At 38.9% G+C, this 130,777-nt stretch overlaps 8 protein-coding genes across 10 annotated transcripts; 2 read left to right on the top strand and 6 right to left on the bottom strand.

The window, feature by feature from the left end:
* Window positions 1-2,196: 2,196 nt before the first annotated feature.
* On the bottom strand, window positions 2,197-3,702 carry ripply3 (ripply transcriptional repressor 3). Its single transcript, XM_058412410.1, has 4 exons — window positions 3,509-3,702; window positions 3,365-3,422; window positions 3,207-3,262; window positions 2,197-3,026 (listed from the first exon to the last, which is right to left on the bottom strand). The coding sequence occupies exons 1-4, from the start codon at window positions 3,601-3,603 to the stop codon at window positions 2,810-2,812; spliced, it is 426 nt and encodes a 141-aa protein (XP_058268393.1). The 5' UTR covers window positions 3,604-3,702; the 3' UTR covers window positions 2,197-2,809.
* A 798-nt stretch (window positions 3,703-4,500) lies between these two features.
* On the top strand, window positions 4,501-27,623 carry hlcs (holocarboxylase synthetase (biotin-(proprionyl-CoA-carboxylase (ATP-hydrolysing)) ligase)). The gene is made up of 11 exons (XM_058412626.1): window positions 4,501-4,815; window positions 4,964-5,101; window positions 6,272-6,434; window positions 6,615-7,558; window positions 7,694-7,876; window positions 14,254-14,525; window positions 24,285-24,352; window positions 25,103-25,263; window positions 25,800-25,914; window positions 26,275-26,488; window positions 26,578-27,623. The coding sequence occupies exons 1-11, from the start codon at window positions 4,603-4,605 to the stop codon at window positions 26,747-26,749; spliced, it is 2,643 nt and encodes an 880-aa protein (XP_058268609.1). The 5' UTR covers window positions 4,501-4,602; the 3' UTR covers window positions 26,750-27,623.
* Window positions 27,624-29,234: 1,611 nt separating this feature from the next.
* On the bottom strand, window positions 29,235-43,942 carry sim2 (SIM bHLH transcription factor 2). Its single transcript, XM_058412767.1, has 11 exons — window positions 42,864-43,942; window positions 40,601-40,683; window positions 39,915-40,004; window positions 36,524-36,632; window positions 36,321-36,406; window positions 34,182-34,381; window positions 33,593-33,699; window positions 33,010-33,157; window positions 32,372-32,534; window positions 31,294-31,678; window positions 29,235-30,627 (listed from the first exon to the last, which is right to left on the bottom strand). The coding sequence occupies exons 1-11, from the start codon at window positions 43,036-43,038 to the stop codon at window positions 29,972-29,974; spliced, it is 2,202 nt and encodes a 733-aa protein (XP_058268750.1). The 5' UTR covers window positions 43,039-43,942; the 3' UTR covers window positions 29,235-29,971.
* A 16,524-nt stretch (window positions 43,943-60,466) lies between these two features.
* Window positions 60,467-95,188, top strand: LOC131366750 (uncharacterized). The gene is made up of 22 exons (XM_058411470.1): window positions 60,467-60,791; window positions 63,817-63,913; window positions 68,525-68,883; window positions 76,274-79,403; window positions 79,499-79,543; window positions 80,370-80,488; window positions 82,812-82,956; window positions 83,850-83,986; window positions 85,341-85,467; window positions 85,811-85,846; window positions 86,799-86,920; window positions 88,540-88,669; window positions 89,809-89,939; window positions 90,735-90,861; window positions 91,018-91,050; window positions 91,160-91,269; window positions 91,391-91,517; window positions 92,011-92,138; window positions 92,224-92,347; window positions 93,087-93,248; window positions 93,955-94,114; window positions 94,228-95,188. The coding sequence occupies exons 1-22, from the start codon at window positions 60,673-60,675 to the stop codon at window positions 94,314-94,316; spliced, it is 5,757 nt and encodes a 1,918-aa protein (XP_058267453.1). The 5' UTR covers window positions 60,467-60,672; the 3' UTR covers window positions 94,317-95,188.
* Window positions 95,189-95,329: 141 nt separating this feature from the next.
* On the bottom strand, window positions 95,330-101,643 carry riox2 (ribosomal oxygenase 2). 2 transcript variants are annotated; one of them, XM_058411471.1, is made up of 11 exons: window positions 101,561-101,643; window positions 101,237-101,370; window positions 100,693-101,143; window positions 100,490-100,609; window positions 99,641-99,769; window positions 98,681-98,784; window positions 98,468-98,570; window positions 96,954-97,122; window positions 96,634-96,722; window positions 96,402-96,548; window positions 95,330-95,960 (listed from the first exon to the last, which is right to left on the bottom strand). In XM_058411471.1, the coding sequence occupies exons 3-11, from the start codon at window positions 101,140-101,142 to the stop codon at window positions 95,808-95,810; spliced, it is 1,464 nt and encodes a 487-aa protein (XP_058267454.1). In that variant the 5' UTR covers window position 101,143; window positions 101,237-101,370; window positions 101,561-101,643; the 3' UTR covers window positions 95,330-95,807. The 2 variants fall into 2 exon arrangements, with proteins under 2 accessions (XP_058267454.1, XP_058267455.1); XM_058411472.1 differs by lacking the exon at window positions 101,237-101,370 and having other exon boundaries at window positions 101,561-101,619.
* Window positions 101,644-102,451: 808 nt separating this feature from the next.
* tiprl (TIP41, TOR signaling pathway regulator-like (S. cerevisiae)) lies at window positions 102,452-108,233 on the bottom strand. The gene is made up of 8 exons (XM_058412801.1): window positions 108,170-108,233; window positions 107,378-107,503; window positions 107,096-107,275; window positions 106,911-107,007; window positions 106,688-106,819; window positions 106,411-106,506; window positions 104,296-104,358; window positions 102,452-103,004 (listed from the first exon to the last, which is right to left on the bottom strand). Exons 2-8 carry the CDS (start codon window positions 107,485-107,487, stop codon window positions 102,882-102,884), a joined length of 801 nt encoding a protein of 266 aa, XP_058268784.1. The 5' UTR covers window positions 107,488-107,503; window positions 108,170-108,233; the 3' UTR covers window positions 102,452-102,881.
* Window positions 108,234-111,156: 2,923 nt separating this feature from the next.
* On the bottom strand, window positions 111,157-119,133 carry LOC131366634 (uncharacterized). The gene is made up of 6 exons (XM_058411254.1): window positions 119,067-119,133; window positions 118,863-118,920; window positions 118,332-118,679; window positions 113,426-113,776; window positions 113,268-113,348; window positions 111,157-112,562 (listed from the first exon to the last, which is right to left on the bottom strand). The coding sequence occupies exons 1-6, from the start codon at window positions 119,067-119,069 to the stop codon at window positions 112,303-112,305; spliced, it is 1,101 nt and encodes a 366-aa protein (XP_058267237.1). The 5' UTR covers window positions 119,070-119,133; the 3' UTR covers window positions 111,157-112,302.
* A 2,767-nt stretch (window positions 119,134-121,900) lies between these two features.
* On the bottom strand, window positions 121,901-125,702 carry LOC131366673 (uncharacterized). 2 transcript variants are annotated; one of them, XM_058411319.1, is made up of 6 exons: window positions 125,616-125,702; window positions 125,371-125,431; window positions 124,883-125,230; window positions 123,889-124,248; window positions 123,703-123,786; window positions 121,901-122,190 (listed from the first exon to the last, which is right to left on the bottom strand). In XM_058411319.1, exons 1-6 carry the CDS (start codon window positions 125,667-125,669, stop codon window positions 122,033-122,035), a joined length of 1,065 nt encoding a protein of 354 aa, XP_058267302.1. In that variant the 5' UTR covers window positions 125,670-125,702; the 3' UTR covers window positions 121,901-122,032. The 2 variants fall into 2 exon arrangements, with proteins under 2 accessions (XP_058267302.1, XP_058267301.1); XM_058411318.1 differs by having other exon boundaries at window positions 125,601-125,698.
* Between the last annotated feature and the right edge of the window lie 5,075 nt (window positions 125,703-130,777).

The raw sequence follows: 130,777 nt of genomic DNA, 5'->3' as shown, positions 1-130,777 counted from the left end.
TGATGATCTCCTCATCATGGCACCTGTTAGTGGGTGGGATATATTAGGCAGCAAGCGAACATTTTGTCCTCAAAGTTGATGTTAGAAGCAGGAAAAATGGACAAGCATAAGGATTTGAGCGAGTTTGACCAAAAGGGCCAAATTGTGATGGCTAGATGACTGGATCAGAGCATCTCCAAAACTGCAGCTCTTGTGGGGTGTTCCCGGTCTGCAGTGGTCAGTATCTATCAAAAGTGGTCCAAGGAAGGAACAGTGGTGAATCGGTGACAGCGGCCAAGTTTTGGCAGCAAAAAGGGAGCCAACACTATATTAGGCAGGTGGTCATAATGGCTGATCGGTGTATATATAAACACAACACATATATTTTATATTAATCCATGCTTTTGTCTGTTTTAATCCATAGTTTATCAAATCTTGCTAAAAATAATAATAATTTTAAAAAACATGCTACTGTTTAGACTGTTCCTATGTGTATACATGCTCAAATCAGAAGTACAGAGTCACTGTAGAGCTCAGGGGGTTTCACCTCTTGAACTCAGACTAGAAGTGAAATGGTCACCTGGCTATCTGTCCATCTCCAGGACTTCACAGAAGCTCTTCAATCAGTCTGCTCACCTCTCCTGCCCTCACCTGTCCACCCTTGTCCCGTCCTGCCCCTCTGTCCTCGTCCCTCCTGCAGACAGGTAAAGGGTCGGCGGCCGCCACCTCTGCAGATAACCCGCCATAAACAAACAGAGTTGGTGTCGAGTGGCTGGCCACTGTTTAACCCTACTATTACCTTCAGCTCCACTGCCCTTCACAGAGCTGGACTCTGGAGATGGGAAAACAAATTGATTCTGTATATCGACCTTGCATTGTGTCTTAAATAAACCGTGTGTAAGAGTGGTGCAGGGCCTCCGTTATCCTCTGCCCTTTAATTAGGTTAATGAGCTCAATAGGATTATAAAAGGCTAATCACAGGTCTTGATCTCTGTGACAGCTGATATACATTCACTGGTCAGTTTATTAGGAACATTCATACAGGTCTCTGATCAGCCAGCCATGTGGCAGCAGCACAATTCATAAAATCTTTCAGATACAGGTCAAGACTATCGGGTAATTTTTGCTTGATGGTGCCAGACAGGCTGGTTTGAGTACAACTGTTGATCTGTAAATTTCACACATAACAGTCTCTAGAGTTTATACAGAATGGCACTAAAAAAATCCAGGGAGGGATAGTTCCACAGGCAGAAACACCATGCTGAAATGAATAAAAGTGTGATTTTGATGGATATTAATACCAGATGGGCTGGATTGAGTATTATAAAAACTGCTAAGGGGAATTTCACACACAAAATTCTCCGGAGTTTCCACAGAATGGGTTTGTTCAGTGCTTAGGCTTACACTCCTCCATGGGTTCTGGTGGGGTGGAGGGGGGCTAACATAATATGTTCATGTTTAGTAAGAAAAAAAAAACATATTACAACATAGCCCAAATATTACAATGACTGTGTTATAACTTCACTAGCAAGCTCAAAACACTGCTGGTATACTCCAATTTATTTATTTCAATGTGCCTCATTTAGGCATCTAGACACCGAACAAACCCAAAACATCAAATGGTCTGATAGTCAGCTTTTAAATCACATTTTAGACTGTTTTATTATAATATCTCACCATCCCTTTTTAATGTGTTACTTAGTTAGTGAGGAAACATGGAGACTTCCAACGTATAAGGGGTGTGTAAACTTTTGCACCCGACTATATCAGCTGTCACAGAGTATGAGTTGTAAACAGCTCACAGTGTCTTTTATAATCAAACATTGGCACTCAACTGTATCTCAGTTTTTGTTTTTCTCTATTAGGCTCAAGCTTGTGGCCTTGAGCTTGCTTGAAAAGCCATTTTCAGCTGATTATCTAAATCCTTTGTTTATTTTAAATGTTAGATCATAGTTTCAGATGTTTTGGTGAACAAAAACAATAACTATTCGTCCCCGTTTGGTTTCATATCCAATATCGCAATTTCATAACCAAGTTTCCCTTCATATTTTGTTGACAGGTTTATTAAAATGGATTGTAATGTTCGTGTCATGTGTATGGTGATACAACATAAATAACAACAAAAATACAAAAGGTTTTATAATAAATCTTTATTCATTACATATATAAGAAAAAAAAACATACATATAAATTCCATAAATGTTTAACAGAATAGTATAACAACTCTATTAAGACATTTATAATCAAATTTGATTTAAGAAAATGCAGTATGTGATATTAAATATAATCATCTGCACTCCGGAGGAAGGAGAATGTGATGGAGTAGGTCTGAGACTAGCTCAGGTTAAAGGTGTGTTTATGCTTTATTTAAGTAAACAGTACCAGTGCTGCATATCTCCGTGACTCAGTTCCGCTGTGTATCCGTGCACCATTCCTGCTTCCTGAGACCGGCTACCATGATCTCCTGTTCTTTCATAAGTTTGTTTCCAAAACAGCAGCAACAGGAGTGAAGTTTGCTGGATCTCCACCGCCCAATCCAGCAAACAGTACAGCTATACAACTCAGTACAACCCAGCTGTGTTCACTCCAGATTACATTTGCTAGAGATTCTGTAATAAATAATAAATAATAAATAAACAAATAAATAATCCTCTTTTCACTGAAAATGCACTTTAGTGTAGAAATATACTTATGTGAATAAACAGCCTGCTGCTCTCCAAAGCACATTCTTCAGGCCAAACATAACAGAAATTCTGGCTGGTAATTAGGATCACAAAAAACTACTGATCACTAACCACTGGCTGTTCGGAGCTTTGTCAAATATCATCATCTATAGTCCATGCATCAAGCATCCTTCCTTTATGTGGTTCGTTTTACAGGAACCTGAAAACTGAAAAGTCTCGGTTTCGTCTTCATCCTCATCCTCCTCTTCAGAGCTGGAGTCATCATTATAGAAGTGTAGAGTGGCTTGAACAGGAAAGCTGGCAAGAACTTTCTTCCCCAGGTGAGACAGATAGTCCTGGATTTTAGATCTGGGCATGAACAGCCTGTTGGGCAAAGTTTAAAACATTGACCTTTGTTGCATGAACTTTTTGAGGTATATTAAAATTGTTACGTTTTGTAGGTGCTGCAAATACAACACCTGTAGTAGTAATAATAACTGTTACAATTATTGCAAAATAGTGCTAATGTTTAGATAGTTTCCACACATACAAGTGGAAACGAACCTCACTGGATGATGAAAGCCTTGCATGTCAGACACCTGCTTGGATCCAGCAGCTTTCTATATATATAAAAAACAACAACAAAAAGCATTGTAAAGCTGACAAATCTATAACTGCTATATACATAATGATTTCTAAACACTGAAAGACTTTACTTTTACTTTTTTAGGCTGAGTGTCTGACATAGTAAGAGTCCATGGTCTCCATATTACAGGACATCTGTAAACAGAAAAGCAAATCAGTAAGTACATTAAATAAATACAAACAAAAAGCAAGAAATGACAGAGATAACTAATGAGTTATACCCAGTGAGTTGTGCACCGGGTCCTATCGGATGGCATCTGCTGGCTTGTGTATGATGTACAGGTGAGATTTTTGCAACTACACCAGGAGGAAGCATCTTGCCTATAGAGAACAGACTGCTGTGACAGGGTGGAGAGCGCCGGAGTTTATAAAGGCTCTTGTAGGGGGCGGGGCGTTTAGTTACGTCATGCTCATGGACTCATAGACTGGGACAACACAAGCCAGACACATACATTTAAAATAGATAGACAGACAGACAGATAGATAGATAGATAGATAGATAGATAGATAGATAGATAGATAGATAGATAGATAGAACAGAATTCTCAGGTCAAAGCCAATAAAATCTAGCCACCCAAATCTTGCTTTAAACCCAGTATTAAATTATGACAATTTTTTTTTATTGTAAATTATACCATTCTATCAACACAGACCATTATTTACATATACATTTTTAAGGTTCTGTTTGCTTACATACATACTGAAATAAAAGGGTACATGTTTGTGTGTTAGAAAGGATTAAACTGCCAATACACTAATAATTGACAATTAAAAGAGAAAAGTAATCTAAACTTATTATATAAAATGATTCCAGTTCCTGATGTCTCCACAGTTTGTTGGGAAAATGTCAAAGATCCATAAACTGTATTTAATAAGTCGAAATAATGAGTTTTAAAAAAAAGGAGAAATAAATAAACATATTTTTTTTCTGTCAAGGACTTTGTAATTATGATATTTGTAATATTATCACTTTATTGTAATATACCCCTTGTGGCTATCTGTGCCTGGGTTATTGGGCACGCGCGTGTGGGAGAGAGCTTTCTATTTATTTGTCGTGTGCTTATTTTATTAATGACGCTTTCTAATCACGGATTAAGGAGAAAAACGTTAAAAGCATTTTCTTGGGGGCTTCGTCGGGAACCAAATTTCATTCACGGTTAGGTTAAACAGCTTCATTTGCACGCGCATGAAATGAAAACCGGAAGAGGTGGGACATCGCCCTGACACAATACGGAAGCGAATATGGTGATGGCAAGTTTCTGACCGCTGGAAAAAGCCTCACGGGCTCCATAACGGCAATGTCTATGCAGCAAACATGTTAATAACCCTATGTTACCTCTATCTCTGGGTGCGTTTTCAGAAATGCTACACCGGGGTCATTCGGAGTGTTTTGTTTAGGCTGCGGGCAAACCGGAGCAGCTTCGCCTTCTGCGCGCAGAGTTTCAGCAGCCTGCAGAGTCCCACCTCACCCCAGGACACGGTCTTCCTCCAGCTGGGCAACAAGGTTATTTACATCACCGAGCCTCAGGTCAGTCTCAGGCACCTTTACTAATGTGAATAACCTCATGGTAGTGTTTCCAGTATTGTTAATTAAGGGCGAGAAGAGACAAGCTGAACACAACTCATACTTGTGATTGGTGTGTTGTGTTTCTGTGTAATTTGCATGTTCTCCATAGGCATGTGATGATCTGAGCAAGTGGACTTTGTTGCTGGGCTCTTCTCTGGACACTGCTCCAAAACTAGAGAACATCGCTTTTATTATAGAAGCTACAACCAAACAGACTGTACACTCTCGCCCAACACCCAACAAGAAAGTATGTCATCTATGGTATTTAAACGCTCACACACCCTCAATCTTTGCACAGATCTGGAAATGATCATTCTAGGGACATCCAATCACAGTTGGAGGAGTTTAGGTACAGGTGCGAATGGGCTCAGATGGTGTGATCTAATCCCTTAAACCACTTTTGGAATACGTATTATTATATAGGGTGACAGCCTTATTCCATATGCCTTTCCAATACGAAAGCGCCCGTCTATCCAGCTATGTCATGTGCCTACTCTTATCAGAGGTGATCACTGGACACATGTTTGAGATGGAAAAATGCCAGGAATTCATGTCAGTCCAGTTTTACTCAGATAATGTGTTATTCAGAATCAGAATGTGCTTTATTGCCATGTACGCTCACACATACAAGGAATGTTTTTTTGGAGCTGGAGAATACACAGACAGAAAAATATAAGAAGTACAGATATAATGGTAGGATGAAAATATAAATAGGGTACTTATGTACAGTATTGCACTTGTGCCTATATACATACATGTGTATATATAGATTATTATTGCACTGGCAGACAGATTAATTATTCAGGAAATGAATGGCTTGAGGGAAGAAGCTGTTCTTGTGTCTGGATGTCCTGGCACCTTTACTGCTCTGTAGCGCCGTCCAAAGGGTAAAAGTTCAAAGAGGGGGTGGGCCGGGTATGTGAGGTCCAGAGTGAAGACATGAATGGGCCTGAGCTGCCAGTTTGTTAGACATAAATACACGTAAGATTTTTTGCTATTTGTGGACATAAACAGTGTGGATCTTAGAAGTCAAGGTAAGGATCTTGAATGCAAACAGACAGGCCACATTCAGATAAATCGCATCCAGATTCGACACTGGTGTGCAGAAATTACTTTAAGAGTTCACCACATATTAAAGGTCATTTTGGAATCCCTCAAAGAACAAGAAAGCTTTTAGATGAATCCAACTTTGTTACTTTATTGTGAATACTAATGGCAGTCGGTCTCACTGAGCATAATGTTACGTTAGGCACGTTGCATTGTGATGCCTAAAGATATGATATAGGCCCTCATTTTTTTGAGAGAAGGTAAAATGTTTTGAAGACTATAGATGTGTTTCTAAATTGAATAAAGTACCTGTACTTGTAATGCACACATACAGTCTAGATTTACACCTGACTAATTGTGTTGTTTGCAGGCACTCAATTGGTCCGACTATTGCCTTCCTCTGGCCTGCAGCCCAGGACAGCCCTATAGGGCCGTGGCTGAGGCGAGCCTGGACAACTTCAGCACTCTTGGAGTGGCTTTCCTGGAAGACCGACTGCAAATGGAAAATGGCCTCATTCCTGAAAAAATAGTTTGTTAGTAGAAAAATGCTTCTCTTTGAAAAAAATGTGTAATTTTACATAAATAGCTGTTTAAATAAAACATAAAAAGAGCTCTGAATAGTGCTTGCTTCATTTAGTTCTTGAGTCTCAATGCACTTTGAGATTACTAGCTTTTTTTCTTATTTGTAATTCTTCTTTTTGTGTCCTGTGTAGCGGTGTTGCTCAGGGAAACTGCACTTAAAGAACTACTTGAGAGGCAGCAGTTAGGACTGGAGAAAAAGCCTGACCCAATTCTAAGCAGCACTGCAAAAGACACTGTTTCATCCTCAGCTTTTTCGTGTGAGCAGGGGGGTGAAGATATTCCACAGGATCTCCAGAAGAGCACATGTGGGGCATTGTGTGACCAGCAGGTGGAACCAGAGCACAAGACTGATCACCATCACATGGATGGCCACCACTTGCACCTCTCCAGCTGCCACGAGTGCCTGGAGCTGGAGAACAGCACCATCCAATCAGTGAAATATGCCTCGGTCGAGAATATCCCGGACCTGCCTGATGATTACACGGACACTGATGTAGAGGAGGAAGAAAATGAGGGTGTCTCGGCCTGGAGAAGGTTTGACAATACAAACAGCAAACCTCCCAATGTGCTTGTGTACACAGGTGGCTGTGAGGACCGTTATAGACGCGTGCGCTCACTTCTGGCTGAGTGTGTCGACATTGACCGCTATGCTATCTACCCCCTGCGGCCGCAGCAGGCACTTGAAGAGCCATGGCTAGAAAACACACTGCTCTTGGTGCTGGGCACAGAAGAGGTGCTCACGCCCGAGCTGCAGCTGCGCTTTCTGACATACCTAGGCCAAGGTGGTAAAGTCTTGGGCCTGTCTTGTTCACTGTGCCCAGCCGGGCTCAGGCTACATTCCCGGGAAGAGCACCGAGGCCAAATCTGCAGACTGAACTTCACTAAATCTGATTGCACGAATGTACAGCTAAGTGTGTTAGCCAGCGGGAAAGTTTATATACGTGAACCACATGATGCTAGCAGCGGAGAGGTGGAGTTGTGGGGAGAGCTGAGTGCCAAGAACGAAGACAAGAAGGACATGGCTATTGTCAGAGTCACTCATGGCGAGGATGGTGGAGAAGCTGTACTGTGTCAGGTAAAGAAAACCACCTTCAGCAGAAGTGGATGGGGTTGTTTGATCTATCAGCTAGTAACTATCCTTTTTTCTTGCTCTCTCTATCTCTCTCTCTCTCTCTTTCTTTCTTTTTTTTTTTTTTTTTTTTTTTGCTAGGTGCATTTGGAGTCAGCTCCAGATTCTGAACAGGTACAGGACAGTAGAGGCTTCTCAGAGCTGAAGATGAGTAATGCAAAGCGCTATGAGGTCCTAACAGAAATCCTCACTTCTCTATGCCTTAGTTGTGAACTGAACCAGGTGCCTCAACCAAGCCCCGTTTACCTTCTTTCCACCGAGTCGGTAAGTTTCACCCTAAACACATACACACACTCGCACACTCATGCACAAAGAGTGGTTTATAAACACATAACACATTGCTTTTGTTACACGACCCAGACATCGCTAAGATTTCCACTGCATGGTGACCCTCTTTACCATCATCACTAATACTTTATATCAAGGTTTACACCAGTTCGTAGAAAAGTTTGTTGTTGTGCAATAAGCTGTCCTAAGTGTAGTGTTATGCACCCACAAACACACAAAATTAAAGACTTGTTTAACTTTGCCCCCTAGTGTTTCTCACATGCTTTATTTTTTGTGTTCTTCAGTTTCCTCTGACCTCCCCAAAACCTAGATTGATATTCACAATACTGTCATATTGCCATTTAGGAGTGTGTGTGTGTGTGTGTGTGTGCAGGTGCCAGTGTGTGAGGATGTGTGTGTAAGGGTGTGTGTGTGGGGGTGCATGTGTGTGAGGGTGTATGTGTGAGTGTGTATGCGTGTGTGTGTGTGCATGTGTGCACATCTGTGTGTGTGTGTGCGTGCATGTGTGCACATCTGTGTGTGTGTGTGCGCGCATGTGTGCATGTCTGTGTGTGTGTGTGTGTGGCATGCACTGTGATGGACTGGTTCCAGCCCGGCCCCCTGCTTAATGAAGATGGATGGATGAATGAATGAATGAGTGAAGTACATTATAATTATCTGGTGATTAATCAAGTTTGGAGGATCAGAGAGAAGTTAAAAGAATACACAGTCGATGCTGGAGCCAGAAGCAAGGCGGAAAAGCCCTACTTTAAAGTGATTATTCAGAGAAGTGGCCTGTAGGTACATCCCAGATCATATACTTATGCACTATTCTTTGCCACTGTGTAATATAAATAGTGTGAGTGGTGTGAAAATTCTAACAAGAAGAAGTGCACATCAAGTACCCCCATGATCCACTTATTCGCTGCTAGATTGACAGATTTCCACAAACCAGAATATCCAGCTAATAGCATAATATAATAACTGGTATTACATATCATGAATCTGCACAAATGAAACTGGTCCATTTAACTGAATGAAGGGAAAATGAATATGGTTTACAAAATGATTTACAAACGAAAAGCATAGAGATTGTGAGTGCATTAGTATTCAGCCTTGTTGCTGTGAAACCCTTAAGTTAGTTGTGTTTCAACTATTTGATACTAATACTATATAAACAGTATTATTTGAAGGTTTGATCATGGCATGTTGTGAGCCATACTGTTCGCAATCACAGCACAAATAATAAGAAGCTGAAGCTAAGAGAAAATGCTATAATTGAAATGTTCTTATGAAAATCTTATGAAAGAAAAACTATACGCATAATTAGTTTCCCTGAAACTACTACTTAATTTCTGGAAACCTCTCGCCCCCATAAAAACAGAGATTATTTGATTTGATCAGAGGGGTGCCAATAATTCTGGAAAATGAAGAGTCTGTTTTGATTCTGTGAATGCCACAAGGCCATGCAGGATATGAACCTAAGCAGAGGTCTATTGCTTCATCATGAATGTCCTTAGGCTTCTTTTTTTTTTTGCTTTTCTTATCCACTCCTGTCAGAATTATTTAAATTTAGGAACAGAAAGATGGTTTGCTGGTCATTTACATGAATAAAGAGCAGAAATGTTTCCCACATGTGGAACCTGTCTCTTCTTTCTCACTGAGACTCAGAGTCTAGATACTAAAAATTATATTACGGTGTTGTCCTTAGCCGTTTTATAGTACACATGATAGTTTTATACCTTGGTCAGTACAACAATATAGCTAAATTATAGCTAATTTATTGTTAAATTAATTCTGCCAGAATAGACTGCTAAATACATTTGTTTTAAATTGTAATCATTTGAACAAACTTGCAGCGTGGCACTTTGTTAGCTCGGGGACTTGGGTTCGAGACCCGCTCGGAGTTGTATTTATATATTATTTGACAATGTCTTGCAATACACACTCTTGTTATCGTCACTATTTATTATTATTATTATTATTATTATTATTATTATTATTATTATTATTATTATTATTATTATTATTACGGTTCCTGGGCGCTCTACTAGTCCTAAATGATAATAGCTAGAAACATGGTTCCAATGCTAAAATGTTGCCCTTATTGTGCTTAAGTGTGCTATTAGTACTATTTTTTATTTTATTTGACAGCGTCTTGCAATAGTTTAAGCGCTTTGCTTTTCGCAATCACATGCATTTTCTTCTGGAAATGCAACATTCTAGTCTGCCATTTGTTACACTCTGTGTCCTGTCTTTCATCTGTACAGAATCTTTATTAGAATTAAATCTTTTGAGTTTAGGAACCATCATAGTTTCCTTCAAATTCCACCTGGTCCTAATGTCTAATTTACTGATATACCAACCATGCAATCAATAGTTCAAGCTGCAGGTAGGGTTTTCGAATTGCAGGAAAATCCATCACCGAGAGTTTGGAAAGTTTAAAAGACCGGAACATACCCTTTGGATAGTGTAATGAGAAATATATAGAAGTGGCCACTATGTGGCAGCATGGGACCATGAAACTTCTCCTTGGACACCAAGGGCTCTTTTACAGCTTTTCTCCACCAACAGTAGAAAATGTTCTCTCAAGGTTATCACATGATAAATATTTTTATAATAATAGAAGGCTTCTGTCATCTGAATTAAGCTGCAGTTTAAAAGTGTGACACTGTCTCTTAAAAACTTTGTCTGAAGATTTTTGTGCCATTAGAAATGTGACTCCAGCCAGAGACATTAAACAGGACACTGCATTTGATGACCTGCTCTATTTTTAGGTCTACTCCTACGTCCTGGCTCAGCTCCTGGGCGAGAATAGTGACCAAATTCCACACAGGTAGCTGAGTATGGCACGGTTTGTAGGGCAGTGAAGACAGTATCAGTGTGGAGAGATTATGGGTAATTTGCAGAGCAGTGCCATATTTTCTGGTGGAAAAGAACTATTAATCATGTGATTTTTATAAAAATAGAGCTAAGCAGTGTCTAGGGCCAAATTCCATCTTCCCATAATTTCTTTAAAATTATGTAATTTTAATAATTAAGGATATTTTCCAGACTTTTAATGCCTTCTCAAGACCAAATCACTCTTTAGTATTTTTTTCACATTTTATTTGGAAACCATAGTCTGCTGAGAGCTGCTACAGCTTACTGAACCTTGGACACTCTGAAGCCTTGACTGAACCTTGGACATGGGATCTACGTTCGGTTTTCCTGCGGTCTGCTTGGAGATCATTTACAATGTGATGTTTGAGTCATTCCTGACAAGTTAGTCATTTATCGGTACTCTTAGCCTCGGCCAGCCTCTCCGAATAGAATTTCTGAGAACGTAACAAATTCTTATTTTAGTATTTCGATGGGGTTTGTTTGGGTTCGAGCGTGACATTTGACCCCTGTCCCAACCACTCCGTTACAACAAGCAGGCTTCTGATGAAAAGGCGATTGCTTCCAGACGGGAGCCGTTGCTCATTGGAGGAGGAATAGAGCACACTCTGTGCACCTTGCTCTGGTGTGAAGACAGCTGGGGGGGGCTTCGCCTCTCACACTAGTGCAGAACTTACTTTACCCACCCTCCTTCTCCTATTACCTGTTTTTCTTCCTCCACACACTTGTATTGCTTTACTTTCTCTTGTCAATATCTTTTGGACATCTCACTTTTCTTACCCTACCTTCATGATCTCCTTTATCTCCATAGTCTTAATGCTTCAGTATTAGCCTGAACAGGACCACCCAAACTACATATCACTACTTGAATAGTGTACATAATTAAAACGCTACCCAGTTCAGTTCTTTATTCTCTGTGTATTAGTGGTCCATTTTGAGAGGTTTGCGCGTGTGTTTCCGTGGGGGAGGGGATTAGCCACATTCAGGGCCCCCTTGTTGTTCTGATGCATCTGTGTCAATGCAGAACCACATTCAGTGCAGTGCTGAAACCCCTTTAGCGTCTGTGTTAACAGGCCCACAGAGGCCCCGTTATCCCTACCTCCTTACAGTCAACATAATCAAGACGTGCCGATAAGCCATTCTAATTGATTAAACATCAATGCGTTCACTCATTTCTAAACCCACTAATTACAGCATTATCTCTTCAGACTCTGGCACCAGATGTCCACTAGCAATGCTTTGTTTTGAGGAAATGCCTTGGATGAAACAAGTCTAGCCCAACCATTCAGTTCGTCTGAATGCATGTTCTTATTCTGGAGACTACCAATATGATTTTTGATGAGATTTTTAGCTCTGTGTCTGAGGTTAGTTTATAAAATGGTTAGATCCTGTGGAGGAGTTAACTGTGGCAGGTACAACCTCATAGGTTTATATATAGATGATCTGATCACTGCATGATTTTGGATTTTGGTTGTTTGGATTATTTCAGGTGAATATAATTCCTTTACCAAAAGCTTCATGGCTGCTTTAACATACAAATGCATGAAAAATGAAAACTATCAGAACAGACAGTGGCCTGATATGATGAATCACGTTTTCTTTTACATTATGTAGAGGTGTGTGTGTGTGCGCCACTTACTTAGGGGAGGGATGGCACCCGGATGCTCTATGGGAAGTAGGCAAGCTGCCGGAAACATGAAATGCTCTGGGTAATGTTCTACTTGGAAGCCTTGCGTCCTGTTTAATCTATGGAAGCCCCACCTCACAAATTACAGGACTTTGCTGCTAATGTCTTGGTGCCAGGTACCATGACACACCTTCAGAGGTCTTGTGGAATACATGATTGGATGGGTCAGAGCTGTTTTGGTGACACATGTGGGAGACAGGTAGTGTTATGGCTGATTGGTGTGTATATATTATATATATATACACGTACAGTCAACTTTAATCAGGGCACCCGAACACCTGCTTATCCTTTCATCCAATAATGAGGCAGCAGTACATTGCCTGAAATTATGCAGATGCAGGTTAGGAGTTCGAGTTAGTATTTACATCATATATTAAAATGGAGAGGGGGGGCGACTTTGACCATGGCATGGTTGTGGGTGCAGGCAGACGGAGTTGAGTATTTCAGAAACTGCTGATATCCTGGAATTTGTACACACAACACACAGAATAACATGAAGACAGTGGTCAGTGGAGAATGGCTTGACTGGTTTGAGCTGACCGGTAGACTACAGTAACTCAAATAAGCACTCTTCATAACTGTGGTGAGCAGAAAGAACATGCAACAGGTCAAGCCCTCAGGCAGATGGGCTACAACACTTCCGTTAGGCAAGAGCAGGAACAGGCTACAGTGATCACAGGCTCACTAAAACTCTAACTACAACTGAAGATATTTATTTCCCTTCTTCAACTGTGCAGGTTTGGTGAGTCTGTCAAATCTATATTAATATGCATCAACATGCTTAACAAAATACATCACCATTTCCATGTCCCCAATTCAGTGAGACCTTTAACCACAGTTAATCATATGCTTACAAAAGGGTTTGAATGAAACCTCTTTCTTGACTAAGAGCACATTCCCACTAGATGAGCCTGTGTTTATCTTATGCATTCTTTAAAAATATGAGAGAATCTGTCTTGGGAAAATTCACTGAAGCAGCTGAAGTGTGTGGTCTGATTACTGATTAATTGAGTTTGATCAGGGAGTAGCAAGCAAACTAGACTGCTCAGGGGAAAGCCTTGTAATGAAGCCAATGTGCTCGCTAACTGGTTATCCATGTGTGTTGATCATTTAATTAAAGAATCCCTGATTATTTGGCTCTGTTTTCAGTGGGTCAGATGGAGTAACGATGATCATTTTGGTTCTGATGCAACAGCCATTAAAATGCACAATTCAATGTAGATTAATGCAATTATCTATCACAACTAAAAGGTTGGGGTTTTTTTTGCTAGTAAGATTAATTGGTAGTAAATGTAATTATTTAGCTTTCCTGCAGTATTTATTTATCAGTGTTGAATGAGCTCCAGTCAGACGTTTTCAGAGAGCACTTCCAGTGGCTTTAGAGCTCAGCAGAATGCAGTAGGAATGTTGATAATGTCCTCAATTTAAAAATTCTGTAATAGTAACAGAGATTTATACTAAGAATTAAATGTTTGATGATTTTGCATGTTTTAATTGGAATTTGTATTTATGTGGTACTTTGGGCATTGTCACAAAGCAGCTTTACGGAATTATATATACATTTAAATTGTATGAATTCTCTAGGAAGGTAACGGTGGCAAGGACAAACACCCTGTGATTATCTGAGAAAGAAACCAGACTCAAAAGGGAACCCATCCTCATCTGTGTGACACAAGAGAGACATTATCAATAATTCCCTTCTATAACTGTGTACTTTATGGACAAACCAGGAAATTCATTCATAAGTCTATTCTGTTGAAGTGCAAAACTGCAGCACTAAAGCTATCTTTGTGTGTTTCCTGTGTAGAAGCTGAAGAATGCATTTGTGCGCTGGTTGAGAGAGCATGTGGATGGCAAGGGCACTGTGCGTGCTCAGAAGACAAGCCTGAGGGTGATATGGGGCCAAGAGGAGCTAAGCGAGTTAGGTGACGGAGAGCTCGCACTGCACACCGAGGCCCCAGAATTCCTCTCTGAGCATTTCAGCATGGAGACATACAGCCAGCACCTGCAGAGCCAACGGCTGGGGCACACACTGCTCTATGCTGATGTTACTCCTACCACCATGGACCTGCTAGAGGGGTATGTACATGTGATTTTAATTGTGTCAATGGGAATAGCTGCATAATTTGCTCGTCCCTGTGCACATGTGGGCTTCCCATGGGTTCTCTTTTGCTATATTTTTTTTAACGGGCATGTTTTCTACTTAGTTACATAAATAGAAACTCAGGTTAATCACCTAATTATTTGCATCACCAGTTTAGTTTTTGAACACTATATTTTGGCATTTTTTTCATTAAATGACATTAAATGTCGAGTGAAGTGAGAAATGTTTGCAGTGGCTTCAATTTATTGAAAGAATATCGCTTTTCTTTAGCACTTGTAGTTCCCTTAAGATCTAAGAGTCAGCAGTTAATAAGTGCCACAAATATGTACACATTTTCTTAGCTATTTATGCCATTTACCGGACGTAGAGTGGGTCAAAACCAATAATTAATTTGTGCAGTGGAAAACTCAGACTGTGGTCCGGCGCTGTGGTTACGCCGCACCCAGAGGCAGTTTTTTATAACACGGAAAACTAAAACGTATTTGAAGCACATAACCTAGCCCATGATAAATTCTTATACCTCGACTGAAAAGTCCACATTGCATTGTCATACCTAAACACCTGGTGCTAGAACCTTGGATGGTGGCAGTGCCAGTGGTGGCTGCTGTGGCACTGATGAGGCTGATGGGGGAGGCATCCATCTTCCCACATTTAGGGGTAGGGGGGGCGTCAATTGAACATTTGAGCTGGAACTGATTTAATGCATGAGTGAGCTCACTGCAGTAGGGCCGGCTGCGCCTAATGGAGCTCTTTGTCTGCGGCTCCCCTTAACACGGCAAACTCGCCAGTCAACAGGCTGGATCACAGGCGCAGGTGGGAGCCATTAGAGCTGTCATAAAGTTTGAAAAATGGATTCTGGAGCGCAGCTGAAGTGATTGGAAGTGACAGTGTTGTCATTAGGGTTGTAGGCTAGTGAAAAAAAGCAAGGTGGAGGAGGAAAAAAAGAAACATGGCTACAGTTTGATTTCCCTCCTGCTTGATTATGAGAGTAATTTCCAGATGTCCTCTGTTACAGCCTGATTAAAATAGTATTATTCTCTCTTAACAGTCTTCTATAGATCACATCCTCTAAGTGCCTTAGCATGCTCTGTATCCTTTTTTGTATTTTACGTAGAAAAAGAACAGGGCTGTGGAAGTTCATAAGCTAAATTACCACTACAGCACTATAAATGTGCTGAGGGTTGACACTTTCTTCTTCCTTCATCAGCTTTGTTCTTTTTGCTTCAGCTTTAAATATATAATTGCAAATTATAGCTTATTTAAAGTCTTTCAGGAATGTGCTTTTGTTCATCACGCAGCCTGTTGTAAAATCAGTTTCCTTTAAAAGCACGTGGAGCTCGCTATATTATACGTAGTGCTTCCAGTCAAGGTCCAAAAAGGATCAATTATCAAAAGTGAGTCTAACCTAAGAAAAAGCTGTTTGCCTACTATTATTTGGCTGAAAGTGTATGGGGCATATGGTAGTGGTATCAACAGATTGTTGTCTTTTCAGTATATATATAGATATATATGAGGTTTGTGATATTTTGTAATAATTGTTTGGAGTGCTTACTTTAATAATCATATCCATTTTATTATAAGGAGTTTATTATTTCCAGTAAGCAAAGGTAAAGGAAAAGGTAGAATAATTTTCTCTTTTTTTTAATGCATCCATGGCAGTTTTCTTAAATAGATAATACCTCAATATTAAACGATTAATTTAATTTAATTTTGGATATTAATAGTTTTTTCGTTCTCTGTCTCTCTCTCTCTCTCTCTCTCTCTCTCTCTCTCTCTCTCTCTCTGAGGATTAAGAAGGCTATACCAGACAGAGTAATAAGGCACTACTGGGTTTTGGTCGGGTGTGTAGTGCTGGCTGAGCTCTGTACTGTGGGAGAAGATGCTTATATTGACTGAAGACTGAACTGAAAAGGGGGGAAGCTGTATGGGGGGGGGGTACGATGGTACTGTGTGTGTGTGTGTGGATACGAGGGCAAGAGAGAAAGAGAGAGTGGGGGGGCGGTATGTTTGGCCAGAGTATTAGTGCTTTGTTTGACCAGAACAGCCTAATAATAGATAGAGGGAGAGACAGGCCAGTGTTCTCACAAGGTCACAACTGGGCCTGAATCCCAATGCCCCCATGGACCATGGGGCAAGGGCATCTCCCAGCAGGCCTAGTGTGCACAACACTGCTTGCTGCCTGCTCTTATTAACACCCATGATAATGGATTCTTCTCTTCAGCCCATCTATTTAGCACTAGCTGAGTTTCTGTTACTAATATAACCTTTCGCACTGCTTGTTTTTAGGAATATGGTTGATCAAAGATGTGATAACTACAGCTGCTCAATCATGATAAAAGATAAATGACATATTGTGCATTATGAAATTGTATTGCAATATATTGTTTGCAATCCTGACCATCCCTGCTGTCAGTGTATCATATATACTTACGTGGCTTTGTGGGATTCAGGTAAAGTCTTGTGTATAACACTGACCAGTACAGCTGCTCATGGCAGTTAAGTGTGTGAAGTGTTTATTGGTAAAGCACAAGGGAGCAATCACACATCATGCTTCTACATGTCAATTGGCAGACAGCTACACACCAACATATGCATTTGCTCAGTGATTATTTTCTTGCTGTTGTAATTCCGATTCTTGTGCCTAAAGCTCTCTGCTAGCCTGATTCTCTCCCCTCACGTAAGGAAAATGTTTTCAGTTCACCTGAAGCTAGAGAGGTCACCCAGAAGGCCATTTTAAAGTATCCTTTTCCTGAACTATTATAATTACATGGAAGGAAATAATTTTTAATTTCCTCTGCAACCGTTTTATATTCCAGTCTTTTAATCTGTAGATTGTGAGCTGCTCATGCAGTATAACTCAACAGGCTGTATCTATTTTAGAAGTGAACGTATAAGTAGGTCAGTCAAACACCTTCTTCTTGATATCCGAGAGTAATTAACACACACATGCCCCCACACACGCACATTGCAGACTGAGGCACTGCTGTTGGCCCCCGTTGCTGCAATCAGCGCTTGTTTTAACAGCGAATCCGAAATCCAAACGGACACTGTGCGGAATTAGACTCCGTTTCCTGTGAAAAACACTAACGCTGGGTAAGAAGTGGGAGGGAGGGAGCTAGGGAGGGAGGGAAGGAAAAGGTTCACAGTTACTAAAGCAGCAGGTTTGTACATAAAGCAAAAGTGGTCCAATTGACCTTGCAGACTCTACGACCAATTATCTAAAATTGTAAGCAGATGCTATGAGTCCTTATTTCATATTCTTATTCCTCCAACAGTGCCAGATGGTCCAGGAGTTTAACATCACCACTGAACAGAGTGAGGACTAGAGCAGAGGGTTGGACTAAGAAATGAGACACACACTGATAGGTCCAGCCATTCAGACTACATCATGCATTGCCGAAAATCGTACAAGAGCTATTACATTAATCCAGCAGCGATTAAATTTTAAGTTGACTCGATTTTAAGTGATTTTATGATTCATAAAGTTATAGGCAAATATACAAATGTATGCATTCTGCATACTAAACTTTCCTGAATCAAAGAGAGAGAGACATGAGTCTCACTTGATCCAGTACCGGTGGAAAATTCTGGTTGATCAGCTCTGAGATAATATGTGCAGCTCTTCAGAAAACAGGATTATTCCAATTAATCACATTTACAGATTAGAGCTCTTCTATCGATCATCACGTTTATGCCTGGCACTGATCAATACTAATATGTTTGTCCTTATTTCCTCCAAGTGAGGGAAAATCCACTTTTAAAGAGCGATCAGCATTTCTTTTCTTTTTTGTTTTGATTTTTAATTTCCGATCAAGACAGAAATATGTGGGTGATGCAAGCTAGTAACCAAGAAGTGTTTCTGATGATACTTAATATACATAATTTAATATAAATTGTTTTAGTTAGAGAGAGCACTGGGAGTTAGGAGTTGTGATAAGTAAATCCTTTACGACTACCACGTTACCTACAGCAAGGACATAACCACTTCTATCCTGTCAGATTGGACAACGTTATCTAAGCTTATTAATAAGGAGTGAAAGACTAAAATCAGTTTTAGCAGAGTAAGAGTAAGGACCTGGCTAGCCAAATCCTGCTTTTGTTTGTGTGTATGTCCTTCTTTCTGATGTCTCTGTGATGGTGGCCGTGTGTTCTCTGACCCTCACCCTCACCCCCTCTCCAGTCACTGTGTAAGTGACCCTTCGGTCTCAGCAGCCTGTGATCTGCATTCTCCCACACATGATGTGCTCTCGGCAGTGAAAGCTATCCCTCCTCTGAGGAGTTCTCTCTCTTTCACTCCTTTTGTGTTTCTTTGTCCTGAGCGTGTTGTAATCAGGAGTTTTACAATGGCTGGACAGAAGAGGCTTCCAGACAATTCTGCCTTTCAGGACGCTTGGTTGCTGCTCATTCGCTGATAACCCTGTACTTCTACACACACACACACACACACACACACACACACACAGACTGCTACCAAACAGCCACTTTTTTTCTTCTCACCTTGTGTATGTTGGTCAGATATGCCTTGTCTGACCTGCAGGTATCCTGACGTCAATGCTTCTACAGTCTGTCATCATCTCTTCTGCCATGCTGACTGGATTTACCAATTCACTAAAATTTATATCTTCACTCAATTCAGTGTTTGTGAGTTAGCTACTACTGGTCTATTCTTCTGATATGGTTGGTTTTCCTGGGCGGAAACCATCTCCTTAAGCATTCACATCCTGACCAGAGGCTTGTGCAAATGTGTCAAAAGTGTGGTTTGGGCATGCCTTATAAGTTGGACTCAACTGACATGAATAATGGCACTGGAATCTGGTTTCCTTTATTTCACCTGTCATTCTCCTCCCTCTGAGGCTAGCAGGCTGGTGGATAAGTACTGGTAGTATGGCTGAGTTGATTCTCTTGCCAGTCATGAATGCCTACATCTATGCTAAGCTCAGGAACAAAACCAGAAAAGCAACCAAAGCCAATTTCTAGGAGTATCCAGACCTAGCAGGAGATTAATTAAAAATTAAAATCAACTATTGTTGAAAAGGATTGACCTCTGTCAAGACACTCGTACAGTTTCTATAACTACGACAAGAAGTGCAGTCTCACGCAGCAGTGGTTGCACACTGCAAGGATTTTATGGAGAATATTAAAAGAAATCACCTCACTGGTGTTCTCACCATATAAAGCTCAATAATCAAATGTGCTATACAGGGCAGGGGATTGGTGATACTCAATGCACTTTCTTGTTCAGAAGAAGGTGTGCATCCAATTCTAAATATGTCTGGGCTAAACTGGTTCTTAAATGCCATCCCCTTCCCTGTACTTCTATAAATTTGCCAAATTAAATTCATGCCAGAGATTATCTGCATAATGCCGATTTACTTTATTTTAGAGACTTGAGACTTTCCACGGCTAGGCACTCCAGTTATCATTCACATTCTCTCCAGCATCAGTCCCAAATGGGTCTCTCTGAAACTGGCTTTTTGCTAGTGATCACTTCAGCAGAAAGAGTGGGAGATGTGCATGCTTTGGCAACAAGCTCTCCTTGTGATGTTGGTGGCCAGATGACCCTTGAGCAACCTTGTGGTTAAACCCAGGATTCCGGACCATGGTCTTGCAGCAGAAACTGTGTGTTCTCTGTTGTGCCTAGTGCACATCCTGCGGTGCTACGTAGACCAAACAGTGGCCATCTGATCCTCAGCATGTCTGCTAGTCTGTCACAGAGTAAAGACACGATTGGCTTCCTTTTCTAAACAGAGACTACTGGTGGGCATCATAGGTGGACACCTTTCCTAAAAGTGTCCTAAAGTGGGTTGGTTTCTCATGTCATTGTCATGCATCATCCAGAAGAAATAATAATGATAGTTGATCCATATTTGGGGGAAAAAAAATACTTTTGTATGATTAGAGCCAGTGAATATCAGGTCAGAAAATGTATATATTCCCAGTAGATACCATTCTATAGGCAGTGATGGCTCTTTAAGAAAAAATGATTGAATGTTTCTTAACACAGTTCATCAGAATAATAAGAAATGAGTGCAATACAAATTGCTATGATTAATATACATGGATTTAATTAATTAATTAGTTCATTTATTTATCAATCACTATGGAGCAAATTGGACATTCTCTTCTGTTGAGGCTGGTCAGTCCTGGACCTTTCTCTTTTGTTTTTGTACTTCTGGATGCCACTTTTTGTCTCATGCGAAGAGCCTATGATGGGCTTGCTGGAACGGCAGCGTTTGATAGGCTGCATTTGCAGTGAAACTCGGCCATTGTCAATCTCTAATTGCTAACTGTGGGCCTTTTTTCCATCCTCCATCTCTCCTTTGTGGTTGTTATTGGGAATTTTTCTAATGTGTTTTCAGGTTCCTCGGTCTCGGACGACCTCTGAGCTGCTTGGTGGACATGCTTTTAAAATGAGATTAACTTTGGAGGAATACATTAGACTCTGTATTGCAAAGCTCACAGACTTGAGCTCTGGCTTATTATAGATTGCCCACTTCAGCCCCTCACACCCCTCACCCTGCCCCATACACACACACCCTTCGGCCTCACAGCTCTCATTGAAGGTGCCTCTTTGAGCCAGTAAGAGTATTCTGTTTAGGAGAGAGTTGTTTGAGCTGATCCAAGCCTGATCTCATATTTGTGTAGCAGAAATTAATTTGATGCCTCTTTGCATGCTAATCTGTCAAGACTGATTTCCACTGGACAAAGACAGAGAAAGGGAGAGTAAAGGGCAAGAGAGAAAGCCCATTCTGAATGTCTTATTTTTATTGCTCAGATCCCATCTTGCATTCCTTTTTCAATTTGTTCTTGTAGTGCTTACAATTTATTCGTATTATTTTGAACATTTTAATTAGCAATTGCAGTTAATGAATGATTATTTTTGGATTTAAAAAAAATATTATTATTATTATTATTATTATTATTATTATTATTATTATTATTATTGTTTAAATTAACATTTGGTGGTGCCTTTATGTTTTATACCAATTCAAAGGGAAATTTTTACTTATTCAAAAGGGAAATGCTGGCCACACACACATGCACACATACAGAGCTGTATCATGCGCTCCCTTAGGTGTGCTTAATTTAGTCTCTGGCACAAGTACGCTGGCGCGGCAGTCTGAGAGGTCGCTCCTGGCTCTCCTCGCACTGTTAGCTGCTGATGTTCTTATTAAAAGTTCATTTTGCTTGGCTGAAGGAGCACAGAGAGCCGTCTGGGCCTCTCGTGCACCCTTGTCGCCTCTTGATTTGTAAAGCAGCGGCGCTCGTCACGATCCAGCGCTCGGGGTTCTCTGGTGGTCCTGCCAAACAGCGCAAGCTCTCAATTATCCATGGCGGTTGGCCCCACCGCCTAACCGGCCTACACCGCCTCAGGGTCAGGATCCTACTGCCTGCACCACACACCCCACACCCAGACATGGGAAAAATCTGTTTGTGTCTGTCTGACTGTCTTTCTTTGTTTCTAATTCCAGATCTTTTAACAAATAAGCAGGATGGGGATTCAGTTAAAAAGCACCATATTGTTTTTCCAGCATTATCCCTTGGCTCTTTTTCAGTACCTGAAGTCACTTGCAAGTCGTCCTAAATCTAGCATGCATTCCTTTTTTGTAGTTCAGTTGATAGTTGAAGGATTGTTCGGAAATCGGGTCATGTGCCAGGAGCAGCTCAAGGTTTTTTTTTTTTTTTTGTCTTTTTTGATGTTACAGCCGCCCACGTCCTGTGTTTTTGTTGCTTTTTCCTTGTGCTAGTGGCACATGATGGAGGCTTTTTGGCTGTTGGGCTCTTACAATATGTCCAGTTTAATTAGCGTGAGTTTGAGCGAAGAAATTCCTAAGTCTACGAATTAGCATTTGGTTTCCTGCACCTTCTGCCTTGGCCACTTTTAAATCTGCATTTCTCATAAATACCTATTTGTCTGCAATGATGGCTAAACGTAATAGTACTATGAGGTAAAATTCCAAGAATGTGGTTAAGTATTCATTTGCTATTCAAATAAGTCTTACCAAACTGTCAATTTACTGTAAGCAGTAACATTATTTTTGCTCCAAAGCAGAGTGTTTCCTTTATACGTCTGGCTCCTTCGCCTGTGAGGAAAGTGGAATTAAAGGAGCCGCACATGCAGTAATTTTGGTCCAACCAAGCCAGAAGTAGTTTCAGTGTCGTTTCTTCTCGCCGTAGCTCTATCAACTGTTGGTGTTCCTTTTTAACCAGTGGAGATAAAGATATCACTCGCTCTAATAGAGTTGCTCTGCAAGCCTCCTGTTCACTGGGACTGTTTGGTCTGGGAATTTATCGGATTATGGGAGTGCTGTTTAAAGTCTCTGTCTCTGTAACACTGTCTCTTTGCATCAGAAAGCCCTGAATTACTGCCCTGTGTCTCAGCCTCCCAGGCTTTGGCCAAGGAAATTGAGGTTCTCCCTGGTTAAGCTCTTGTGTAAATTTATTTTCTGTAAATGACAGATCGCACCAAGATTCCCTCCAGATTCCTGGTGTGTTGCCTCTAGCCACCCTGGAATAAGACACATTTCCATCTGTTAGACAGAGAATGTGTGGCTCTAATAGCAGCTTTGCACATGGTTGATGGCAAATAATGTTGTCATTTAATTTTAGATTTTTCCTCCCCACTTTTTATTTTCACCTAAAAATATAAATAAATACATTAATAATATATTCGACACATACATTATGCATATTCCGCAATGTTTGTTTGTTTGTTGGGTAAAACTGATTCTAGAATTTATTATAATCTTTTAACAGTTATGCTAATGCTTTTGTACAGGAAGACTGTCAGGATGCCTTTATCAGCATTACGGTTTCACTTCACCAGACAGGCAGCTGCACTGGTGAATAGTGGTATTGCGTGCTTCGCATTATTTTCCCAATGTGGTGAGATGCATAATGATGCGTAACAACATGGGCAGTAATTTGAAAAGCGGTTTCAGATGTATTAGAGCGAGTTTACACAGTCTAACTGTGTACATTTATTATTATGATTTTCCCATGAAGACCCTGAATTTAGCAAAAAGCAATAAAGGGTTAAATTCCCACAGTTAATGTTTATCCCTGAGAGGGAAATGGTGTCTGAATCTATCTTAACTAAATATGCACTTCAAGCTACTGTTTAATAGATATTAACCCAGAACGGACCAGCATCTTCTCTTTTAGACGGTATAGATATGGTGTACACCCAAACACCTAAGATATTTATTTATTTATTTATTGCAGAATCCACATTGTTTCATTAGCCACTACTTGAATTTGCAGGTTTCCTGTGTATTGACTTTGTGTCTAATTCATCGTAGCATCTGGCAGAATAATTATCTGTTTGTTCAGCAATTAGAGCGAGATTGACACCTGAGTGTCACCTTGCTGTGTGGCCCGAGGAAGTGTGTGTGTGTGTGAGTGACACAGGGTCAAGTGGACGCTTGTTTACTTTAGTGGGGGTGTTATTTGATGGGAGCACTGGGCTAGAAACCCTGAGATAAGGGTCAAAGTTCAATTAAAGTCCAGTAGGTTGAGAACGCAGCAACGCTGAGCTGTCAGCTCTTCTTTCAACACATGTGTTGTGAGTGAGAGAGTAAGAGCGAGAGCTGAGAGCATATTTGCCCTTTGCATAGAATCTTTTTTGGAGAAATTCAGTTAAAATGGGATGGGGTATAATGTGACTAGTTCTGTTTAAGTACATATTTTGTATTATTAATATAAGTATGGTATTTTTTTTTCTCTCATTATAGATTGATGTTGCAGTTACCAGAGGATATGGGGTTAATTGCTGTGGCTGCCCGTCAGACTAAGGGCAAAGGTCAGCCATTGGTACACTACACTGTTCCTCTTCGGGCTCTATGGATTCAATTTTAATTTATCCAAATTTTGTTTTAATTTTTCCCCCATATTTATGACTTTTAGAGTTATTTTTAGATTTTTTCCAATTATCTTTATTAAATTATTAGTGTTTAAATGTTATTGCTATTGTTATTTAAAATCATGGCACATTTAAAAAGACAAAACCTATTGTCTTTCTTTTCTTTCCTTTTCTTAACTATTTCACATTAATATTAGTTCATTATTGTTAATCGTTCATCGTGTTTGTTTTTACGTTGCCTGTCCTTCCCTTGTTTGCTAAAAGTTTTAATAATAACTGATTATTATTTTGTGCCATAATGCTAAAAGTAGCCTACATACCACTAGCGATAGATAGATAGATAGATAGATAGATAGATAGATAGATAGATAGATAGATAGATAGATAGATAGATAGATAGATAGATCCCATGAGGGATCTATTATAGCTACTATTTAAGATTTTTGTGTTTATGTGACATTTCGTTTGAGATAATGAGAAAAGGAATCCATAGATTTGTAATATCTCTAACACGCTTAAGGAATTTCCCCCTTGGGATTAATAAAGTTCTTTGAATCTTGATGCCGCTTTTAACTTAATGCACATGCAACATGTACACAGACAGCGCTATATTATTACTCCACATTAATACCATTTTAAGTCTGTGTGTCTATTAAAGTGTGTGTAAAAGGTTTGTTGACTGTACTGCAGGGCGAGGAGGGAACGTGTGGTTGAGCCCGCTGGGTTGCGCCATGTTCACGCTGCACTTGCAGGTAGAGGTGAGCTCCCGACTTGGCCAGAGAATCCCCTTCCTGCAGCACCTGGCTGCTCTTGCTGTTGTGGAGTCTGTGCGTACACTGCCTGGATATGAGGTTCGCTATCATACCACACACACACACACACACACACACACACATACTGAAATATACGGCCCCACAGAAAGGTCCCCCAAGCAGGTGCTGCTGTCTAGGTTACTAATCAGAAATGTCATAGTCAACTGCAGCAGAAGGCTTGAGGCCTTACATTGGCCCCCACACACACGGACCTGTGTTTGTGTCAGTACTTGATTGGAAACACGCATGAGTATTGGATGTTTGGAGCCTCTGCGGCATGTGTGCAAGTGTGTGCACTGCTGCAAGCTCTCCTACATTATTCTGCAGAGGATTGTTTGTGTGTGCACCCATAGTGCAGGAAGTATTATGGGATGTGGTAAGAATAACAAGCAGTACCTGAGTTAACATATCCCAATAATAGAAATAAAACCAGAATATGTCTATAATACCTAGGTGGTTATCAGATTAATCTGTGTAAGATGCGTCCAGAACAACGTTTAAAAAAGGATCATAATTTACTTACCTTTTTAGATGACATTATGCTTTCAGATTAAGTATGCCATTATTTTGTTTAGGACATTGACCTGAGGGTGAAGTGGCCCAATGATATTTACTATGGGAACCTGATGAAGCTCGGTGGAGTGCTGGTCACATCAACTATGATGGGATCCACCTTTCACCTCCTCATCGGTAATATCTCCAAATAGGAAAGTCATTTTATTCCAAATGATTTGGGTATGGAATTATTTATTTTAGTATGATATTTCTGCCATATTGTACACTTTATTAGGAATTTATCATTCAGCTATTTGTCTAGTGCTTTTAATAATGGACATTGTCTCAAAGCAGCTTTACAGAAATATAGAAACAGAAAAAAATTATAAAGTTTAAGCGTAAATTTCTATTTATCTGTAACATTTTAACATTTTTTTTGCTTTATGCATCCATCCTGATCCTGCAGGTTTAACATTATCGATTTCGCTCTTCTGTCTTCTCTCTCTCTCTCTCTCTCTCTCTCTCCCCATCTCCCCATCTATCCTTGTCTGCTAGGTTGTGGGTTTAATGTGAGCAACAGTAACCCCACCATCTGCATTAATGACCTAGTGGTTCAGCTTAATCGTGAGCGAGGGAGCAAGCTGAGTCCTCTAAGCCCAGCGCAGCTCATCGGCCGCTCTGTCACTCTGCTAGAGCAGCTCATTTCTGATTTTCAGCTGCATGGCCCTGAGGCAGTTCTACCCATTTACTACAAAAGATGGGTGCATGGGTGAGTTTACCATTCCTGCTGAACATTTCTATCTTATATAAGATTTTTAAACATGATAAATATTTATTAGCGATTGCTGCCTTTTGCAGAGGTACAAAGGTACGGTTGTGGTGTGAGGATGGTCCTGAGGCTGAGGTGGTGGGACTGGATGATCATGGCTTTCTGCAGGTGAGCTCTCGAGACCAGGGTCTGGTGACTGTTCAACCTGATGGAAACTCCTTCGACATGCTGAGGAACTTGGTCGTCACCAAGCACAACTAGACTCTACATACGCACACAGTGGATTCACACTGCACCGAACCATATAAGCTGCAAGAAAGAAATCTCCATAGCACAAGAGTTACTCTTAACTGAATACTGGAAGCCTGTAACCTGTAACCATTCATGTTGTTTTGCTCAGTCATCCCATTAAAAAAAAAACAGATTTTAAATGGATTAGATGTATAAGGGAAGCCTTGAATAGACCTCAGATTAGGATTATGGTGTTGACTTTAATATAAAGCAACAGTTATAATTATTGCTAGGCAAAGCTTAGATTGCTTAAGTTGCTTTGAAGAAAAGACTAGCACTGATTGACTTAAATAAGATCTTAACATGTCTGGTTAAGTTTGATAGGTTTATTGGGACTTCTGTTTGTATTGATTTCAGAGGCTTTAGCTTACTGTAAAAAGTGCAGCTTTCTAAATATACATTTTGCAAGTTGTTTATTCCCAGCATGCTACAACACATGATGATCAGATTGTGCATGTTTGCTTTAAAAAATTCCATAACTAAGCGAGAAACAACAAAAAATTAGAAACTATCACTTATATGGCATGAACTTAAATGTCATATCTGTCCCCTTTTCAAATCTGTATATGTGCTTATGGTATGTAAATGTAAAAAAATCTTTTCCTCTTTAGGGATATTAAAAAAATAAAATTGGGTACAGTGGCTTATTTTTACACACTTAAACTGCAGCACTTAATGAGAATATTTAATTAAATGTGACTTGTTTTTGTGACGATATATAACAGAATATGTGTACTCAATATTTTGTGATCAACCGTTTGTATACAGATGTGAATTTCCATAAGTCTCTGAGAAGTCATTCCAGTGTTTTATAGTATCGCTCCCCAATAAAAAGAATGAATTGACTAAATTTCTATTAAGTGTTAAGTAATCAATAGTATTTGTTTTTTTTTTTACAATTCTGCAGTATAACACAAATATTTGGAGTAAGGCAGTGCAGAGAATAAGTACTCCTCTATTTGGCAGCCTCTATAATTTTCACTCTTTACATCTGAAATGGACTTGGCTTGGGCCAGCAAGCCAAAAAAAAAGTGTGTGTTCAGCCTAGAAGCATGTGTTCGTGAGCAGCTACAGTGTGGCCACTGTGTCCCACTGCTCCCTCTTCCTCCTCCTGCTCTTCTTTCAGCCTGTGTGGAAGTGATGAGGTGTGCTAGAGGCTGGTGGGCATGCAGGTGAACTGAGCGCGTGTGTTTTTGTGTACGCGTGAGGGGTTTCGGTTTCCTGCGCTTGACTGGGTTCATCCAGGTCTGTTAAAGATCACCTCATCTGTCTTTCACACCTCCTGTGCCTGGACCCTCCCTCACTGTGATGAGGTGAAAACGTTCCTGAGTCCTGCTAAACTGTCCGAGATCCTTCACCTCATTACAGGCCCATTCAATTACTCCCACATTCTCAAATACACACAAGCGCACACAGACAGACGGCATGCTGTCCAGGGAGAGCGCTCTAGTATCAACACACCGTATTCCTCCAATTGCTTCAGCGTCGAGAGAAAAATGGAATTTTATAAATCTGTGCAGTAAGTCAAAAAAGATGCCTGTTGGCGAAAGCTGTCTTTACAGAATGTGTAACAGTTGTAAATTATCAGTGATCCTCTGAGAGAGCTTTGTGTGTGCATGTGCAAGATAAAGAAGCAAATCTTTGAGCATAAACAGGGTAGATATCATATTACCCTCACCTAATCCCCGTTTTATCCTTTCTGTTTTTTGAAAGGTCATTAAGCAAATAGCTCCACTCAGATCCATAAATGCCACTTCCTCAATATCCTATTAAACAATTTCAGTGGGGAGGTCCTTACAGGTCAAGCAGGATCTATCCTTTTTAATATTGGCTGCATGATTTCACATCTCAATCTAATTCCCCCAGAGACGGCTGCCAGGGCCTCTGGCTCACCTTCAAACACGCAGATTTTCTAAAGGAAAAATGCAGAAACTTCCATAAACAAATAAAGCAGTCTTTCTATACATAGCACCCTGTGTGCTCACACCTTGGCTATATAATGTGTATTGAGGTTTCATAAAAGCTGAAGTGAAAGGGAAATAGACTGATGAAAGAGCTTCTGGTGAAGCTGACGGAGGGCTTTAATTTTATAGGTCTCTGTGCTTCAATAATAGAGGATCAAACCCGATCATGTGCATGTAGCAGCGGTGGGTGCTGGTGATCTTGCACAGCTTCAGTGCCTTAAACGCTACAGAACAGATGCATGTCAATCACAGTATACGTTTTAAATCAGGGGGTTTTATATTTTTTAGAATGGTGGATTATAATTTCTGCTACAGTAACAAAGAGGGAAGGAATAACAAATCACAGACCCCCTAGTTTCACAGACCCCAGGACGTCCCTGGACCCCACTCTGAGAACAGCTGTGTTATAAAAGACCCGGAACTGTGGTAAGTCGGCTTGAGTGATACAACGGACAAAAATGAACGGACACCATCTGTCACATTTTTTAATTTTTATTCAGATTCAAAGTGTCTTTTCCATATGATTTCCATATCTTTTGGATGTAATTCTTCTTCTTCTTTTTTTTTTACAAATAAGTCAAAGCAGTGTCAGAAATAAACAAGTGTTTCTTTGTGATCAAGCAGAATCGGTTTTCTGCACCTTGCTGGCCACAATCTAAGGCTATTTCCCTTTAACATTGTGGGTTATTGGTTGTTAGGTTACACAGAGCTTGATTTTGTTTCTTCATCAGTACATTTATTTTCACAGTTCACATATCATACCCATTATGCTATGTGTAAACTTTAAAAATCACAATTCTTAAAGGTTGTTGGTGGTGTTAACAGTCTGTGCACCGTGACTTTGATTTAAATATAATATCAGGATTTCAGTCAAATCAAACCTACTTTGAGATTAGTTTTCAGTTCAGGTGGAGCGATTTGCTCTTGCATATTTAGTTACATGTTTGTTAAGCAACTAGGATGCTGATCACAGATAACATACCAGTTCTCAGCATTTTATTCCTCAAATATCACCGGCTCTCTCGTCTCACCCTGACACTCGCTACTGGCTATGCGGTTTGCAAAAATAGAATTATATTTAGTACCTGAAATAATGTGTTGCTCCATGCGGATTAGCATTGGCTTGTATGAGTGCAGCTGTGTCCGAATCTGTGGTCACTTGCAACCTGCTGGCACAAGATTCTTAACGTCCTTGTTACCCGTCCCCAGACATTTGACCCTGAGCATGTCACCTCTCGTTGGTGATAATGACTGAGGTGCCGATGTAGTGCTGAATTTGGCCATGGTTTTCGGGGGAAGAGCGGGAGGGCGGGCTCTGGCCCCTGTACAAATAGGGATTGAGTTCTTCCCCACGATAACTGTAGCTGTCCGTCAGGTGCCCGAGTGAATAGGGCACAACTGGGAAGGAGCTGTGCTTAGCCAGAACGTGGTGAAGGTTCAGAGAGACGTATGGAGCTTGTCCCTTCAGTACTGTTCTCTCCTCAGCCCTGGAGGCATCGCAGTGCCCACGAGCTGATTGCTGCTGCCCCTGGGGGATGTACGGTGTCTCGGTTATGTGCAACCTGCGTTTCTGTTCCATCATCTGCATGGGAAGGTTCTGGCTTAGGTTCTGGAGTCCCTGGCACACACGTGGCTGATCATAGGTGCTCTTACTCAACAGCCGGCAAGACAATGCCATCTCGGCCCTCTCCGCTGGGTCTTTACTGAGCTTCCTGGCCTCAGCGCTTCCTTGTAGAGGATTGTGAAGATGGCTCTGTGGCCTGCTATGGCTGATGGAGAGATGTTCGTATGGTTCCTCTTTGAAGCGGCTGCTGAGTCTGGAGGAAGACGAGCAGCTGCTGAAGTTTTCATGGAGGGAATCGTTGGAAAACCTCCTGCCACAATCTGCAAGGTAAAAGGAACCAAGGCAGTTAGTAAGGCACATGTACAAATCCAGAAACTATGCAATACACTGTAGTTCTAACAGCACTGATATTACTACCATTTCAGTGTCACTGCTGCTTCGAAACAAAATCAGCTGTGCTCCTTTGGTGGTCTATTTCACTTGTTGATAGAAGTAGTGCAGGCTGATACCACATGGTCTCTTTGGCGAATATTGTGTAGGTCAGATGTATCAAACTGACCCAGGGGTTTACAATGATGGTAATAGTATAGAGGGTGTTTGTACTATTACAGAATGATTAAATCCGTCACATCAGTCATAAACTAAATATTAATACATCATAAACATGTAAAAACTCATGCTGGAGTTGAAAACCAACAAATAAAAACATCTCAAAACCAACAGAGTGAGAGGAACAGAGGGCATCTTTCCCAATTCATTTGTAGTTATAATAATACACTTTTGAACTCCTGGCTGTGGCATTATTAGGATTCAAATTTACAATCTATGAAGACTTAACACGGACTAATTTACAGTCAGAGCTTTAAAACAGTCTCATGACACTTGCCATTCTTTCATTCAGAACTGGTTGATTTATATCATTGGCCAGATCATTCCTTTTGAAGCAAGATGGCTGATATGAACATTGTCTTTCTCTTGTTCTTTACCTGCATAACTGTTGCCATACGATGAGGTATTGGGGCTGCCGTTGTGTAGAGAAGGTTTGAGTGTGTGTGGATTTAAAGGGGGTTTGGGGGAGCTTGTGTTGCTCCAGTGTCCGTCTCTGTGGACCGCTGCGGCTGAGAGGAGCCGACACTCATCCTGCTCGGGGGAACCGGTCACTGGCCGCAGCTTCCTGCAGTCCTCACGGAGGTGTGTGTGAGCTTGTGCACACGAGTACGGCAGCGGCAGACTATAGGGCAGCATCTCGCCCGGCTCGGGGTTGGACAGTGAGACTGGACTCTTTTCCTGGCTGGCCGAGAGGCTGCATGGAGGGCTTGACTTCCAGCTACCTCCTGGAGGGGATTCCAACTTATCAGAGGGCATGGAGAGCTAGAGCAGAGAAATGCACATCAACATGTAAGCAGTCAAAGCAGTCAGATGTATAAATATTTAAAGAGGTACCTCTAGAAAATTACTGCAAGTGATGTTTTGATCAAAGGGACATTCTATAATATAGAATATAGGTGTGCTCAGGAAAATCTTCCTTAATGCTTGGTGCAGCTATGTTGCTATGAAAGTGCAATTTAACACGCAATTTTGAAATTTAACCATAGTAAATATCCAACTGCTTCAGACATGTAAAACTTTTTTTATGACCCTAATTGGGCTATAATTTTTAAATTTGACCTCATGATTATTTTTGTGCAGGTCACTATAGGTTTTTCCATGGTAATGGATTACAAAGGGATTTTTGATGTATGTAACCCTATTTTTATACCCCAGGGAAATGGAGCATATTGGGAAAAATAACAACATTTAGATTGACAATATTTTATTACCTATGTTTCTGAGTAGCAGAAGTAGCATTACTTAAAGTAATATAAGTTAATATAATAGTTTCATGGGAATTTTTTTTAAAATATTTTTAGAGAGAAGATAAATTAGATTTGTTTAATTGTTCTTTGTAAAATGTATTTTATACAGTCATTTGTTAATTTGTGCCTATAATTCTGGAGGGCACTGTCTATGTGACTGTGTCGTTGTGTACATGTTTGAATTTGTATTTGTGTATTTGTTTTGTACCTGAGGGTATGGGGACATTTTGAGTTTGGTTTTGACTCTGGCTGTTTTGGCTTTGAATTGTTTGCGCAAGTCCTGTGGGGGTGAGTGGGAGCTCTTATAGGACAAGGCTGGTCTGGCCCTGAGCTGCTCCTGAGACAACTGCAAGTCCTTATACTCAATATCTCTGTAGAATAAACACACACACACACACACACAGAAAGGGGTTAGTAAAGGGATAAAATCCTACATGGCAACAAGAGGAATGCATTATGTGGCTACGATGACAATACTATAAAGTATGCATTCTGACATATTTTACAGCTAGTGATTCCTTTCAGTGTAAAAATTCTTAAAATTGCAGCTTATAATTTTATGACTATATAAACTGTATAATTCCTTTGAGAATTGTCATCAGTGTCACTGGCATAATTCAAAACTGGTTTAATTTAAGTGACAAGTCAAATAATAACAAAAGCCTTTTTAACAATAGTAACTAATAGTACTGAAAATCATAAAAAATAAATAATATACAATCACACACCCTTTAATGAGATCCAGAACCCCAATAACCTTCATACGCCAACAACCTCTTTTCAATGTAGCATAGCAATGGATAAGCAGAAATAAGAAAGAGCTTAAGGGTGACATCAGGGACTCACGTGAGAACGTAGTTGACACTAACGATGCAGTGCGGCCGAGATGAGCGGCTGTTGTGCACGATGGTGGCGTAACTTTGGACCCAGACCCAGCCACCGTGCTTGGACAGCATGCGGTAATACTTTGTGGTGACCTGCCCTTTTACCAGTACTGCAACAAGGAAGGAGAGAGAGAGTTCACGATACACTGCCGTCCTCTTCCCAAGCACAACCTCTGCTACTCTGGTTTCTCCAACCCCAGCGTGCTCATGCCCCTGTTTACTTAATATCCCTGTCTCCAAGGTGACGGCATGAATCCATGGAGAAATGCATACGTCTAATAGAATACATACATTCATACCCATTTTTCACAGAAAGTCAAGGACCGTGTTGATGTCGGTCATTAAAAGTGTTCCATGGTTCATTTCAATCCCTTTAAGTGTTTAATGCTTTACGGTTTATGAATATATGTATAAACCTGCACTAAATGTTCGGAATCATATTATAAGCACACGTTGTATTCGTGCGTTTTCTTTACACATCAGTCAAGTAGGCTTTAAGAAGTTTTTCTAACAGTGTGTTCTGATCAGGTTGTACAGGGACTCACGTAAGTGGTGCGCATATCTCAGGTGGAACACATCACAGCCATGGACATGTTGGTATAGGGTTTTCTCTATCAGGTCCTGTGGCTCATAACCGGTCAACTCAGCCACCCTGGTGTGGAGACAGAGAGAATAATGACAAGTCGAAATAATAAAGCAAACTGTGTGCAGTTTGGGAATTGGCTTACGTTTAAGCTTGAGCTTTTTAAAAAATTTTCCTTACAGCATTTACATTTTTTTGCTCCAGATTTGGAAGTGAAAATAAACTTAGCAGGAATTTGTATGGCATGACACTTCGGATTTGGAAAATGTTTGTGATCGCAGACCATTCGGTTCCAAAAAATCAGCTCCAGAAACGAATATGAAAAACATCTGATTTGGGCAGTACAATTTGCTGGGTAAATGTAGGCTTTGTTTGAATATGCAAACCTGCCTTCGCGTTTAGCAACACCTTGAGAGCCGTGAACTTTTCAGGAGGCTTTGCTACATTGATTGAATGATGTCAAGGGAGGGGTCAGGATTTGATCAGACTCTACACATGATGATGATGATGATGATGATGATGATGAAGATGAAGAGTGTCATAGACCTCACCTGCTGTCCAGGAAGATGAGCTTGAGGTCTAAGCTGGCACGGAACATGAACATGTTGCTATGGAGTTTGATCTCGGTGATACCGCTGGGAGGCAGAGAGTGACCCACAGCCACCAGACCTACAATCTGATAGCAGGAATCATAGAGGCACACCTCCATCACGTACTGCCGGATCTTTAGATAACCACTGCAGTGAATCACCTGCACACACATACAAAAACAGCCCAGCTTAGTACTGTATGCCACAGACTGTTGAAAAAAACATATTCTATTGGCACATAACTTTGCTTCTTTTAATGTTTTATTTCTAGAAGCAAAATTATATGGCAAGAGAATGAGACAATTTGAATAAATAAATAAATATTTGTAATATAATTAGCTCAAAATGAGAAATATTAGCTAAAATTTCCTTTATTCGATTCAGTTCTACATTTACTAAGATATTTTTAGCAGTGAACGTTCACCCTCTCAGATATTCCACAATTTAAGAGGAAGTTGCATCATCCCAATTTCCTGAAGATCATGGCAAGAAGAAAAATCAGTTCTCTCATCCATTATTTCTTTCTTGTAAGGGATACTGTACAATTGACTGTCTAGGTCACTTTTAAAGCACAGAAAAAGAAAAAAAATGTACCCAAATTATGAATTGAAAGCAAATGATTAATAAGTAAGTATTAATAATTTCTTGAGGTATCCACATTTGTGCATTTCTATGTTTTCTACTCTGTTACTTATTTACCAGATAATTCCAGAAAAGGGAAAAATATATAAAATTTATCTATATAAAATTAAATATAAGATTTATATTATAATATTTATAATATTAATTCATATTAAGTATGAATTAATAAAATAAATAAATGACATGAAATTCTGCTCAGCGTTTGTGTCCGTGACGCTAAATCCAGTTCACCACAGTCTCTGATTCTCAGTCCAGTTAAATTTGTAAAGAGTAAATTGTTTTGTTGTTGTTTTTCCTGTAACAGATGTTACTGTGCATGTAGGACAAACTGTTTAGAAATTAACCTTACATAGCCTTGCAGAATATTCCACCGTTATCCAGACGAAATATAATGCTGCCAATTTATTCTTAACATTTATTTTAAGTATAAGAATGTGGCTTTACATCACACACACACACACACACACACTTTTTTCCCCATTGATCCTCTTCTTCCTCCTCTTCAAGCTCACCTCTCATGGTCTGGAGAGCAGATCTTCCACTGCGGGATGTGCTGATGGATGAGGGAAGATGTGTGTGTGTGTGTGTGTGTGTGTGTGGTTTGTGTGTTATGTGAGCATGTTCTGTCTGTGCTTATTTTAGTCAGATGAGCCCTGCCTAGGATCTGGATGCTCTTTAACAGGACACACACATGGCTCTCTCCAGCAGAGACCTGTTAGCCTCATTTATCTGGATCTGCAGCTCTGCCTCTGAATCCAGCACATGTTTCATTCACTCTTTAACATGCCAAGCTTGTTTACTGCCAATGTAAATTTCAAACAAATCTCCAAAAGAAATCGTGGGGATGATTTATGAGTGTGAAAGAGGCCGGGAGGATTTCCCCAGCGCTGCTGGCGTCCGTGCTCACGCGAGCAGAGAGAACAGAAACCAGCTGAGGCGAGAGCTATGCGAGCCATTAGAGATACACGATCTTTACCGATTGAAATGATCCTGCTCCAGATTCTTTGAATAAAAAATAAATCAGTTCATTGTTAACTGCTTATAATTAACTTGTCTGTTTTTCAGTGATGGCCTCATTGCTATCATACTTCAGGATAGGACCAGTCCTAATATTAAACAAAGCATGTAGCTGCATACATTGTAGAAAGAGTGAAAATAAATAAAGAGATTTTTTGGAGTGAATGGAGAAGGAAGTTGAAAAATGAGCCCATATAGACAGATATAGGGTCATTTTTGCAAGCACAACAGTAGAACAAAAGCTACTAGTATAAGTTCAAAAGATCCCTAAAGGAAGATCTCTGCGTATGTTACTAAGGGAAAACTTTTAGTCTTTCAACAAAGTTAATCATGCTGACTATATTCTCAAGCCTATAACATTCAGCAAAGAGAGCTCTGAAATCATTTACAGTGTACACAAGCTGCTACACAAGTTGGGAGTCAGCAAGAGTGAGAGATTACCTTGTAACCACCGCAAGTCAGCCCTGCGTTCCGCTTAGCTAATACACACTTCATCCTGAGGAAGAAGGATCGCTCCATCTCGTACTCTGAGACACACAAATATGACAGATCAGCACTGTGTGTGTTTATATTCAGAGTGTTAAATGTCTGATGCACACAGAGTGCGTTTGTGTGTGTGTGTGTGTGTCAGTAGGCCTACTAACCGGGTAGAAAGTGCGGGTGAATCGGCTGGTGAGCGCTCAGCACTGCAGTCATCTCGTCGTGGTCAGACGGGTGGATGTACTCGAATATGCTGTTACCTGTCAACTCAACCTGCGAGAAAAGAAACCGAGAGGCGCTACAGAATGCAGAGAATACAGCTTACATTTGTCAGTATTGTTGTGTTGATGTGAAACAGATAATTACACATTTTATTAATCATTTAAAAAAAAGAGAGAGAGAGAGAGAGAGAGAGAAAGAGAGAGATAGAGAGAGAGGTAGACATTTTTAGACAAATGTAACCATTTTCCAGATCAGGATTAGTTGTAATCTCTGATGCTTAAGAAGATTACCTCAGCTCATGGAAATGTCTATTTAGTGTGTGTGTGTGTGTGTGTGTCTGTATGGGTGTGGGTATGGTGTGGTGCTGGCAGTGGTGGTGGGGCTAAAGCTAAGCTCCCAGTCCCCTGAAATTGATCTATGTCTCATTCAAAGAGATTCAGGCTGATTCAGTTGCGCTCGAAAAGGACACTGACACCAGCCAAAGCAAAGGGTTAACGTCTGCGAAAAAAAAAGGGGAGATGATTTGCATGTGAAAACAAAAGCCGAGTGCAGGCTGGACTTTGATCTATTTTGCTGCGCAAATTAGCAGGGCAGGTCGGAGACGGCGAGGGCCACCGCTCGCCACTTCAGCTACAAATTGCTTTCTAAGCAGCTGCGGCTCAGGATCTAAGCTGAGCTTTGTGGGAGCTGCAGCTTAGCGATACGTCCATATACACAGCGCCAATGCACCCAAAGGCACGCAAAGTACGCAAGTCTACACACACCAACTTTCTCAGATTGAGACAGCATTGACTGACTGAGGTGCGGTTTTGCAGTTTCGAGTCTTACACATGGCTACGATGTGATCACACGCCACTCAATAACGTCTCATAGAAACGCTTGTAAGGTTAATTTTATTTATTTATGTTTTTTAGCATTCAATTTTACAAGCTTTCTACAAGGTATTTTAATTTTTGTTTAATGCTATTTTTTTCTTATTTCAAATAATATAACAATAACAATTACATTATAGCATAATCCATTTGGAACGATGCACTGACCAATAAAAGTGAAATAAACCAAAATTCTACTATATTTTATATTCGAACCAAGTTTACTCTTTGCGTTATATTTGACCAGTTTCATGAGGGGAGCTTTACTCAGGAGAGTTATGCCTAGTTCCTCACTGCTTCTCCTAAATATAAATGAAAACTACTTGTTTCGAAGTATTTATCAATTTTAAGTGAAACCTACTTATAATATAAATATACATTTAGATTTAGAAATAATTTCGTACACTGTTTACATTTGCAAATGGTAAAGGTTCAGATTTCTACCATGTGCTTTTATCAAAATGAAACAATATTTATTGAATTGAATGTTTCCAGGTTGTTGACTGGTAGTGTACATATGCATATAAGCATGAATATTCACCAAATATTTGAATGTTTATTCACTGGTATATGCAGGTGTTTCAACATAAACAGCAACTTAGTGATTTGCATAGTAGTGTGTGTGTGTGTGTGTGTGTGTAAGAGAGAGAGAGAGAGCAGTCTATATCTATAGGCTCGAGTAAAAACTCCTTTGCATTAGATAAATAAGTGTGAGTGTAAGTATGTGTGAATGTGTGTGAGTGAGTCCAGCACACTCAACATATGCTCTTCATACCCCAGCTTTAATTTTTTCCTCATCATTTGTTAATTTTAAAAAATAATTTAATCAAATTAAAAACATATGAAGGACGTTTTAAAAAGCAAAGCCCCGTGATTAGGAGTTACTTTTGGCTGTACTTGAAAGAACATAAATGCAATCAAATCATATTTTTAGTTTCAAATCTCAGTACAACACATGGTACATTCTCTCTCTCTCTCTCTCTCTCTCTCAAACACACACACTTACTTGCTTAGCATCTCTGAAGATAAAGAACAAATACTTTGCTAATTCTTAAAGGAAAGAAGCATTCAGTGAGCATCAGACAAATCAGTTAACTTCCATAAAGAGATCGATCAAGCTTTTGATAAGAGTGACATTCTGATATTTCATAGAGGGTAAAAACAAATAAAAACACACACTGCAGAGTCATATCTAATTGCTTTGTGCACTCTACTGATTCACTATTTCAGTTCTGAACTCCAGGACACGTGCTTATTCTTATGTCACAATTCCAAAGACCTTCCTTTACAACAATGTGACCGTTTTTGGAAAAGGAAATCTACCAGTCTTCACCTTTCATACTTGTCTTTGCGACACACTCGTTAGTTAGTTGGTCAGTCTATTGCTTTTTAAAGTAAGACCCTATTCAGTTGATATAAACAGAAAATGCTCACAGCAAAGTGGACAGTATTACACGTGTATGCAAATCAAAATGGGTATGCAAAATTCATTGTATCATTGGGTAAAAGGTCTTTTGCCATTTAGAAGAGCTATACATCCAGAATATTCTATGTAGGTAAAAAGACTCCTTTTTTATGTTGGTGGAAGGAAAGAGGGCGAGTCTTATTTCTTAAAGAAATTACCTTCAGGTAAAATGCTTTGCCTACATTTCCTTAAAGTGGTCCATTGCTCCATGAATTAGTTTTAGTTTACAGTGTGAACATTTTAGGTTGAAAACATATTGAGTATTTGTTTTTAAAACATTTTAATTATATTGTGCAACCCAATCCTAATACTAAAAACAACCGTTAATGTCTTGTATTGGCATTTTTATTCTGATGATATGATGCCGAATTGGACGATATCCTTGTGTTTTTTGTGCTTTGTGTTCCTTCATACAGCACAACGCTTCCAAGAACGCAAGCTCCTCTATCTCTATTAACACAGGACCTCTTAAGCAATTCTCAGAAACTCTCCATCTCCTACTTCATCTGTTCTAAAAGCAGAGAAACTTTACAGCCGAACAGACCATCGCATAGGTTAATCCTCTCTACAGATTGCAACTTAAAGCTGAAAGCGTTAAGGTGTCCACAGTTGCTTCATCTGTGTTTCCTTTTTATCAGTTAGCAGACTGAAGCTTACTCAAGCAGATATGCAACAGCTGAGAAATAGTGACATTTGCATGACCCAAAAGCTCAGTGTTTTCAGAGTGCTGAGCAAACACACACCATGCTTTCATATCCCGCAACCTGGTGTATTGAACAAAACCAGCCTAAAGAATCCCATTAGGACACACAGCTCACCACGCACACCATCAGATAATATTCTCCAGGTTAGACATTGACATTCCATTTTTTCATTTATCACCACAAAGCGACAAATAAAAAGGTTTATCAGCATGGCCCAGTTCTGAACGTGATCTCAGTTAAGTTATGAAGTTTATTTTAATAGCCCTTATACAGGGGTTAAACACGGACTCACCTGTGATAAGCCCAGGTGAACTGAGGCCGTCTCGGAGATATACATGATTTTACCATCAGAGGCGACAACAAACACAAAGCCATCCAGAGTCTAAAAAATACAATCAAAAGTATAATCAAGTCAACTGTGGTCATTCAAAATAACATCAGAACATCTCAATTAACTACATTTGAAGGCAAACAGCATAATACAGAAATTACAATTATTTATTTATTTATTTATTTCAGAAGTGGTATTTCATTTAAATTGTTAAACTAGTAAGTCTTTAACAAATTATTTTATAGTTATAGATTTTGACTATTATGTAGCCCTGTGCACATGGACCACGGTTTCATGTTCATGTAATCTCCTTGGCATTATAAGTGTATCAATATGAGATAATTCACAAAAAAAAAGAAGTATACAAATTTGTTTTGTTATAAATCTTAGCTTGATTTTTCTGTATTGCACTGAGCAGTACATCTTATATTAATCTCCCCCTCTCTCTCTCTCTCTCTCTCTCTCTCTCTCAACAACACAACGACAACATCAGTAATAATAATAATAATAATAATAATAATAATAATAATAATAATAATAATAATAATAATAATCACGCACATGTGGGAGTGTGACACGTTTAATAGACCTCTTGATGTTTGTGTGTGTGTGTGTGTGTGTGTGTGTGCTCGCGCGCGCGCACTGACCTGCAGCAGGTGCGCTCCGAGCTCTTTGGCCACAGAGTCAAGAGGACTGCAGCGCGCCGCCTCGCCCCATGCCTCCCCCACACCTTTTCCAGACACACACACACACACACAGTAAGTACACATAGATAATCAGCACTGATCACACACCGCGGTGCTGACAAGCAATACACCAGAACTTTGCAACATTTGCAGGATATAAATATAAAACTGCCTTTCATTCCAGCGACATCAGCTCACATGTTAATGTACTACTATCGCTCTCCTTTTTATTTCTTTTTTCCTGCTTTTATTGGCGCAATCTAAATTCAATTTCTATGTTAAAGGAAATATGAAATGTGACTATACGAACATTTCTTCCAAATATCGGGTACTTTTTTAATTTGCTATCCTGGAATTATTTACTGAATAAAATATAAATTCCGCAAAGCATAGATATAGATATAGATATAATATTTAATTATAATATTTAATTGTAATTGTAAAACGCTGTGGCACAACATTAATGATGTTCGCCGCTAATGCAACACGATCAATTATTGACAAAATTGATAAATCAGTGAAACGGCACATAAGCGATTTTTTTTTTACCAAAAATGTACTAAATGATGAAATCTACATTTAGGCTAATACAACTCTTTACACATAAATTATACATAATATCATATTACTGTATGATATATAATTATTTATATTAATGTTTTTTAATATAGATAATGCTTTGATTTTATTTTTTAATCGGATCTTAATAGTCAACTGATTTTCCGTCATGTTCACCAAACAACTGATCATAAATGTATGACTAGTCAGGCAGACAGTGCGTTCATGTTATTTTTGTGTGACCGCTTTCTTGGAAAAACACAACTGTATTTAGGCCAAGTGCAAAAAAAGCCACTAATTTGACTAAAGGATTATCTTCTACTGTTTCATTATGGAAGGCCTAATTAACACTGTTGTTGTGATTGTGGCAATGCGTTAATATTGCTGAGCGTAAGCAAGCAAAAACTGGAAAACTTAACACAATTGAATAAAATGAGTGAATATTTGAATTCGAAATAAATTAAAACGTCGACGGCTAAAGGGCTCAGATTAATCTGATATTTTCCAAGAATTATTTTTTTTTAATAATCCACAATTAAGAATAAACATCTAAAGTGTTTTAAAACAACTATAAGCTATTTGTAAATTTTTAGTAAGGAAAAAATGTATTTTTAAAGACTGTCATTAAGCACACACCAAAACCTACAAACGCGTAAAAAATAAAAAATAGCAATAAAATCTTAGATTTGCAGAATATGTCCGTTTCTACAAAATATAAACATTTCCTTTGCTTTTGACGCCGAGTTTATTTTGCATTTTACAAAACCCTGTACATCTGGCTTTTAACCTTTACAAATTCTAATCGAAAACAAATGGAGTGGGTTTATTTCTTGTTTTTAAGTTTGCACTTAAATGTAATTAATCTTATTTATTTATTTAAATAAGATTTTCGTTTCGGGGTAATAGGCTGTATTATTTTCCCGCATATTTATTCATCCAAAGTTCATAACCTAAGTATAATTTTGAGGCCTTACAGCCTATAATAAACATAAAACTATTAATCTTACACATGGCTATGATGTGAACCCTTAATGGCAATTAATTACAGTGTACTAAAAATACAAATAGCTTACAAATGAATAAAAATTGCTTTCTGAAAAAAAAAAGGCTATAGATTAATTGCTCCTGAATGAGCAGAAAACACGCTTTTGTAGGTTCATATTCCTCTAGAAACTAAAACAGCCTTATTCTGCGCTAGGAATTCACTCTGTAAATTTCAGTTTCTGCATTTTAACCAATGTAAATATGCAGGTGTTTAGACAGAAGGTGTCTAACTTGAGCCAAAGTTATTAGATTGTACAGAGGCCGAGATTTCCAGTCACTTGGAGTGTGAACAGGGCTCTATAGGTTACAATGTCAACAGTGATGTAGACCGTGCTGCTGGCTTTTAAATCATGGAGATGACTTTAAGAAGAATTTCATAGTTGACATCTTTCTAAAATGCAAAGTATAAGTCAGAAGGCTGATTATTGCCGAATATGGATCCTAAATAATAATAATAATAAATCATACATTAGCTTCGTTTCAGTTCATTCAAGTGAAATGAAGAAAGTAGTTTCTAAAAATTAACGGCTATGTAGGAAGACTAATTTGCACCAGTAATGTATATTACCCAACGCGCTTCAGTAGTAAAACGCTTTCTCTGTGTGTCTGCTGTAAATCTTACCGTCTGGAAACACGGCCCTCATCTTCAGGTAGCTGGAGGTCAGCCTGATGATGGAGGCCTTGTCCAGTTGTGAGGTGATGGCTGAGGGCAAAGGCAGGAGCTTGGCAAGCTCGTAAAACTCTCCATTTTCTTTCTCTCTTCTCGTTTTCGCCGCATTCTTGGACTTTTCCTTCATTTCTGACACGTCGCAGCACCGCTTCGCATAATAAAAGCCCACCTCAAACTTTAAGTTTCTCTGCTGCGCAATATGCAAGGAAATATGAAAGGTGCAGCTTTCTCCTCTTCAGCGACTCATCACATCCAGAGCACGTTTGTTTTGTTCGACTGTCTTTTTTTTAACACTACACTATAAAGTTACCAAAAAAGTTCAAAAAGACTAACCATAACAGAGAGCGTTTTTACATATCACAAACTCCATTTTGATTTTTTATCCTTCTCTCAAAAACAGCAAGCCGCACACTGCATGCATTTACGCACTGAATAGCCTAAATGTAATATTGCAAAGAAATCGATCAGGGAAATGACGCCTAGGCTATATATATTACACATTTAACCTATAAGGCCTCGATGGAAAAATAGAATAAACCTACATGCATATCTAGAATCGACCACAGTTCATACCGTATATTAATTCTGCTGGATCATCTTTTCCGGTTCCACTTGATAAACCTGCCCATTTTGGACAGAAATTCTCATGTAGTCCATTTAATCAGTCATTTGGCAATCGCACAATTCGAATAATCGCAAATCCATTCAAAATTAAGGTGTGTGTGTGTGTTTTTAAGTAAGCTGTATAAAGAAGCTCTTGCCATCCGATGTGAGACTGCACAAATCATCCGTGCGTCATGCGTAAATCCCACTCCTCCTTTAAAAATCGTCTAGAGGATTTCTTTTAACTTTCAACTCGTTGAAAAAAGTCGCTCGGTTATCAGAATGTGCATTTCCCTCATTCCCTCTGCAATTGCTCCAAGACTGCCTGCATTGTACTGAGGTGATAATCCTAGAAGATCGAGTGATGATATTCGGAGTGTGACCCGCTAATAGACCTCTGTGTGTGTGTGTTTGTATGTGTGTGTGTGTGTGTGTGTGTGAGAGAGAGAGAGAGAGAGAGAGAGAGAGAGGGAACAAGGCTTAGGAGGCAGAATCTCCCGTGACGTCACACACTCCCGGTAATGAGCCCGTGGAGAAAGCTGCAAAGGACGCAACGAAAAGTTCATTTTCTTTATCCCGCACAGATTCTTGTGCTATCTACCAATCATCATATTGTGTAGAGTTTGGCGTTTATATAGGCTACATATGCACAAATACCAGATGCGTTTTCGTTCATTTTGACGCACAACGGTGACTAGAAGAATGAGTAGAAAAATGCTCAGAATGAAACACAACTGAACTATATATACGATTATAACACTACAGGAACCAATCCAAACAAAAGCACTCGTGCAGTTTCCTGTGTTGAGTAGTAGTGAAATCAAATATTGAAATAATGTTTATGCGCCTTTGCAAATGCTGCGAACCAAAAGCGCACAACTATCCCGTCTCTTCTGCGGCAAAAAACACCCACATAAAATTAAGATCTTTTGTGTTGACTGAGCACGTGCAGGGGTTAATTCACTTTACTGTGTTTATTTGTGCTCAATTTAATCTATAAACACGATAGCTAGAGAAACCCGTTCATTCACCCGTTTATTATCTTGTGCCACTTATTCCTGAACCAACTCATTACCAAAATAATTCAAAAGAAATGCGATTTTGTGTTTTCTAAAAATACTTATTACAGAAAATTTACTAGAGAACATTGTGTAGTCCTATTATTATTATTATTATTATTATTATTATTATTATTATTATTATTATTATTATTATTATTATTATTTCCCCTAGCTTTCTATTAAAACTGGATCATTAAGAAATCCAGAAATGCTTTGCATGCTGAACCCCAAACATATATAGCCACAGAGGTAAGATTTACATAGGCATTTAGAATATATTCATTCTTTAAAAAAATATTAAAATCAATAAAGCACTTGTAATTTTTTTTTATCATGATTTATTATTGACTAAAAACAGAATGTTGCTGTTGAGAAAGTGCAGGTAGTGTGCAGTGCGCAGTGTGAGATATATGACTGAGTAATCAGTAGATTTATTTGAATAGGAGCACTGGCTGTGATATTCGGGCTATCATTTTCTCTATACCTGTCAGTACTGATGGATTATCACGGGGAGCTCAGTGTGGAAAATACTGAAACCATCTCTCTCTCTCTCTCTCTCTCTCTCTCTCTCTCTCTCTCTCAGCGTGTTGCGTGTTACAAGCCTGCAAACCTTCAAATCGACAAGATCACACACACACACACACTTATATATATATATATATATATAAAAAAGAAAATAACACACAAAAAAGAGGAAAGTCATACGGTACTGCATGGTACCTTTTAGCAGTTAACATCCTACCCTACATAAAAGTATATATGGCATGTATTAACCTGCCAGTTTTGGTCCATTCTTTAGCTCAATAACACCCTCCTTAATTTTTAAAGGGAGATGCTTCAGTCTCAAACATTACTCAGCTGACTGCTTGTGTTTGAGTCTGTATTTAGATCTATAGGAAATGCAGTACAAATGCCAATGATGATCATGCATTAATGCTAGATGAATATAAAGGAAAATCAGAAGTGCAACCAGGTTCTTCTCTCAGGTGATTGAGAATGTCAGTGCAGGATTGATCAGACTGTCAGCAAGAGCATTCTGTCAACAACTACACAGAGAGGGATATTATAGTAGGGCTGCACCGCATAAACCCTTCATTACAAAGACAAATGCACTTTCGAGAGTTCAGTGGTGCAGAAAAAGCCCTGGTTACAGACATGGAAAAAGAGCAATATGGCCAGATCTTTCACCATGTTTTCAGCAGGTGTTCTAGTGCATGTGTGGCACACATCCAGAGAACAGTCAATTTAATGCAAATCAATACTAAAAAAAAGTTCTAACTTTATCACATGTATCCTATGATGTAACATTTCTCTCCTGATGGGAGAGGAGCTGAAATTCCAGGCTGAATTTTCCCATCCATAGGGCACAAGGTCTTCACTAAGTAATCTGATGAGTAAGAAATGGTTTAACTTATATAAGTACTGGTGTCGGCACTCAAGAGATCTCAACTTAACTGAAAACCTGTGGGAGATTATAAACAAAATAATTAGACAGAAACTTCAGTGTTAGTTGTTTTAGTTCCAGAGACTTGTAGAATCTGTGCCAAGGTGCATTGAAAGTGGTGACTCATGGTGGCCTAAAACCTTACTAAGACACATTGTCATTTTTCCTTCAACGATCCTTTAACGTATGTAGTGTGGTTAGAAATTTTTCCTTGTTTTACATGCTGTAATTCCTCTCTCTACCAACAGATTTTTCCTGTGTACATGAAAAATGTTAGAAGAAATGGGAAAAAAAGATATAGCAACGAGGAAAAATAGGTATGTAATAAATACTAGAAACAGGAGCAGTAAAGAAATGTATTAAACATTTGCATAAAGATGACCATACTACCAAAGCAAATCTTCTAAAAACTTTGCATTAAAATAAAAATAAATAAAATCCCAGTGTCAAATATTAGGCCTACATCAGTACTAGTGCAAATCTTCAGTAGTTCATCATAACCACAGTCATATAAGGTTTTTGTTGTTGTTATTCTTTAAATTATATTCTTCTCTGATTTAAAGACATTTCTATCCCTGTGTAATCTAACAATTGCTGAGCTCTGTAACAGAGAATCATGTTGAAATAGACTTTAGTGCACTTGACCAAAACTGAGATTGAATGAAGAGGAAATGAGAGAATGAGACGTCCCAGAAGCAGTGAGTGGTTTAACCTCTTATTAAGCCTAATGAGTGGAAATCAGTGACTCATTAAGATCTTCCACTTGCAGCTGTAAAGCTTTGTTTTTAGGTCACTGAACTCCATTCTCCTCCAAAAGCCAGAGATACGTTTAATCGGTTAAACAGCAGGTTGAAGAAGCTGATGGCCTGTTTAAGTTAATTCATCCATCTAGTCAGAATGAATTAAAAACTGGACATTCATGGTAGATAAGTGAGGATGGGAGTCCCACAGCATTTGACTAAATCTACTGCTTTATGTATTTTAATGTCTGGCATGGATCAGAAGCATTGCAAATCACAGCTGGAAAAAATATTTTCCAGCTAGACATAGACATAAAAATAAGATTTTATCTATCTATCTATCTATCTATCTATCTATCTATCTATCTATCTATCTATCTATCTATCTATCTGATGTTTTATGCTCTGGATGGGACACCAACCCATTAGCGGAATGCAAGGAAACTAAACAACCCAGAGGACACAGGGGAGTACATGTTAAACTCAGACCCTGCTGCTGTGCCTCCCAACTATTATCTACTGTACCATAATGTAGATTTATATTAAAATAAAATACAAAACGTGCAATAGATTCCAAATTTCAAATCCAACTCATGTCTATAAAAATGATTGTACCTTTGAAATAACAGTTCCGTTTCATGTAGACATTTTTACACTCTTGGTTGTTTAAATATTTTATTTGCCTTCATTTTGATAATTGAATTAATTTCCGTTACATATTCGGAATTATATTCATGCTTAACTCGGCACTAAAATATAAATTCATTTATGGTAAGAGAATCCTTTTAAGAGAGATCAGCAAGATGGATTCTCTATCCTCCTTACACGTGTGTGTGTGTGTGTGTGTGTGCAGAGTGTAAATATACGAGGTGTCAGAGGCTGGTGATTAATGAGAGGAGAGTAGCCAAATAACCATCAGCAGAACTGCCTCCTCCTAGAAACCACCTCTTCATCCTCTCAGAGTTCTACCACACTCTTAAAAAAAAAGAGATCAATTTGTAGCGATAACAGAACCCTCTGGAAAGCTTTAGATCAGACTTTTAATTGATTCCATCTGGCCTGAAAGGGTTCCTTTTCAAATTGGTTTCAGAGGGTTCTTCTATAGCAACTCTAAATGTTTATCTTTTCACATGTTAGCTGGTTAACTAACTTAGCCAAATGCTGTTGGGGTTTCTAGCTAATTATTATAATTATATAATTAGCTATCTAGCAAAGATGGCCCTTAGACTTAAAGGCTTTTACAACACTTAAATATTAAACACAACAGGAATTCACTACAAAACATCAGAGTTAATACAGAAGGAAAACATTAAAAGATCTGAATAGTTAGTATATTTCTACAGGTTGAATGGTGATTTGTGAAATTTTGATATCTCCACAGGTTTCGGATTGCAGACATCGCAGATTATTATCTAGTTGCTTTGTTTTAAACATAGAAAACCGAAGCTATGTGATAAATTCAGCCAGGGATGCTCACCTGTCTCCATCAGACATTGTTGCTGCTGACCAAAGCATGCGGCACCTGAAGTGTAGGAAACTGTTCTAATTTAATCAGGTCTGGAAAAGTAATTACATATTTATATACTCCCGCGTTTAAATGCATCATTTGAATTGTTTACTGATCAAAAATAAAAAACTGAACTAGAAGTACTATGACAGCAATACTCATATTAGGTACTGTTACAGTGACCCACATCCTCAAGTACTTCGGTACTTTTATAGATAGGTAGAATATAGATAAAGTACATCTATCTCCATATATCAAGCATAGTTGTTTTATCTTATCAGTGCTGATGGTTTAATACCTTAAAAACCTCAAACCTATTTCTTTATATGGTAAAAAAAAAAAAAAAAATACACAGGCAAAAACACAAAGTCTGATCTTCAGTATGAAATCATCCCAGTTAATTTTTTTTTTTTTTTTATTGTCACATGGCTATGCAGCTAATAGATGAGCTATGTATTGGTGAGCTATGCATATGTGCAAATACCTATAACACTCACACACACACTTTTTTCCTAATCAGGACACAAGGATATTGTCTGCATCAAAAATTCCATTTGCAGCCTCATTCATTGTATGTACTATTCCTTGGACACAGAAATAGTTTCAATTGTCCAACAATCTTTTGTTATTTTTCTTTTTCTCAGTAAATGTGACATTAAAGTAATACGTATATGCATTAGTATTGAAGTAATGGAAGGTTGTGTGTTCAGATCCCAAGATCGAGCCTTTGAGGATATAATTGTGGAAGACCGCTAGTCATCAGCGGTTTAGTTTAATGGCTCATTTGTGAGGTACTTTGAATAAAAGCTTCTGGCAATTACCAAAATGTAAATGCAGAAAAAAGGACATATGTATAAGAAAGTGGCTGTGAGTAGAGGCCAGCTAACAGGAAAAACAGATGGACTTGAATGTCTTTGAATTCTTACATGCACACTGAAAATATATCAGTGTTACACTGTAGTCACTGTACACTTGGCGTGGTCGGTCCACACTGCCATACAACTTCCCCTGTTTTACACGACAATTACTGCAATAATAATCCAGCTAGAGGAAAGGAGACTTGACTTTGGAAAAGGAAAAGGAAGATGTATGAGGATATGTGTGAGGATATGTGAGACACGAACATAAAGAAACAAACACAACCAGGAAATGTACACATGACATGAGTGAGAGCAAAGAATAATGCATATTGTCTAATACAAAGAGACACAGGCATTTCACTGTTACAGAATATGAGACAGTCAGTGTATTCGGAAAAGAAGGATTAATTATAACTGAGAACGAGGAAACACATTTGTTTTATAAACACATAAAATTACAAATCTGCGCTTTCAATATAACAAATGAGATGCTACATGTAAACATCAGAATTCAAGTTTTAGGTATTAAGATTTAGAATTAATAAAAAAAAATATAATAGTAATTATGAATAATATACAGGGTACACAATAATAAGAATAAGGCATAGTAGAAACAGCAACAACAAAAACAAATAATAATAATAATAATAATAATAATAATAATAATAATAATAATAATAATAATAATAATAATAATAATAATTGGACAAATGCTTATGTGAAAGTAAAGCCTCATTCATCTCTTATCTCGAACTTATAATAATCATTAGTATTCAAACATTTTTATTAAAAAATTTGCCCTATTATTTTATTTTTATGCACATGTGCGCCCCCTAATGGTGTGACATAAGAAATGTCCGGATAGAACTTAATAAAACAAGAATATTTTTTTAAAAAATCAGCACATCACGATGCTAAGACTATAGGATTACATGAATGCTGTTATATATTAAGCAAATCATATGAGCTTAAACCGTTCTATTTTTTACCATCTGTTTATTATAAAATGTATTAAAATGACTCCACTGAATCTGATTTAGCAGAATGTTAATTAATTTTCACAGCATGGCCCTTAAGGCAAAGTTTATATGTGCTCATTTTAATACCTAATTTTAAGAAGGAGAGTTTGTCAAATAAATCTAAACATAAACATTATACCTCCAGTTTGTTGATTCTGTTTCCTAATAATATGACCCTTTTGTGTTTAATTCCTTAATATTAGACATTACCTACAGTATCTACACTAAGATGCTTGTTGTTGAGGTGCCATTTCTAATATTTTTTGAACTGGACAAAGCCATCGCTCATAATTATATTTGTTGTGTCCTTCCTGTGCTTCAGGAGTTTCCTCCAGGTAATCCAGTAACCTCCACCAGTCCAAAAGCATGCATTGTAGGTTGACTAGCATCTCTAAATTATCTGTTGTGCGTGTGTGTATGTGTGTGTGTGAGAGAGAGAGAGAGAGAGAGAGATTGTGCCGTGCAAAGGGATGGCATCCAGTCCAGGGCGTCCCCCCAAATGCCTTTTGGACAGGCTCTAGGCTTCCTACAACCCTGTGTAGGATAAAACTACAAAAGTACTTGTTTAACAACTTGCTTGGTGTCTTTTGCTTTCAACTAGATAGCTACCAGATAATAGGGCTTCTTATCTTCTCTCACATGGCATTTGGCTACGTTTCCTTGGTCACGCTCTCATATTGTTTTTCTTCTTTCTACTCTACAAAAGCTAGTCATATCAACCTACACAAAAACTCTGTGTTGTCATTAGTAGTAATTGAGTTAGTATTATAATTTTATAGTAAGGTGTGTGTGTGTTGCAAAGCTTGATGGCAGAGGGGTACTAGCTCCAACCTAGAACTGCAAATATAAAGAAAGTTATGAAAGTGCAGCATGTACTATGTGGTTTTTCGCTAATACAAAAAGAGTAGTGCTTTTAATACCCTTTACAAAGAGTGCTTAATGGCTCCCTTCTTCCATCTGAGCCCATAGCTGTAAAACACATTTCACGAGGTACTTAATCATGACCCTATTAGAGAGTCACCATCCATCTCCTGCTGCTAATGAGGCTCTAATAGAGTATGTCAGGCTGTGCTGTAGCTTCAGGAATTAAGACTCTGGCTACATGTTTGTGCAGCCATACAAGCGGACCAGATTTGTTTTCAGAGCATTTAAATGGGCCATTTGGACTCATTACATAGACCGTAAGTAGTTTGCTCAAAGTTGTAGAGTATGCATTTGCGAGCAGTGGCCAGTGGCTGATCCCCAGAGGCTGATCGTGCTTGTTATGTGTCCTTAGTTGGGTAATTAATTGCAAAAATGGAAAAAAAAGCTCAACTGCCGGATTCCTCTACTGCACCTGCCAGACATTACAGTGCAGTCATTTTGTGCTGCGGTGATAGAAGAGTGGGGCAGGCAAGGAGGTTATGTATTCATGTGTGGTGTTTTACATTTACATTTAGATTTACATTTAGTGCTAGAGGGGTCTAGTAAGTAAAACAAAAAAGTCTAACCTAAGTGCATAAACAATAATACAAAGTACATTCATTAAACTAAGAAATATTATGAAAGTTAATGTGTGCAGCTAGATAACACTATTATCCTAAAGTCTGCCTGAAGACTAATGTCTTTAGATGTTTATTGAAAGAATCATGGATAGAAACATAGATCTTTTCAAAATGTAGGAATAATTTCATTCTACAGCTGAGGAGCTCGGATCTAATGCAGCAGTGGGATCTAGCTCATAGAAGGACATACCAGTCTTCCTAAGGTTTAAGACCCGAGTTGGTGTGCAGGTGTGTAGTTCTGAACCAGAGTATGTAGATAATGTGGTCCAGAGCTCTTTGATGTCAGTGAAGCAAGGATAAGAAGTTGATTTGATTTTTGCCACAACAGGAGGCCAGTAGAGTGACCTCACCTGGGGGTTACATGAGAGAGCTATGGCAGGTTATAAACCAGGTGAGCAGCAGAATACTGGAATTTTTTTCAGTATCAGTAATTAAAGATCGGCAGCAGGCTATAAAGTTTGAAGGACTATTTTAATAGATTCTGAAGTCAGTAAAGGTTGCACTGTTTATGATGTTTGTAGGATCTGGCTGTTGATTTGATGTGATTAAAGATGTTATTAAAATCATAAAAATGTCACCTGGTCTTTCTGTTATTTCTCCAATCTTTTCTGACCAGGTTTGGTGTCTGTGCCCATGATAGCCTCAGATTCTTGGCTGATATGTTTAGTTTATTCATGTAAAGGTTTGATGTTTTATTTGTTTTTTGTTGCTCTGCAGTTCACCACAGATGTACAGTAAAGAGTGATCTTCAATAACCTTCCTGTCAGCTTAAACCAGGCCATTTTCTTCTGATGTCTCTTATCAGTAAGATGTTTCTACCTTCAGCCTTCAGAGCTGCCACTTTTATACTCACACCATCCTATATTGCATCTGCAACCAGTCATTTAAATCAAGTTTCCCTCATTCTAATTTTTAACTTGATTTGAACTTTATGCCTACATGCCTCCCATGTAATCCTATATATACACACATATATATATATATATATATATATATATATGCCATAATCTTATCAGTCATAACATTATGAGCACTGCCAGGTGAAGTGAACAACACAGATTATCTCCTCATCATGGCACCTGTTAGTGGGTGGGATATATTAGGCAGCAAATGAACATTTTGTCATCAATTGTTGTCATCAGTTGATGTGTTAGAAGCAGGAAAAATGGACAAGCGTAAGGATTTGAGTGAGTTTGACAAGGAGTGTGATGGCTAGACCACTGGATCAGAGCATCTCCAAAACTGCAGCTCTAGGGTTCTGATAGAAAAGGTGTCAGAATACACAGTGCATCGCAGTTTGTTGCGTATGGGGCTCATTGCTCCAGACCAGTCAGGGTGCCCATGCTGACCCCTGTGTACCCCCGAAAGCGCCATCAGAACTGGACCACGGAGCAATGGAAGAATGCCTTCTCTGATAATCCACGTTTTCTTCTCCATCACATGGATGGCCGGGTGTAATATATATATATATATATATATGTATATATATATATATATATACACTATATTGCCAAAAGTATTTGCTCACCTGCCTTGACTCGCATATGAACTTAAGTGACATCCCATTCCTAATCCATAGGGTTCAATGTGACGTCGGTCCACCCTTTGCAGCTATAACAGCTTCAACTCTTCTGGGAAGGCTGTCCACAAGGTTTAGGAGTGTGTTTATGGGAATTTTTGACCATTCTTCCAGAAGCGCATTTGTGAGGTCACACACTGATGTTGGACGAGAAGGCCTGGCTCTCAGTCTCCGCTCTAATTCATCCCAAAGGTGTTCTATCAGGTTGAGGTCAGGACTCTGTGCAGGCCAGTCAAGTTCCTCCACACCAGACTCTGTCATCCATGTCTTTATGGACCTTGCTTTGTGCACTGGTGCACAGTCATGTTGGAAGAGGAAGGGGCCAGCTCCAAACTGTTCCCACAAAGTTGGGAGCATGGAATTGTCCAAAATGTCTTGGTATGCTGAAGTATTCAGAGTTCCTTTCACTGGAACTAAGGGGCCAAGCCCAGCTCCTGAAAAACAACCCCACACCATAATCCCCCCTCCACCAAACTTTACACTTGGCACAATGCAGTCAGACAAGTACCGTTCTCCTGGCAACCGCCAAACCCAGACTCGTCCATCAGATTGCCAGATGGAGAAGCGCGATTCGTCACTCCAGAGAACGCGTCTCCACTGCTCTAGAGTCCAGTGGCAGCGTGCTTTACACCACTGCATCCGACGCTTTGCATTGCACTTGGTGATGTATGGCTTGGATGCAGCTGCTCAGCCATGGAAACCCATTCCATGAAGCTCTCTGCGCACTGTTCTTGAGCTAATCTGAAGGCCACATGAAGTTTGGAGGTCTGTAGCGATTGACTCTGCAGAAAGTTGGCGACCTCTTCGCACTATGCGCCTCAGCATCCGCTGACCCCGCTCCGTCAGTTTACGTGGCCTACCACTTCGTGGCTGAGTTGCTGTCGTTCCCAAACACTTCCATGTTCTTATAATACAGCTGACAGTTGACTGTGGAATATTTAGGAGAGAGGAAATTTCACGACTGGATTTGTTGCACAGGTGGCATCCTATCACAGTTCCACGCTGGAATTCACTGAGCTCCTGAGAGCCACCCATTCTTTCACAAATGTTTGTAAAAAACAGTCTGCATGCCTAGGTGCTTGATTTTATACACCTGTGGCCATGGAAGTGATTGGAACACCTGATTCTGATTATTTGGATGGGTGAGCGAATACTTTTGGCAATATAGTGTGTATATATATATATATATATATATATATATATATATATATATATATATATATATATATATATATTATAAACAGAACTAGTGCAGAGCATCTGTCGTTGCATTCACACCACTGTACTGGAAATGCTAGTAAGGTGTAAGGTATTTTTTTGAATCTGATTTATAAGAAAAAGTCACATTCAAGTGTTTACATGACAAATATTTTTACACATACTAGCATTTTTCAGATCTACACCATCATTATCACATTGTCACAGAAAGTACACCTTTAAACTCTTAACCACCCAAAGAGACCTCAAGGAATAGTTTTTTAACGAATTTCGTCACCTGTCCTGCTCCTGTATAATGTGTAGTTGCCTTATAAAGTTCACATGTCACTGTAATGGAATTATAGTTTTATGGGGTTTTTTTGTCTTGTACTGCCATAATATTTGTATATTATCCTGTGACTAAAAAAAGTGATACGAGAAGAAGTATACAAAATTGTCTTGTTACAAATCTTAGCTTGATTTTTCTATATTGCACTGAGCAGTGCATCTTATATTAATCTCTCTCTCTCTCTCTTGTGTGTGTGTGTGGCTGTTTGTCATGGCCAGAGTAAATATTTCTTGAATCATACAAGTTCTAGAAACTGGTAGTAGTTCTGGTAAAAATTCTTTTTTAAAAGAACTTTGTCATGATATCTGAAATGTTAGTGTGTGTGCTTGTGTGACTGTGTGTGTAAACAATCCTCATGGTAGCATGTGGAAAGCATTTAGCATGTTGGCCTGCAGAAATGTAGTTTCTAAAGCAGTGTGAGCCCTTGTTCTGTGACCCACACACACTGTAAAGCTCCACAATTAGCCCTACTTAACCCTGCACAGCCAGGAGCATTCCCACTAAACTGGCCTCTACTCACTAACTCAGGTGCTCTAAGATCCTTAAGATGGTTTCTGGGTTAACAGGGCAGTTGGGTCTCCAGTTTCTGCAATGTGGGGAGGGAAGAAGAAAAAAAACCCCAAAAACTAAAAAAATCCAGATCCAGAGGTTTACGGTTGTTTTATTAGCTATGCCACACGCAGATTGATTTCCCAAGAAAAACAATCTTCTCATTGTCACTGAGGTAAAATTTAACAACTGCTGCGTTCTAAGTCAAGCACTGGGGCTCACTCTTGATGAAATCCAGACGTGAAGAGTGGTAATCAGAGTGAGGGAAGATTTGCTCTGGAAAATGTAGTTCTGCATTTATAATATTGCAGCAGTTCTTTTATCCTGGGGCCAACTCTCTCATGGGACTAATAGTTCCTACTCAGTTAGGTGGCCCTTGGACCCTGTGCTCTTACTGATGGCAGACATATGGCTTCCGGCTCGATGTATGTTGTACTACAGATGTCAGTGTTTTTATTCCTTGTTGTATGCCCATATGCATTTGGTCTCACAAATAATATTACTAGGTATTTTGTTTTCTCCGGCCTTAAAATGATGATGATGTACTTTCGATGTTGAAAAGAGGAATGTGGGACTCCTCTAAAGGTGTGCCGAAACTAATAAAGGTATACTATCAATTTTATTTAAGCAATGCAAATATGTTGATCAATCTGTAGATTCAAATTCATATACTTACATACATATTTTCCTGATTTAAGTAGTAATTAGATCCTTTGCATTCCATTCGGTAAAGATTTTGAAAATAAACTGTGTGGCAAGACTGAGGTAGAAGACATAGCCAGAAGATTTTTTTTATTCCCCTCTCTTTAGTGATTTAATCCCATGCTTATGTCTCTCAGGACTCTTTTTTCTTTAAATGATATAAAGTTAGATCTAAATACATTTAGGATTCATTTAGTTATGATAGTTAATACCCGAATTGACTTGTAAGTATATAATAATATACAAAAGCGAATTAAATTAAATAGGTTTGGTTTACAAAAAGCCCTCTGATATAGACATATTTGCCTTACCTGCATAATATTTGACATGCTGGTTTATGAACAAATGGTGAGAGTGGATAAACAATATATAATATAAATGTGTGTGTGTGTATATGTGTTGTCTTGCTGAGTTTAAGGATTTGCAATGAATCCCTCAGATAGAAAGTAGGCACTGGAGCACAGAAGGGATAAAAGATAGCATTGGCTCAGACTCCTTTCCTTCAGTTAAACATGTTTCCTATGAATCTCTTCAACATAAAATAAGCACACTGCTCGGTCTGGCTGTACCGAGAGCAAGCCTCACATTAAGATTTATTAAGGTTAAAATAAACAGATAATTAACTTACACTGTTCTGTTTCCTTTGCCTGTTACTGGGGGGAACAGGAATAGCTTTCAGATTCAGCTTTGTATTAATAAATGTTATAAATGCCCCCGTAATTAAAGCCATTCTTTTTATCCCCTGCAAATCAACAACGATGTTTTATTTCAGAAAGTGTCTGTTTAAAATTATAGCTATTATCTGTGTCGGATCTGTGCAATGTTACAAGCTCCTATTTTCCATTTTGAAAGAGCCTTACAGACATGGAGAATGCTGAAGCCTCTTAGTCCGTACTCGCAGCCCCTCACACACCAGTGACCTGCACTATTACAGGGTAATTAGTTAAACAAGCTCACATTTACTCAAATTAGAGGCCTTTTGTACAAAGGTGAGTTTAAACTTTAAAGCTTTGGCCTTATTTTGTTTGCGTAGAATTCCTCACAAATAATACTTTTTGAAATTGCACTCGATCGTAATACATAGCAACCAAAAAATTCAAGTGGAAAATCATATACGTATGCTTTTTGTAAAAAAGACACAAAAGAAATGAATCAACTTGCGATTGCATAAAGGTGCAGACCTCTTTACTAATAACTATAAAAAGTAAACACCTAAAGCAGTCTTTTTGTCTTTTTGGAAAAGAAACTCCCAACATTTTGTTCATGCAAATGTATTCTGCTATTAAAAAAAATCTACCCTAAATTTTGAGAAGATCTCCTGTGCACAGTCCAGTTCAACCTTTCCACAGGATTTCAGTAGGATTTAGATCTGAGTTCCTAAATCCATAGAATGATGCTACCTCCACCATGCTTCATTGTGGCATTCTTTGAGCGATCTGTTGTTGTGTTATTGTGCCAAATGTTGTCTCAACAGATTATACCACATTTTAAGATAAGATAAGATAAGATAAGATAAGATAAGATAAGATAAGATAAGATAAGATAAGATAAGATAAGATAAGATAAGATAAGATAAGATAAGATAAGATAAGATAGAACTTTATTAATCCTAAAGGCAATTCTTTGGCCATAGACTGCTTCAGATAACAAGAAAATTAAATGCAAATTAAATATAAATGAAAATGAATGAAATAATCTATATACATATATATACAATTGTATACAAATGTATTCAAAGTACAAAAAGGGTGTTAGGGAACTAGGACATGTTGCACATAAGAAGTAGGATTAAGATATTGCACATGATGTAATATTGCACACAAACATTTGCCACATGGTTTAAAGGATTGGATGGTTTTTTTTTCTTTGAGAAAGGGCTTCTGTCTAGCTACCCTACACCATAGCCCAGAAATGTGCACAAGGAATTATTGTCACATGCAGGGAGTGAGCAGTACTTGCCAGATATTCCAGCAGCCTCCTTTAAATGTTGCCATAGATCTTTTGCCCAGTGGTGTGTGATTTCATTTGAACCTGAGATGGTGTTTCTACAGAACTGTTTCATTCTGTTCCACATGTTCTGTAATAAAAGGGTGGGCACACTTATGCAACCAGTTTATTGTATTCTTTCCTTTTATTTTTGATTTCCTAAAAGTATTTTATTTTGTTTTTTACTTGAATTGTGTTGGTTGCTATTTCACATTAAAGGTAGACGATGACAAGATATGATTTTTTTCTTTTAACTTTTTTTTTACTTTTTACATTACTCTTCTCTCTCTCTCTCTCTCTCGCTATGAAATGCTCATCTAAACTGTAGCTAGTACATACACCGATCAGGCATAACATTATGACCACCTGCCTAATAATTGTGTTGGTCCCCCTTTCGCTGCCAAAACAGCCCTGACTCTTCATGCACTGTGTATTCTGACACCTTTCTATCAGAACCAGCATTAACTTCTTTCTTTTTTAGCAATTTGAGCAACAGTAGCTCGTGGATCGGATCACACGGGCCAGCCTTGCATGTGTCTCTCCCCACATGCATCAGTAAGCCTTGGCCACCCATGACCCTGTTGCCGGTTCACCACTGTTCCTTCCTTGGACTACATTTAATAGATACTGACCACTGCAGACCGGGAACACCCCTTGGGATGCTCTGATCCCATCGTCTAGTCATCACATCCCTTGTCAAACTCTCTCAAATCCTTACACTTGCCCATTTTTCCTGCATTTTTCCACATCAATTTTGAGGACAAAATGTTCATTTGCTGCCTAATATATCCCAGCCACTAACAGGTGCCATGAGATAATCAGTCTTATTCACTGCTCATAGTGTTATGGCTGATCGGTGTACATTCCTTGTTTGTTTGGAGAAAATGCTTACATTGACTCTAACCTAACCTAAATTACAGACTATCTAAAGTACATTGCTTAAATCTAGTAATATATTTAAGACAAAATGCACCTAGAATTGTTTTTTTAATGAATTTATTAATTTTTGAAATTCCTTCATTCATCTTCAGTAAATGATTTATTTAGTCAGGGTTGTGGTAAATCCCAAGCCCATCCTAGAAAACTGGGAATACACTTTGGATGGAAATCTCAGGGCACCATGCATACACATTTACATGAACTGACAATTCAGACTCATAAATTTACCATTTTTTAGAAGGACACTAACCAATGTGGATACTGCGATTGACACTACCTTCTGTGCCACCATGCTGTCCTCTAGAGAAAAGCATTATTGACATTCATTTACTATTTGAGATTTATTTATCAGATTTATTAAAGTATATCATCAAACCAAAGTACTTAATCATACCATAGTGGAAACATGCCATATCAGTGTAATGGTCTCTGCTGAGTGTCTGAGACAGTCAACAACCTCACAAATGACCATAGCAGTGTTTCAGAGGTAAGCAGCAGAGGGAGCCAGTGCATTAGAGATTAGAGAGTGTCTGACCACAGAAACTGCAGAGGAGACGCATTATACCTTGGCAGCTGACAACTGATCTGTCTCAGGTATGAGAATGAGGCTGGAAGCTAGAGAGACAGTCCTTAAATAACCTGTAAATGTTCTTCACCTCTAAATGGCCTCCAATTGAATTACAGAAGAAATAAGCTACCTCTCAGCCAATTCCATTGCCTCATTATATAATATAACACTAGCAGAATAAATGTAGTGTCTGTATCACTGACTGTTGTGTTAAAATAACAGGTTCCTGGAGGAAATTTGGCCTGTTTTTCAGTTTAGATTCTGTCAGGAGATCATAGTTTATTGTGGGAATGCATTTATTATTAAACAAACAAAAAAAAAGGTTTAAACTTTGGGTTCAAGAAAGGAGTTGTTTTTGTTTGTGTGTGTGTCTGTGTGTGTACCTTGTTTACTTATGTATTGAGTTAATGGTGTGTTGGGTTAATTGACCAGATATCAAAATAGCACTGTGTCACTAAAGGACAGCCTTTTCTTTCTCATACAGATACTATTAAAATGGTCCCACACAAATTCAATCAATTAAGCTTTTTTTATTTGTTTTGTTTTGTTTCCCTACACCTTCATATTGTGTTCTATAGTGTATATTTTACAGAACTACTGCATCAAGTTTCACTTCACAAAAATATATATTAGGTTAACCCTAAACCAGAAGTGCTATATTAAATAAAATAAGTAAATACTACTATTAATAATAATAATAATAATAATAATAATAATAATAATAATAATAATAAAACAACCCTGTTCCTCTTCCTAACGTTCTGTGGAGTTAGTCTGAAGCTGACTCCTCCCTCACTTCCTCTAAAAGTCTAAGGCTACGTCCTGAACAGCATACTACACTACTAAATAGTATGTCTAGCCAATAGGTATAGTGTTAGGCACTGTACTAGTTCCACATGTAGTACGCTAGTATGCGCTTCAGGACGCAGCCTCGGTCTGGATGCACACCACGCCGTTACAGTGAAAGCGAGTCCAGCTAATGTAGACACACATAGGCTGCGTTTCAGAGCGTTAAACATGGGACGGAAGTTTTGAAGTAGTATTTGTCCATTGTTTTTTCTATATATATATTTATTTATTATACTCACGTGTCGTTGGTTTCTTCCGACTAGAAATGGCCGGTTTGAAAAGGCAGCGATCGTGGCATGAAGACTTCCCGAGGAACTTTTTGAGACTGTTTTCAAGAAATAAATCGGGAGAGCAAGACAGAACAGACCCGGAGGGTGAAAACCGGTGAGCTCCTTTAAGTTACTACAGGTTTACATTTTAAGTAATTAAGTAACGTTTAGAATTGTTTTTTTTGTTTGTGTGACAGCCTTGCAACGTGTGTGTGTGCGCGCGCGCGCGCGCGCTTACTGGACGCTGTTTGTTTTCATGTAGCTACAAGTCTAAGAGTGTGTGAATACTGTTACCTTCTCCTGCATCATTATTAAACTAAGAACAGTCACATACGAGGAAGCTGTACAAGACACTTTGTATTGAGGAAAAGCAACACCAAGTGTTTTGGTGCTGGAGCAGGTACATGAGCAGGGGAAAGTGCTCTGCCTGCTGGGTAACTCAATCTTGTGTCTCACACTGAAGGGTGGGTCAGTTCGCATTGTCACTGCTTGTGTTGCATCCTTTCACACTCACTCCTGTGTCTGCCTGATGGAGATCAGAAGAACCTGACACCCACATTTACATTTTCCATCACATTAATTCATCTCACAGATGATTTTCTTCAAGCTGACTGCCAAGAGATAGAGTCCAGTGTAGCTGATAAAGTAGTCAGAAGTAACGAAAGTTCCGAAAGTGCTGTATGTGCTGAAGATCACCCCCCCCAACACATTATTAGATTTTAGCTAAAATTGCCCCTGTAAACTTTTTTAGGTATAAAAACTAGTTATCGTTTGGTTATGACAGTGATAATGATAAACTCCATATTTTTTGAACACTTACTAACATTAACTCAGTTGCCAACGTTCATTCACTCAAGTTTACATTTTGATATTTGACCTCCTTATTTCTATTATAATTCCTGAAATGGCACACATTCTGTATATTAAACCAACTAACTAACTATCTAACCACCTGAATGAGCAAATCATTTTATCAGGCTTTCGATGGTGTTGACTAAATCACATTGTTTGTGGCAGAATGCCAAATGCCAAGCATTCTCTGAGCAGTTAACAAGCGAACGTTATTGAACAAATTATACACTGATCAGGCATAACATTATGAACACTGAGAGGTGAAGTGAGTAACATTGATTATCTCATCATGGCACCTGTTAGTGGGTGGGATATATTAGGCAGCAAGTGAACATTTTGTCCTCAAAGTTGATGTGTTAGAAGCAGGAAAAATGGACAAGTGTAAGGATTTGAGCGAGTTTGACAAGGGCCAAATTGTGATGGCTAGACCACTAGTTCAGAGCATCAGAGCAGCTCTTGTGGGGTGTTCCCAGTCTGCAGTGGTCAGTATCTATCAAAAGTGGTCCAAGGAAGGAACAGTGGTGAACCAGTGACAAGGTCATGGGTGGCCAAGGCTCACTGATGCATGTGGTGAGTGAAGGCTGGCCCGAGTGATCTGATCCAACTACTTTGACATGTACCACCTACCTAAGACCATGTACACCCTTTCATGGAAACAGTATTCCTTGATGCCTGTGGTCTGTTTCAGCTGGATAATGCGCCGTGCCACAAAGCACAAATGGTTCAAGAATGGTTTGATGAGCACAACAATGAGTTTGAGTCCTCATTCAACTAAATACAAATTCACATACAACTCCTTAACACAGTAAAGAGCATTGATGAGGTATATGATCGAAAAAGATGCACAGGATATTTTTTGTTCATGATCAGCCTTCATGTTTTCAAATGATGTAAATGATAATGTCCTTTGAATATTGAAGCCTGTGTTCAGACCTACCTTATCAGACAATGATTTATCAGAAAATGTTTACTGGTGCAGAGCAACATTTTACTGGGGCCCATAGGCTCTAGCATCGCCATGGGTTGAACAAGGTACATTTACAAAAATGTAGAACTAGTCATGCCACAGTTAAAACATGATATATAATGGGGGCTGTACAGGAAAGCAGTCAGAACTCAGTCTCTTTAAAAAGATATTCAGTTCCTCATAGAGCAACTTCTTCCCCCTGAGTGTGTGTTGTGGCATTTCTCTAAGCCACAAGTCATTGCGCCGCACATAACATGAAAGGGCACAGAATTTTCGTTCCCATGGCCTCTTAGCTATTTTGCATTATGCATGCAATTTTATTGTTCAAATCTGTTTAACCTGTTGTGTGTCTTTAAAGTTTTTTTTCTGTAATTGCTTAAGTAGGAGTTAAAGGAAATTATTCACTTGCTCATTTATTCCTTTGCTTGTTCATTTGTTTGCTTTCCTCTGCTCCTCCTGGTGCGAGATTGTAGTGGCAAAAGGGTGAGAAGCTCAGTACTGTGACTTCTCTATCCCCAGTGACAGATTCTGACTCCTCCTGGGGGATCTGCATAATGAACTAGTAGCAGGTCCTGGGGCAGCCCTCTTTTTGGTAGGACGAGCCTGAATGAGCTCACCCACTTTATAAGAATATAGACTTTCACAGAACTTATAGATTTTCATGCACCATCAAAGAGGCATGTAAACCACACTACCAACACTTTCCGGTGCATTCATCCTGTCTGACTGAAACTCGTGCACCACCATGGCTCAGGGTTCCTGCCATGTTTTCTGCCAGTGGCCATTTGGGCACAGCTTCTTGTAGCAAGTTTTATGATTGATGACATGAACACGTACCATTAAGACTCAGTGTCCACACCCTTGGAACATACATGGAAGAAATCCTTTTGGTCATTAAATTAAATTAGTAACTTACCACAGTTTTTGCCAGTGACTCCCAAGCAACCTGGAAAGCTTTTCTGTGGTTAATAGGTATATTTGGCCAACGCCCTATGTGACTATTCCAACTGATAGCCCTGCCCCTCCCTTTAACCAGATGTCTAAAACAATGGTCTTAAGACTAACAGAATCATTTATTGACCTTTGGACCAAGGTCCTCTGGTAGCAAGTAGGGTTGATTAAAGGATAATTATTTTTATTTTGTTATTGTGATGAATAATTTACACAATGAACATACATAAAGATTTCTCTTTTCCCCTGTAAGCCACACCAAATGCTGTAATGTTATTTAACGTTATAAAACAAAGTTATTCCAAATGCTGTAATTTTTTTTGTACGGTTTTCTCATTGCTATACTTCTTCTCTCCCATTGGTGTTGCAGTGAGAAACTCGACGATGACAGCACTTCCAGCCAGTCCAGTGAGGCAGACTCGCGTCTCTCACCTGAACATCTCCTGAACACGTCATCTGGTGTAGAGGTAAATTCTAGCAGTTCATCGCTAATCAATATCAACAACTACTCTTCTTCTAATGTTCTTTCCATTTGGGAGGGGCAGTATTACTATGATATCAACAAGGGGATCTAATACCATCAGGATGTAATGTATGATATTGACCATGATATAATTATCTAACATTTCACTCTGCAGAGTAACTGAAAATAATGTACAGTACGTGCAAATGTCTTTTCACATGAAAGAAAGACGAGGTTCACGATTATTTATTTTAAATATAAATTTCTGTTGCATTTTTTGGAGTTTCTATGGAGTTAAATTTGCTACTATGGAATGATAAAGAAATGGTAGGATAAAGAAATGTTTGTGAATGTGTCTACAAACAGCTACCCATATGTTTTCGTCAGCTTTTTACGGTACAGCTACAATATAGTTTCAGTGCTGCTGCACACTCATCTCTGTTTGTCAGAGAACGCTCCACTGTTAATGAGGTGGGCGTGTCTAACTGTCAGAGCACCTCCCACTCCAAAATGACCAATAGCTTCTTCTCCACCACGCACCCCATAAAAAAAAATTTCAGAAGCGAAAATAGATTGCAGAAGCAAAAAATCCTATATCAAGAAAAAAAACCCCAGCAAATACAAACAAGGCAAAAAAAATTTTTTAACAGCTTTTTACATTTTGATAATTAATATTTGACTTACGGAGTTTATTTTATTTTAAACTTTTGGTACCAAATGAACTTAATATGTTTTAGTATAATTTTTTTGAGTCAGTTAGGCTTCTTTGTGCTCAGGTTTTTGCTTTTTCTCTTTTTAGTTTATCTTATTCAGCTTAAAGAATGTGGAAAACCAACCATAACAATCATATGTGCTTGCTGAGCATCTAGTGATTGTCCCCCCTATGCTTCTATAACAGCCTCCATTTTCACTAGGTTTTGGAGCGTGGCTGTGGGGATTTGTGCTCATTCATCCACAATAGCATTAGTGAGGCACTGATGTGGGGTGAGGAGGCCTGGCATGTAGTCTGTGTTTCAGTTCATTCTAAAGGTGTTCGGTTAGGTGGAGGTCAGGGCTCTGTGCAGGACTTTCAAGTTCTTACACAACACCTTTGGTAAATCATGACCTCACTTGCACCTAGGGGGTTTTCTAAAAGCATACAAAACCCGCCTTCTTCTTCTTCTTCTTCTTCTGTTCTCAAGGCGAATAAGACAAATAAGTGGGGCTTTATTTTTCTGGAAGGGGGCTGAGTGGTTAAATCTGTTTTGCAGATCTACTTTAATTCTTTTAGATTTTCATGTGTTCTAAATTTGTGTGTGAATGATTACATAAAATACAGCTCTGGGGAGACTTAAAAGCATGCATTCCTTTTGAATGCTGGTGTTTGTGTGGGTTAGACAGTTCATTCTTAAGAATAAAGTAACTCTTGTTGCCTTTGCATCCATGGCTACTATCTGCACAATACATAATTAGGAAAAAAAATTAATTGTACCACTATTATTTTTGTAGTATTTGTGTCTGTGAATGAGGTTAGGCAGGGATGGAGATGGAAAAATGTTAATGACTTGAATGTGCCTGAACAATTGACACATAGATGTGTTTGTTAAGCTTTAATTCATTACTCGGATACTAGATTTCACAGATCACTGGTTAGTCCTGATCACTAGTAGCTGCATTTCGGCTTTTCAGTTAGACGCGACAAATAAACATTAACAGTAAGCAGTGAATAATAAACTACAGCTTGCAATAAATCTTGTTCCCTTTCTTGCCCAATTTGACTTTGGGTTTTCTGATGATTAACTTGGTGAGGCTTTCACTCTCTTTTCCAGAGTGACTTACAACTGAGACGGGATCTAATCCTGAGCAGCTGCCAGCTTTGCTTAACAGCTCAGTGTTGGTTCTCTGACAGTATTGGGATTTGAGCTCACAATGTTACTATCGTCTGCTCAGAGCTGTATCCACAGTGTCACCACAGCAGGCAGGAATATTAAGGTCTTGTACTTGGTTTTTTAGAGTTATTTTTTAAACACTGTTCCTCTCTGCATAGGCAGCTTTAGTAAGTGGGCCAGCATCAGCCAAACTTAAGCCTGTGTCTGCTTTTCCTCCATGGGTGTTGTGTCAGCAGTACAAACAGCCTGTGAATGTGTTCATCAGAGCTAAGGCCACTTTGAAACCCACTCTCCTTCCTCTTCAGCTTCCTGACAAGCTTCCTGCAGCTCAATAAAGGGGGAGTGGCACAGTGTGCACATGACATTGGGATTGTTGTTCAGGTGCTATGTGTATAAGTTGTAGATATGATCATGAGCAAATATGTGTAATAAAACTGTGTAAAGACTGAAACAATGACGCTATTTTTGTTCCTTATGTTCAGGGCTTTCCTACATGACCTCATACTGCTGTCTCAAGTTTTTATTGACTGGTTTGAATAGGAACTAGGGCCTCTCTACTGTAGATCTATTCTGTGTGCCTCACAGGGTAACAGCTGCCTGAAGTGCCCAAAATATGCTAAGCTTCAAATCTCATCGGATTAGAAAGTGTTTTGCTCCTTGTTGGAATTCTCCCGAGACATGTACTAGCATGAAATGAAGCAGGCTAGGCAATAATTTACCTTCTCCTGGCATGTAGATTTTTTTCTTTTACAACCATCTAAAAATAAACATGATTTTTCTTGCTTCTGAGTGGCATAGTGCTGATTCCAAGGTAGATCTGTATAATGAATTTCTTTATATGCAATGGATATAAAAAAAGTCCACACACCGCTGATGAAATTGCAGGTTTCTGTGCTGTTAGAAAATTAGACCAATTTTACATGATGTCAGAACTTTTTCCAACTTTTTCCAATGTCTTATCTCAACCAACAAAATTCAAGTCAGAAACAAATAGAAACAAAATAAGCGTGCATAACCTTTTCTAATGGGGCATCCTCTTAATTGTCCAGTCATGTTCAAACTGTCAATTATGTGAATCTGATTAACCTCCCCCTGACATTATCTTGGTGTCATCTGACTGCTGAAGCTATTGTCCACAAAGAGTTTATAAAATATGTATGGGATCTTGTAGAAAGGTAACGATCAAAACATTAGACGTAGAATGGAAGACCATGAAGTGTTTAACAGGTGAGGAAAATAAGGGACCATAGTGACCTTACCAAGAACTGGACATCCCTCCAAAACTGAAGAAATAAAAATTTATCAGGATGGCTGCCAAGAGACCTATGGTAACCTTAAAGGAGTTGCAGGAACATCAAGAATATCTGGATTATCTGGGTAGTACTGGTTGCTCTCTGAATGTGAAAGCAAGTTCTTGTTTTTTTTTTTTAAACACATCTGGGCTGTGGGGTAAATGGCAGGTTTCCCCACATAAAAATGCCCCATCCAAGCCCACCTAAAATGTTTTAATAATATGTGTTAGAGTCTAGAGACCAAGGTAAAGCATAATTCTGAAAGATATGTTTGATGCAGGAACAAGACAGATTATGGGGCTGCTTCTCTTCAGCTGAGACTAAGGCTGTAGTCCAGATGGAAGGAATCATGGAAAGCTCCAAAAACCAGTCTGTAACCCGTAGCTTTGTGTTAAACCAGGGATGTCCAGCCTTATCTGGAAAGGGCCAGTGTGGGTGCAGGCTTTCAGTCCAATTAAGCAGAAGCCACACCTGAGTCTACTGAAAGCCAAGCTCGACTGATTAAACAGGTGGAATTAGGTGTGGCTCCTGCTTGATTGGATTGAAAACCTGCACCTGCCCTTTGTGCACCCCTGGTGTTAGACTGTCTCTTTTCTTCCAGCATGATAACAACCCAAAAGCGCAAATTCAACTAATCAAATCAGTGGCTCCAGAAGAAGATGGTCAGCCTTATGGAATGGTCTAGCTCTAAATCCTGTTGAAAGGGGTGTGCAAACCAGTGAGGTTATTGTAAAAATTCTCTTTCCACTCACACACACAAAATAAAAACTCCATATTTGTCTTTCATAACTACATGAAAGGCAGAAAAGCTCTGACATGATTTATCTTGGTTTCATTATTTAAAATCTGCAGGTTTTAAAGGGGTCTGTAGATATTCTATATCCACAGTATATAAACCTATAGCTAGACTGTGGTACCTGAAATTATTTGGCCCATTTTTCTACTGGCTTAGCCAGATCATGTGGTTTTGTTCATGAAGTAAAGGAAGTGGTCATAAATTTGACCTCAGTAGTCTATTAAAAGCTACTGGAATTCATTCAACAGCTATATGCAGCATAAACCAGTGACACCAATAATGATTATTCTTATTAAATCATAGATTATTAAAATATTTTTTCAGAATAATACCAATTTAGCAATTAATTAGAAATTATGGCAAGCTCATTCTAAAATCTTCTCTGCTGTATGGGCCTGAAAGAGTTAACATTGCAGTGGGCAGGACTGGTGGGTGAGGGGAAGGTGGGGAGAGGGGGGAGGGTGAACATGCTGCTGTCTCAGTTCCATTCGCAGTATAGAAGCAGTGGAGGCTGGAACAGTGCAGCCCGGGAGAGCCAATGAGGTACTTTCAGTGATCAGTGCTAATCACACTACCGGCTAAATGCTGGAACCAGGAAATCTAACAAGGCTGCATTTTCCTCTCTTTCTTTCTCTTTGTGTTTCTTTCTCTGCGTTAAGGCACTGGAGCACTCGGAGCAGGACGGGGCACTGGAGGGAGACGGTGTGTGTGATCACGAGGGCAGCGTTCAGGGGGATGCGGAGAGCGACCCTCCTACCATCACCCCCCCTGCCTCTGAGCCTTGTTCTCCACTGCCCCCTGTAGATAGCTTCTTCAGGCGCTTGGGCAGCCTGTTTCTTTTCACTCGAGCTCAGCCTGGAGAGGAGGACACACAGCATACAGCAAAGCAAGATGCAGAGACAAGTGTGGAAAAAGAAGAGCACACACAGTTACTGAAGCTTCACGAGGTGTCTCAGTGTACTGCAGGTCCGGAGGTTAAAGCTGCAATTCAAGCTGAGCAAGATGTTCAAGGCACACAGTGAGTATGACCTTATATGCATCTACATATCTGTGATGTGCGTGACTGATGGAGAGAGAGGAAACAAGAGATGAAGTTTCTCCCAAGCACTGTAACACTGGAAGGTTTTCTTGATCTTTTGGTCAATCTATCTATCTGCAGGATTGTTTTATAGTGATGTTAATTGTTAAAAAAAAGCTGATTCTTCTTTTTCTGGCAACAGTACTGAGTTAGTAATTAAGTAGCTGGACCAGTGGTACATAAAGTGGGGGTAAGAGGAGGGGTACAGACCTCTCTAATAGAATTGTCATGTTGCAAGCAAGATAAGAAAGCACTTTTCATTAGTTGTGCTAAGCACTCTGCCCTCACATTGATTAATCTACAGTTGCAAATATCAAGGCGTAAGAGATGGAAGTCTCAACAGGTATCTGCAGTGGACAAATTACTACCTTGCATAATATCTTTTTAAGCGTGACCATGAGAGATAATACCCAATACCCAAACATCGGCCAGCAACTTGATGACTTTTTGTTGCGGGTGCCCACACTATATGCTACTACAGACACATTTTGGAAATAGATAATGGTAGTTGTTACTTATGCAGGGATTCTTATACTTGTTGGTGTCTGTGTCAGCATATATAACTAGCTAACTAAGTCAAGTCAAGAGGCTTTTATTGGCATTTCGGCCATATATAGCCGATGCAGTACACAGTGAAATGAAACAATGCTCCTCCAGGACCCTGGAGCTACATTAAACACAGAGCTACACAAAACAACTATGGCGTAAGAGTAAAAGAAAAAAAGTAACCTTTTGACATAATGTGCATGTGTGCAACCTTGTGCAAACAGTACAAGACAAGAGACAGTGCAAACAGTCAATACAATAAACTACAAGACAGATACAAACACACTTTATTGCGTTATATTTGCTACAATTATTTTAGCATGCAGCCTAGTCGGGCATTTTACATCTAACTAGTCTGATGGGCTAGCTAATGAGTTGATGAAGTTGTTCACTGGTCATCTTAGCATTTAACCAGAAAAAGATTCTAGGGGAGAAAAGAATATAGTGGTCAAGCATATTGTCTCAGTATGGTGGCTAGTTCGATTTGCCACACTAATTGCTAAAATAAACAAAGCTAAATTGCACAGAAACACAGACATGGTCAGATGAGATATGAGAAAAGTTGTGGCTGCACATATACTGGAATTGTGTAGCTGGTCAAGCAGTAGCAAATGCTGCTATAGCATGCATACTCTGCACAGCAGCTTCTGTGAACAGAATAACAAACAGAAAAGCGCCCGTCTCTCCTCACTCTGAGATATACTATACAGTGCAGAGATAACAGCAACTGGAGAAAAAATATACATATTGAAACTGACCACGTGAAAAAGAAAAAACAGCCAAATTACCTAAAAGAAAATTTCGCTTCAGTTCTAGACATGACTATTGAGTCTGGGAGAAAATTCTACTTTATAATATGATGAACTTGATTGTCTTGTCTCGCAGTCAGTAATGTGTTAGCAGTGCCAGCTCAGACCTGGCAGGAAATGTGTCCTCATATGTCTTACTCCAGCTCAGATAAAGTCTCACCCATGTTCCATGTTCCAGAAGTTTTTAAACACATCGAGATAGGTTGAAACTCTCATATTCATTTTTGATCTTATGATCTATATACCCATAATGTAACGTAACATAATAAAACATAACATAACATAGCATAACATTTAGTATATAGCAAAAACAAAAGACTTGGCTTTGCTGTTCCAATTCTTTGGCAGGAACCTTATTTCAAACCTTATAATGCTCCATCGGCAGAAGTCCAGCTACACAGTGACTGGCAGGAAACCATTCAGGAGTGAGCGAGATCTTTGGAGCATAAGCAGATCAAAAAGAAGCGAGAGAATAAAAGTCCAGAATTATAGTATAAGAGGAAAACTGATTCAGGAATGATGGCTAAATAGGTAAAGAGTTTATTTACTGATGATCATTAATTAATGATTATTCTTGTTTTAGAGTTAAAAAATACTAAGATAAACAAAGGCCACATTCATTAACATGGGAACTTATCAGGCAAATCACTCGTGTGTGTGCATGCATTGGTTTTTCCTTGGTTTTTCCTTGGTTTTACTGACTGGTTTCCATTTTAGGAAATACAAAAGTTCATTAGAAAATATTGCGGGTGAGTACAAACAGAATTACAGGAGTGGCCAGGATTGGTCACTTCCTCCCGGGAGAGAACGAGTGGGATTAACAGTTCTGTGCACAACTGTAGTTTGTATCATAACCCAGTAGAGATGTTATTTAGCCGATGGACTCGTGATAGCAGACGAGTGATAACAGGAAGCGAGTTTCTCTGTAATTTTGTATTTCAAGCATTATCAGGTGAGATTGAGTGATTCAAATCCTTTGCTTACCTGACCTGTGACTTTAACCCTCTGTGGGTGAGTTTAGCTAGCCTGTTAACACTATCTTGTTCAGAAAAGCAACATTTTACATAATCTGTCATGTAGCAGTAAGTAAAACTTGAAACAAAGGTAAGGAAGGTCTTTGAGTCTGAGTGAAGAAAGAAAGAAAGAAAGAAAGAAAGACAAAAACAAACAAACAAGTGAGAATGTCATCCATGAAGATTTCACATCCTGTCAGTGCTTTTGGACAACCAGTAAACACTGAAGATTGATCTGGTGTCTGTGAACACAATTATCAGGGTTGAATATAATATTTCTTGCTGCAAATCCTGATCATGGTTCTGATTCTTGATCTGAGTCTGTGAAGATAATTTGGCTGTGAAAGGCACTTTATATAAAGTAATATTCCTTTTGAGTAGATAGAACCTGCCAGCAATAAACATACGAGGATCTAAAATCCCAAACAGCGATTTGAGCTGTGCAAGATGCATCACGGACACTAACTAGAAACATGGGCAGCTGCAACACACCAGGCCTCTGCGTTTTAGTGCGTATGTAAATGTGCATGCATGTGTGTCATGTGATAACATCTGTCTTGAGGTTTGTTGTCTGGTGATGTCATGTTCCTGGCTGTATGAACACTTTACAGAACTGCTTTTTATTTTTGAGGCACAGACAGACTGAAAGATGTACAAACGCACTCAGACAGGGAAAAAAATATGCTGAATGGGAAAAGATTAGGGTGTTTGGCTCACACGGCTCAGTTATGCCCTTAAGAAGAGAGGAAGAAGACAATGACAGCGTGTTTACATGTTGCAGGTGCTGGTTACAGTCTTATTCCATGCTGAAGCCACTGCAATGTAAACACAGCTGTGAACTTGTTTATTACACACCTCACCAATATGGGAAATGTTTCTTTTTGCAGACAATTAGTCCATACAATAATTACAAAAGTCAACACATCCTGTTAAAATAGCAAAAAAAAAAAGCAAGATAAATCATATCGGCTTGTGTCCCACCTTTAATGTGATATAGCAACCAATAGAATTGTGGAAAAAATGAAGATAATCCACATACCAATCCCATTCAAACTTAGGTTTAATCATCAGGTAAGTGATTCTGATTGCAAGGTGACGTTATAAAGAACAGGATTTCCTTCCAAATCTGACTAAAGTGAAAGATAGAAATTGATCATGGAGGCTGCAGCAATATGTAAAATGTTGCCAAAACGTATTTCCAATCACCCCAAACCTTGTGCCAAAATGTGGTCTGGTCTGTTTTATCACCCATACCTGTGGTGGAAGCATTATATTATGGGACTGCTTCTCTTCAGCTGGGACTGGATCTCTAGTCCAAATAGAGAAAATCATGGAGAAAAATTTCACCTTCCAGCACAATAACAACCCAAAGCACAAATTCAAGTCAACAAACAAATTACGTCTAAGAGAAACAATTAAGTCTATGCACAGGAAATCTGCTTGCAATTTGGATTTGGAGAATTTTTGTTAGGAATGGAACAAAATTGCCAAATCACCATGTGCTTTACTGGTAGACTCTTAACCACAAAGACTGAGTGCTTTATTAAAGCAAATGGTGCTTCAGCAAAGTATTAATTAATACACTTATTTAATAAATTAAGTACTGTTGCTGTTATAATGGTTAAAGACATTTTTAAAATTCATTTCACTCTGCCTTCTCTCAGGTTTATTCTACGTCTAAGCTTTTCTTAGAAGAATCCTGTAAGGCCATCACTTTAATCACACAATGCTGGCTGTAAAGATTACAGCTCTGACACTAATATACTTGATAAAAATTAAATCTCAACGTTAATCCGATATACCAGATCCAATTATTAAATAACGCAATCTTTACTTCCTGGTGTGTACACTCTTCTCAGGATCTTTCAACCAGTTCTATCTTCTTTGCATCCTTATTGTTAGATAAAGACAGGAAATGTGCACCAGCAGGACAAAGAAGCATTATGCCTCTCAAATACAATCTATGGCAGGTATCTGTTACAATCAAGCCCAGTAGGTGTCATGGGAATGGTGCACATGTACACATGAATCTGTCTCTTGGTAGAAATCACTCGCACCCAGAGAAAAACAAACATAAGCAGGGGCCTCAAGCAAGTGTGCAGAAGTCCCTCATTACCCAGAAGTCCCTCATGGGATGTGAATATGACTCAGGAATAATCAGATAGTAAAGCTGAAATAATCATCAGAGAGAAACATTTGGTCTTATCAGTATTCTCGCTTGCCGTTTGTGAGCATGATTTGGTGATCTATCTTTAGACATAGCATCATTTAATCATGCTTGGAGAAGCCTGAATGCCTCCATTTTCTTGTACATGCTCAGATTACGTCAAGTGCTCTGCGAGAAAAACGCTCATCCTTGACTGTTCTCTGGTGAGTTCTTTAGGGAGAGGCATCTGAGCCAAGTGGTGAGTAAGAACACAAAGACTCCTCAGAACTCCTGAGTGTTACACAAGGTGAGCTCTGAGTGTATGATTGTGTGAATATGCCTAAGTATTTGGTCCTTGACAGTGGAAACAAAAGGGAGAGAACGTCAAAGGCCTCGAGTCCGAGTGAAGAAAGAAAGAGTGGGAGAGAAGGTGAAGCCGATTTCTGCTCTGCTACTGAACTAGGCCAAAGAGAGCTTCTATTCATAGCTGTGCAATTAACTATTGGAACCTGGCTTAATGTACATACCGAATAAGATGAAGATAGAGAGCCAGGAGGAGGTTTTATTACTTGAGTCATTGATGTTAGGGGATGTCGGAAGTGTGTGGCGTTGTATCCGAAAAACTCCTGGGACATAAGAAAGGAAGATAATTAGATTTGATTGTGAGAGCAAAGTGATTCAGACTAAAATTACAGAGATAGAATTACTTTCTCTGAGGTAGAAATGCTTCTGAGTGCAGAGCTACACACCAATAAAGAGCGGAGACAGCACTGCATAGCAAGCAGGCCGCTCCAGCAGAGAATCATATCCATAACAATTTGTCCACATTGCATGGACAAGACCGGTTGAATAGGGCAAATCGTGAAATATCAAATAAGTGTCCCATAGAATGTATGTTTTAGATCTTAACCTTAGGGTGTCTGAGCTGATACAAGCTAAGCTTTTGCCTATTCTGCAGATTTTTTTTGGTCACAATGAGCAAAGCAGGCCACCTGCTTCAGTCCTGTCTTTGGACACTTGTCTCCTTTAATACCGCAATGTCAGTTTACTGTTCTGTTTACTTGCACAGCCTATTTTCTTTGCGTTACTTGTGTTTGTGGAGATGGCAGGCTGACTTGATTTTTGTCTTTGTGAGAAGAATAAGAATATCTAACAGTTTAAACTTGTTAGGACATTTGACTAGTGGGCCATTTAAACAAAGTTTAGATTATGTCAGCGGAAAGTCTTCACAAGGATGGTGCATGTGTGTGTACTGGCATGTAGGTATTTCTCTATACAGATGAGTGGACAGGCACAGGGCCCCAGATAAACCTTGCATGGAATTTGACTCTCTCTCTCTCTCTCTCTCTCCCCCTGTCTGAGAATTGATGACTCATGGTATGGTGATGAGGATAAAATTATGGCCCATATGCTCCGTATGTTCCATATGGTCTATAACCCCCACTGGTGCCTGGAGGTGATTTTAGCAGCACACAGGCAGTAGAATGTTTTTGGCTTAATGACAGAAACAAGAGAAAATCTGTGCCTTAAAAAAAAAAAGAGAACTGGCTTTAAATGGTGCTGCACTGTCATTTCTAGTTTTTGCGTAAATCTCAGCAGGTTCACGGAAAAAGACAGTACAGCATTGTAGCTTACAAAACATTAAAGTATGTTTATCTAAAAAATAGTTTCTAAAAAGATGTAAAAATTTTTGGATGCTAGTTAGGATGAGTCTTAGTTTTGCTTAGACTTGTCTGTGGAGGATGGGCTGGAGGCGCAGCCGAGAAAGCCTCACTGCACGGCTTGCTAGGAATAGTCTGAAGAGTGACAGTGTGCCAGCTCTGTTCTGCTCTCATTCTCTCTCTCTCTCTCATACGCACACATTCTCATTCCTGCATGAAATTATGTATATTTTTAACACGTCTCTTCTGAGTCTAATTATTCTTATTCTTATTCTTATTATTCTTATTTTACAGTGCTGAGATTTTGAGTTGCATTTGGTTTTTATGTCTTTTATAAAGAAAACACAAGTGTCTTTCATTTCTAAAGGTGCTTAGACTACTGCCTAGCAATTTTATTGTCAGAATGCGTTTGCAATTTTATGACGGAATGCATTTCTTGCTGTATTGAAAGACAGCTGTATGATTGGTTTAAAATAGACAGAGATAAGGTGTTAATATGCAGCAGTATGATCCTTTAGAGTGGTTCTTGTACACTGGTGATCCAGTCACTCAAAAATCAAGGACTTAAGCTTTTAGAAAGCTTTTTTTTTCTTTTTTTTTTTAGCTTTTCAGTTTTCCACAGATAACTCTCGTGTAGGAAGATTAGTAAATATTTTCTTGTCGATGAGTTATAAAAACATCCTGATAAAAATAAAACCTTTAATCCTGTTAAGGAACAGTGTTAAGCCTCTGAGGTAAAGCTGCATTCTGAGTGCCTCAGCACCATGCCCCTGGGAAGAGTGGGGTTTTGTGTAGCAGCTGGTTATAAATGTTTAATGAAAACTGTTCTTGAACTGCTGTTTGAGTAGGTGCTTTTACACATCAGTTGTTGGACATGCAGTGGAGAGCCTGCTAAAAACAGTGGTTTTGTATGAAGCTTGATGTCAACACTAGATGAGTCATACTGGGTGTTCTGATGCTGCTTTCCTCAGCTATGGCTCTACATTTGTTTTCTTGTTATTTAATGACCAGTAGTTTGAATTTATTAATGGTACAACTCTTAGTGCTTTTAAATATGACTTCCACACATCTTAAAACCAACGATTGCACCGTATGTCTAGTGAGATTTGATTGGATTTATATAGTCTTAACTGATGTCTTTGACTTTTTTCTCAGGCTGCAGGAGGTGGCTTTGTCTGAAAAGGATGGAAATACAGCAATAGAGAACCTGTCTGCTACTGTGGAAGAAGAGAACGAGGAGTTCGAGAAAGAGCAGGAGCGGCGCCGTGCTCTGGCATGCCCCCCTGTGGTAACACATGTGACATACCGTGGCCTTAGGAAGATCAGGAAGATGAAGAGGAACCAGGAAGTTCGACTCCACTCCCCAATCTCAGAGGGAGAGGAGGGGCATTGCGAAGTTGATGTGGGTCTGTCTGCTTCAGAAGAAGAAGAAACAGAGCAGAATGAGGCAAAAACAGGCAGCCATGTCGTAGCTTCCCCTCTGGAGATCCATTCAGGGCAGTCTAACCCGAAAACTTCCTTATCTTCAAACAGTGTAAGCTCTGATTATCAAAGCTTTGCTTCAGTGGGCTCTTCCACTGTAACCCCCAACACTTGCAGTACAGCAGAGACAGATGAAATGCACAGCGCTCTGAGCTCAAGTGCCTTACAGACAAGTACCGAGGCCAATATAAATTATTTAGACTTTGATCCAATGGTAACTGGTAAGATGTTGTGTGCTAATAAAAATAGTGCCTGTAGGTCTGCTGTTTTAGAGGCAATTGTTGATGGTGAAGCTCATGTCCATGAGCCATCCGAGTCTGAATCTGTACCTCTGACAATGGAATCGGACCTTGAGGCTTGTCTACAGTCAGAGTCTCACTATACTGATGAGCTGATGTTTCATTTTTTAGCTGAAACCCCAGATACACCCCAAACGCAGCCGTCCAATACTAATACTGCCACAAACTTAAACACTCATTTTGCTAAAATTAACACTGCCTCCAACTTGCACACAAACTTCACTGGTTTGAATATTGCTCCTGATTCCTGCCCAGATAGCCAGCTGTCTAGTTCTGGCCTAGATGGATGGGACCATAAGGAAACTCGAACCCCTACGCTATCATCTGTAGCAGAAACGTCAGGACATACTGCCTGGCAGGCAGAGTTCATCTTGGAGAATGAAGACACACAGCAGCTGGGTATAGATGGAGAGACACTACAGCTGGAGTCCAAAAAGATAGTAGAAAGCATTCTCACAAATGCTCTGGCTGCCCTGGAGAGGATTGACATTTCTGAGCGAGAAAATGAGGCTCTATCAAGAGATGAGTTTATTGAGGGTATGGAGAATCTCATTTTTATGGATGCAAAGGAGAGCATGGATGGAGCAGCCAGCTTGGGACAGGCATTGAGAGAACATTTGCCTGTTCATGGTGATGAAAATCCCCAGTCATCCATCTCAGATGGGACTTTGGGCAGCAGGATGCAGGCAGATGGGAGTCGGTCCACCCCCTCCTCAGGCTACGAGTCCATTGCTGGTTCAGACACAGACATCCGGAACAGCGGGTCTATTAGTGCTGATATTACCTCCACTTGTGGACTATTCAGCATGCAGGAACTCAGAGAGGAAGCAGTGAGCGGATGTTACCCACATGAGCTGGAGCTGTGTATGGAGAGGAATTCTGCCTCTCAAAATAATAGACAGGACTCTCTGCATCACAATACTTTACTGCTTGGAGTAAATCCTGAAGAGATGGGAGAACCTGCCAAAACTGAGACAAACAATGAACAATTACCTAAATATGTTCTTACTGTTAGCAATATAACATCTGTACAGCCAGACACATTTGGCACTTTATGTGAGGTAAACAAAGGGCAGGCACAGTGTGTTGTGGGCGAGTATGTTTGTTTTTCACAGAAAAAGAATGACACGGAGCAACAGTATTCAGCCAAAGACAATCCAGAAAGCAATAATCATGGTCATGCATTGCACTTGAACTCAGGTGATGTATCTACAATCATTAACGCTGTGGAATCAAGCCAGGTAGAGGGCATTCGAAAATGCTTACCTCAAGTTGAAGTAAGTAACCCAGATTCAGAACATCTAGGTGAAAATAATGTAGTTCCAATCCAAGATTTCTCTAGAAAAGAAGACAAGCCAAATCTGTCGGTGATCCAAACCCAAGCATTTGACAACATCACAGAACCTCATCTGGTCAGTTGTGAGAATTTAAACAAGTCCATATTGGCTGCTCAGGATAAACAAAGTGGAGATACACAAGGGTCATCGAACTATGTTGGCACAGGGGAGCTAAGCTTAGCCCCAGATGTGGGATCTTTAGCTTATGCAGTTGAGCATGGACTGGACAGTAAGACCCAGGAGGAAGAGAAGGTCTCTGCTGACCCACAACCTCTTCGGTTGCCCAATTCAGACACATTAGCTGATTCCAGCGATGACCTTGTGTGTTTCCGAGCAGTTAAAGTCACTGTTAATGATGACCAGAGCCAGGAAGATGATGAATGCCAGTCAGATTCCTCAATCGGATCGAGCCTACACAGAGCAGCTGGTAGGCTGGCAGCCATTCCTGTCTCATCTAGACCTCACTTGGATCTCCCTGGCACCTTTGCCATCATCAGTGAGGAGGAGGAGACTGATACAGTGTTTGTGAATGACACAGGGCCTCTATTGAGTCCAAGTACACGCCGGGTCAAGATATACCCCTTTTCCCTTTCCCCAATATATGAAGAAGACAGTGGAAGAGAGGATGCCTCACGGGATGATGTGCTACATGTGCCTCCAGCCACAGAGGAGGAGCAGCGGAGTGTGGAACAGCAAGCTTCTTCCATCCTTTCGCTCCTGCAGTCTGTCAGCGAGAGGCTGCAATCATCCACCTTTAGTAGCTCTGAGACAGAGCAGGATATGGAAGACAGGCCAGATGAACCAGAGTACCCACAGCATTTTCTCAGACCCCTTTGGGATCGCTATGATGATAATGATGATGATGTCACTGATAGCGAGTCAGGCTTGCTGCTACACCAACAGCTCACAGGGACAACTTTCCTCAGTACAGAAGCTCCAAAGGAGGAGGGTTCTCCACCCAACCATAGTCCACAACAGAAAACCAGTGAATCACAGGATGGAGATTTGGGGGGAAGCCATTGCGAAACCACTCTGACCAGTGCTGTGAGGACTGCCAATACTCCATTTTATCAGTATTTGAAATCCAACATAGTGCCATCACTTGCCACAGAGACACTAGAGCGTAAAGCTTTTCCTAATGGTGAAAGTTCAACTGTTACTTCCATGGTAAGGACTCTGTATAACATTTAGTGTTTTATTGGTCACAAGTCATGTAATTTTAAGTCTTTAAGTTTGATGATTTTTCTTACTTTGCTCCACAGGTAGAGATGGAAGGGGTTGGAAAAGTCAATCCACGACCTACTTTGGTAAGGGCTCTGTCTCTTCTTCCATTTATGCTCTATTTTTCTTCTCGTCTTATTCTCACATCACAATCCCATTGTATGATATAGAAGTGTATTATTCTAATAGTGCAATAACATGCCATGCAACTCCATCTTCAACTACATTCCGTTATGAGGATTTCAACTAGAGGATTACATCCTTTACAGCGATTAAGCCATCTGATAGAAAGGGCTTTAAAGCCTTGCACTGTCACAGATTTAATCCCTGTTTCATAACTGGATGTTCACTGCAGTCCTGTATCATGCAACAATATTACATATATCTTACAGATTTACAGTTTTTACCTTTAACTATTACACACCAATTTATTGTGCGAAATGCAGATTTTCCCCTAGATAATATCTGTAAAAGCACTGAACAGACTGCTTCATATATGAGCTTTATTTAACACGTTTAAATGGGCATGTGCCTATTTGGGCATGCGCCTATAACATATACACACAATTGATTTTTCACTACAACTGAACATGACTGACACTTATAATGCTAAACATGATCTGAGCTGCATGGTGTAGCTCGTAATCAAATTTGTCTCCTTAAAGACAGGGTTAAATTAATTAACAAATCTGGCATTCAGATGCTTCTTGGTTGATTTGCTGGCATATTATCTCATTTAAGCAGCAAGTGGTGTTGAACGTTGGCTGTATTGTCTTTATTTTTAATTGATTCTGATGCTATTTTTGATCATCACAAAAAGAAAGTATATAGTACCCCACTGTTTCCTAATGATGGATTTCTAATGACTGTATACTGATGATGAATCTCTAATGGCCATGCCTAATGATGCAGCTGCACATCTACGAGAGCCTGGCACCATATGGGAAAAGGATTGAGATCTGTGGGGACGTGGAGGATGTAGGGGGAATTTTGTTTCCACAAGAAGCCACAATCCAGGCCCAGAGAGGGTGGTAAGGATATTTTATTGAACCTTTTGTTAATGAATGACAAATGTAATCAGGATGGGTTTAAGGTATAAAAGGAGGCTTCAACTTAAAGTAACTGCAGTATGACTTTTAGAAATCTTTATTTATAATTTACTCACAGTTCTGTAAATCATCCATTGCATTAGCACTGCCAGCATACTGCCAGTGTGTAGTAAATTTCCATTTTAAATATTATTTACTCTGTCTTTTAGCTTTTGGCTGCCGCTTGCTACAAGTATGTGTATATTAATTGAACATAGGCCTGTGGTTAGCTTATAGTCATAGTAAGCTGAGAGTGTAGGTTTGTGTGTGTAAGTGTGTGTACATGTGTGCATCTCAGTGTTTTGTGCCTCCATTTTCTCCAGCTTGTCCTGTATGTTATTCTTGTGTAGAGAACAGAATCGTACTGAACCGCACTTAGAGCTGATGCAGTGGTATCCACACTAATGGGTGCATGTTCTGTTTTCCTCTTCTGGTTTCTATCTGAGCCCAACGGTTTCCTTATCAGAATGTGAAATGCTGCCCTATTAGGTTAAGGTTTGGTGATTGACTTGCCCAGTCTAAATCCTTTCAATTTTTTCCCCCTAATGAAGTCATTTGTTGTGTTTTAGGTCATCATCTTGCTGCATGATGAAGTTCCTTACAGTTAGATTGGATGCATTTCTCCGTAACTTGACAGGCAGAATGTTTTTGTTTTGCTGCTATCATCATGAGTTTACATCATCAAGAAAGATTTGTGAGCCTGTTCCAGAAGTAGCCATGCAAGCCCAAGCCATGACAGTACCTCCACCATGCACCGTGAATGAGCTTGCATATTTTAGATTGTGAGCAGATCCTTCACACTTTTGGAAGAGGTTATCTTACTTCCAGTACTTTTGCAGCTCATCTTTGTATTTCTTTGTGAATTCCAATCTGCTATTCTGATTCTTACTGCTGATGAGTGGTTTGCATCTTGCGATATTGGCCTCTATATTTCGGCACTTGTTATTGTCAAAAACTGAACTTCACCCCTGCCATGTGGATGTTGTTGGGATGTGAATTTGGGGAATTTTTCACAGCTCTTTATAATGATTTGTTCATTAACTGCTGTTGTTTTCTTTGACCGACCTGTTCAGTGTTTGGTTTTTAGTACACAAACCGAGAGTAGACATTCAGAGCTATTTACTGTTTAATCAGTCTGTCAATCTAACAGGACACATGAGGGCAACAAGGGACACCTGTCAGTGTCATGTTGCAGTATTAATGAGCACTTGAAAATTGAGTGGGTTCGAACAAGACAACAGTGTTCTAAGTTATTCCAAATTGTAGTTGTTTTAAGTTGTTTCTGTCATCGGTTGTTATATTCATCTTTTGGTCTTAAACCCTTCAGTTTATACCCAAAACCAAAGAATTACCAGAATCAGAGGGGACTAGAAATTCCTAGAAGTTCAATTCCTGAAAGATCTTACCTTTTCAAATCCAACATTTTCAGTACTGAAATAACAGTGCATAGGCAGTTTCAAACAATTGGCTTCATGGCATTTGGAATGCTAGTTGTAGAGTGTTTGGTGATTGCTGGAGCTCTTTGGCAGTTGGTGTGTATAAGAGTCTGTCTAATCCTTTCTTTCAAACAAGCTTTTGTTGAGCTGGCTGTGCCGGCTGCAGATGTGTGGTTCAGCGGGAAATCGGATAGGAGCTAAAAACTGTATTCTAGCACTTAGTGGACTTTCTTTGAAATTTGATTTACTGGCTGTGATTCTGATTATTGATCATGCCACAGGCCAAGCAAGGAGCGAGAGAGAGCGTTGCAGTAGCCTTTTCACACAAATCCTTCTGTCTGGATCGATGAGATGATTCCTGCTGTGTCACAGCAGTGAGCAATACTTTGATGGATTATTAATGTGGCAGAACACTCACTACTTCTTTCTTCAAGTTGATGCTTTACTTAACCCTCATACTTCTGATACCGTTTTAGCTGAAAAATTGTATCAGGTTTGCAGTCGAAAGTTGACAGTTTGCAGACACTTTGTCAATCCTATTAGTAAATATAGTCATGCAGCAAAGCTTATTGAACTGAAAGCAATGAGAAAGTGAGAGAAGCAGAAAAGATAGAGAGGATAATTTTAGCTCCTTTTTGTGCTACTACTAAACTAGCTTGTCATTCTCTCTGGACTGACAATGAAAGCTAGCAGGGGAGGGTGTTAAGCAGTTTAGTCCCTATGGAAATGTCCTTGGAGCTGTTTGTGTATCATTATGGGCAATATATGGGTTGCTGTATATCTTTTGTGTGATGAGTTCTGGAAGTACAGACTGTTTGTGTGTGCCACAGCTGGCTGCTGTATGTGGAGCCGAGATACCAGGGGTCTTGCATCCTGCTTGAGGAGGGACAGACAATACAGACCAGTGGAGAGACAAGAGAGAAAGACGGACCTCCTGCTACATTGTCTGTAGGCTCCATCAGGAGAGCAATAAAGGTAAATCTGTCGAAACTTACTCTACCTCTGTCTGTATCTGCCTTTTATATCCTAATGATCTCAATGGTCATCTGATGCATCGGACACACATTTCCTGTCTAGCCAAAAACAAATTATTAATGTATTAAATTGACTGGAAACAAACTAGTCAAAACATTGTGTTGTAGCATTTTAGCCAACGTTCTCAGCCGCTATTCAGTCGCTTGGTGGCTAAGGGATTCTGTGAAAAATTGGTGCTTCTGTGCAAAAAGCAGTGAATCCAGGACAAATTTATAATGTGTTACATGACAGACAATGCTGCTGGAGCTAAACTGAATTATTCACCCCAGCAGTTGCTAATCGCACACCATAAAATTACTCGGCACAAAACTCAAAATCAGGTCACCAGTTCTGGACCTGGAGACTTGGAGTGAGACACAGTCTGCTGATTCCCTTGCTCTAATAGACCCATAAACCCAAATTACCAGGTGAGATGTCCTTCTGTTATTAAACTATGGCTGTTCTCTGGCTTTGCAGGACTGGAAGTGATGATAAACCCTATTCTATTTGTGAAACAGCTGTCAATAAATACTGTAGCACAGAAAACTGGGGACAGCTGGACTGTCCTGTTTAAGCTTGTTTCTTTGCCTACTCCTATTAACAAATAACCTCACGTAACAAAAATCGTAATAGATTTAAATATGTAGTGTCCCAAAAAAATAAAGTGTTCATAAATCAGGAAAAAATAAGTGCAACATGTAGAACCACCTTCAGCACGAGTAAATTGAAGTAAACGTTTTTTCTGTAGGAGTTGATTTCGCATAAAATGTTCACTGCTCAACACCATGACATTTATATAATTTATTAATTTGAAGGACCTCACAAAGAAAATGTTGTTGCATTTTTATCTCTAGGATGATGCTGTTCCAGAGATTCATCTCCATTTAGAGAGTATCAAGAAGACTGAGCCGGTTTGTCTCCACTCTGAAGCTGACGACATAGACGCACATGTCCCTGTCCACCTCTCTGACCTCAGTGTGTGCTCCGGATGGTAAGTCCTGGTTCATGCTTGATGTGTGATCTTGCAGTAGCAACATGAACGGCATTGGTTGCAAGCTTACTTGCATACTTTATGTACATCTGGGGCATTAAAGCAAAATCCACATAACTGTCACACCTGTAAAATGTTTAATAGTTTCAGTTTTAAACCTTTTTAGTTTCTTTTTAAAACCTTTCGTCTGTTATTGTGACCATATTACTGAGATGCAACTCAGTAATGTTCTAGAAGACATGAGAGGTTTTTAAACAAGCTAGTGTTAGTACTCAGTAAGTGTCTAGATTATTATGCCATTTGTTCATTTGCATACCGTATCACATGATACTATACAGTACATAATTGTAGTTTAAAGCAAGTTGCTCCTCCATAACATCGGTCAGAGGTCTTGCTAATAGTTGCCACAATAGCAACTAGAACTGCTCAAGTTCAGCCTAATTTACTGTTGCTATGTTAAATCCACTGCAGCACTGTCCGAGCTTGAAGGGGCGTCAGTGCCAACTGGCTGTGTTGCATTGTTCAGTGCTGAGTCATAATTGTGTTCTTAAAAACTGCACCTGTGAAGGAAAGGCCACTTCCTGGTCCAATGTTCCTGTTCTACTGCTTGAAAAAGTGGGTCTTCAGGAAAGGCTAATGTGGTGACTCCTCCCAGGACAAATCTAACACTCATTATGAGCACAGAGATAAGGCGGTTTCGGTAGCAAAAGGTCATTTTTCATAATTAATTACACTGTCAGTTAAAGGGCTGGAGTGACAGATATTCCTGGGTAAGTCTCGGACAGGGCTGCCAGGGTAACTGTATTACAGTGAAACCATTTAGTGTTGTGGCAGTAATTTTTTAAGCCTGGTGATTATGCAATTTATAACCTACTAAAATTACCACGCATGTCAGTAAAAAAAGAAAAGAAAAGAAAATGGCTACTAGAGCAGACTTTCTGGAAGTTTTCAAGAAGGTAGAATGCCAAAAAAAAGGCATTTGAAATGTAACCTTATACACGCGCAACCATGTGATTTACTGAGTCACACACTGACTGTCAGTCTCTATTCCTCTTTACTGAAGTCGTTGCTCCATTCGGCTAAAAAAACATCAGATGTTGTGTGCTGATGTGTCCGGGTTAACATAATAACAAGGTCTAACAACAAGAGTATTAACATCTTGTAGCAAATTACAATTGGGAATAAAATACTTACAGTGTCCCCCATACTTTAAATATAACTCACTTTGGTGTTACAAAACTGAGCAGAGTTTTCCAGACTGACTTCATGTGTGTGTGTGTGATTGTGTGTGTTTAGCTGGCAGCCAAGTTTCTTTCCATTCGTAAAGCCAGTTATGCTCTTTTTGTTACTGTAGCTGGGTGGCCTTTGATGGTGCTGGATTCACAGGAAATCACACGGTCCTGGAAGCTGGAGGCCTGACCACACCCGTTCTACAGAATGCTCCCATCTCCTGTGTGCGGTCACTACGTCCATTGAGAATGGTGCGACTACATTAACCTCTCTCACCCTTGACAAAGACACTAACATCTGCCTGTGTAGATCAGGTTACAACCCAGAAAGAATCATTAAATCACAACAACATTTGTGTAGTATTTAATGCGGTTTTTGTGTAGTGTTTGGGGGTGTATCTATGTAATAACACACTTCATGAAATCCTTAAGATAAATAATGAATATGCTTTTTTATTGCTACACAGTTTTTTTTTTTAAGCTCTGTATATTTTATAGGTCTGGCCTTGGTTGCATGTAGCCCGACTCTTCATGTCCTAAGAACAGCTTATCCTGTACATAAACATATTGTATTTCCCATTTATTCTGCCTGCAGGGAGGTCTGAGAGTGCGAAGACCTCTTGATCCGAAGGTAAGGAAAACAAATCCCGATTCAGGGAAACCTTTAACAATTTATAGTTAACAATAACATTAACATCTCATTTGTTGGCGCAATGTGTGTACACCATTCAGCCATAACATTAAAACCACTTGCCTCTTTGTGCTGCCAAAATTTTTTGCCACATCTAGGCAAACAACCCCTAAATTTCACACAATTTTTTTGCTCTTTACCATTTGCCCTGGGGATTGACGAACAAAAATTGCCAAATTCACATGTACAGTCTTAGAAGAACCTACACAAATACCACAAACATCCTCAAGGTATGACTCCACTTGGGAGATTTGGGATATTCTGTAGAGCTGTGTATATAGATATATAGGTAAAGCTATATATAGATATTCTCCCTAATATATAGAGCTGTTGGGTGCTATTTCCTTAGTAGGTTTCTTGTTGTTTTCAGGTCAGTACTTAATAAAAGTACTGTAATTACTTAAAATCTGGCCGTGAGGCCTTTGTCTAAAATTTGCTTGGCTAATCATGTTTCGGGTGAGGGGGAAGAGAGGCAGAAGACTGAAGTAAAACGTGATTTGCGTACATAAACTCATATGCTGACAATTATAAAATACCAGTGTGCTATTTTAGTTTCACACATATACACACGGACAGGAGCTCCATGCTCATATCAGGGGCGGCAGAGCGTTAGAGTAAGAAGAAACCCACATGATGAGAGGCCAGTATACACATTTTAATACAGAGATTTAATTAATATAGATACAGTCTGCAAAACAACCAAGAGAAAAATTCAAATGCATGAATCAACAGAGGGTATTTGAACAGTGTGAAAGTCCTGAAAATAGAGAAAATTAAATGGAAAGACTTTTGGTTCTTGCAGGGACGCACTGGGACACATTGGCACTCTGCATATGTAATGTGGCCACATGCGTGTCAGTGAGGATGGATGTTCTTTTGTGTCCCTGCATAGATGGTGATGTACGAGAAGCAACTCTTTCAGGGTCAGTGCAAGGAGCTACTGGAGAACACACCCTGCCTAGAAACTGCTGAGGGATTAATACACATCTCCTCTCTACGAGTCACTGGAGGAGTGTGAGTATTTTTCTCACATGTACACAAACACAAATGAAATTTTTCAGCAACCACAAAGGTGCTAATGCTTCTGTTGTAGTAAACGAGATGTTCCACATGCATTTTTGATCAAGTTGAAGTCTCTAAGAATACTTCTTGTGCATAACTTTGTCCTTCCCGGATTTCACAGGCAAAATCAAGCACACCACAATATTCTGTGCCATTTTTCAGAATGACCTCAGATTTTCCGCATATTTGGGCCAGGATGTGTGATGCAGCGGCATCATAATGCATATTCGGCCAAATCCCTCTTGGATTCATGTGTGTCAAATATGTGTATAGCTATCATAGAAAGTAATTACCTACACTACATTGTTAAAAGTTTTGGGACACTTCTCCAAATCATTGAATTCAGGGGTTGGACTCAGACCCTTAGTTCTAGTACAATGAACTCTTAATGCTTTACCACTACATTTTGGACAATTCCATGCTCCCAGCTTTGCGCGAACAGTTTGGGGATGGCCCCTTCATGACTGCACACCATTGCACAAAGCAAGGTCCATAAAGACATGGATGAGGGAGTTTGGTGTGGAGGAACTTGACAGAGTCCTGACCTCAACCTGATAGAACACCTTTGGGATGAATTAGAGCGGAGACTGTGATCCAGACCTTCTCGACCAGCATCAGTCCCTGACCTCACAAATCAGTGATCTCAAAAACTGTGATCACAAATGCACTTCTAGAGGAACGGTCAAAAATTGCCATAAACACACTCCTAAACCTTCCCAGAATTGTTAAAGCTGTTACAGCTGCAAAGAGCGGGCCAACTCCATATTACATTCATGTGCATGTAAAGGCAGACGTCCCAAAACTTTTGGCAATATAGTGTATGTGTCTTCACTGGTAGTAGTTGAAAAGTCGAAAAGAAACCTGTGCTTACATTTTCTCAAATTGAAGTAGTTTTCTGCAAAAAAGAAAAACATCAAAAAACTTTTGGAAAAATCAGACACCCAGCTTTTTCAAGTATATAAACCTCAACCCTTTTCACATGATCAGAGTGGAATGTAACTAAAGCTAAAACCATGGTGTGTGTGTGCGCGAGTGTGTGCGCGAGTGTGTGCGCGAGTGTGTGCGCGAGTGTGTGCGCGTGCGCATTTCAGTCTGCTGGTTTCTGCAATGAGAGTGACCTCAGATGAACATTTGTGTGTGCAACTTAAACAAGTCCTGTTCTCCTCCTTCTACAAACAGAGCAAGAGCTGTTAATACGCTTTAGGACACGTGTGTTTAAGTGAGCGTATAAACATATTTCATCAGTGATCTCTAGGTGTGGAAAGACGCTGATATGGGTTTCTTTGTCTTTCTGACGTTTCTTTCTCTCTATTACCCTTATTAACCCGAGTTCTTGGAAAAGGGCTGGTTTTACCTAACTCGTAGTCATGCGCTTTATTTGCAGTACTGAAAGAAAAGAACTTTTTTTGTCGTACGTTTAAATGATGGGCATGTGCTTCATAGGAGTTTCTGAATTATTTACAAGATGTGTATAAAGGGTATGATGGATGAGCTTATTTTAAGCATTCTGTGTTGCACTGGTGGGTGGAGCTACTGTTGCAAAGGTTACAGTTATGTGCACTATGATGCAGGTGGGTGGGCTACTCCTCTGAAAACTACAGAGGGCAGCAATGTCTGTTGGAGGAGGGCGAGTACAGCGACTGTACCACACTCTTTAGTGGACCAGGAAATGTTCTAAGATCCTGCCGCTTCCTTCAGGCTGTGAGTACACACACACACACACACGCACACACACAGTTTGATATATTTTCAGTGCTTTTTAGGCTCCACTGTTAACAAAGAAAGTGCAAGAAATAGCTAGAATAATAATTTAATATTAATTTAAGGGCATACCAATATCTAAAGTGCCCTCATCACTCATATAGATGAGCTGGTGGCTCAGATGAAATCCATGAAACAGAGTGTACACTGTGGAAGCTCCTTATAACATATTCATGGAGAGACGATGCAGTGTCTACAGCAGAGTCGTTCAGCTCTAGCCTCATTAGAGTCTGACGACTGGATCTGCCTCATTGAGCTGGCATTTGCCTCACTGATCTGATTTATCTCTCCACTTCATGCGAAGCGATATCAAAGTGTTAATGGTCCATTAAAGCAAAAGAATATTGGAAATACTATTTTTAACTGTAGAATTGAACAGAACTGTAGAATAGAACAGAGTAACTTTTCTTTATTGTCTGCGTCTTACTCCTTGCCACTTGACATCCCCACAGTGGTGAGTGTAAACATGTTAGATGGCTAGTTTGTGCAACCGCTGATGTACACACATGGAGGCACACTGAGATGGACTTAAACATGTGCCTATTATAATCTTCTCTACCAGAATTCAATTATCAAAGTACTTCCAAATATGCACAGTCTCAGAGAAGTTATATTTGTGCATGTAGTGGAGGCTAAAAGTGGGTCAGATTTGGAATTTGAGGCTCTAAGGCTTTGACCCAGTTTGACTCTCAATAACAGGCATGTGATAACCAATAGCAATTATTTGCTATAGCTACCACTGATAAAATTGATCAAATGGATAAAAGAGTAGGGGTAAGTAGTAAAAGATAAAGGGGCGAGGTACAGAAGGTTCAGGCTTAGTCTCAAAGAAATTTTCAGGTAGATTGTTTCTGCTTTTTTTTTTTTTTTTTTTTTTTTTTTTAAAAAAAGGAATCCCCACTGCCAAAAACCTTGCACACTGACTGGTTGTTCAGCATAGATATTTACAAACTTGAATAACACTGTGCAACAACCCTCTCTATCATTCTGTACTTTAATGGAATAGGGATTTATGTTCTATTAACAGCAATGGTTCCTTAAAGTTTGTTAAGTTGGAAATGTTCTTGTGGTTATTCCAGGATTTCATTGAGCCTGCGGTTACTCTGATTAATTGTGAAGAACAGATTGAGCTTGTGGACCAGGATGTGGCAGACCTGCAGCAGACTGGGCTAGTGAATCAAGCTAACACCATCCATGTTCTAAGTGGAGTGTGAGTAAGACAAAACTGTTTTAATTAATTAGCAATTTAATGCACTGTATTTATATAATAGAGTCTAGAGAAGATGCTAAAATATTCTGGGCTCAGTGCCACTGATGATATACTCCTGGTGCTCTTGAGGGTGACAGTTCAGTAGTGTTTTCACACTCAATCCCCAGTATGATAATGGCATATCTTTACTGGTAATGTTGAAGCAGTCTTAAAATGACATTTAAGATTCACATTCAGCAAGCCTTGTTACACAAGTATAACACTTCCCACATATAATGAATTTGTTATAGACATTTCAAATGTGTTTTCTCACACACTACACATTGCATTCTTTAGTCTGCTGGTTATTTGCTCTTAAATGACTGCATCATGACTAATGGCATTTAGCTGACTTGTCTTTTTTTTGTCTTGATTTGAATTAGAAGGCTTTATTGCATATACATTAAATGCTTATTTATTTACATATACATTGTAGTTCATATTCCAGTTCTGCGGTCAGTGTGCAGGGCCAGCCATGATACAGCACCGCTATTCTCTTGCTATTGAGCAAATATTTAAAATCGCTCACCATAAAAGGTGTTAGAATGCTAGAGTATAAATAGTTATGAGGACGTCATCCACTTTCCAGGTAATGTACTGGCTTATGCACACACACACACACAAGGAATCCTGTGAGGTTCCCTGCAATCGGAGGGAATACATACTATAATTAGCCTTAGTTGTAGTAATAAAGCCTTAATAAAGAGGCATCCAAAGCTGGAGCTGAATGTAAACAGAACATTTGAAATGTTTTAGGTGGGTAGCCTACAGTGGGAGATGTTTCACAGGAGAACAGTGCGTTCTCGAGAAGGGCCGATACTCTGGATCACTAGACTGGGGCGGCAGGCAGAGTTCACCTCTCTCTATCCGGGCTGTACGGAGGGTAAGTATACAGATCTGTCTTCTGTCATGCCAGCAAAGACTGACACAATAAGTTTCTAATTTTTCATTAAAAACAATGTTATATAACAGTGGTCTAATCATGCCTCAAATGAACATGAGTATAACTAATTTCAAAATATCTTTTGTCTTTTTCAAGGAGCTTTGTGGAGAAAAGGATCCAAAGTTCATGGTAAGGACAAAACTACTTGTATTTAAGTCATTATGCCAGTCTATAATTGCTCCATCATTCTTATTCATTGTTGTGTACTTGTTTGCTCTGTATCGCATTGTGTGTGTAGCTGCATGCCTACAGCAAACCGTGCTTTGCGGGAGAGAGCAGAGAATTTGTAAGTGAAGTGGCAGACAGTGGAATGTTAAATCCCACGTCATTACGAATAATTCAGGGCAGGTGAGACACTTCTAGTACCACCGTCATGCACACCATGTACTATACACCTCCAATGCTGTAGGAATACAGCAAATACAGTCAACATTTGCAATAAAGTCTCCCTGTGTCTTGCAATGTTTAGGTGGTTGTTATATGATGAGAGGGGTTTCTGTGGTAACCAGTTTGTCCTTGAAGAGGGCCTTTATCCAGACCTCACCTCCTTTGGCTGCATGGCAACAACCATCAAATCCTTCAAACCCATTCAATACGTGAGCCCTTGATTCATGAAACATTTTTTTTTAATACATTTTGTTCTATTTTGGAGTGCTCCTGAATGTGCTGCATTTAATAATAATGGCTAGTAAATTGAATGGCAAGTATTATTTCTTTATATCTTGAAATTAAAATGAAATGGTGAAAATCTGAAACGGTCACAGTAAATTATCACAGTAATATTTATATAATCTAAGTTATGCATGAGTAATAACGAATGACATGGTTTAGCTCAAAGATTTTTATGTTGTGCTAATGCAGGGGTGTCCAGTCTTATCTTTAAAGGGCCGGTGTGACTGCAGGTTTTCATTCCTACCAAGCAGAAGCCAATTCCGAGTCTATTGAAAGCCAGGATCAACTGATTAAACAGGTGGAATCAGGTGTGGCTTCTGCTCGATGGGAATGAAAACCCGCAGTCAGACCGGCGCTTTGTGGATAAGATTGGACATCCCCGTGGTAATGTAAGTCTGTGTCTGTTTCACCACGCAGAACTTCTCAGAGCCCTCCATCAGTCTTTTTTCACTGAGCTCATTTGAGGGATTGGAGACTATGACAGATTCACCCATGGAGATCATGAGCAACTTCTTTACCCAGTCTCTTAGAGTCAACAGTGGCCTGTAATTCTTTCAGTCTTTATATTTAAATAATTTTGTGTTCGAATTCATATAATAATGGCTTATGTATGCTGGTTGCCCCTTACAGATGGGTGGCGTACGAATTCAGCCAGTTTAAGGGGCGTCAGATGCTGCTGCAGACGGGCGAGTATCCATGTTGGAGCGATTACAGTGGCTGGGACACCATCGGCTCTCTCCACCCACTTAGACAGGTGAGCTCCAGCCAGTTGATTTGCTTGGCAGTCTTAATGGGATGGGACCTCAGGCTGTAGGAAGGAAAGTGTCAGTCTCGCTATATGTGTGGGAAACAAAAATAAATACTGTAAAATATGTATCAAAATGGAGATTGCAATCAAATTAAGTAATTACTTTCTGAGTTATTTTGTGTTTACTATCCATAAGCAGGTGCAGGTACTGCTTCTTTCCTAGTGCTGTAAATAGATTCATAATGACTCTTTCTCAAGCTCCTATATTCTTTATTCCCACTCCTTGTGTTTTTCTGACATACAAAATTTATTCAGCTCAAAATCTCACCCACTCATTTATCAGACTTCTGCAGTCATTTGGGACTTTGTGTGTGCATGTGTTTATTTGACTGAGAGGTGGTCTGTAGTGCCCTGATAAAAAAAAAAACCCACTCATTCCTAAAAAAGATATAATGCATTTACATAACTAGATAGTGCTGACAGCAAGGTCTGTGGACGTGTTTATGTTTAGAGACAGCAAACGTGGGAGTGAGGACGTAGGATGAGCGTTTCTGGGATTTTTAATTTCTGTCCCTCTTCATTAGGTTAAAGTACGTCAAGTAAAATTTCATGTTTAGATGGAAAAAATAAAATAAATGCCAGGTCATGCCAGGTGACCTCATATCTGGTACTTCTCTTTTGCCCTAGTTAAGAAGTGAATACACACGGCTATTTGTTACGTGACAAATGTTTTCTTTCTCCTCAGCGAAGGGCGTATGTGCAGGTGCAGAATCATGCTCTGGGGATGGCACTGACTGTAGAGAAAACCGGGGAACGCCCATGTCCTGCCAGACTCTCACTGCGTCCTTCTGAACACTCACTAGACACACAACACTGGGTGTACACACAGTCTCAGCTCAAGAGCAAGGTCAGCAGTGAAATTCTCACATGAATAGAGAGATTGTTGAAAAGGTTGTTTGTTCATCTGATCATTTATGGAAAAATACCTACTACACTGGGGTCCAGTGTCATCTAAACACATGCTTCAGTTGAAGAGCATAAAGGAACATCTGACCTTTTGTGCAAATTTAACAAGGAGAATCACATAATTGCTTACATTTGAATAGGGTTTTCAAAATTTTGAAGACTAAAAATTCTAAAACCTTCTGCTCATTTCCAATTTATTCAGTGTTGGAAACGTATGTGCTATTTAAATACATGTGCTCTAGTTATCATCCAGACACAGATTCAGCTTAGCATAACAGACTATGCGGTAATTGCTTTCCTGTTTCACCGTCTCGGGAACTAAAGTGCCACATGGCTAAAAATAGAGTTCTAACTATAGAGCATTATGGAAATTTAAGCCAATTGTAGTGTTGCACATGTCAGCAAAACCTGATGCATGGATAAGCATAGCTACTATGAAATGAAGGATATGAGATCCCTGAGATTACAGTATTGATTACACAGTTTTTCATTTTGATTGACAAGCAGAATTATTAAGGACTGCATTACAGTTCAGCGGCGCTTGTGCTGTGTGTAAACCCTGAGCCGTTTTTGATGGAGACATCAAAGCTTTTCTGTAAGTCGCCACGAATAAGGGCGTGTGCCAAATGCTGTAAATGTGTGTGCAGGTGGGGAAGGGCTGCATGTCTGTGATTGGTGGGAAAGCCTGTGTGGGCGCCAGAGTGGCTTTGTGGGAAGAGCATGGGAGACTGAATCAAAAGTGGAGTTTAAATGAAAATGGGACGATCTCCTCTCATTTAAACCACAGCTTAGTACTGGACCAGAAAGGTACGTTTTTTACATCATTTAACCAAATTCTATTGCAAAACAACCAGTCATTTCTGATAATTACGTGTGACCTGGATGCCTGAATGGATCCTTTTCTTCTTTTGGTGTTTCAGGTGGGAGTGGAATAGACAAGGACCACCTGATCCTGAACGAATTTTGTCCTGATAGAGCCACACAATTCTGGGACATAGTGGTGCTTTAGTGCTGAAGCCAAGAATCAGTTTCACTGAAAAATGCTGGACAGTTTTCAAACTAAACTAAACAGCACTGCCTCCACCCAGCTAAAGAGGAACAGGCTGAAAGGTCAAAAACCACTGTTCCTTAAAACTGAGCCCTAAGAAGTTCAGTCATCTTCTGCTTCTTGAGCCTAACATGTGAAATTGTTCAACCAATTTACGTTCAGGCAGGTTATAAGCAAAATCAGGTGTTTCAGGCGTTGGCATCTAAACCAGACATCTGATGTCAATGCAAAGCTTGGAGGTTGTCTTTGTGCTGAAGCTTGGAATAAAACACTGACGCCCTACCTGAATGAGGAGGAAAGCCTGTTTAGGGACATGTAATTTTTAACAACCAAAACCACTACACAAGTCTATGACTATACAATGGCAGAATACCTGAGGAGAAAGAGCTGTGTGCAGTTCCTATTTATATATATATATATATAAAAGAGTATGAATTGTATGCTTGCTTTTTTTTTTTGTTGTTGTTCTCCCAAAGCACATTTGCACTACAAAGATCCTCACTTGAACAGGAGTGGCCCTTTCATAAGTTTAGAGCGTTCCCCCTACGCACTGTTACCGGATATAACAAATGATGTCCTCTTTCAGGCTCAAATGATGTCAAAACTCCCTTTACTCAAAAAAACAAGTCAAGAGCAAGTGCTTACTTCTCTTTGTCAGGCTATGTACAGAGAATTATTTAAAGCTGGTCATATCACTGGATTTAATCACTGAACACTGAGTGTATGATATTCAGGAAAAGATGTATGTATTGAATGACATGCAAAGAATATAATGTGTACAGTTAAATAAGCTCACTGTTTTTAAATGTTATTGATATTAAAGATGTATTACATTCTTGTGTTCTGGTTGAATGAATAGACGGATGACAAGGACACGTTTGAAAAATTTCCGCTCTTATCTGTAGACATCAGATCCCAGAACATAACAGAAACAATCACACAACCAGAAGACAGGAGACTTGAGAATGTCTGTGGTGATGTTCTCACAATGGTACCGAGAGGATCCTCGCTACACGTCACTCAGACCCGCTGCTAGCATCACTACACAATAGCACAGTATGTACCAGAAGAATACCTCTCCTGTTACACACACTCTCATGTGTCACTCTCCCACTCTACCAATTACGTCCATCTGCTGATATCCCGACTGGTTAAGGCAGCTTGGTCCTGTACTGACAGTCCAAAGATGCAAAGCTTGGATGTACAAGTTCACACACTGGGAGATGAGGTCACCCTTGAGAAATGTCCTGATTATCAGTTGTACACTTTACATGATCACTGGTGCTTTCATTTCAATAGGCAGCATAATGGCATTCATCTGAGGCAAATTACACCTCAGACAATTCTCTTCACATGGCAGAAGATTGCTTTTTTTTTTATCCCAAGGAATAGCAATTATTTATTTATTTTTTTCAATCTTATTCAATTTTGTACAAATATCAGCAGGTCTAGTTAGCAGACCTGCAGTAAACCCTGTGTCCAGAGACCCAGCACCATGCCCAGTTTATCAGCGTCCTGCTCCAGTGGCAGATCAGCCACACGGAGTCGCTCTCCGCTCAGGAGCTGCTGCAGAGCAGCGAGGTGTGACATGGGAAAGTCCAGACCCTGCAGCAGAAATAAAGGAAAACTGATATAAGTGTAGGAGGAATACTTTAATTCAAAAATAAAAAATAAAAAAAATGAACGAAGTGCCCTGCATATATCTAGCCAGTGTGGTTATTCAGAAAACACCTACTGCTCAAGTATTATGCCTATTATGCACTCATACTTCCTTCTTTCTTTAGTTGTTTATAATTTAAAATATGAGAATTTTTTATTACAGAACAATGACTCGTGTTATTTCAATGTTTCTAAGATTTAAAAAAAACAAAACAAAAACAATTCAAGTGACCAGTCAGGCTTCTAATCTTTCCCTGTACTAGTCTGGGCATCACATTCATTTGAGCCAATTATATAATTAATCAGCTACATGCAAATCAGAGACTAATTTCTTGTAGAGTATAAAGCTTGCCGTTATAATAAATATACTAAGCAGGTCTACATCACCTGTACTGCCTTCTCTTCCTCCTCCTCATCATCATCCTCATCCTCATCATCTTCCTCTTCAGGATGATCCCGAGACCCCATCATGTGCGTCTCCCTTTTGTTCCTCAGCGAGTGCAGCACGAATGCAGCCAACTTCATAGCTTCATCCTACCAGAAAATAAATATGTATGTGGAATTTTTTTTTTTTTTCCATGTGAAAAACTGCTAGCAGACTCGAGCGAGATGGACTTACTGTGTTGTCTGGACTGGGCTCGAGTGTCAGAACAATGTGCTCTCTGAACCTCACACACACCGAGTCCTCCAGCGTTGGCAGCTTTCCAACTTGAAGAAAAACCTTTATTAGTAGGTGCACCATTACAGTTTTACACTTTCAAGGGTAGAGGGACACATTCTGGTCCGTTATATGGTCCATTTGTGTTCTTACTTTGTAAAGGTCCCTGTGGCTTTGGAAAGAGCCAATGTATATTACATTTATTATCTGGAGCCAGCTGGACTTTACATCACCACCACTATCACCATCATCTAGTACACATTGTACACACACACACACACCTGGAGCGAGGTCTTCCTCCTGCAAGTGGTAAGGCGGGAGTCTGTTGAAGATGAAGTCTCTCCTCATCTCGGAGGAACGCAGATCCTGTTCATCCTGCTCCAGTCGTGCCGCTAGACTCCTCAGAATCATACACACCTGCTTCTTTACCTCAGAGCCTGTGTGTGCAGACTGACACACACACACCAAAGAGGGAAATGACAGGGGAAGTGTTGTTTTATCATGGCATTATGTAACAGGTAGACTGAACACAATAGGGAATTTTCTAGAAAACCTAGAAATGTATGCTCTAGAGTGAAAATGAGAATATGGATCAGATGTCTGAGAAAAGCAATGCCCTCCTTTCCCATGTTTGTATTCCCATGATTCCCATGTCTTTACAGTCCTACTTCTTGTAGTTTTTAAACGGTGCATTTCAGAGATATTCCCTCGTTTACTTTCCACATGTGTAACAGTGCTAGCAAGTTTGATTTTGTCCCTCTTAACATCAGCTTGCTGTCATTTGTTTCAAAGAGACTTTCTAACATGACCATGGTCAGTTGTTTTCAACCAGCCCAAAAGGACTGACATCACACGCCTGTTTGTCTCCCTCCACTGGCTTCCTCTAGCCACCTGCATCAAATTCAAGGCCTTGATGCTCACATACAAAACCTTGTTTGGAACAGAAGCACCTCCCTACATCAAAACAGTGATCAGTGTATGTCTATGACCGATGACTGGTAGTCTCTACTCCGCCAGGCACGAGGTCTGTTTCCAGAAGTTTCAAACTGATGGTTCTCCAGTGGTTCCTCAATCTGGCTGGCAGAATCCATCACCATTTGCAAAAACAAAACAGACCCACTTCTTCCATGAACACTAAACTAACCCATAACTGCACTTTTATCTCTATTCTCTACTTATACTGTCCTCTACTTTATGCTCAGGGATGTAGCTCAGTGTTTAAGGTGCTGCAGAAGGTTATTAAGTTCGACTCCCAGGACCTCCAAGCTGCTGCTGGGCCCCCGAGCAAGGCCCTTAACCCTCAATTACTCAGTTGTATAAATTGAGAAAGTCTGCTTTGATGCTGTGAATGTAAGAGCGGTCTATCTGCGGGGGATGTGGGAGCTTTAGTGGTTAAGGTGTTGGTTCGGAAGGTTGTGAGTTTGAATCCCAGGTCCATCAAGCTACCACTGATGGGCCCCTGAGCAAGTCCCTTAACCCTTAATTGCTCAGTTGTATTAAATGTGATCAGTTGTAAGTAACTCTGGAGTTACTTACAACTGTTCCCATTATCACTAATACTATAGTGGCTACCAAGAGTCACTTTCTCACTGGCCTCTCTTTTTTTCTTTTTTAGGAAGATGATAAAATTTCAGCATTTTACGTTACAGAGAAGTCAGAAAAGTGCAAACTCCTTTTAGAAAGCATTGACACGTTCATGGACTCCTCCTGTCATAAGTATTAAACACCTCCTTAAAGAAATCCTCACCATAGCACCTACAAGTGTGTACGGCATTTTCAAGTGCGATGCTCTTACAGTAAGAAGGTTTCTGGGTAAACCTTGACGCAAGTTGATGTCATTCTTCATAGAGTCCATCATCAAACCTGGGAAGACGTCCAAAACGAGGTCACCCCATGACCTGAGAATGAAACACAGAAAGGAGATAGCCATATAAATGTAGATACACAAATATTCTACAGTTAGAAATACTTCAATCAGAAGGTGGTGTGTGTGTGTGTGTGTTCATACATGATTTGATATGTGCTGAGAGTGAGGTGTGTGGAGTGCTCCACTCCTGCGGGTGTGTCTGCCTGGTGTATGGTTCCTCTGGGGAAGTAAAGCAGATCACCTGCCTAAACAAACACACACAATAAATAATTCAAAATTATGCCTAATGGAACCCCATGGAAGCTGAGATAAAAAAAAAAAGCTATCTGAGGAAATAAAAATTGAAATCCATAAACACACTTTAAATCACACAAGGGACAGAAATAAATGATGATAAAGTGAACAGACATTCAGTCAATCGGTGCAAGAATTGCATCTTAATTAGATGATTATTGAATTTTCTTCCAAGAAAACTAAATTGAAAACATGGGTAGTTTGTTCTCAGGGGCTTTCACACTGCCAATTTAGTCTAAAACAGTGCAGAGATCTTATGAAATATTGGTAATATGAAAGCCGTCATGTGGAGCGGGAAGCGCACTGCAGTACTGACCCCTAGACTACGTGTAGGAGGTGCTGTGGGTTCGGTTGCACTGGGACTGTGCCAGGATTAAGTGAACGTGAACGCAACTCATACTTAAGTCCGCAATTGTTCAGGAAGTCAAGTAACCTGCGTGTGTGAGCTGATGATGACATTATTAGTTTCTACAACACGTGTACCGTAAGTGGCAGAGAAATGGAATACAGATGCGGTGAGGAGGATTTCTTATTCAGAAATGGAGAAGAAAAAAAAAATACACAAACAATATGGTGAAGATGAATGCAAATGCACTGACAGAATCAAGTGATCAAGCCTCAAGACGAACGCTGCAGAGAACACTGGTCATGCTGGTAACCAGTGTGAAAGCCACCTCAGTAACGTTCCTCGGAGCGCAGCTGCAGTTCACTTGCATGATCAGCAGAGGGCAGCAGAGTCAGCAGTTCAGTATCTATGTATCATGTTGTGCATCACATGCTTTCAGTGTCCAAGCTTTGTGTAATCACCTTGAGGATGATGTCATGAGTGGGCTTTCCGATGCTCTCCTCGGGCTCTGTGCCGAACTCGCGGGCCAGTGGGACAGTCGGCTCGTACAGGCGCCAGTGCTTCTGACCCTCCAACTGCAGAATAAAGACCTACGCTGGGGGAAAGAAAGCACTCAGAACACACAGCCATGTGTTTACACGCTCACAACAAACCTTATAACTCGACCGTAAGATTTTTTTTAATTTCAAATACTGTCAGAGATACTATTATCATACTGAGAGTCTTTGTGTTAGCTATTTCTTGCCGTATATTTCACTCTCCATTTTACTCTCTCTCATGGTGCCACACTTTATATCACAAATGTTCTTCATGCACACCTTTGCTACACAGAAAATAAAAACAAGGGAAATTCTAAACAATTCAATTTCAATTTCATTAAATGTCTTTTTTTTTTTTTTTTTTTAACAATGGCTCTTTACAGGAATATATCAATTTACAATATAAATTTTAAATTTCATTTTATCCCTAATGAGCAAGCCAGATGTGATAGGGGAACGTAAAACCCAATGAGACGATTTGACGAGAGAAGGAAGCTTGAGAGGGAACCCATCCTCATCTGGGTGACACTAGAGATAAGTGATAAGTGAAATAATTCCTTCTATAACCTTGTACACAATGGTCAAAAAGTGCAGTTGTGTAACCAGGAGAGTCGCAGTCTGTCTTTAAATTTGAATCGATCAGCTGTTCGTTTATGCTCAGCGTGAAGGAACCTGTAGGACTGCTGACACTCACCAGAGCACTTGAGAGTACCTTGGTGAAATGAGCAGGTGAACAGATGGCAATCATCAAAGCCTGCTCTACACTACTACCTCCACATCATCGTAGTGAGGCGGCAGACCCTGAGAATCCTCAGGTGTGATGTAGACGTTGGATCCGACCAGTGACCCGAAGAAACACTCTAGACGCTCCTGGATATGCCACAGCTCATCCTGAACACACACACACACAAAGCTTGATCTTCTGCATGTTCTACATTCAACACTCCTCAGGTTGAAAAATCTCCACAGCTCACCTTAAACCTCTGTGGCTGGTGGAACTGAATAGTAGCTTTCTTATGATTAAAATCTTTTCTCAGCTGGCTGTATTTCACTCTCCCTTCATGGTTCATCACCAACTTGTTGCCGTTTACGCAGCGCATAACGTTCAGATCTTGGCCGTACTCCAGGCCCTGGACACACAGCTGTTTAAGATCCGACAGCTGAAAGAGGGACTGGTAGTAAGACACGAGTGCTGGGTCTGATCTCTGCAGCAGCAACGGTTTCTTCTCCCAGTACTCACGGAAGAACTCGTCTGCAGTCATGGGTGAGATCAGACTCTGGAAGAGGCTGGCTGGAGAGTCGAAGCACAGAGGAGATGCAGGACTGGCAGAGTCCGTCTTCCTGTGTTTAGCAGCCACTTCCATGTGGTCCTCCTCCTTCTTCTCCTCAGGACAGATTCCTGCTGCTCTGCCTTTTTTAGGCATCCTTGTGCAGAACACAACAAGATTACACAACAGATTTTGTTTACTTTGTAACAGTGTTTACTGCACATTTACTGAATTCTCTCCACTGACACACCTGACTCAACTAATCAGGTAATCAGCTGTTCTTGAGCTGAAGTGATCTGGAGCAGGGAAAAGGCTAAAAGGTGCAGGACAGGAGGTTCTCCAGAAGCAGTGTTTGGGTTGTGCTAGGTTTAAATACAGCTGCTTCTGTAGAACAGGGTAAGATACAACACACAAACAGCACTGCTGTAATGACTGGAATTAAACCATCACACCTTGTCTTAAAAGTAAGTCTTTCATTCCCACAAATATTTATACCCTTAAACGTTTGACTTTATATTATTTAATTATTAAAAAAATAATTTATATTAGCTGGCCAAAATGCAAGAAAAATTACCTTCCGATAACGATGCCAAGTAAAGCACTGTGCCCCACGTGAAAGCCGTGTGTCACACCGCTAGGCTACCGACTAGAAACACGTTTCTCCCTGACGTTCCACATATGAGAAATGACTGGACTGTTCAATTCATTGAGAATATTGCTAGAGAAAATTGCAATAAAAAAAAAAGTAGAAACAATACAAGTAAATCCAGTTACCCATAGACAAATGAGCACTCAGTTTCAGAGCATAGGTGTGGGGATTTGTGTTCATTCAGCCACAGGAATATTAGTGAGGTCAGAGGGTGAGGAGGCCTGGGGTGCAGTCCGTGATCCAGGTCACTTTATTGCCAGAGGTGTTCAGTGGGGTTGAGGTCAAGGCTCCATTCAGGACACTCTTCTACTTCCACCATGGCACATCTTCATGCAGCTGGCTTTGTGCACAGGGACATTGTTATGCTGGAACATGTTTGAGCTCTTAGTTCCAGTAAAGAGAAATTATAATGCTGCAGTTGTGTTTTTTCAACTTTGACACCACTTTGTGTTTTGTATTTTATTGCTCTCACTGAACAAACAATATATTCTAGCAGGAATATACTGATAGCTCATTTAGAAACTGTGCAGGTAAACTTATCTACACTGACTAAAATAGATGAGCTGCAGGATTTTCCCCACCATGGTTATTCCCCTTAAACTCTGTATATACACAGAGTTTGTTTCTACACAAACTCTGTTTCCACCAGGTGGGATTTTTCCCAGATAGTCATAAATTGGGTTCTCATTCTACATTTTAATGGAACTTGTGTATCTTTTAAAGAAAGTACACACATTGTAATACCTCCACAATTACAACTACAGCATATGAACTTAAATTATTTACGTGAAACACAAACACACAGAAGAGTGACCATTACAAACACATACTTTTAATAAATCATTCTGCAATTTTTGTTTTTCCAACACACTTCAGAACAATACGTCCTTTCTCAACTGGTTTCTAAAAAAAAATATATATATATATCATCGCAACCAAGCTCTGATATTTCAGTTACATTGTGTGGGTGTGAGAGAATACAACTGAAAAGATTTTATCTAGTAATGGTGACTGAGGCAGACAGTAAAAGTCTTTAAAGAGAGCTGAGAGCTGATGGACCTGCGTTCTAGGAAGTTTACATCCCTGCTTGCTACAGCTCCATTTCTGGGTTCACAGGCATCAAACGTCTCAATGTCTGAATGCTGATCTGGGTTCACTGCGCATATAGCTGTATTCATGATTCAGTAAGCAGCAGCGGACTGATCCTAGATCAGCACTCGGAGGTTTGACACGTGTAATCTCTGGGTCACTGTGCAGACTCGGCTTGTGGCTGTGGCTCTGGGAATTCCAGCTTCTCGCACTCTGTCAGCGTCAGCGGTAAATGCTGAACAATCTCATTAGGGTCTGTGTACAAGGCAGGTGGAACATGCTGCAGAGAGAAAAGGGAGCGGGCATGAACAGAAACAACCACAAGAGTTAGCAGAATAAATCACAACGTAGGCATTAATCCTCGAAAGATGGATGCAATACCATATTCTTTTAAACATTAGCTATGCTTTATACAGTAAGCATTAATGCATTCATACGTCCTCAGCGGCCACTTTAAAAAGAACACCTGCACTCGTGCACAGATACAATCAACCAAAGCTGCATGATAAAGATCACATCCAACAAACAGAATGGAGAAAAATGTCATGTCTGTGAGCAGCATGAATATTTGTGCCAGATGAGCTGGGTGTTAATATATCAGAATCTGCTCATCTCCTATAGAGCAGGTAAAGTTTTTCCAGTCTTTAGCTGTCCAGTTCTGGCAAGTCTGTGACCACTGTAGCCTCAGATTCTTGGCTGACCGTTCTGGAGATCCATTCACCTCACTGTTTCATGTGCTGTGGATTCTAAAATGTTTTCTGCTTACTAAGGTTGTAAAGATCTCTCCTCTGACCTCTTAAGATGTTTCCAGCAGCAGGACTGCTGCTCACTGGATGTCTGTGATTTTGGTTGCTTTTTTTTTTTTTTTTACATCATTCTGTGTGAAGAGCCTGTTGCAAATGAATTTTTTATTTATATTTTTTGAATCCTCAATCTAGTCCAACTGGCACATAAACCCGTGCGACAGTCAACGCCACCGAACTCAAATTTGTCCTCATTCTGATGTTTGATGAGACCATGTAATGGGAAATGAAGCTCTTGACCTGCATCTGCATGCTGTGTGACTGGCTGATTGCATTACTGCATGAACCAGCAGACATTTCTATAACCGTGGCTGGTGAGTGTATACATTTTAAAATTTTTTACCATTAATGAAGCAATAATGTACAGTAAGTTTCCTTCCCTGTCAGCTGAACATAATATTAAATCAGGTTAAGATCAATCCAAATACAGGTAACTGATTACACTGATCAGGCATAACATTATGACCTGTCAAGGCATTGACTCCACTAGATCCCTGAAGGTGTGCCGTGAGTAGAGAGACTTGAGATTTCTGATCAATCCAAGCAAACCACGATATCTATAGAAGAATGAGTGAATTCTCCTCCAGCCAGGTTTAAACTGGTGTATGTGTATCAGGTGTCAAGCTGGTTTGTTAAAACACGCAAATAAACCTGAATTGGATGAAATTGTCACTTTTAGCACATGATGGAAAGAAAAGTGAATTAAAATGCACAGAAGGATTTTTCCAGCAGCACAGCAGTCTAGATTGTTCACAGGACGTCTCTCACCTGAAGAGTTGACACTTTACTTTCTCGTGAGCTGAACTCCCGCAGCATGTAGTTTTTCCCAGCCTGTAAGCAAAAACAGTTGGGAATTCATTCACACCACTTTTTACTGTTTCTATTGATCCTAGTGAAAATCTGTCTCCTCCATCCATCTTTCTGAACCTCTTCTGCTCCATTCATCTTACCTCTGAAGTGGAAAGTCAGAACTTAGAATGAATTAACTTAGAATCATTTTCCAGAAATTTCTGTGTGTTGAGGGAAATATTTTTGTCTTTTGCTGGCGAGAAGCAAGCCAGAAAAGATAATTGTGATTAGTGATGTTGACCTACTCAAGCTATACATGGACATACAACATGGCTCCTTTAAAGGTTTCCTGCTGATGCTTTGAATAGTCATGCTGATTTCAAACCACTTGCTGAACTCAGGGTTCAGGAGACCAGGGAATTCTGAGGTCAATAACTGTTTCTTTGTTATTTCCTAGTCAAAAGTCATAATTTATGCAAAAGCAGCACAAGTGCCTTTATTAATGGATTTTTAAGGGGATGAGTTTAGAAGCATTACAAAACGTTTAAAATGAAAAACTACCCAGATGTATTGCAAATCCTAGCTGCTGAATATACCTGTTATATTAGGTCTAGAAATATCATTAATAATAAAAAGTATATGAAAAAAAAATATTGATATCTAGTCACAAGCATTCCTGATTAAAGGCTATTAATTTCTATTAATGCACATTTGAACAAGCTTGATTTTGGTTATCATTGTTCTTCTATTATTATCTGTGCTGAATTTTTTTTAATATGGTAATTATTTATATATAATGTCTTTTTTTTTTTTTTTTTAAATCTATATGACTGAGTTATCCCACTAGTCTCAGACTCTGACATCATGGGAGAAGTAACCTGTCGAGTTTCTGACAAGTGTGACAATGAGCGCTTATGAGGATCAGCTACAGGTACGGACTCATTTTTACAGTTGCACACCGGTCTGTATTTGTAGAGACGTCGACTTTACATAGAAACACTATGCTGAACAAAACAAAGCGTTAATGGTTGCTTTACATGTCTGTCAGACGCCTTCTCAGGCCTGTAAATGCTGCTATGGAGTCCAGACCTTCTGCTGTCAGTCTGAAAGTGCGGCTACGCAAAACTAACTAACACCCAAATCGTTTAAATAATTCTAATAAAACTGAGAACTCAGTTCACACTAGTATGAGGACATCAAAAAAATTTCCAGGAACAGAATCAATCCTACCAAAGCAATATTAACACTCACTGACCACTTTATTATGAACACCTTTACACCTCCTCAATCATGCAAACATGTGGCAGCAGCAAAATGTGCACAATCATGCAGATACAGATTGAGAACTACAGGCAGTGTTCAAATTAAACATCGGATCTGAGGGGGAAAAAAAGTGATCTCTGTGACATGTGAATGTTTGGCTGATCTGCTGGGATTTTCACACACAGAATGGTACGAAAAACACAGGGGCTACAACAGCACAGAAGACCACAACAGCTTTAGTCAGTCAGCCAGTAACAGGGATCTGAGGCTATAGTGGGCACAAATTCACTAAAACTGGACAGTTGGGGAAAGGGTATAAAAAAACCAAAACAATAGTTTTCTGCTGTTGTAGCCCATCCATGTGAAGGTTTGATGTTCTGTGCATGCTGAGATGCTTTTCTGCTCACTACGGGGTTGTAAAGAATAATTACATGAATTACAGCATGCTTCCTGTTGGATGTATTGTTCTAATACCAATCTGATATCTCTCATACCTCACTTGATTTTTTTTTACACCATTCTGAGTAAAATCTACAGATTATGGTGTAGAAAAACCCTAGGAGGAATTACTAAAAACAAGTTAATCAGGCAACAACAATCAATCCACTGTCAAAATGACTAAGATCACATTTTAACCATACTGATGGTTGATTACCCAAAGCTGCTGGCCTGCCTCTGCATGATTTTATTCACTGCACATTATTGATTAAATAATTGCATAAATGAGTACGTGTCTAGGCGTTCCTAATAAAGTGCTCAGTGAGTTGTATTAGGCAAATCTGTTTGTATACTGAATTTTCAGATTTTAATCAGACAGTGTTTATAACTTGCCTCGTGATAGAGCCGTGTGTCGTTGATCCGAATCAAAACTCCATCGACTCTCAGGAAGAAGCGCTGCAGCACAAAGAAACTAGTGGGCATCACTCTCTGAAAAACACCACAGAGTCTGGATTAGAGAACAAACTAATGATCAAAATTCTCTCTGCCTTTCTTTTAAATCTAGCCATTTATAGATATGCAGATTAATTAAATGCCCTTTTCAAACATTACATGAACATTACATTACTAATGTAGACCCGTGGTAGACGACAGTGTGCACCTCACTCACAATTTTTACACTAATCATAGATACACCATGATCATGGAGCTCGTCCTCAAACAGCAGCACATCCTCAAAGAACATGATCTGCTCCCGAGCTTTCAGTTTCTCCAGGTCTATACGCTCTGATGTAGGAGACACCTGAGCATCAAAAGCAGATCCAAAATGATGAGTTTAAAGTCTTGGAAATAAAAGGGCATAATAGATAAATCACTCAAATGAGCCAAATTACCTTTATCTGCAGGGCTTCACCAAGCAATGTCCCTTTGTAATCTGTTGTGTACGTCCAGTCATAGCGCTTTACGACGTCCTTGTGCTCTGAATCCGCTCTGCAGCAAAACAGAAAGCCGTTACAGTCCAAGCCAAAAACTGCACACTAACTTCCAACTTTAAATGGCTTTTTTAATCAAATCCCACCTGCTTTCCTGCCACTCCTGCGCACATGCCACTTGTACCGAGTGTTGTAAATTGTTGACCCGCTTGAGGGCATCAATAGCATTGAACTCGATGCCGAAACCATCCGAGTGCTGAATGCGCAGCACGTTGTCTCCAAAAAGCATCTCTGGGAGGGACGGCATGTGCATCTCCTCCGCTAACCTTCTCAGAGAAATCATCAGTGTGACAAATCACTGTTTGGGTAAAGATGAATTCGAATCTCTCGAGTATAGCTCTGAAATGTGGGAGGGCAAAAAGTCTTACCGCTCGATATCTTTAGATTTCATAATGTGGGTTTTTGCTGAGGTGACTTTCCATGGGCCAAATGTGAAGTCTTGCTTGCTGCTTTTAAATCCATGGGATATCGAGGACATTGCTGAAGGTTTTGTGCTGATACAGAGAACAAAATTACTGTGGGTAAAAGATCAGTACACTAAAGCACAGGTTCCCAACACTGGTCCTGGAGAACCTCCTGTCCTGCACATCTGAGTGTTTTCCCTGCTCGAACACACGCACTGTAACACAGTGTAAAGCCTGTTCATTAGCTGGTTAGTTGAATCGGTTGTAATTGAACTGGGAAAACACTAAAAAAAAACAAGCCAAGGCCGGGAACCTGTGCACTAAAGTCTTCAGCAAAACCAGCGTAAAGAGAGCGACCTGTCTGTACAGTCTGCAAGTATAGGCGATGCGCACACAGTTTAGCTAATTAGACCTTTGCTAGTAATCTTGTAACTATGATATTTCGCCTTAAATCCAGTCTATTAAGTTGATTTCAACCCCAAACAGAGCTAAACCAGGTCTGAAGTCTAACCATAAATCCAGCTGGCTCTAATGACAGCACTTCATAGTACTGACTCTGGACCAAAACACAGCGCTTAGCTGCTAGCATATACCAGTGTGTATATATACAAATCTGCGACGCTAGTTAAATGTTTTTTTATTTTTTTATTTATTTAATTTTACTGATAAATGACTTAGTTACATAATGTCGCACATAATGTTAAATCTGCATTAAACTCGACAGCTAATTTGTAGCTTAAGGCAGCTAAAATCTACCTGCGGCGTCCATGTACATGAAGTTCGACTAGCAAACATTTCCGACGTGAAACACAAACCAGAGTTTAATGGTTCCACCTTTGAATCTGTGTTAACGTATTTGCTTTCTTAATATGTACTTGCCCTTCTCTATGCAAAAAAATAAATAAAAATTTTTTTTAGGCCACGTTCATGTATATTGGGACAGTTTTAATTAGCAGCATTTATTTTCTGGCTTAATACATGACTGTGGTCAGCATCAAACATGAAGTTGACCGCAAAAAGCTTGAGGTGGGGGGAAAAAATGACATGCATTGGATAGGGTTTTAACTTATAAAATTGTTATTTCAAATAAAGTGCTTGTTATTATTATTATTATTATTATTATTATTATTATTATTATTATTATTATTCCTTTAAAGCTGCTGTAGAAGAAAAATTCATGGCTGCTTTGCTGAAAATACAGTTGACTGGTTGATACTTCACCATAAACCATCAGTAACATTCAGGTTATTGCACGACAGCTTTAATTCGTTATATTATGTCAGTTTACTAAGCCACCCTTGTGGGCAAAAACTTGTCATGGTATAGAGGCTTAGCACTTCACTGAACTCAGAATTACACTGATCAGGCATAATATTTTGACCACCTGCCTAATATTGTGTAGGTCCCCCTTTTGCTGCCAAAACAGCCCTGACCCATCATGCACTGCGAATTCTGACACCTTTCTATCAGAACCAGCATTAACTTCTTCAGCAATTTGAGCAACAGTAGCTCGTCTGTTAGATCGGATCACACGGGCCAGCCTTCGCTCTCCACATGCATCAATGAGCCTTGGCCGCCCCTGTCACCGGTTCACCACTGTTCCTTCCTTGGACCACTTTTGATAGATACTGACCACTGCAGACCAAGAACACCCCACAAGAGCTGCAGTTTTGGAGATGCTCTGATCCAGTGGTCTAGCCATCACAATTTGGCCCTTGTCAAACTCGCTCAAATCCTTACGCTTGCCCATTTTTCCTGCTTCTAACACATCAACTTTGAGGACAAAATGTTCACTTGCTGTATAATATATCCCACCCACTAACAGGTGCCATGATGAGAAGATCATCAGAGTTATTCACTTCACCTGTAAGTTCTCATAATGTTATGCCTGATCAGTATATATCACTGTGAGCTTTCTGCCAGTAGGGCCACCCTGGGTAAACAGATCTAGGTCAATTCGAAGTCTGAGCTAACCTTCTCAGTCTGTTGCTATCATAACCACCACCCAGACTAAATATTTTTGATGTTTTGCTATTAATCAATAGATGCTGAAAATACCGTATATTACTTTAGGGAAAGGTCAGAAGTATCCACCCAGAGCAGAAAAAGCAGCAGCAACTCTTTCCTGGCACCTGTAAATTATGTAAAGTAAAATCTAGAGCTATATTGTCTATTCATTTATACAAAATAGACCCCTTTCTCACCATGACACACTGCAGAAGGTGCACTCCTTTTTTCTGTTCTGGATTAAATCATAAATGGATACTACATCTGAGGTTAAACCACAAAGAGACAGCATGCACTGTACATCAGAATCCGGAAACTCTACCAGTAGAAATCCGTAAATAGAAACTATTGAATTTCTACCACAGCACTGTATCATGCATGCATTAAGGTTAGCATGAAGGAAGCATTGTCTTCGTGTGATGACTATTGCTACATAGGGCTTGTATTACATATCCACTGCTCTGCTCATCTGCAATTCCATTCTATTAATGTACTGTATAATGAATGTGCCTTAAATTCAACAAAAGGAAGGAATGAATAATACACTGTTGGCAGATAGGAGAAAAAAAGTCTTGCTGTAGTCAAGATTCAAGATTCAAGAAGCTTTATTGTCATTTCACCCACATATAGCTGACGCAGTACATAGTGAAATGAAACAACGTTTCTCCAGGACCTGGTGCAACATAAACATACAACAACAAAGAGCACGTAAAGTGCACAGTGTGCAGCTAGGTGCAAACAGAGCATAGACAAGACAGTGCAAAAGACAATAAATACAAGAAAGACAACACAAAAAACACAGGACAATTAACACTGAAAAAGAAAGAAAAGAACGTGTGTAATGGAATGTAAGTGAAAAAATAAGATAAAATGAAATGATGTGAAATAAATATTGTGCAAAAATACAACAGCAGCGGTTGAGGGTAGTGCAAATAGAAATAAACATAAATATAACTATAGCAGCAGATGACAGGTTGAGGTATGTGTTGTAGTAAGTGTATACTTAAAGGTGCTCCTGAATATTATCAATTATCAAGTCAAAAGTCAGTCTTCTGATAGAGCAAGGTGTTCTGTTAAGCTTATTGAGGTGATTCCTTTGTGGTGGCTTTGCTCTCCAAATAGACCACAGTAAAGTAAAGCAAGCTGGCAGCAACACAGTGACAGACTAACCCCAGCTGCACACAGTGAAATACTTGAGCCTGCTTAGGAAAAATAGCCACTTGTTTCTGAATTACAGAGGCAGTGTAGCATTAAATGCATTCAAATGAACATGATGACCGTAGATCAATGAGCCATTTCACTTCTGTGTGGGGAAACATGTACACCTTCATATGTTCAGTTAGAAAACATGTTTTCAATACATGAGTGATGTATTTTTCTCCTCAAAATGTGTTGATTTGGTCTAAAGCATATATTCCTAAGTAGGAATTCTTATTTAAGGTTTTTTTGGTTTTTACTAGTTGGAGGTTGGAAATTATGAGTAGTAAACTGAATGCAGCATTTCATAAGTGGGTGGACAGGCACAGAGACACAGTTGAAAGAGAAAACTCATGAAAGCATTAGGAGTGGGCGACATCAGAGACATACCCTAGATTAAATCTTTTTTTTCTTTTTCTTTATATATATATATATATATATATATATATATATATATATATATATATATATATATATATATATATATATAGATTAAACAAAACGGTTTCGTCTCATGCAGCCTGAAACCAAGGGTGGCTCTGGGGGAGATCTGAGCCAGGCCTGAGGCAGAAATTTAGACAAGATCAGAAAACGTGCATACAGAGTATGTGCAGACCGTGCATGCTAGCCAGGAAATTAGTCATTTATGCTGAATGTCATTTATGTTGTTTACTGTGTTTATGTGGTTTGCATATTTGCAATGAATGCAGAGGGGAAAAGTCCCTGATTGTTAAAAATAAAAAGCTTCATAAATACAGTAAAGGAGGACAAGATTGTTACATCTGGATTTAATTCTCATGCAGTGTCTTTAATATTTGCCTATGTCAGAAAATGTAATAGCTGTAATTGCTATTACATTTTCTGACTGTAAAGCTGTAAGAAAATGTAATAAATGTAATGTAATAGAAAATGTAATAGAAAGAAACAGATATTTCTTAAGAATTCAGAAATGCAGTTTCCCAAAAAGGTCTTATAGCTTATGAGTGTTGCTCATTTACTGATATTGACTTTTTTTTTTTAAAAAAAGAGGAAGATTTTCTACCATGGTTTTATTTTGGTATTCACCTTAATATTTCGCAAGCAAATTATTCAACATCTACACGGAATTATTTAGTAAGACATTTCCTTTTTATGTATTTAGTCATTTTTCAGCCATTATTTAGTCAGTGATCCTTGGAAATTTGTTTAATAACTTTTTATTCTTTAAACATCTGTTTCAGTCATAGGAACAGGGCTCATAATGAGCAATTATACCACAGATGGGACAAAAAATATATACAACAGTTACTATTTTAGGTTTTGCCCCAAAACCACAATAATCACATTTGTCACAAAAAACCATCACAGTGCCATTGTTTTTTCCCCCATTCACTAATGATTGTAAAATAACACACACACACACACACACACGAAATGCAAAGAAAAAGAAGGAGGAAATTAGATGAGAGAGAAAAAGGACAATAAGAAGGTAGGATAACAGTGATAATAACATTGACAAAAATTACAATCATAATACTGCCGATGAAAATAATAACAATGATGAACATGGTTTGGGTTCTTCCTAACCTAGCTGTAGTTGCATGAGCCATTTTTCCAAACGGTTAGTGAAATGTTAAATCAGATTACCTCAGATTTGGATAGTAAATTAAGTCAGACATTTTGAAAATTTGACTATTTAGTGAGTGTCATAGAGAGGGAGATGTGCTGTCATTGCTGTTGTTCCTGCATGGAACAGGCCGATGGCTCCCCAGTGCTGAGTAAATCTGTGGGACAGGCTGATGGTTCCCCAATGTTGAGTAAGTCTGTGGAACAGGCTGATGATGTCCCAGTGTTGAGTACAGTTGTGAATCAGGATGATGGTTTCTCAGTGTCTCTGGTGTTGTATGAGACACAGACTCAGGCAATGGGGCTGCTTCTACTGGAGTCCTTAAATAATTTCTTTTTCCTATAAGGACAAGTTCCAGTACAGTGAGTAATAATAGTATTCTGAGAATATTCCTAAGCTAAAGATAAAATGTACAAGCCTTTTTTTTTTTTTTATGTTCGAGTATATCACTGGAGGTGTGGGCTGAGATAAAGATTTGGAAATTATCTTGTGGAGCAGAGCAAGAATATCACAACACATCAGTATAGATATTTAATCAAATTGCAGTCTCCAAGTTTATGATTGGTGCAACACTCTGAGCCACCCGTTGAAACAGATGTGTCAACTTTTGAGGGTGACTTGCCTGTGATGCTGGCTGACTGATGTATACAGCAAGTATGCCAACTATGTACCAAGTGCCAAGATTAGAAAGCATTGCACAGTTCAAGCCTGGCAGATAAGATAAAGGCAACCTTGAAGGAGGTTTTACTTTTACTGGAAGATAATAGTCACAAAGCCATTTAAAAGAAATTTGAATGGAGTTCCAGATAACTAATGAACCAAAGATTACAATGGCAAGGTAAAATTCCAACATGAGACAACATGCCTTTAAATGTACAAGCCTCTAAATCTGTATTTGGATTTTTTTGTAAACCTGCTTTGTAACAATGTTCATTGTGGGAGGTACAAAATAAATAAAATTTAATTTCAATTAGAAGCCTTCTTGTTCTGGGATGTTAATGAAAAAAGAAGTATGCAAATGAAGTAAAGAAGCTGCAAACTTACTGAAACATTGATAACATCCTGCAAGAATCAGTCCAATAACAGCCACCACACCACAAATGATTCCTATGACTGATAAGACGTCTGAAAAAAAAATAAAATAAAAATAAAATAACATCAAAGTATTGTATAATCAATCCTTACCTTGAAAAATTCTATACCTGTTGCAATATTCTCAGTGCACTCAGTTGAGGATATGTTGACAGTGATGGGTTGGTTCAGGGATGAGTGATTCACCCAGCAGTAGAATACTGCTTTGTCTGAAGACGGGTGAAGGTACGATGTGAAGCTGTAAGACCCATCTGTGTTATTTTTGTAGTTCCAACTGACATGAGAAGAATTCAGGTTTCCCTTATATATCTGTCTAAGAGAAGTGTTCATGTAACTGATGTATTCTCCATCTCTGAACCAGGCCTGTTCCAGATCATCAGGGTAAAAACCCTCAGAAGTGCAAAGCATTGTGGGAACTCCATCAGACCCATTCACACATGACACAGATACAGATGGAGGTGCTGCAGAGAAACAGAGGATAGAAAGACTTCTATTTTTTGCACACATCCACAACCTATATAGATAAAAGATAAAAATCTAGCATTGTACCTATCGAATGATCAGGCTTGAGAAAAACATCTACATTGTTACATCTACAAAAGAGGTTTACATAGTTGGTAGTCAGTACATTCTAGACTTAGTTGCTGTTGAATCTAACGGAATATAAATCATTATTCACTTATTCACTTTTAACATATTACTCAGTAATTAATCCAAAATATTTGGTACTACAGTGAAACAAATTAAAATGTAATTAAATAAGTGAAGAAACTAAGATTGGTCCTATGGACATTGGTAGTTTAAAACTATAACTGTACTTCTTCTGTACTACCAGATGCCCATTGCACCTTTTGGGATCTTCTATTTGACATGACTGAGTAAATAAATAATTATGTTTTAAATTAATAATGCCTCTTTCAAATCTGGTAACGATTTAGATTTTACAACAATATCCATCTTGAAATTTTAAATCATATTTATTTCAGTTTTGGGTTTGTAGGAAGAAAAACATTTAGTTGGACAGACTATCAGAAAGGTATAAAGCTGGGGTACATTGATGCTGATAGTAAAAGTGGGGTCCTGTAAGCAAGGTTTCAAGGTTTGTCAAAGACAACAATGTTGAATTGCATTTCCAAGGTATTTGACTATGGTATGTTGTACACACAAACAAAAAGAGATTTTTATTCATAGCATTTGGCACATGCTCTTATCCATGGGGGCTTACAGAAGTCTCAACGTATATTGAGTATACATTCTTATACTGGTTCACTAAGTCTCTAACTATGAATGCCATCAGTCGAAAAGCTCTTCTGTTGGGGATGTAATATAGTAAGAGAAGCATACAGATCATACAATTATTTAAAGTGCTAATTTAAGTACTTCAAGAAGAGGTAGGTCTTCAGATATCGTTTAAAAAGAGTCAGAAGAAAGCCAGAAAAAGACTTGATGCATTCCTTGAGAGATGGTGGGACCAGTAAATTGAAGGGTGCATTGCAGGGTGTGATAAATGCTTTAAGGTAAGTTGGTGTTGGTCAATTTTTGGCTTTGAAGGCAAGCAGCAGTGTTTTAAATCTGATACAGTGGCCTGTTTGGATAGAAAATTGCAATCAGCAAGTTGTCCAGAAAGATCACAAGATCCTTACATGGGTATTAATCACTTGGGATGAACTGCAATTCAGTTTTGCTGGGACTATGCAGGAGTTGATGAGCTGCCATCTATGATCAAAGTTTTGCCAGACATGCTAAAATCATTTACATTTATTGCATTTGGGAGATACCCTTATCCAGAGCAACTTACATTTATCCCATTTATACAACTGAGCTGAGGGTTAAGGGCCTTGCTCAAGGCAGCCAAAGCTTAGTGGCAGCTTGGTCTTCCTGGGATTTGAAATCACAGCCTTCCAATCATTAGTCCAACATGAGACTGTGAGGAACATGAGTGCCTGAGGGAGGTAAGGAAAGGATGAGTTTAATGTCCTCGGCATCACAGTGCTAAAACCCTTATGGCTTACAAAGACTATAGAGGAAAAACATAAGAGGTCCAAGTACTGAGCCATATAGGACACCATTGTATAGTCTGTGTGAACTCCTCCATGTCATCCATTAACATTACTTTACAGTTAGAAATCCTTGCCATGCTGTGTGACAAATTCCAAAAGGAGATCTTGTTGTCGACTTTGTCAAACACTGCTGAAAGGTTGAGAAGGATGAGGACTGATGACATCTTGGCTGATCTAGCAGCATGTAGCTTCTCAGTAACAAAAAATGGGCAGTCTCTGTGGGATTTGCAGCACTGACGCAAAAATGGTTAGGATTTTGGAGAGACAAAGATGGATTATTGTATGCAGTGTGTCTAAGGTCTAAGGAGTGGGTTACTTCAGGATAGGACCCTTGCTGCACTAGGTACATGTCCAAATGTTATGTTGCCATTGATGAAGGGGGAAAGGAGGTCTGGAGCATTGTGGAAGGGATCCACTGAGCAGGTGGTAGGATTGTGATGATTTGAAAGATCTGTCATGTTGGAAAAGAAATGTGCCAGTGAAAGAGAAGCAGGATCCTGAGTGTGTAGTGTAGGAATATTTTGATATTCCCATCATAAAAGATAGCTAGTCATCAGTCGGGGAGGACAGCGTGGAGAAGCCAGCAGGCTAAGTAAAGAAAATATGTTGTGGAGCTTGTGCAGGAATTTCCAGCTTTTCATTGTAGAAGGCAGTCTTTGCAGAAGTCATTTCAGATGAGAAGAGCTTCCGACAGGGGAGTGTTTAATACCCAAGAAACAGGGCAGGAAATCTTCCAGGTTTTATAAATTACAGGGCAGAAGAGGTCCATGGATGAGGAAAGTGAACAGAAGGCAGGAGTACTGGGGCTTGTCATCTCCAAGGACACTAAGAGGAGTGCTATCAGTAGGCAAAAGACTGGAGTCTGCCTATTGACTGAGACAAGAGCAGAACTGTACCAACCCTGCCAGTTTCCCATGTACTGTGAGCGAAAGCAAAGAGGATACAGCAGCCAGTTGTAGATGAAATCTCTAAATATATCAAGTCTTTTTCTTAATGACAGAATGAAAGAGAGTAATGGAAGTGAAACATGAGATGAAATTAGCTGTCATTAGAGCAGAACGCCAATTACAGTGCCCACCTATTACTGCTGTTTGAGACCTCTGTTTGTGAATGAGAGCTTCTAGGTCTCTATATGTCTGCACATGTCTACAGCCATTTGTCTGCAAAATTACGCAAGGCTAAGAGTTAACTGGTAAACACAAAGTAGAAGTTAATATTATTTAAAATGTATTTTAATTTGACCCTCACAAATATATCTTGCTCTGTGCATGGTGCATGGTGTGCATGGGCCATAAGGAGCGACTGCTTTAATAATAATAGCAAATTAATTTTGTTTTATACAGAACAATTGTAGAAATTGTGGGTTTTATTTTGGAGCTCTGTAAGGCAGTGTTTATGTTGCTTTACTGGACCAAACACTGGAAGACAAATAAGAATGGCGTACAATAGTACAATTCCTATTCACACGCAAGTCCAGTTTATGGCAAACATAGAGAGTACATAGCGAGTACAGACAGTGTATCTACCATGTAGAGAATAACGTCTGTTTTATGATACACTGTAATGGTTGGGATAGGTATATTAAAGATACAACAAATCAGAAAAAACAACAAGTAATACTAACAATAAATAATAATAAAAATAATAATAATAAAATAAAATAAAATAATAATAAAAATAATAATAATCATAATCATAATAATAATCATAATAATAATCATAAATAATAATCATCATAAATAATAATAATAATAATAATAATAATACTCATAATAATAATAATAATAATAATAATAAATAATCTCCTAGTTATGTTCTGTCAGAGAATGAAACTAATTACACAACATTACAGTGAGTTCAAAAGAATATTAAACATCTTATATTAAACATTATTGCAATTTAATAAGGCAGTATATGAGGTAGTGCATGATGCAAAGAACTCTGTCAGTCCCATTTTATTTATTTATTTATTTATTTATTTATTTATTTATTTTTAAGATTTTGATTTATTTTGACCAAAGCACTATATAATTGCATAGGATATGCATACCTATTTATTTATTTTTGATAGCACCTTTTTAAACTACTAAGTACTTATGAGAAATATTGTATCTGCATTAATTTTCAAGTAACATATTAATAGGCCACAACTAACGCTATTTAATAAACACAGACAGTAAAAGTATATTTAATATTCTGTATAGTATCATGTATATAATATAGATTAAATATATATTTTACGACAATCAGTAATTTTTTAACCATTAAAAAAACACATACCATAACCACAAAAAGATAATTTAGTGTAATAACCATGTACAATAAATTACTATTATATTTATTAGAATTATTTATTAGATTTATTTCTTTCTAATTTTTAAGGCATTTTTAAAGACTTACTAGTAGTCTCTAAATTATTCTGCATACCAATGAGATAACATATTAATACAATATGTGAAGTACACTAACTAGTTGTTATTTTACTTTAGGGAACATACTATAAAATATACTAATATAAAAGGAATTACTTATTTATTGATTACTCTGAATTCTGAAAAATATTTCAATGCAATGGAGAAAGATACTCATGTCAGTATTCATGGATTAGACACCGTACAATTTGTATCTCCAAAAGTGGATCTGAATTTTAAAACAATCAGATATCATGCACCTTAGTTATTTTATTATTTACATTTACTGGGTCATTATCAGATCTATGGATGGATGTGGAAATATTTACCTTTGTCTTTTCCCCACATAATTTACTATGTACTTATATTTTCAGCGGCAACAACATACCATACTATGAAACAAATGATCTATGAATCATCCAGATATAAAAATGGCACATTTACAAGTCTGTTATCCACACAAATACAATATTCCCTCATTAATTAGAAATTAATCAAAGCTTTAACAGATTTCCCAGTTTAAGGATTATTTTGTCCACACTTACCTGTTACATGAATGAATATCCACTCCTGTCCCAAGCGCCTTGTAGGAGGTGGGAAGTAGTGTTCCACAGTACACGTATAAACACCTGAATTACTTATCTGAATATTTAAGAGCTGGAATGATATTTCCTCTGTTTCTGGAATCCACACAAATCTGATGTCTTCATTACAGAATTGTTTAGTCCAGGTTGTATTTAAATAGCTGTAGTCACACAGTCTTTGGTTTGTTCTCAAATATACTGTAAAAGATTGACTTTGGATTTTGCTGTAATGGCAGTTGATGGTAGTTGACTGTCCCTGATAAATCTGATGGTGACTGATGTTGAATGTGAAATTCTGTGTATTTATGGCTGGAAAAAAAACAGTTCAGAAAAAGGGGTGTACTAATTTTCCTCCTCAAGCCAAAACACAACAGCTGTGTACATTGTACTTTATTTATGATGCTATTATACTATAATATTTATATGACAGTAATCATTTCTACTGAATAATATTTATAGGATTATTTATAATAGAACACAAAATTATGTTACCTGAAGGAAAACACAAAAGCATCCACATGGAACAGATAAAACATCTCCTTACTGATGCCTAGAAATAACATAGAAATGACTTTTAGAATCAGAATCATAAGATAATAAAATAAGCACAGTTTGATGATTTAGGTGATACTTAATTCTAACTGATACATAAAACATGAAATAAATTGTACACTAATACAGTAACATCTTTCTCACCATTGTAGAAGATGCAGCATTTATGGACCCATTCCTCTAGTGATCATTCAGCCTCATGCAGCTTGAAATAAAGCAGGACTATGAGCTCTGAGGCAGTTTTGTGGCTACAGTTTCCTTTTTCTGAAAAGCAAGTCAGCAACATTTTCTTTACGACTAGGAGGAACTGCTGAACCTTCAGTGTAACTTTTCTTTTGGTGAAGTGTTTATTTTTATATTTACTTCAGCACCCAAGAGATTGTAGTCATGTTTCAATCTATATGATATTCCTATCCTGGATCATAATATGATACGACATGTGAGAATAAATCACAGCTCTTGGCAAGCTAATTCTCTATCACAAAATCAGCTTATGATTCTTTATAAGTTTATGTCTATACAAAATGGCATTGATCTCAGATATCACATGGATTGGCCTAAAGTGGTTACATAAAACATATTAATATAGATTAACACATATATATTACATATAATATACATATTATTTCTCAGATCATGTTTCTTTTTTATTGCCCTTGTGTTTACTTAACAAGATCTACATTTTAATAGTTTATGATCAGCTATGATTCTGTCAAGTTAATTTTTTTTAAATGATATCACCTCCTAAGAGTTATGAAAATAAGAAGGGCAGAAAAATGTGTTAAGTGACAACCTTTAACTTTTTGTGCGGAGGTGGACTTGCGAGGTAATGTTATAAAGAACACAGGAAGTGGGCAACAGTAAAGCTGTGCCATATTGACTATCCCTACTTAATTCTATCATGAGAAGAGAAAGGTTGTTCATGCATATATGCATGGAAATATAATCATGAAGTAGGCAGAAGTCATAAGAGTTTTGTCTTATGGTGTTTATTGAACAAACATGAAAAGTCCTAAAGTTGCCATCAATTCATTTTCAGGCATAGGCAGGTGAAAATGTAAATGATTTAATCTGCAATTGAAAAACAACCTCACACTTTTGAATAGGTCTTATTTAGGTATCTACTGCAGTTATTGTTATGCCTCATATGACCTGACATAAAGGCTGTGGGCTCTGAGGTAGATCACAGTGGTCAGAGTTTCCTTCATGTGAAATATGATATGACATTTAGCTGAAGACACACAAACACTACAAACACACACAGACAAAAGTTATAGTAAAGTGCACAAAGTTTCTATAAAAACAAAAAGCCCACCACAGCATAACAAGTTAAGCATCCACTGTTCTGTTGGTGTGCATGCAGCTCATCACCAAATACCAATCGCATTCTCCATATTGCTGATGTCAGGTAAGAAGTGTTTACTTTGTACACTGCGTGTCTGTTTGTGTATATGCATATCTTGAATGTTCAATATTTATAAATCTCTATTTAAATGTAAGCAAATGTGTGATTAACTGCTTTTTACAAAAGGACAAATGTGTTCAGATGAGACAGATGAGATGGATTTGGTCTGAAATGGATCATGAAGTTTTATACAAACTTGTCAGCTTGTCAGTGTGTCAGCTTGACTGCATGCTATCCCAAAAGTAAAATAGGGATAAAATAGTAACTTAACTTTAAACTTTAGAATTTCTTTCTTTTTCTATACTTCTGTAAAGTTGCTTTGAGACAAGGTCCATAGTTAAAAGCGCTATACAAGTAAACTGAATTGAATGGAAAACTAAAATGGGCCATCCCAAATATTACAAAATTTGTGTAGATATTTCAAAGATTCTGCTTTTCTCAAGTTGCTGACAGCGCACAGATTTTGTGGTCTTACAGTGTGTGTGTGTGTGTGTGTGTGTGTGTGTGTGTGTGTGAATCTATTTTAAAAATAAACTTTTCCTGCAAAAATTGATTGAGTTGCTTTACATCTGATTAACTTAAAGCTCATCATTTGAATTAATTGTCTCAATTAAATACTCATGTCAAGACTTGGGAGGTTTTCTACTGATGACAATTCCAGAGAGCTATAAATTCTCTGACTCTTCACACTGTGTGCTGACATTTAACTACCCTGACCTTTTCTAAGCAGCGGACTGAAGATCTGAAAAATGAAGCCGTTGCCTATGTAGCAGGGGAAGACTATAAAAAGTTAAAGTGATTAAAGATTGTAATTTCTACAGTCTAGGCAAGGCAAGATCTGGAAGACCAATAAAACTATCATATAGAACATTAATATATAGAGTAATGAGAGACATGCTTTGAATGGAAGCGTCACCAGATGGAAACCTTACCTGTGAAACATCACAAATGTGAGACACTGTCTGATACAATAGTACATGCGAAAGAAGCTTTTGGAAACAAGTGCCATAGACTGATTACGTAAAAATAGAAGTCTTTGGCCACAATAATCTAAAGTATTTTGGGAGAAGAAAGAGCAAAAAAAACCCTACTGTGCTAATTATTAAGTATGTGAGTAGATCTATTATGCTTTGAGATCGTGTGGCAAGCAGTAGTAGCACGGGAAACATTGCACAAGTACATGGAAAAACTGATTCTAGTAAAGACTGCATCACATTTGCTTTCAGAATTTGCTGATGTCAGTCAAGAAGCCAAAAATAGGCTGGCTTCTACAAAAATGTGTCTCAAAACCCACCATGAACTTTAGAGAAAGCCAAGCTAAAGCTCTTGCCATGCACTTCACTGTCCCCTTATTTAAAGGCTGGAAATCAGTGGATAGATCTTAAACAAACAGTTGCATGAATAGGCCCAAAAATATCTCAGAACAAGAAATATTCACGAAAGATTAGAAACATTCCAACTAGCTGAAGTAAAAAAATGTTCACCCACTGTGATATCTGCCCAAGAGGGTGATACTGTGCAGGTTTGATGAGAATATTAAAAGGAATAAAAAACAATTGAAAATAGCTTGCAAAGCCTTCAAAACATGCTTTATTTGAAGTGAATTCACACTTTGTTGAAGTATTTAATACCACTTTATACATACAGTTGTATACAGACATGATTTGTTTTCTTATTGAGTATGGATGTTAAATGTGCTGAAGTGTCAAACAGTGGAATACGTGGTACGGCTGCTGTTGATCTTACATGGAACAGGCCGATGTTCTCCCAGTGTTGAGTACACCTGGGTCTGTGCTGCATAATGGGACACAAGCTCAGGCGATGGAGAAGCTCTTATTGGAGACTGTAAATAAAGTCTTCTTCCTGCAACAGCATTGCAATATGTTCAGGGTACACAAAGGCCTGCGGTCAGAGTTGGCAACTTCAGTCAGAATCTTGCATCAGTATTTACACAGTAAATTGGCAGGTACTCAGATGTACTGTTGTCTACACAGGTTTTTAAGTAAGACGGCTATTTCTGAGCTCTTAGGGCCGATTATGCAAACCAGATGCATTTTCTTTACTAAAAACATCTAAGCAAGAGACAGTTTAATAATGAAACTGCTATTTTTAAAGTGTTAGTACCCCCACATTTTATTGCCGTTTGGGTCTGACCAATTTCCACCCACTAGCTAACTCTCAGGGAGGGTGGGGAAAATGTTTGCTTTCTTCAACCTCTGCATCTTTTCACACTAATCATTTTTCTTTTGCAGATAAGGTGACATAGCAATCATAGCAACACAGAAGGTGAAAGCAACAACATAAAAACCCCCGCAATGAAAGTAATGTCAAGCAAATATCTACACATCTTTTTAAAGTGCTCCTTTTGCAGTATTCAATACTTCATTCAGTAATTTGTATGTGCTTCATAAATTAAGTGATTCTATATTAAATTACAAAACTGGAACTTATAATAACAGATGATTTATTATATAATACATTTTTATGCCAAGCAGTAAATGCAAAAATAATTGATGACGTCTTAAATATTTGTTTTTATAGTTATTATTACATTTACTTTATAAGTATTTAGACAACATGACTTTAGAATGTTTAGCAACACTTGCATTATAACGTGATTATACACCGACCAGCCATAATATTCTGAGCACTGAGAGGTGAAGTGAGTAACATTGATTATCTCATCATGGCACCTGTTAGTGGGTGGGATATATTAGGCAGCAAGTGAACATTTTGTCCTCAAAGTTGATGTTAGAAGCAGGAAAAATGATCAAGCGTAAGGATTTGAGTGAGTTTGGTGAGCAAGGGCCAAATTGTGATGGCTAGACCACTGGATCAGAGCATCTCCAAAACTGCAGCTCATGTGTGGTGTTCCCGGTCTGCAGTGGTCAGGTTCTATCAAAAGTGGTCCAAGGAAGGAACAGCGGTGAACCTGTGACAGGGTCATGGGCGGCCAAGGCTCATTGATGCATGTGGGGAGAGAAGGCTGGCCCGTGTGATCCAATCCAACAGACGAGCTACTGTTGCTGAAAAGGTTAATGCTGGTTCTGATAGAAAGGTTTCAGAATACACAGTGCATGATGGGTCAGGGCTGTTTTGCCAGCAAAAGGGGCCCAACACCAATATTCGGCATATATTCGCCAATATTATAGTCATAATGTTATGCCTGGTCGGTATAAATTGTAAAGGATTTATTTTTAGTGCATTATTAGTGCTTTTAAGAGATTAATTCAGTTTTTAAAACACTTACACTGAATCATTACCAAATTAAAAAGAATTAGAAGCACTGTTATAATGATTTATAAATATGCTTCATATGTGCTAGAGCAAGAATAATATACAGGGAAATGCATGAAGAACATTAATGACACTTACTGAGATGTTGATAAAAGCATGTAATGATTAGTGCTATGAAAGCCATCAAAATGCAACTGATCCCAGCAAATGCTGCAAACAAACCTAAAAATAAAAATTAAAAAAAGTTAAATAATATTATATATAAATATAAAGGTTTGGACCAAACCTGTACAATCTGAAAAATCCTAAACTGGAAGCATATACCTGTTAATGCCTCTTCCCTCTCAGTGCACTCAGTGGAGGATATGTTGACAGTGATGGGTTGGCTCAGGGTTGAGTGATTGACCCAACAGTAATACATCACCTTCTGTGGTGTTTGTGATGATAGGTATGATGTGAGGCTGTAGGATCCATCTGTGTTGTTCCTATAGTTGCAGTTGATGTCAGAGGTGTTCAGATTTTCTTCGTATGAACATTCAAGTGAAGTGTTCAGGTAACTGATGTATTCTCCATCTCTCAACCAGACCTGCTCCAGATCAGCAGGATAAAAGCCTTCAGCAGCACAAAGAATTGTGGAAGATCTGTCAGGCCTCTTCACACATGACATAGACACTATTGGATATGCTGCAGGATAAAAATGAAAAGACAATAGTGATAAGAAATGGTATTTACGTATATACAAACATGACTCTATTCAATTTCCCCCCCATATTGTTCCAGATTCTGGATTTATCAAGATCCAGTCGTCTCTTTTTTTCTTTTCTTCCAGCAATGAAAATACTAGCTTTTTCATTCATTGACAGCTATTAGGTTTTGAGCGTGGTTTTGCAGTCACAGGCTCTGCTTAAGGCTGAAGCTGGATGAAGTCAAAAAAGCTTAGTGTCGGTACTGACTGTGAGAAAATATTTGGTCCAATTATTTACTTTTAAGCAGATTTTATTGTAAATACAAAAAGAACTAGGTTATGTACTTCCAAAAGTCAAGTCAACTCGAAAGTAAAGAGCTTTTATTGCCATTTTAACCATATGTATTTGATTCAGTACACAGTTAAATGAAACACCGTTCCTCGAGGACCACGGTACTACATAAAACACAAAGCTACATAAAACAACACAGAAATAAGCACACTATCCAATACTTAGAATAAAGCGAGCAATGTCAAGTCATGACGCATCATGTTTTCATCTACAACTGTAACAGAATACACAGAAATTATTTGGACAATCATTAATGAAATCAACCGATATAATCATCTTACCTGTTACTTGTATGAATATTGTCTTCTTTCCCACACATCTTGTAGGAGGTGGTACGTGCTGTTCCACAGTTAAAGTGTAAACACCAGAATTACTTATGTGAAGATTTAACAGCTCAAATGATATTTCCTCTGTTTCTTGAATCCAGATAAATCTGATATGGCTTTCACATGATGCTTTAATCCAGGATTTATTTAGGAAAATGTAGGAACACAGTAAATGGTCTCTTCTGAAATATATAACAGAATGTAGACTGCTGTCTGTGCTGTAATGAATGCTGACTGTGATGGACATTCCCAGATGAGCCGTCTGTGTTGTGTTCAATTCAGTGCAATTCCATGTGGTTATGGCTGGAAAAAGCCCGGGGGGGGATGTTGTTTGTATTTATTTATTTAAGAAACAAAACAACAACAATATTATATATTGCATTCGTTTCTTTATTAATTAATGCAGGACAGAAAAAATGAGAGTAGAAATGGAAATGCATTACCTGAGGGAAATAACAGAAGCATCCACATAGAGCAGACAAAACAACACTTCCTTACTGATGCCTAAAATTGTAAAGAAAAAAATTGAAAAGGAGAGAAAAGTACTCAGAATGACAAGATAGTAATGTTTTGCCTAAAAATAAGTCATAACTCAAATTGCACACAAACTGTAGACATGTGTTTGCATATCCTTTGTCACATATCAAATAAAACTGTTTGTACATTGACTCACTGAGCACTTTCTCACCATCTCAAACCACAGAACCTGCACCCTGCACATATCCATTGCTATAGTGATCATTCTGTCTTCTACATCCTGAAATAAAGTGGGGCTGTGAACTCTAAGGCAGGTCTGTTGCCACAGTTTCCTTGTTGTGAAATGCAGTAGCAGTTTGTAAATCATTGCCAGTTTGCTTAAAGGTACAACATTTTTAGAAGTGTGTTGAATTCTTTGAATCCAAGCTGAAACAATATCAGTGTTTTAATTCAAAGGATTATGTTTATTCTGTATTTAATATGAGGCTCGGGCAGGACACATTTACTGTACAGTAAAATCTAGAAACTACAAATAAAAATCTGTGAATTGAAACCCTTTAATCTCCAGAGAAGGCCTGAATCTAGCATTAATCTTGTATATAATATCCACATAGATGCATTCTTTAAATATAAATTATATTGTATATTATATTATATATACAGTATATTGTGAAGCACTGTGCACATTGTTTATACTGATGCAGATATAGCACCTCAGGTCTACATTGTCATAGTTTAGGATCACTTTCCGTCTGGCAGAGGTCTCGTTTCAAAAAGAACATCTGAAACCCATTTATTTTAGAGTTATAACAGAAGTTTAATTATTACATGACATGAGATGAAACATAAGATCACATTTTCATTCTTTACACGCGGGGGTGGACTCGCAAGGTGAAGTTCAAGAGAACACAGGAAGTTTGTGACAGAAAAACCTACTCTACATTCTGTCCTTATTTAATTCTCTCACTCTCAACCACAAGCCCCAGGCAGAAGAAAACGTTTTCAGCCCAGATACTGCAAGTGAGATGCATGGGCTAGTTCAAGGTGCTTTAATACTGGACTGGCTTATTTAAGTACTTTGTCTCAGGTGAAGGTCCATCTGGAGTGAGCATGGCTGTGAATGCAGACTTCATGTCTTGTCCATTTGAAAATGTAGTCTTAGAGCTGTTCATTGTAATCAGACACGCACCAATTCACAGGTCTGTTGACTACTCCTCATGCACAACTGACACAACTGCTTCAGATGGATGGGAAAAACATTTTGTAGTAGAGAAACCTTGTCATACTGGCAGATATGTGATGAGTGTAATGATGATGTGGAACAAGGGACATTGTGGCAAGTGTGAAGGTTCACTGCTATGTGATAAATTGTTCAAGGAAGGTCACCATCATATTTTGTTTAGCAAGCAGATGATTTTCTGTATTTCTGGTTGATCTGGGGTTAGAGATCTATTTAATAATCTCATTTAATATGTGATAGGTGTCTTTATATTCCCAAACCTTTATTAGATTCAGAGATTAGACTGAGATTAGTCTAGATTAGAGATTACACTGAGAAGCACTTTATTATAAAGGACAGGCGTACAAAGTTAAAATCAACCAGAAAACACAAGAACACACAGTATAACCATGTTAAAGAGAAAGCTCAAGAATAAACTGAGGGTGCAGATAAACAAAATAGAAAATCAGCAGAACTTCAAGGCTCATAATTCCTTCAGTAAATCATGTGTTGCTGAATTTACTGGGTTCAAACTGTACACTGTGATGTGGAAGTGGCTGGAAGAGGTCGAACTAGAATTTGGGCGATTGCGACCTCTGCTGGCAGGGAGGTGTAATATCTCATGTTACTCAATAGTAATAGCACTTCACACATCATTAAAACTTCATTCTTGGTATCAGATACGTTTGTTTCACTTTGCACTGTTGAAGGACTAGACCTGAGTCGTAGAGACAAGTTTAGGATATATCATTCCTATCAGCAGTAGACTGGCCACCACGGACAACTGAAAGACACCAAAAGCAGTAGTTTATAATGTTACATACGACAAACCATACGAGAATTATGACAACTCATGCAGAACATTATTGGAAAGACAAATATGTATATGTAATAATATGTATAAACACAAACTTACTGCGACATTGGTAGTAAACCTCGATAAACAAAGCAGTGCCAATCATTAAGCATCATTAAGGGTCCCAGTGACAATAAATCACACAGCTGACCCTGTAAAGATATCAGTACTGATAGAACCTGTAAAGATAGGAGCACTGAGTGAAATCACAGCTAAATAAAACAACTCACATGCACTAGTTTGATCCAATAAAGGTCCACATCAGACAGCAGGTAAAAGGCTCACCTTTTGGGAGTGTGATGTTCTTCATATAGAGTGTGTGATTGAAAAGGGCTTGACAAGTGAGTGTTTCTCCTTCTGTCCAGTTCAGCTTGCAGAGCTTCAGAAAGCTGCTCATATTGCCGGACTCATGATGGTGAAGAAGCTGAGCTGCTCTGATCCATGTGAAGTTCACCTGCTGTGGTTCCAAACCCTGCAGAGAACAGAGCAGCTCCACACAGAAGGAGTTAGTGCTGTTCATCAGCAGCAGGGTGAGAGATGGTGCAACTGCAGAGAGGGAGAGAATATTGAACACAGTGAATCATGATGGTCATTTCCTCAAGCAACCATAAATGTAGTGCAGGATTTATGATACAAACATTATATTATATTCACTGCTAGTAAAGTGAGTGGCAGAGGAACTTTCAAGAGCAAGTGAAGAGTGAAAGATGATTCTAATTACCTTTAACTTTAAGCCTCACAGTTGCAGAACTGTTTTCCATTGGTGGTGGTATTAATTTGTTTATCAAACACGTATAAACACCAGCATCACTGCTTTCAACACCTGTTATATTCAGCCCTGGAGGTTCTATACTTACATTAAACTTACATTTAAAGACATAAATTTTAGTATGTTTAATAAAATATTTACATAAACTCCTTCCATCCTTCTTCCACTCAACTCTGGTCCTGTTACTGTGCTTGAACACTAAAGGACATGGTAGAAAGACAGAATCTCCACTAGACACCGTAATGGTCTCTGCACCTAGAGAGTGAAAGAGTAAATTAGTATTGTACAATGCAGTCATGAAGAAAGATGCATAAGGAGCTTATAACTGGTTTTAATGCAAATACCTACTCTCCAACTACTAGAGCTGGGCAATATGACGAAATTATATTATTCATTTTATAATTTGTTATGGTACACTTTCTGAAAAAAGTAAGTATTTTTGGTGTTTTTCTAAAAACATTTACTGGCTAACTCAGTTATTACTCACAGTATAAAGTTATTGCATGTTAAAATCACATTTTTATTTTAAGGAGCCAGGACTAATATTCCAATGATACAATATACAGTACATTTATTAGGTTGACAATTTTCACTTCCTCCATGTAAAAATGGCTTCTAATACAACAAATATTTTTCATGCAATAAAAAGTAAGTTAAATATTGTTTAATGTTGTTTTTGTTATTGATATTATAATATGTACAATATTTGTAATTTAGTTATTTTTATTAACTGGCAGTTACAACATTTCATTTTATTTTATTTTACAATGACAGATTGCATCTATTTTTGTGTACTTGTTATATACAAATGTTCATCCACACTGCAATGTGGTTTAAAACTAAAGCAAATGAAAGCAAACACCATTATTATAGATTTATTATCTATATTTTAAAACCTAAAGATAGAAATTGACTCATCTTTAAAAAAAAAAAAAATGAAATAGCTTACCAGTGTTTGTAGAGCAGCAAACAAGAAGAGCTAGAAGAAAGCACAAGAGCTGCCCTGAAAACATGTCTACAAAAGGTTTTAAACAATTTCTCACAAATGCGTTGTGTGTATTTAACATGTATCCTATATATAGACACACACATACACACACACACACAGTTACATTACATCAGTTGCTTTCCAGTAATTATTACATCATTCCAGGTTAGCATGACTGCCTACAGATTATGTTTAGGGTTTCAAATCTCTAAAGGACAAATTTGGCAGTATTTAGTTAGCATATATAGATTGAGACTTCGTGTAAACACAGATACACACAATCAAGGAAAAATAAATAAATAAATAAATAAATAAATAAATAAAATCAGTTCAGTTCTACTTTCTGAAGAAACCAACCTAGGAAATGGTACTTCCTGTACAGGAATACAAGTGACAAAAGCAAAAACACTCTTTATAATGTAATTCATAAAGTACCATTTTTCTACCCGATTTACTCATACCAGAACCACACACACTATCACTGACTGTGAGCATACATACAATCAGTGTTGTATAAAGTACCCAAAGGCCACACTTGAGTAAAAGTACAGGTATTTTGTTAGAAAATGACTCAAGTAAAAGTTAAAGTCAACCATTATAATTCTACTTGAGTAAAAGTCTTAAAGTATCTGAAATAAACTGTACTTAAGTATCAAAAGTAGTATTTTCATGAATGTATTCAAGTATGGAAAGTAAAAGTAGAAGTAAATTAATAAAAAAGGAAGACTAATAATTTGGAGAATCATGAATTTTATTCTGTATTGCTTTCTTTCTTAAACTTCTCAATAAATGCACCACCCAAAAAATAAGACTTGCATGTAAGAAAGAAGAGGCCTTTAGAACTGTATTGTAATGAAGTGTACAGTATCAGTGTTTCCATACATGTGCACTTGTAACTAAGGCCATGTCCACATGTAGCCGGGGATTTTTAAGAAGGGAGATTTTCTCTGCGTTTTGGCCTTTCGTCCACATGCTAATGCATTTTGAGGTCGTTGAAAACTGAGCTTTTGGAAAACTCCTTCCAAAGTAAAGATAAATAAAAGAGAAATAAAGAGAATAAAGAGAAATACAGAGAAATAAGACGTAAAATTCCCAGGTGATACTGATGAAAGAGAAAAGAAACAAAGAGAAAAAGCGCTGGGTAGAAATTCCTGGATCCAGGTGATAGTGAAGAGAGGAAAAAATAAAGACAAAAAACAGAAGAAAATAAAAAATAAAAAAGGGGGCCCGTTGTAAATAAATTGTGTTCGTCTTTGCTGCTGCTGTGGTATATCTGAGGATTACTGTGTGGTTTTGAATCTAGGTGATGGTACTGCATGGCTAGTTTTGCGTGCTGTAAATAGTTCTGTGCATGACTTTGTTATTCTGGGATGCTGAGAATCACTGTGTGACTTTGAAGTGTGATCTGAATCTGAGAGTGATATTTTGCTGATTGTGCTTTATTTGAAAATTAAGCTGGGTTGAAGTGGTGATTGCATTGGTCATTCTTGCATTGTGTAAATTCCACAATTGAATAGTGATTCTTAGTGATCAACTCATAT

Source organism: Hemibagrus wyckioides, linkage group LG16 (genome assembly GCF_019097595.1).
Source record: "Hemibagrus wyckioides isolate EC202008001 linkage group LG16, SWU_Hwy_1.0, whole genome shotgun sequence".
Classification (NCBI taxonomy): domain Eukaryota; kingdom Metazoa; phylum Chordata; class Actinopteri; order Siluriformes; family Bagridae; genus Hemibagrus; species Hemibagrus wyckioides.
The sequence above is the reverse complement of the archived record's forward strand: the minus strand, read 5'-3'. Positions and strand labels throughout refer to the sequence as shown.

What these genes read in the sequence shown, in the direction of transcription:
- ripply3 (XM_058412410.1), bottom strand. Translation starts at nt 3,603, where the DNA reads ATGCTTCCTCCTGGTGTAGTTGCAAAAATCTCACCTGTACATCATACA. An exon ending in CAGACACTCAGCCTAAAAAA is followed by an intron (nt 3,263 to 3,364) that starts GTAAAAGTAAAG and finishes TTATATATATAG; the next exon opens with AAAGCTGCTGGATCCAAGCA. An exon ending in GGCTTTCATCATCCAGTGAG is followed by an intron (nt 3,027 to 3,206) that starts GTTCGTTTCCAC and finishes TTTGCCCAACAG; the next exon opens with GCTGTTCATGCCCAGATCTA.
- riox2 (XM_058411471.1), bottom strand. Translation starts at nt 101,142, where the DNA reads ATGCCTAAAAAAGGCAGAGCAGCAGGAATCTGTCCTGAGGAGAAGAAG. An exon ending in CTCATGACATCATCCTCAAG is followed by an intron (nt 98,785 to 99,640) that starts GTGATTACACAA and finishes GTGTTTGTTTAG; the next exon opens with GCAGGTGATCTGCTTTACTT. An exon ending in CTCAGCACATATCAAATCAT is followed by an intron (nt 98,571 to 98,680) that starts GTATGAACACAC and finishes TTTCATTCTCAG; the next exon opens with GTCATGGGGTGACCTCGTTT.
- LOC131366634 (XM_058411254.1), bottom strand. An exon ending in GCTTTTGTGTTTTCCTTCAG is followed by an intron (nt 118,680 to 118,862) that starts GTAACATAATTT and finishes TTTTTTTTCCAG; the next exon opens with CCATAAATACACAGAATTTC. An exon ending in CACTGAGAATATTGCAACAG is followed by an intron (nt 113,349 to 113,425) that starts GTATAGAATTTT and finishes TTTTTTTTTCAG; the next exon opens with ACGTCTTATCAGTCATAGGA.
- hlcs (XM_058412626.1), top strand. Translation starts at nt 4,603, where the DNA reads ATGTTAATAACCCTATGTTACCTCTATCTCTGGGTGCGTTTTCAGAAA. An exon ending in CCGTCAGACTAAGGGCAAAG is followed by an intron (nt 24,353 to 25,102) that starts GTCAGCCATTGG and finishes ACTGTACTGCAG; the next exon opens with GGCGAGGAGGGAACGTGTGG. An exon ending in GTACACTGCCTGGATATGAG is followed by an intron (nt 25,264 to 25,799) that starts GTTCGCTATCAT and finishes TATTTTGTTTAG; the next exon opens with GACATTGACCTGAGGGTGAA.
- tiprl (XM_058412801.1), bottom strand. Translation starts at nt 107,487, where the DNA reads ATGTCCTCGATATCCCATGGATTTAAAAGCAGCAAGCAAGACTTCACA. An exon ending in CAGGAGTGGCAGGAAAGCAG is followed by an intron (nt 107,008 to 107,095) that starts GTGGGATTTGAT and finishes GTTTTGCTGCAG; the next exon opens with AGCGGATTCAGAGCACAAGG. An exon ending in ACACACGGCTCTATCACGAG is followed by an intron (nt 104,359 to 106,410) that starts GCAAGTTATAAA and finishes TTTTGCTTACAG; the next exon opens with GCTGGGAAAAACTACATGCT.
- sim2 (XM_058412767.1), bottom strand. Translation starts at nt 43,038, where the DNA reads ATGAAGGAAAAGTCCAAGAATGCGGCGAAAACGAGAAGAGAGAAAGAA. An exon ending in AGTGTCAACTACGTTCTCAC is followed by an intron (nt 32,535 to 33,009) that starts GTGAGTCCCTGA and finishes TTTATTCTACAG; the next exon opens with AGATATTGAGTATAAGGACT. An exon ending in GTATGGCAACAGTTATGCAG is followed by an intron (nt 30,628 to 31,293) that starts GTAAAGAACAAG and finishes TTTACCTTGCAG; the next exon opens with ATTGTGGCAGGAGGTTTTCC.
- LOC131366750 (XM_058411470.1), top strand. Translation starts at nt 60,673, where the DNA reads ATGGCCGGTTTGAAAAGGCAGCGATCGTGGCATGAAGACTTCCCGAGG. An exon ending in CTACGAGTCACTGGAGGAGT is followed by an intron (nt 86,921 to 88,539) that starts GTGAGTATTTTT and finishes ACTATGATGCAG; the next exon opens with GTGGGTGGGCTACTCCTCTG. An exon ending in AGTCTCAGCTCAAGAGCAAG is followed by an intron (nt 93,249 to 93,954) that starts GTCAGCAGTGAA and finishes ATGTGTGTGCAG; the next exon opens with GTGGGGAAGGGCTGCATGTC.
- LOC131366673 (XM_058411318.1), bottom strand. Translation starts at nt 125,669, where the DNA reads ATGATCACTATAGCAATGGATATGTGCAGGGTGCAGGTTCTGTGGTTT. An exon ending in GCTTCTGTTATTTCCCTCAG is followed by an intron (nt 125,231 to 125,370) that starts GTAATGCATTTC and finishes GGCTTTTTCCAG; the next exon opens with CCATAACCACATGGAATTGC. An exon ending in GAGGGAAGAGGCATTAACAG is followed by an intron (nt 123,787 to 123,888) that starts GTATATGCTTCC and finishes TTTTATTTTTAG; the next exon opens with GTTTGTTTGCAGCATTTGCT.